The sequence below is a fragment of the Diceros bicornis genome, chromosome 22 (assembly GCF_020826845.1).
Source record: "Diceros bicornis minor isolate mBicDic1 chromosome 22, mDicBic1.mat.cur, whole genome shotgun sequence".
Lineage (NCBI taxonomy): Eukaryota > Metazoa > Chordata > Mammalia > Perissodactyla > Rhinocerotidae > Diceros > Diceros bicornis.
In genome coordinates this window covers 3995150-4096599 of record NC_080761.1, presented here as the reverse complement: position 1 = coordinate 4096599, position 101450 = coordinate 3995150, and the positions used below count along the sequence as shown (strand labels likewise).

The 101450-nt window shown below is 41.1% G+C and overlaps 2 protein-coding genes across 2 annotated transcripts; both read right to left on the bottom strand.

Annotated features, from left to right (window-relative positions):
• Positions 1–19327: 19327 nt before the first annotated feature.
• SLC35D2 (solute carrier family 35 member D2) lies at positions 19328–69038 on the bottom strand. Its single transcript, XM_058565362.1, is given in 13 exon segments — positions 19328–19996; positions 20611–20667; positions 20669–20691; positions 21718–21883; positions 26194–26356; positions 29811–29878; positions 34938–35026; positions 36838–36940; positions 49722–49789; positions 56511–56597; positions 58844–58876; positions 68003–68377; positions 69024–69038. Coding segments are annotated over 13 exon segments (1350 nt in total). The 3' UTR covers positions 19328–19893.
• A 1848-nt stretch (positions 69039–70886) lies between these two features.
• Positions 70887–93151, bottom strand: ZNF367 (zinc finger protein 367). Its single transcript, XM_058565444.1, has 5 exons — positions 92349–93151; positions 79768–79918; positions 77063–77182; positions 75899–76037; positions 70887–73412 (listed from the first exon to the last, which is right to left on the bottom strand). The coding sequence occupies exons 1-5, from the start codon at positions 92745–92747 to the stop codon at positions 73190–73192; spliced, it is 1032 nt and encodes a 343-aa protein (XP_058421427.1). The 5' UTR covers positions 92748–93151; the 3' UTR covers positions 70887–73189.
• Positions 93152–101450: the final 8299 nt, after the last annotated feature.

The window sequence follows — 101450 nt, the reverse complement described above, 5'->3', positions numbered from 1 at the left end:
CAGAGGCTGACAAAACTTGCCAGAAAGCTTCCAGTGGGGGCTGCTGCTGAACTCACTAGGGTGAGCCTTATTAGGGTTCAATTTGGGAAGAATTGACATTTATTTTTATAATATCAAGTCTTTCAACTTATAAAGCCTATCTCTCCTTTTGGTCTCTTTTTGTGTGTGTGTGAGGAAGATCAGCCCTGAGCTAACATCTGTTGCCAATCCTCCTCTATTTTGCTGAGGAAGATTGGCCCTGGGCTAACATCCGTGCCCATCCTCCTCTACTTTATACATGGGACACCACCACGGCATGGCTTGATAAGCAGTGCATACGTCCACACCTGGGATTCAAACCCACAAACCCCAGGCTGCCGAAGCAGAGCTCATGAACTTAACCACTATGCCACTGGGCCAGACCCTCCTTTTAGGTCTTCTTAACGTCTCTTGATAAATTTTTATAATTTCTCCAAAATTCTTGCACTTATAAAGATTTATATTTAAAAAAATATCAAGGGGCCAGCCCCATGGCGTAGTGGTTAAGTGCATGTGCTCCGCTACTGGCGGCCTTGGTTCAGATCCCGGGCCCGCACCGATGCACCGCTTGTCAGGCCATGCTGTGGTGGTGTCCCACATAAAAAGCGGAGGAAGATGGGCACAGATGTTAGCTCAGGGCCAGTCTTCCTCAGCAAAAAGAGGAGGATTGGCATGGATGTTAGCTCAGGGCTGATCTTCCTCACAAAAAAAAAGAAAAATATCAAAAACATACAAAAGTAAAAAGACTAATTTAATGAACACCCATTTACCCATATGTTATAGGTAACTATAATGATGAAATTAACTATCATTTCATGTCCATTGTTACTTTGTATATACCCGCTTTTTATACTGCCCCACCCCATAACAGCAAGGACGCTTTAAAAGAATAACATAAAAACAATGCTGTTATTGCAACTTAACAATCAATAGTTATTCTTTAATGCCATCAAATATTCAGTCAGTATTTAAATTTCCCTGAGTGTCACGTACATATTTTTAAGTTGACTTTTGAATCATGATTTTTCTTAAAGGACTACACATTGCATTAAGTTGATATGTCTTTTAATTTTTTTTTTTTTTTTTGTGAGGAGATCAGCCCTGTGCTAACATCTGCCAATCCTCCTCTTTTTTTGCTGAGGAAGACTGGCCCTGGGCTGACATCCATGCCCATCTTCCTCCACTTTATATGGGATGCTGCCACAGCAGGGCTTGCCAAGCAGCACGTCAGTGCGTGCCCAGGATCTGAACCGGCGAAACCCGGGCTGCCGCAGCGGAGTGCGTGCACTTAACTGCTTGTGCCACCAAGCCGGCCCCTTAAATTTTTTTTTACTAGCATTTATTTGTTGATGAAATTAAGTTGTTTATCTATCTTACAGAGTTTTCCACATTTTGAATTTTGCTGATTGTATCTCCATGGTGTCACTTAACATGTTCCTCTGTCCCCTATATTTCTTCTAAACTATTGGGTTTAGAGCAGGGTTCAGCAAACTTTTTCTTTAAGGGGCCAGGTAGTAAAGACTTTAGGTTTAGTGGGCCACTGGCCTCTGTTGCAAAAAAAAAGACCGTGGCCATTGTAGTTCAAAAGCAGTTATAAGAACTTAAACAGTAACGATGTAAATAAGACAGACCTTGAGGGCTTGTCAGTGAAATAAGTCAGACAGAGAAAGACAAATACTGACCGTATGATCTCTTATATGTGGAATCTATCTATCTATCTATATATATGTAAAAAAAAACAAGTTCATAGATACAGAGAGCAGATTGGTGGTTACTAGAGCAGGGTGGGGATAGGAAAAATGGGTGAACTGTTTTTGTGGGGTTTTTTAGTTTAAATAAATTAAACTTTTAAAAAAGGGGTTGAGGAGACAGATGTGCAGGAGTGTTGAGAATCGTGGGTAATTAAGATGTCCCCATCTTCTCCAGCCTTCAGAAGTTATTAATGCCCAAATAACAATAGTCTTAAGTCTCCATTCTACTGTCATCAAGGAGTTCAGTATTTTATTAGGTTTTCCTCCTCAAGTAACTTTTGGGAACCATTCAGGAAACTGTTCCCCGAATCCTCCCACTCCAGCTAGGCAATTCTCTAGTCTCCGGCTCAGGGACAACGCTCCACTTCTGCTGGTCACTCTGCGTCATCTTGCTACTTCTCCAGTCTGTCGTCTTTCTGCTTCTTCCCAAAGGCAAATAAAAACATTTAGTTATAAAACAGCTTAAATATAGATTTAGGGGAAAAAAAATCTAATGTTGCAGGTCAATAATTCTGCTAGTTATACTCAATTTATATGCCCAAACAGAATATTTAACATCTCAGTCTGAAGCATTTGCATGTGTGTGTACTTATGTATGCGTATATATATGGTATAGATCACAATTGGTCTTTATCTGGAGCAGTATATATATATATGTATATATGGGATATACACATATCCCATGCCCACTGACCAATATATATATACATATATATAATGGGGCGGGAGTGGTAAGTTCATTAGTGTTACTAAAATGCTCATCAAAATGTTGCTTCCAGAATTAAAAGGACAGTCTACACTCTAAAATACAGAAGTTCATTGCAACCCTCCAAATGACAGTTTTCCAACTTGAAAAAAATTGAAGATCTTGTCTCCACCAGCTATAGAGGAGGCAATGTAAACACTGTGGATCAAAGAAAATTTCTGTCACAAGTGATGTGATTCCTGGGTTTTGCTTACATATACAGAAACAGTAATGATCGGCTGGCCAAGCTGGAGCCAAATAGTTGCTGGAAGAGTAGTGTAAGAGATCCTTGGTAGAGAAACCGGGATAACCCGATGACTGAGTCCTCCCAACTTGAAGGAGCTATGAAGAAGAGAAGAGATTATGGATAATTTTATATATATATAAATATATATATTTTATATTCATATAAATAATTTTGGGAGACAGAATCTAAAAGGAAAGACCAGCACAGATAGCATGACTGACTTTGCCTGAGTTCCTATGAGGACCTTGTGAAGATAATTATTTGGGGAAGTGACTCCAAGGAGCAGGAGTTGGGTTGGGACCGGGAGATTGAAAAAGGAAAGACAGAAAGACATGATGTGTCATTGAACTGGTCACTGCAGTGGGTGACTGAGTCTCTATCCTGCTGGGGAGCCTCTGAGAAACTGCAGAATGCACCTCAGACTCTTCTGCCTTCAGTACAGAAGTAGAGTGTGTCTATCTATTGGCTCCCATGCCCACTGACCAAGGCTGCCCCATGGGGTATTTCCTCCTTCACTTCCAGGTTTGCCCATATGTCAGATGACTAGCGAGTTCCTGTGGGTGAAGAGGACCCCAGGGAGGAAGGTGAGAGATACCAGCTACTGTCAAGTTCAGCCTACGTTCCTCTCTAAACTGAGCCATTTATTTATCATGTCATTTTCAGCTAAGGTCTTTATCTGGAGCAACTTCTCAGGACAAGGGTTAATTGCTCATAAGGCTATGGGCTGCCTCAAGAAAGCACAAATAATGTGGACAGTAAACTAAAATTAGAGCAAATGAGATGGCCTTTCCCAGTGGCAGCTCCCCCTCCTTTCCATTTCTCTTGGCTGCCATTTATTTAGCACGCTTTGTGTACCAGACACTGCATGAAGCCCTTTGCAAGGACAACCTATGTTGTTTAATCCTCCTGAGGTGGACACTATGAATGTTCCTAGCTGAGGGTTGGGTAGCAGAAGTAGACACTGTAGATCAGCTATCTTAATGCATCCACGTCTGTTGCCAAATGACTGAGAGGCTTAGGTGTTTGATAAATATGAACACAAGTGACTGTTTCCACTAAGGCCTGGAAAAGGCCTAGCCAACCCCCATCACTCTGTTCCTTGACTCTGCTTTATTCTTCTTCTGAGCATCTTATTTATCGGTTTATCTATTTGTATATTGTTGGTCTCCTGCCACTAGAATGCAAGCGCCATTGGATTGGGCTTTATCTGTTTTGTTAGAACAGTGCCTGGTACACAACAGGTGGTAAATAGATGTTAATTATTGAATGGAAAAGGGAAAATAAGCTCTCATTGGTGTGGGTGCAATGACGTTTTTCCCATTTAAGAACTTTTTGATAGAGTGACAGACATCGGTACAGGTAAGGGGCAAGTTGCCCTGCCTCAGGGAGCAGGTTTAAATCGCAATTGGAAGCCCACAGAATATGGAGTCAGTGATGAGGAAATGCCAAGAGAAAGAATGAAAAAGGAAAAGACGGGAAGGGATTCACCCACAATGACCCCGTTCACAATCAATATTGAATCTGTCCCAGTGCATAACAGAGGACACAGCAGGTGCCTACAGCGGGGTAAGATGCAGAGGACAGCATAGGGGCATCAGAAACTGGGGGGGTTTAGAAGAAGAAAGAGGCCTGAAGAAAGCTCGGGCCTGTAAGATATTTGTCAGGGCCTGGCCTTCTCTCGGAAGCATCTGTGGGAGTGGTTTGTAGTGGTATTGGGGAGAAGGATTACAAGAAGTTTCACACTAGAGAGACCCGCAGAGAAGTTGACTTTGTTGCCGAGTTTTCAGGGTCAAAGAGGGCAAAGCTCGTGTTTCCTACTGATGCAGATCGTCAGATGCATCCAGAGAAGGAAAGCAGCTTTCAGAAAGAAAAAACAGAACCAACAATTATGTGAAAATTAGCTCCCTGAGGGTGAATTCTTGAAAGTGGCAAGGTTTAGAAAACATGAGAGGAACAAGAAACAAAACAAATTATCTCTGGCTTGGGGGCTGTGGATGGTGGAGTTGGGTGCTGTGTACTCAGCCAACAGTTGAACTGAACTCTTTGTCCGGTGAATCACTGTTTTCCCTGTGACAGATGAACTTGTCAGAGAGACCTTCAAAGCGTTCAGGATTGCAAGGGTCCCAAGAGACACGTGCCCACTCCTCCTCCTTTGTCTCGGAGCCCCTCTTGCACTGTTGCTGGCAGGGCTGCATTTCCTAATCTGCGGGACAGGGTACGGCTTGGGTCCAGAGGCTGGAATCGGAAGAGACATTCCTGACTCCCACACACCCACTGTTCCTTCCCCTTCTTTCCGTGTAGGAACTCTGGGGGACCAAATTCCGGGCTGGCATTTCTGGCCTTTTCTGAAATTCTCTGTGCTTTTCTAACAAATACTATCACTGTTATATAAGTGATCTAATTCAAGCCAGGAACATGCAGCCCAGAAGAACATGTTTTCAAAAGCTTGTTGTTCCCATCCCTGCTAGGGCAGAAATAAAGTCCACTTGATATGGAGGGGGGAGGGGACCATTCTGCTTGACCGCACTTTAGCCTGGTGCCTGTTCCAGATGCCCCGCTGGTTACAGAGAAGCCGCCAGGGGAAAGCACAGTGTGGGTAGGCCCGGGCTTGCACAAACGGGGTGCTCCAGCCCCCATACTGGCTCCCACAAGATTTTCAGCCAGGGCCAGATCTCCTGAGTGCAGAGCGAACAGACTGCAGATTTGGTAAGACCTCACTGGATCACACACTGTGTAGGTCTATCTGAGTTAGGGGCGTGTCTGAAGTGAGAGGATAGTTTTGCCTGGTAGAAGTTGCATGTATTATTGAACAGATTATGAAATCAGTATGATTTGTGGGATTATCCTTCTCCCAGCTACCCAAGCTGGAAACGTTAGAGTCATTCTTAAATTTCTCCCTTTCCTTCGTGCCCTATGTTGAAGCAGTCACCACATCCAACACTGAGAACTGTCCCTCTCAGTGCTTCCTTCTCTTCATGCCCTGTCATCCCCACGGCCGCTCCTAGTCCGGGAGGCATCGGAGGAAGGGGAGCACAGCCTCTGGAGAAGGACGTTCTGCATGTGCCTTTTGGCTCCATCATGTGACTTGGGCAAGCTAACCTTTCTGTAATTCAAGTTATTCTTATAAAATGGGATTGATAATACTTCTTGCTTTGCAGGGCTATTGTGAAGATTAAATGAAATAACATTTATAAAAATGCAAGTGACTAAACAATGTGTTCCAAATTGTTCTTTTAGATGTGGTGATCAGTAGAAAAAAGTTTATAAGGATACGCACCAAAATCTTAATGATGTTTTATATTGAGGAGATGGAATTTATGGGCTTTTTTTTTTAACTTGCATCTTTGTGCTATTCTATATTTTGAAAATTTCCACAATGAACATGTATTACTTTTATAACTAAAAATCATAAATATGAATTAAAATTCCACCAAATCTTTAAGAACCAGCTGAGATGATACTGCTTTTATAAAAACTTTACAGATCTTCCCATTGGCAGAGATCCCACTCTGAGCAGGTTACTGAATCACTCTGAGACCTAGCTTGCCCACCTGTAAAACTGGGACTAAAAGTTTTAAATGAAAAAATATATATACACTATTATATGTGTGTGTATGTATATATATATTATACATACACACACAGGTATGTATAGGTGTGTGTATATAATATATATAGAGAGACACATGTATGTATAGGAGTGTGTGTGTATATATATATACACAGACACATAATATTCTCTCTCTATATATATGTATGTATGTATAATATTCCAATATATTTCAATTCCTGGGTTATAGAAAATGCTTAATAAATGCACTTTTCTTTTTCTGAATACCAGAAACACACAAAACCAATATCTATATGAATGAGAGTGACTGTGCTCCAATAAACTTTATGTATGAAAACATTCAGGGGGCCAGATTTGGTCACAGGCTGTTTTTTGCCAACCCTGCCCTGAAGACTTGCCCGGGTTCCAGGTCAGTTTCCAGCCAGACTTCCTCAGGTGGTGCCGTGTACTTCCATAGGGAGGTACGGGATGTCTGGTTGTCTCTGTGTGTCTGAGGCTAGAGGCCACTGATGATCAGTGCCTAGATCCAGTCTTTAATTATGAGTTGCAAATTGGTGATATTCTAATTCTGTCATCTGTCCTCAATTATTCTTTAAAAAAAAAATCTGAACTACAGGACTGCATTGAATATTGCACTATAGTTAATGCAGAAAAGGTGAAGTAAATGCTTGATTCTTTCTCTTTATTTATGGGTTTCAAAAGTAAGAAGTTGGTTCTCTGGCATCTTCCAAGGTTTGTTTTTTTTGTTTTGTTTTATGTTTTGGTCAGAGTATCGTTATGAACACATGGATTTCAACATTTTTTATTTGTTTCAATCGTGTGTAGTTATTATTCTTATCAATGCTCAAAACTGCCCCAACTTTGGCCAGTGGGGCCTCTTCACGTCCACTCCTGGGTTCTTTTGACAAGACAGGCAGGACTCCAGCCGTCTCTGATGGTGTCCGTGTTTTTCTGGTATGACAAGACAATACATGTCATCTTGTCTAGATCCTGCTTCAGACACAGAATCGGCCCTCTCTCAGAGAAGCCCTGGTTCCTTTCAGCAGAAAAGGATCTGTAGAGACTATAGACCGGGCACCAGGAGTACTCATTGTTACTGAATTTGTCATTGTTCCCAACCCTTTCTAGGGCAAAACTGGGAAACACTTTTTTAAGTGAATATACTTCATGAGTCACTCAAAATTTAGGACTATTTGAGTTTTACTTCATATCTTTGATTTTATATTTGGATCGTTTTTCTCTGATACTGAAAATCTGGATTCCTAACAACATATTTGCTTTCTCCTCTGGGGTATGAATATATTTGTTTCTTTTGCTTTCTTTTTTTTCAGACAGTGCACCTTTTTTTTATTCTTCATGTTTTAACTTTGTTTTATAAATGTGTAAAGGATTTATGTGGTTTCAAAGTCAAATTTACAAGAGAAAGTGCATTTAGAAAAGTCTCGAGTCTATCCTTATCCTCTCTATTCTATTCACTTCCTCCTCCTATAGGTAAGCTTTTACTTTTATTTAGATTTCGTTATTCTCCCATTTTTTAACACACACATACATATGTCTTTATATAAGTATGAATCATTGTATATAACCCATATATGTGTGTACAGTAGTGCCCCCTTGCCCCTTGCCTGCAGGGCACATGTTCCAAGACCCCCAGTGCATGCCTGAAACCGTGGATGGTACTGAACCCTGTGTAGACCATGTTTTCTCCTATACACACACACCTATGATAGAGTTTAATTTATATATTAGACACAGTAAGAGATTAACAACAATAACTTCTCTTTGGCATACACGAATTGCCAGCATCACTACTCTTGCGCTTTGGGGCCATTATTAAGTAAAATAAGGATTACTTGAACTCATGCACTGCAATACTGAGACAGTCATCTGATAACCGAGACGCTATGTCGGTAGCACATACAGCGTGGATCCGCTGGACAAAGGAATGACTCACGTCCCGGTGCGATGCAGCAGGATGGCATGAGATTTCATAAGGCTATTCAGAATAGCACGCAATTTAAAACTTATGAATTGTTTATTTCTAGAATTTTCTATTTAATATTTTCGGACTGCAATCGACCTCAGGTAACTGAAACTGCAGAAAGTGAAACCGCAGATAAGGGGGGACTACTGTATATGCATATATAAATACACACATAAATACAGACAGACAGACACATTTTTACCACCTCTACCTGTTTTTTTTAGATGAACAGCAGCGTTACACACTTTTCTATAGCTTCTTGTTTTTTACGTAACAATATATTCTGTAATCACTCCTCATGGAATAGAAATATTCTTCTTTTTTTATTTTACACCTACGTAGTGCTCTGTTATATGAATGTACCACATTCATTTAAACCCTGTGCATAATCTTTTGGGTTATTTCCAGTCTTTTGCTATTATAAATAGTGCTGCAATAAACAGCCTTGTGCACGCAACCTAGAAGTAGAATTGCTAAGACAGAGGGTAAAGTCATATGTCATTGTGCTAGATATTGTCAAATTTTCCTTCATTTTGCATTCTTACTAACAATATATGAAGGTGTTTGTCTTCCCACTGCCCTACCAGTAGAGTGTTTGAGGTTTTGCTATCCAAGAGGTGAGAAATAGCACCCAATGATGTTTCTTTTTTTTTTTTAATTTATTTTTTTTGTGAGGAAGATCAGCCCTGAGCTAACATCCATGCCAATCCTCTACTTTTTGCTGAGGAAGACAGGCCCTGAGCTAACATCTGTTGCCAATCCTCCTCCTTTATTTTCCCTTTTTCTCCCCAAAGCCCCAGGAGATAGTTGTATGTCATAGTTGCACATCCTTCTAGTTGTTGTATGTGGGACACCGCCTCAGCATGGCCGGACAAGTGGTGTGTCGGTGCGCACCCTGGATCCAAACCCCGGGCCACCAGTAGCGGAGCTCGAGCACTTAACCGATAAGCCACGGGGCCGGCCCCCCAATGATGTTTCAATTTAAAATATCTTATTAGTAAGGTTGAAGATATTTTCATATGTCTCAAGGCTATTTGCATTTTTTCGGTAAATTTTCTGTTCCTATCTCTTGCCCATTTTTCTGTGTAGTTTTTGGTCTGTCTCTTGTCTGTATTTAGAAATTACAGAAATTCCAGTTCTCTTGGAAATCTGATTAGACAGACATTAGACCTTCTCACTTCATCCATGAAGTCTCTGTTCACTAGCTCTTCAGATTTGTCTGATCATTGTTAAATGAATTCATTGTGGTTTTATTTTAATGATCTTAATTTCACTTCTGGAAGTTCTTTTTCAAAACCGGGACTTTTTTCTTATACTTTTCTGTTCCATTTTTTAGTTAGATATTTTTAGTTTTGACTTTCCTTTTCCTTAAGAAATGGTATTATAATCTGAGTTTGAGAATCCCAGTACAGCCATGCATCACTTAACAATGAGGATACATGCTAAGAAATGTGTCACTAGGCAATTTCATCGTTGTGGGAACATCATAGAGTGTACTTACACAAGCCTAGATGTTGTAGCCTACTACACACCTAGGCCGTGTGGTACTCATCTTAAAGGCCCACCGTCACACATGCGTCTGTTGTCGACTGGAAGGCCCCTGTGCCGCTCACGGCTGTACCTGCAGGCTCAGCGTTGCTGCCCTTGCTGCTGCCTCTCACTTTCGCTGTGTTGTGTTTCTGCGAGTTCTCACTCAGGATGCCCTGTTTCCTTGTGTGTTTGATTATCTTTTCCTGCGTATGTCTCACTTTGCTTGGAAAATTCTCTGTGGGGTTTCCTGATGAAGCCGTGTTCCTCCACAGAGGATCTGCATTTACTTCTACCAGGTGCCTGGAGGGACTACCAATTTAGTACCAACTGAATTTATGGCTTGAATTATTTTTTTAACCAATCAATTAAAATGAACTTGGTCTGCCAAGACACGACATGCTAGCCTGTGTTGGTAGGTCACAGGATGGTTGCCTTGCCATCTCCACCCACCACTAACTCCTCTGCTCGGTGTCAAGGCTAATTTCTTGCAATCCAGGAGCATGTTTCTTCTAGATCACTCTTATCCTGAGTAGGTAAAAGCCTTTTAGGATTCCAGCTTCATGGAAAGAGGTTCTTATACTAGCCTCTTCCTGAGTCAATTTCTGTCCTCATGCCATCAAAACTGAAGCTCCAAGTCAGCCCATTCAGTAAATGTAGGGCTAATGTGGTTTCAGTGCTCAGTGCACCTCTCTGTATTGCAGCTTACTCCTAGACTAAAGTTTCTTGCTATCTTAATAATTTTTGATGCTTTTAATAAGATTTTTAAGAATATATCTTCCTCTACCCACAATAACAAGGATAAATGTCAGACATTTTGTTGCACAAAAGACGCCAGACACAGAAAAGTGCCGCATTAGCTCTGTTTTGTAGTAAAATTAAGCCAAAACTTAGGGCCTTAAAACAACATCATTTATTATCTTACAGTTTCTACGGATCAGGAATCGAAGCGTGGATTAGCTGGGTGTCCCTGGCTCCCAGTCTTTCACAGGCTGCAATCCAGGTCCAGCCAGGGCTGCAGTCCTCTCAAGGCTCAGCTGAGGAAAGATGCATTCCAACCTCACACACGTGTTTGTTGCCAGGGTGAAGTCCCAGTCCCACCCCCGCCTCCAGCTCTTCCTTGCCATGTGGGCCTCTTCATAAAGCAGCTCACAAAACAGCAGCTTGCTGCATCAGACCAAAGAGGTGACAAGAGTCAGAGAGACAGAGAAAGGCAGAAGCCACACTCTTTTGTAACCTAATCCTGGAAGGAACATCCCATCACTTTTGCTGTATTCTGTGCATGAGGACCAAGCACACATTCCAGGTCCCGCCCACACTCAAAGGGAGGAGACGACACAAGGATGTGAATAGAAGGAGGCGATCCATTTTAGAAGCTACCTACCACATGTACATAATATATGATGCCATTTATCTGAAATTCAAGAACAGGCGAACCTAATCTTCAGTAAAATAAACCAGACCCTGGTGTCTTGGTGGAGGTGCAGAGACTGACTGATTAGGGTCATGAGGAACTTTTCCAGGTTGATAAAGATGTTCTATATTTTAATAAGTAAGAGCATTCATGGGAGTATGCCTTTATCAAAATTCATTGTACTGTACACTTAAGGTCTGTGTAATTTAGTGCATGTAAATTACATCTTAATTATAAGCAAATTTTATCCTGTAGTTATTTTTGGCGGGGTGGAGAACTTAGCACTCCATGTTGTCAGAAATGGCAGTAGCAATTCACTTGTGTGCTTGGTCTTAGAGCAAATTTCTCTCCTTTACTTTTCAACATCAAAAAATGTATTCAACCCCATTTAAGAGATTAAGAAATCACATGACAATATCTGACTATGAATTCAGAAAAGCTTTTAAATAAATTTGTATTTTACTACTCACAACAGAACCTCAGTGCATTTGAAAACCAAATTCTTCAGTGTGGAGACATGATATTTTTCAAGTTTCCATTAGCTGTTGTTTTCGTCCCCACTCAAGAAATGCAACTGAGTGAGTGATGTTATTACAGCAATAAACATTAACTCCAATGTAAAACTTTTAAGTACATTATTTTTAAAGCTCAATAAATAGTAACAAAAGTTTCCTTGCCATACATCTAGCAACTCTGCATAGCATGGAGACAAATAGTTTGAGAACTGGGCCTCCGGAACTGGGATCAAAAACTCAAATGCCTGCAGACAAATCAGACAAGTAACATAAATGGATGATGTGGACCAGGCACCTCACACTATACTCTCCAACATAGGCAAATACTAGAGACAATTTTTACTTTCACAAATAAATACACTCTGTCCCATTTTCCTTGAAACTTTGGCCCTCTTGACTTAGCCTTTATTTTCCTGCTGTCCTCTTAACTCTGTTTTAAGGAAAGCAGCACTACAAGCACACTGATGACTAGAGGCTGACACTCGGTCACACCATGGGTGACACAACAGGGGATGGTGGAGAACACGACAAAATGGAAACTGTCCACTCGACCTCAGCTCCAGCTGACTGTTGCCCTGTGAAAATTCTGGCCCAGTTGGCAAGTTGTGATTTTTTTAAGTGGTGCTAGAAATCCAGTTTCTAATGTGAAATTTCTCAATTTTTATAAAAAATTTTATTAAAATGACAGAGATGGAATATAAAGCAACAAGCTCAAAAACCATTTTAATAGTGCATGGACTAAATAAAACACATCTGTGCAACACAGTTGGCCCATGGACTGAAAGTGTAAGGTCTCAGATTAGAGAGATGAATTCATTTAGTTAACTGGAATGGGCTGTGTTTGATGGTGCAGGAGCAAGGACTGGGGCTGTGCGAGGAAACGGTGAACAGCACTCAGCACGCAAGTTCACAAGGTCACCTCTCCCATCACCGCTGTGGGGGTGGGGAGAACGGGATGGCAGAAATGCATAACAGCCGGGGGCACTGTGAGAGACATCAAGTCAGGTAAGGCCTAGCCCAGAGATGGGCCCAAAGGGGATTTCAGATTCAGGACACTATGTTAAGGACAAAGTCAAGGACATCTTGAGGTAAAAGACATGGGCAGAAAATTAAATACAGAGGAAACACAACTAGTGTGCAAATGTGTGAAATAATATTTAACCTCATACACTATTAGAAATGCAAAATAAGTGAGTCAAATACTACACAAGCACAAATTAGTAAAGAGAACTTCAAGCTGCCGCGCAGTAGTCACGAGGACGTGGCGAGAGTGACATTCTTCACGTCTCAGTGGGAGAAGATTCCACTGCAAAACTTGCTTGAAATGCACTCTATACAAAGCACATTAGTGGTTGCCTAGGGCTAGGTGTGGGAATGGAGATTGACTACAAACGGGATGAGGGATCTTTTTTGGGTGATGGAAACATTCTAAAACTGGATTGTGGTGATGGTTACACAACTCTATAAATTTACCAAAAAATCATTAAATCATACACTTACAATTGGTGAATTTTATGGTATTTAAATAATACCTCAAAAAATCTGTTTTTTAAAATTGGCAGAGCTAGGATGTAAACCATCTGATTCTAGAAGCTGCCATCACACAACTGCTGCCTCCCCGTACCATCACAACAGGAGAATAATATCACAGTTGGAAAATGCCAGTCATCTAGACACCAGCAATGTCCTCAACTGGTTTCCTAGATAAAATAATGCAAGTACTGGACCATCCCATTCAAAACTACACCCATGGTAACACTATCCACCTACTGCTCTTCAAGCCAGTACCCCAAGTTTGAGATGAGAATGCATGAACAACTCAGTCTAGAGGAATTGTCCCAAACAAAAGTCCCCAAACCTGGGGAGTTTCTGAAAAAAGGAATGGCCACCCTCGTGTAATTTTCAGTACCCCCAAAAAGCCAAATTTTCAGAATAGTTTTCCATCACAAAGCCACAAGGGCTAAGAGAGAACATAGAGTGGAGTCTGGGGAAGTACCAGATGTGGAGCTTCCATTGTTTTCTCCCCGTGGGGTCAGGAAACCCGACTTTCCCAGCATCAATGTGTGATAATGTGCATGGAGTTCTGCCCACCGGGGAAGCTCACTCAGGCCTCGGTGTTCAGTTTTTGTTGGGGCTCCATTATACAGGCATGACTGATTGCCCTCGAGGCTGGTCTCAGTCTCCAGCCCCTCCAGGCATCACCCACAGCGCCCACCCAAAACCCTATTATTGGTCTTTCTGTCGTGGCCAGACGTGATCCTAAATACATTGTTAGACTCTCCAGTATGATCCTAAGTCCCCAGGCAAACGACATTCCTTTCAGGTTTAGCATTCCAAGGGTTTAGGATTCTCTCTCAGAAGCCAAGGGAGAAGGCCGGATATCTTTTCGGGTAAGGTTCAATTCTTGACTCACAGACTGCCTCTTCTGGGCAAACTCTCCGAGCCACTGCTCTGGCTGCTGGGCAGGGTGGCAGCCTCTGGTCTTGTCAGCTTGCCTCTCCCCAGCGTGGAACCTCTGCCCTACAATCAAGTGGGGGCAAGGGCGACTGGGAACACTGTGTTCTTGGCCTCCTGCACCTGGGGTAGAGCCTGGGTCCTGTGGGCTTGTGAGAGGGAGGCCCCGTCCCTCAGCTGCACTCACCAGGAACGGAGCCTCTTCAGTGTGCGGGAGATGAGAAACGCTGGGGGCCCACCCCTGCTAGGCAGATGCAGGACCACTTGATGGGGTGCTGAGAAGAGAGGGAGCCCCATCTTCTCCGCCACATGCATGGGGGCTGGAGCTTCCATCAGCCTGGGCTGAGGGAGGGGAGAGGAAGGGACTGGGTCAAGGCTCAAATGCCACAGACTTGCACTGCTCCTACCCAGTTTTATTAGGTTTTCTCAAATCAGTGTTTCTTCATTTGCTACATTCCCCTGGGACAATTTTCAGAGAACTTAAATGGTTGTTTCTTTACAGTTTTCTCTAGTTTTGCTTGTTTCACTGGGGAGTGGGTCCACAGAGCTCCTCGCGCTGCCGTCCCACCTGTTCACAGACTTCTCACATCCCACTCCAGGGAAGCAGTCACAGAGCTTGAATAGGGCTCTGTGCTGTGACACACCTGAGGATCCACATCTCTGTTCTGATCTTGGAATGAGGAGGCCATGGCAGTGAAACTCAGCTGCCTTCTCCCATGGCCTCTCTATCTCTGGCCCTCCAGCTACATACAGCTGACCACCACTGGCTGGAGAATGACCCCTTGCCACCAGATGGCAGATGCAAAATATGCCCCTGGACTCATTTACACCCATTCAGTCAGCAAACCTCCACTGACACTTAGGCCAAAAATGAAACAATTTCCTGAGAAAACATATTAATCTGGAATTTTCTCTTTCCCTCTAAAGCAAGAATCCTTACATTTCCGTGCCATGGGCCACAATTGCAATCTAGGGATGGCTACAGCCTCCTTGTCCAAACAATGTTTTAAATGCATAAAATAAAATACATAAAATTATAAAGGAAACCAATTACCAAAAGAAAGTTATCACAATATTTTCTGAATATAATGTACTAAAATAGGCTTCTTTATGCATATATTAAATAACAAGAACCAGTAGAGGCTCTAATAACTACCAGAATACTAAAAGTATGGTCGGGACCAAGCGCCTTCTCAAATCCCCCGGGGGGAAAAGGAAGATTTGGTTCAGCGCGCGCACCCTGATCCTCTGCCTTTCCGACCAGCCCCCACGTGATGCCGACGTTCTGCTCCGGGCACCACGCGCGGCAGAGAAAAGGCTCCGACGCTTCCCTGAGTGGAGATGGGAGTCAGAAGCCACACAGGTGGCATTTCCTGACCCTGGACGTCCCCAGGAATGGCTTGGGGGCTTCCGGCTTCATCCTACAGGGGCATACTTTCTTCTTCCATGTGTTTCAGTGTCTGGTGACAGAAAGCAACCTTGGAGATTCTGAGCTGCGGGACGCCCGCGGTTCCCAAAAGCTACGGAGTAGCAGCTACTGGTCAGCTGAGTCGGCAAGTGCCAGCGCTCAGAATGTAGTCACAGGGACGCATGCCCATGCACAGAGACCAGAAATGACTCACGAGTCACAGAAATGACTCGCCAAGACTTAAAGTTGAAGTGGGAGCCAGCGGGTGGTGTAGTGGTTAAGTGCGCGCGCGCGCCACTTCACGGCCCTGAGTTCGCAGGGTCGCATCCTGGGCGTGGACATCCACACCATTCATCAAGCCATGGTGTGGCTTTGTCCCATATAAAGTAGAGGAAGATGAGCACGGATGTTAGCCCAGGGCCAGTCTTCCTCACCAAAAAAAAAAGAAGTTGAAGTGATCATGCAAAAGGAAAAAAGTAACTAAAGACTCTGAAATTATTGACATGTGTCCGTTCACCATTTTCCTGACGGCAAAGAAAATATATATAAATAAAAATAATATGTAATAAAAGTATACATAATACATATATTGTATATAATATATATGTAAAATATATCTCTTCTCTAAACTAGGTTGTATTCTGTAAGCAAACTCAGCTGTTACAAAACTCCAGTGCTCCTGTACTTGAGATATATTTAATATATAGAAAAAATATTAACACAGCAGAAAAAAGTCCAAGTTAACAAATAGTGTCATTGTTATTAGCAGTACAATAGCCAGAAGTAAGCAAAACATCAAGGATATTAAACTAATTTTCTTTGTCCCATCCAGAGTGGTTTTCATGATTTTTTTTTTAATAAGAAAAAAGAAATCTGGAGACCTGAGGCATTGGGCACATTTCTTCTTCAGCTTCCTTGGAGCTCATGGATCCCTTTCCCACCACCTCTCTGCATCCAGCATCCTCAGCTAACCTTTATTCAAAAGCTAGGTTGTGGGGCCGCCCCCTGGCATAGTGGTTAAGTGCACGTGCTCCGCTGCTGGCGGCCTGGTCCAGATCCTGGGTGCCACCGACGCACCGCTCGTCAGGCCATGCTGTGGCAGCGTCTCACATAAAGTGGAGGAAGATGGGCATGGATATTAGCTCAGGGCCAGTCTTTTTCAGCAAAAAGAGGAGGATTGGCATGGATGTTAGCTCAGGGCTGATCTTTCTCACACACACACAAAAAAAACAAAGCTAGGTTGGAGCTCCCAGCAACCTCACACCTCGGGAATCTCGTTCTTCAGAAGGTGTAGCAGAAATTTCAAGTTTCAACCCAGCTACAAGGGCTGCTGGGCTGCTCCCAGGGTGCCCTCTGCTGGCCACACAGGGAAGCATAAGTCTTTCCACCCAGGTAAAAAGAAAAGGTCATTTAAGAAAAAACCAAGAAAGGTATTTGGATTAGCAAAAAAAAAAAAACTTAAATAAGAACCCCCATCCTCAGGCATCCTGGCTATGAAAACAAAAGACTGACCACATTAAGACTTTAGAGAAACACAAAAGCATCTTCCTTTAAAGATTTGAAGAATAAAAATTAGAAAAAAAATGGAAGAAAGCAAAAGCTTGTTTTTATATGTTTTGTTTTCTCACTGAAAAAAATGAATTGATGATTATATTCTTCAGATCTTAGCAGTTTTGGTCTCTTGGCTTCAGAAATGATGTTGATGATGCAAGAGAAGGTGGTTACACATCTTGGGAGCCCTAGGTCACTCTCTAGAAGGCTTTTAAAACTAAACTGAAACAATAAAAAACTGCAACTCAACAACAAAAAGACAAACAATCCAATTCAAAAATGGGCAAAGAATCCAAATAGACATTTCTCCAAAGAAGATATACAAACGGCCAATAAGCACATGAAAATATGCTCAACATCACTAATCAATAGTGAGATGCAAATCAAAACCACGAGTTATCAGCTGGCAGCCGTTAGGATGGCTACCGCAAAAAAAAGAAAAAACAGAACATAAGTGTTGGACACGATGTGGACAAATGGGAACCGTTGCGCACAGCTGGTGGGAATGTAAAGCGATGCAGCCACTGTGGAGAACAGTGAAGCCTAAACAATGGGGTTTGGAGAGCTTCCGGGTTGGTGAACACATTCACGTGTGGGGAGGGGGGGTGCACGTAGAGAGGGCGTGGAAGCTCCAAACCATTTCCCACGTGTCTGGTCCTAATCGTCTCTTCACTAAGTTGTACCCTTTATAATAGGCTGGTAATAGAAAGTAAAGCACTACCCTGAGTTCTGTGAGCCATTCTAGAAAATTATTTAACTTGAGGGTGAGGAAATCTGATTTACGGCCGGTTGGTCAAAAGCACCAGTGACCACCTGGGACTTGGGATTGGCATCTGAAGTGGGGGCCGTCTTGGGGGACTGTGCCCTCCATCTGTGGGTGCTAACTCCAGGCAGTCAGTATCAGAATTCACAATTGTAAGACACCCAGGTGGTGTCCAGCAAGTTGGAGAATTGCTTAATGAGAGGGAAAGACCTCACACATTTGGTGTCAGAGGTGTTCTGTGTGTACAGAAAATAAGCTTTCTTTTAATATCCAAAAGAATTGAAAGCAGGGTCCCCAAGACATGTTTGTACACCCACGTGTCCACAGCAGCACTACTCACAACAGCCGAGAAGTGAGGCAACCCCAGTGTCCATTGACAGGTGAATGGATACACAAAATGTGGTATATCCGTGTGATGGACTATTATTCAGCCTTAAAAAGAAAGGAAATTCTGACACACGCTACAAAATGGATCAACCTTGAGGACGTTATTCTAAGTGAAATAAGCCAGTCACAGAAAAACAAATACAGTGTGATTCTACTTACAGGAGGCACCTAGAGTGCTCCAATTCAGAGACAGAAAGTAGGATGATGGCTGCCAGGGGCTGGGGGAGGGGGGAATGGGTACACAGTTTCAGTTTCACAAGATGAAAAAGTTGTGGAGATTGGTTGCTCAACAGTGTGAATTTACTTAACACTACTGAACTGTACACTTAGAAATGGTTAAAATGGTAAATTTTATTAATTAAAAATAAAAAATTTTTTTAAGTAAATTGAAATAACACATCAACACAATCATTCCTTCATTTGCTGCCCTGCCCCACATCTAGCTCAGCTTCTAGAAACTTAGAAAGTCAGAGCTGGCCAGAACATGGAGATAATAGTTCAATTTTACGGATTAAAATAATGGAGGCCACAACAGCAAGGTGACCTGTGAAGGTCTCGGTGGGTTAGCAGTGGAGACAGGACCAGAAGGAAGAGCATCTGCCTCCCAGGCTAGGGCCCTACCTACTCTGCACCACAGCCCAGACGGACACAGGCCATTTCTTGATGGAGATAACAATAACAGTAATAACAACTCGCACCCATTCAGGGCTCCTTCCAGTGTTTATGGGAGGTCAGGCCTAGGAGGAAATGTGCCTTTGGTTAAACTCCACGACTCTGAATTTCAAAGCCCCCTGAAAAACCCTGGGGTAGGGTGGGGAGATGAGGAAAGAAATATGACCTACTTACATGTTTAGAGGGCTACCAAGCATCCTTTTTTCCACTGAGTTATTTTGTAATTCTTCCCAGCATGAGCCTTAAGAGGAATTGTACCCTTCAAGGCAGAGCGAATGATGGACTTAACTTCTGCCTGTCTACAATAATATCACAGCATGAAGCACGCAAATTATTTTTTATTTTACTTTGATGACTGGGAAAAGATACCAACATGTAAGATCGAATCAAAGCTAACAAAGAACTGTACTGGCAGTTAATCGGCTGATTTTATTAAAATAAAGACATGTCTGTTTAAACGGAACAAATGTTCTCACTGGCACGTTGCTTTGACTGGGAGCTTTGAAACTAAGACCGAGGTGCCGAGAAGAAAATAGTCGCCGTCACGGCATCGACCTGCCACCTCCTCCTAAGCACCGGCAGCACCAGCAGCACCGACTGGGGACAGCGGCCTCCTGGGCAGCGCTCCACCTGCGCACGACCCTCGGAAGGCTTATTCTGAGAAGATGCACTTGCGGGTGGCCAGGCTTCGCCGACACCTTTCTCAGGGGCATGATGGCTCACTTGCGGCGGCCGGTGAGGTAGACTCTCCCTACGTTTTGCAGACACCCTTGTTCATGCTTTAACCAGGGGGGGCCCAGGACCCAAACACCAGGCTTCACATGCCTGCATCTGGGATGCCCCCAGGCCCCAGTCTGCCAGTCAATCTGCAGTTCTGCCCCAGATTCTAGCCCTTCAAATCCTGAGGGATGTTTTCTTCGTCCACAGGTTGTTTCGGTTTTAACTGGCTGCTTAGAGTTAGAAAGGAATATCTCAAGCCCCCAGCCATGCTGAAAGGAAAAAAAGAGTGAAAATAAGTCAATCCTGTAGCTGGGACGGCCAGCAGCTGCTGACATCTTTATAAATACAGTCAGCTTAACCGGAAATTATGGAGCCTCTTGTTTTTCTCCTCAAGTTTGTATGTTACTTGATGAGAATTATCCCTCTTATTTACAAATCTTTTGGGGTAGAAAAAGAGTAGATCAAATCTAACATGGAAGCTTGAAGAGAAAGTCAGCACCTGGTTATTATTGAATAAACTATACACTATTGTACTGAAATAGCATCCCATGTCTGAGACCCCAACATGCCTTTCAGAAGGCTCTTAGTCACTCTTCCCACATCCTGAGTGGGTGCCACTCTGAGGGGCACAGGTTTAGTGAAGCCCACTTCATAAGAGGAGGACACAGGAATTCAATTCAGCTCTTGGCCCCTTGAATTTTCATGACACACATCCCATGACCCACAGGAGGGAGTGTGTCATGAAAATAGATGAACTGAGTGATTTAAGTAAAATTATTAAAAATTATAACATCAAAACACCTGTTCTGTCCCTTATAACATTAATCAGACTTTCTAAAATACATATTTTACTAAAATGAGTTCATTTAAAAATCCCACTTACCAAATATTTAAGCCTACAAAGTTTAACACAGAGAAAATGTAGTCTCCACCAACTAATCCCAATGTAGGCAATGGATACATTCTGCAAAAAGAGAGAGGACTCATCATCTTAAAAATAAAGGACTTAGGGGAAAATACATATATATGGTGAAATCCAAAACTAAATGTTTTAGTTACTTTGCACAGACTTGTACATAGTAGGTGTTCACGGAATGCTGAATGGATGAATAAAAAACCATTATTATGGCTTTATTAAAAAAAATTAAGTCAACTACGGCACGATGACCACAGAAAACCGCATCATTCATGCCCCCTTCCGGTTCATACACAGGAAGAAGGTGTAAGAGCTGGGTTGTAATCAGCTTTCCAGATCCCATCTCTTTACCATCATTGGGTAGTGAATTTTAATCATATAGATGCTAAACTTGAACAGATTAGAGACATCTCATAAATTCCATGCAGCTCCCTGTCCAGAGTGTTCTAGGGGCCTCTGGGAGCCAACAGAGGAGTCCACTGTGGATGCAGGGAGTGCTCCTCCCTCACTCTAGGAGTCATATGAGGAGAAAAACAGAGCAGCTGCAGGTCAGAATTCAGAACGTCCCCACCTCCTAGTCATGCATGTGTGTATCCAAATGCACGTACACACACACATTACATACCCACACAGCAGCCCATGAGTTTACTACCTTATAAGTGAGCACATATCTAGACTGAAAACAACTCTTCACAAAGATTCCCTTTCTTAGTTAGCAGGTTCTCCCAGAAAACCAAATTATAGATCAGAAGGCATCTTGGTGAGCGCAGAAACTTGGAAATTTTGTCAGCTCTTTTACTTCCTCTTCCCAGACCATCCGCTCTCCCACCCCCTATCTAAAAGTCAGAATTTGTCTCTCTTGTCTAAATTAGCGAGTCCTCCTTCTGTTTTACGGATTAGGAGATGAGAAGACATAAGAAGGGATCACCCAGGCACAGCTGAAAATGTCACAAGCCTCCGTTCTCACTCTACCACTGATAGCAACAATGAACTCACACTCAGCCTCGATCCTAAGGACGGGGCTCACGATCAATTCCGCAGTCCGGCTGTGCATTCCAAGGCTCCTCCACTCGCCTTGACGGCCCCACCGCCGCCGCCGTCGAGCGGAGTGGTAGTATCTACACAGGGCTGCGGGCGCATCAGCAGAAACCTACGCCAAGCAAGCAGACGCGCGAGCGCGCCTTTCTGTGCTGGGCCCTCACCACAGACTAGGGACCCGCGCACAAGCACCTCACACACACTCCAAAGAAGAACATACCAGAAAGATTTAACAACCTACATCTTAAAACGTCTCCTTTTTAACTCCGACTTTTTACAGGAAAATGGTCCAGTTGTGCATTAGGCAAACTTTCTACCTTACATGACCTTTGCATTTTGTCTGCATTTCCCGTTAGTGTTTCTACAAAAAGGTGATAAGGACAATGAGATTTTTTTTAATGACCTGAAATCTTTCATTTAACAGCTATGTTAGGACAGTGGATTTTAATGCTCTCTGTGCATTGGAATCACCTGGTGCACTTTTAACACACAACAATGCCCGCCAGAGGGTCTCCTTTAGTGTGAGGTGGGGCCCCGGCGGTGTGCATTATCAAAGCTCCACGGATGACTCCAATGTGAGCCAGCACTGAGAACCACTGCTGTCAGAAGGGAAAATCAGCCGTGCAATTGCTGGCTTTGGACACAGGAGATTAAAATTAATGGATTCCAGATGTCAATAATGCTCCTGTACCCTATTACCAAGTTAATTCAAGAGGCATTCAACATTGACCAGTAAGTATTGACACTTACTTGTCAATAAAATGGCTACAAAGTTGTAACCAAGCAGCAGACAAGAAAATACATATACACAGGAAAGAATGTAGAATCCAATCAGAGGTAAGGAAATGAGTTCATTTCAGGCTAGTGAAGAAAATTAGCTGCAACCTAAGTGGGGTGAAAATCCATCCACCTAGACCAAGTGAGTAAATGTTCAAAGAGTTTACAATCAAACTGAGAATGAAACTCGAAAGAGAGAGAGCATAAGGTGTGTGGGTTTGAAAGTTAAATCCCAGTCAGAAGGCACAAGCACAACCCCCGACTGACAGTGCAGAAAGAACTAGACTCCGAGAAGGGGCTCAGTCCTCACACCCAGTTGTGCGCAGACAAATCCTGCAGGAATTGAGCACCCAGTTCCAGGTCCAGGCCCCAATCCCTCATTGTTACTAACAGAATCCGGATCACAAACCTTCCACACAGTAACTGCTTTTGGCCTGAGTATGTTTATTACAGGATGGTAGAGGAAGAAAAATTAGAGATAAGGGACATCAGGCTTTTACGCTAATTGAGGAATAAACTCAATTACAAACTTGAATTTTGTAATCTTCAGAACAATGTGTGTCTTTGTTATCAAGATAGTTAAAAACTGTCTGGAAGTTAGAGAACCTAACATGTTGGCTTTTGTGGGGTTTTTTTGTGTGTGTGAGGAGGATTAGCCCTGAGCTAACATCTGTTGCCAATCCTCCTCTTTTTGCTGAGGAAGACCGGCCCTGAGCTAACATCCATGCCCATCTTCTTCTACTTTATATGGGACGCTGCCACAGCATGGCTCGCCAAGCAGTGCGTCAGTCTGCGCCCGGGATCCGAACCTACGAACCCCGGGCCACTGAAGCAGTGTGCGAGGACTTAACCACTACGCCACCGGGCCATGAATGTGAAATGTGCAATTGATATGAGACTTGCAATCTTCTTCATTTGAAAGACGTAAGAGAATCTGAATAAGCCTGTACACAGTATTTGAATGTTTAGAAGAAACTGATTTACCACATTTCCAAGTTTGGTTTATTAGATTTCAAAGAGCTGCTTAAGTGTGTAAAGCAACCTGGCGCATTAGCTCTGCTAGGGCCTCATTAGGGCTCGGAATTGCTGGAGAAAAATCCGATAAATCACATTTGTAAATGCAATGTAAAATGTTTAAAATTTTTCTAATTCAGTAAATTGTAAATGAGACCAATTTACAGTAAATTGTTTAGGAGATTTTAATCAGCTAAACTTGAGTTAATAAACTATTAATCAAATGATGAAAGTAAACGTTATTATGCTTATACAAAAATTACTGGCTTCATAAATAGAGTGACAGTATTTATAAATTGAACTGAAATCCTTGAGAAAATCTAAGTTTTTTTAATGGTTACAATTTTAATAAATTCAACATTAATTTAGAACCCTGGGAACTATAAATGATCCTATTCATCCATAAAATAAAAAGATTAAAAAACTCAACCTGATGTTACAAGTGCCTGCTCTCCTCGGCCTGGCAGTAAGAGTACACTACACAGCCCCCAGTGTCTGCCCTGGGGGAGACCCCCGTCTGATAGGATAAGAGGGATGACAGCACAGGAGAGGGGCCCTACCCAATGTGGGGAACACAGAACAGCTTCCTGCAGGCTTCCTAAACTGGAGTGCAGCCTTCAACCCAGGACAATCATGGATGTTCTTTACTTTTAATTTTCTGCTAAAATTCCTACTCCAGGGTTCCAATCATGCAACGTTTTCTCCATCCTACGTTTTAGTGAAACCAGCTTGACCTGCATTCATAATTAGCAGACAGCTTGGATCTAAGATCCCAGTATCCATCTACCATGAGTGTGGACGACCAGGATGCTCCCTCACCGGCTGGCCTGAGGAGGGGAGGAGCGGCCTCTACCATCCTGGGGAGTCTGAACCAGCAGCGGTCCTCCTTAGCAACAGACGGCGTCCAGTACAGGAACGGCCCCTTTCTGCGCAGATAGGCTGCACTTCTCAGTACAACCACTAGGTGTCCCCAGAGAGAGGGAAGGTAAAACCACTAGGATCCAGTAGGGTATTAAAATTTTTTTCTAAGAAACGTAATCTATTTCTACATGCAAATAAGTACCTTTACAGTCCTTTGGCAAAGACTAACGTTCTGAACTACAAGAGCCTCCATTAACTCAGTACAAAGGAAACCACACTACTTTTAACACCAAAAATGTCAACCTCCACGACAGAAGTTTTGATTTTAGCATCTGTGGGTTAATAAAATGTGAAGATATTTAAAAGCATTGCTGAATTCTCAGTAGCTTTTCGCCACTCTGTATTTTTTAAATCATATATCATCTGTGTACGTTTGAAAAATAACAGCACATATGTGCAGTACACATTTACTCAGACGACAGATGTCCTGCATGTTTTGGCTCCCAGGGCCCCAGGGATGGAGATGCCTGTGTGGAAACCCTGGACCAGAACCCTGCTCAGAGGTCTCTTCCTGTTTCTGAAAATGACACAAAAAATAACTGATTTGCCCAAGGTTGTGTGGCACACTTGTGGCAGTCACAAACAGAACTTAGAGGACCTTGTATACAAGTGTTGCTGGTTACCATTCCATGCACAAGCATATACAGAAAATAAACACAAATATTCAGATAATTAAAGGCCACTTTTATACTCCTTCCACCAACCACAATGGTACCCAAGCACATTACTCTCTTATAATTCCAGATTTCAAAGAATTTCAAGTAATCTCATCATGCCCATCTCTGGCAAGAACTCACTCCAACCCAAGGCCTCAGTGGTGTGACAGGATGCCAAAGTCATAGGATAAATATGGCCCATATTCCTAGAGCATCAATTTTGCACTAAGATTTCTTTAGTCTGTAAATGACAGGAATATTTGCAGACAGGCCTCTGGGCCCCAGCAATTTGCAGAATCCTGTTTTCTCTTTTATGCTACATCTCGGTAGTGTAATTCAAACAATAGAACATTTTTCATCCTGTGAGTAGGGAAAATTTGATAAAGTTTTCGGGAAAAAAACTTTCGTGTTTTTATTAAGGAATATATTACCGCTTCAGTGGGATCAAAGGGCCTGCTACTGGGGCTGAAACACATTATGGTAATTGCCCCAGGGCCAGGGGGCTGGTTCCAGCTGCTGGTGAGAATGAACTGGAACCTGTCATGTCTCAGCAAGATTAAAAACACCTGCAGAGCTTTTTAAACTCTAGTTGTCAATTTAAATTCCAGTCCATATTTTACCTTTGCCTGCATTAAGTCATCTTAGCTCCGACAATCCAGGTTAGCTTCCTGACTTACTGTCACTCCATCATATGCTTTGTTTACAAACTCCTGATTACAAATAGCATTTCTTAAAGCTGAGTCCTTCATTATAACTCAAAAGAAAATTAAAAGTCTTCCCTTTTCACCATTCCATTGGCTTAACATACCTTTTTTTAATGTTATAATTTTTAAATTATATTTTCAACTTGGGATAGAGGTTTGGTGGCTGGAAAAAGCAGGTTTGAAATGCAAACTTGAAAGAGTGAAAACAAGCTAGAAACTGAGCGTGAGCGTCCCCTGGAGTGAAGGGCTGGGACGTGAGAGCGTCAGCCCCAGACCCTCCTCAGGGACCAGAGAGAAGCGACAGCCCAAGCCCAGCGCCAGCTGTCCCGAAAACCAAGGATGTGCTCAGAAGCTGACAACAGCTTCTCTTAATGTTAAGAAGCCAATGACCCCATCCTTTGAGGGAGAAACGTGAGAAAGCAGGATTCTGAAAAATTTACCATGCCAAAATTGGAGCTTCCTTCCAGAGCAGTTTCAGAATTAAAACTTGAACTTTGAAGGTAACATATACGTAATAGAAGACAAACTGACAAAGCCATGGGCTATAGGTAGAACCAAATCTGTCTGGGGTGAGAAGACGACGGCCAAATGGAACAGGCTGACCTGGAGACAGAGAAACACTCATAGCAACACCAATAACAGTTCACACTCACTGAGCGTTTCTGTGTGCCCAGCAGTGCGCTGTGCTCTTCACTATTACCTCCCTCACCCACATAACCCCACCCCACCAATCAGGTATGTGAGCTCGTTGTTCCCATTTTAAAGATAAGGAAATGGGGCTCAGAGTGGTTAAACAACTTGTCCAAGGACCAGAGCTAATAAGTGGCAGAGCCAGGATTCAAACCCAGGCAGTCTGATTCCAGAGTTTAGGCACTTAACTGTCGGAATGACGCCACAATGTTAATGTCCTCAAAAGACCCACTTAGAAAACAGAGACCTACCTAGTCTTCATTCTTAAAGTTGAACAAAACCTAAAATGCTAATGATTTCATCATTTTTACTGATATATTTATAATTACTATTCCTTTATGTCATTTTTATTTGCGAAGTGACTACTGATAAAACAATATATTAAGAACTTTTATCAACAGAGTGTTTGTTTTCTAAGAAGCACATTATTAAACAGAAAAACAAATGTATGGGGTTGTACACAGACGGGGTCAAGCCTTGGACAGGCAAGCCCAAGAGAGTGATAGCTCACACCCAGGTGCCACTGCCACATCGCTCACTGAGGACAGTGGACGACAGAGGGTTTGCTGCTTGATTCCCCTCATGGAGTGGTTAAATGGCAAAGTGCAAGTGAAAAAAACAAAAGAAAACAAAACAAGTATCTCATCAAGTTTATAATTAAACGAGAAAAGACTCTGAAACTTGGCTCTGCTGTTCACAGGTGAATATGGGCTTAGGCAGGGAAAGGTGCTGGTCTGACTCTGTATTATACAGGTCGAAATTTTTATTAATTGGAGAGAAAAAAATAGATGGTTTGACAAAGGATGATTCACAAACACAGCTTGGTAGATTTTTTTTCAAAGTTAAATGTTCTCAGTCAACAACTGGGAAAACTACAAAGATCTGACTAAACTTATGTTTCCAACAATGGCCACCTGAGTACTTAGAGGACTTAGTACAGTAGTCTCCCCTTATCTGTGGTTTTGCTTTCCTCAGTTTCAGTTACCTGTGGTCAACCACAGTCAGAAAATATTAAATGGAAAATTCTGGAAATAAATACTTCATAAGTTTTAAACTGTTGCCATTCTGAGTAGCATGATGAAATCTCACACCATCCGCTCTGTCCTTCCCGGGACGTGAATCATCCCTTTGTCCAGCAGATCCACGCCATATACACTACCCGCCGGTCAGCCACTTAGCAGCCGACTGGGTTATCAGATCAACTGTCTTGGTATCGCAGTGTTTGTGTTCAAGTCACCCTTATTTTACTTAATAATGGCCCCAAAGCACAAGAGTAGTGATGCTGGCAACTGGGATATGCCAAAGAGGAACCAAAATTTGCTTCCTTTCAGTGAAAAGATGCAAGTTCTCCACTTGACAAGGAAAGAAAAAAATCATATGCTGAGGTTGCTAAGATCTACAGTAACTTTTATTACAGTATATTGTTCTAATTGTTCTACTTTATTATTAGTTATTCTTGTTAATCTCTTCCTGTGCCTACTTCATAGATTAAACTTCATCATAGGTCTCTATGTATAGGAAAAACATGGTATATATAAGAGTTCAGCACTATCCACAGTTTCAGGTCTTAGAATGTATCCCCCACAGCTAAGGGGGGACTGCTGTATTCTCCCGTTGCAGGACAACCAATACCTGGAAAGGACACACTATTTGAGAGGTTGTTGTCTTAAAAGAAGCACAAGAGGTCCCCCAAATCCACTCTTTGAAAAGGGAGGACCTGGTACAGAGTGCTAAGGAATTAGGGCCAGGCAGCCGTCAGAGCAGCCGACAGTCAGAGCAGAATCCGGCTGCCTCAGGGCAGAGGCTATAGCAGAACAGTGCTGTCTGGAAACTGAGCCTCGGGCCAAACTCCAGGTGTGGAGGGACACTGTAGCACACTGAGCCCAGACCCTCAAAGAAGCCTGAAGTTGTCCAGGTCAGGGGCTACACCTGGCTACCAGCAGGAGCAAAAACAATCTGTCCCTGCAGGAAGCTTTCTCAAATTCCCAGTTTCAGCCCAAAAGACTAATTAAGATGAAGCAATATGCTCACAATCACAGGTCACCAAACACACAAGAAAGCAAACTACAATGACAGTCACAAACTACATATTTAGTCAACAAACTAGACACTTAGATTCCCAAGACCTGCAGATATTGAAGTCATCAGATACAGAATATAGAATAGCCATGTGTGTAACATTTAAAGAAATAAAAGGTACAACAGTCACAAAGATCACCAATACGAGAATTTTAGGAATGAACAGATATAAGTTCCCCAAAAAACTGGAAATTTTACAAATAAAATATAAAATTGTTAAAATCAACAAGTCCATCAACAGTTAAACATTAAATCAGACACAGCTAAAGAGAATTAGTAAACTGGAAGATATACATAAATGTTTTTACTGTGACTACATCACTGCAATTAAAATCAAGTTTGAGAATTGAAGAGTGTTGATCAAAGAGACCATGAGTTGTCTTAGTTCATTTACAGATAATGAAAATTGTAGTATTAGTGGTGGGAAAAAAAAAAAAAAGTAAGGGGGAAATTCATCTTTCTTCACAGGAAAAATCTTTTGATAAGTAATTCCCTGAGACAGTCATTCAAAGACCTTTTCATCTGGGATAAGACAAGGGTGCCGTGTGCACAGGGAGCCCAGCTCAGGCGAGAGACTCCAGGCTCCCGACGGGGGTGGCCCTGGGGAGGAAGTCTGCAGTGGGCAGGGCAGGGGAGCACGGAGGGCAGCTGCGCTCCCTGTGCATTCTTTGGCAGCTTTCGGATTATTTACTAGCTGTATGTATTATCTATTCATGGAAAGGAATTTTCAAGTTTTAGGAAGGTAACAAAAGACACAAGCTACATGGCCCCTCAACAGGAAGATATACTTAAGGAAAATTTTAAGAACAAAAGCCTAAAATTGTTTTACAACACAATTTTAGTGCCCTGGACATCTCTCTTCAGAAATTTCCCTGAATACAGCAGGTACAGCACCACAGAAAAGGGCTGTCATTTCCACATATTTATGTGAGGTGGGGATCGTGGAAAACTTGGGACACTGTGACAAAGACAACAAACACAGTACTGAACTTGATATGTCAGCTGACTTCATTTCAGACTAACTTTCAGAAATCAATAGACAACCCCATATTCTAGAGGAAAATGTGGCATCAGCATGACTTTGCTTGGTGCTTGCTCCTGGTCTCTCGGGCTGCGTTCTCAGGTGTCCCGGGTCCCTGTCCACTCCTCTGCTGCAGGGGTACTTTCTAGAGAAAGTTGGAGAAGCACAGACAAGGAGATTTTGACAGAGCAGACAGAATGTATATTTTTCTTTGACTTGTTAAGAGATACCATAGGCCAAAGCTTGTATTTATCTATAGTTTCTTACCCCAAAAAACAGGAAAGAAGAAATTGTATGATAAACAGAACATTCTTCCATTGGTTGAATTTAGTAGCCTATTATCAAAAAGAAAGAAAACTAATGGTTAGATTAATAATATTGCAGTTTAAATCTCTTGGTTTTAACAAATTGTACGTTTTAATACAGGAACCACTTCCCCCAACAGAAAATACAATTTAAAAAATCCTAGGTAATACCAGTTGTGTGACGTTGGGCAAATTACTTTTCCTCCCTGAACCTCAGGTTCATTTTACAAAACAGAGATTATATTTAAAAACGTCCTGAAAAGGTCGAAGTGAGGATTCAATGAAGTTGTTTAGAACCTTGCAGGTGACAAGTACCAAATGATAGCTATTGTTGCTGTGGCTATCATTAAAAATTTTTACTAATTTGTAGTCACAAAATCAGGGTTGCGTTTACTTTTTAAAAGTAATCTTAGAAGAAAGTTTATTATAAAATTAATAGGGGCTGGCCCAGTGGCATAGTGATTAAGTTCGCACGTCCTGCTTCAGTGGCGGCCCGGGGTTCACCAGTTCGGATCCTGGGTGCAGACCTACTGACCGCTCATCAAGCCATGCTGAGGCGGCGTCCCATATAGAAGAGCTACAACTCTACAACCACGATACATAACCATTTACTGGGGCTTTGGAGAGAAAGAAGAAAAAGAGGAAGATTGGCAACAGATGTTAGCGTAGGGCCACTCTTCCTCAAAAAGTAAATAAATAAATAAATAGTAAAATAATGTTGGTAAGACTAAGAAAACTCTAAATTCATAAACTGTTTTCAAGAATTTGCAAATGCTCAGGAAGTAACATGAAGAAATAAACTATTTTTTGCTACTTACAAAGCAATCAGGTAATTGGGGTGGAGGAGCTGGGAGACAGAGAAGTTTAAGACTCAGTTTCTGCTCTCCAGGAACTTAGTCCCTAGCGAGAAAATAAAATGAACCCTCTTGAAATGACAGGTAACAATCAAAAGGAGTATTTTATTCATGATTTATGCCTTGCCTACATCCAAAGACGATTTTAAGGAGACTCAAGGCTATACATAAGTATATGCTGAATAACATGATTAAATATAAGTTCTATTCACTTTCTATTAAGCAATACTGTTAGCCACGTTTTAGTAACTATAGATTTAAAACTATTGAAATCTTTTTAAGTTTATAATTCAAAATTTTTAAACCAATTAAAAGGGAATGCACTTCTCTTGTCACACTCCACCGTCATTGTTTCATCAGTAATACTCTGTCTACCTCTCATCAAAAAGATACACACTAAACGGTGATATTGCTGAAACTCGCTGATGGGGACACAGGGTTTGTTATAGTCTTCTCTCTCCTGTATTAGGTTTGAAAGTTTCCATTATAAAGCTTTTTTTTTAATGCTTACTTATAAAAGAAAAATAAATAAATAAATATAAATCTGTCTTACCGGCAAGCCTCAAACCAAGCAACGACTACGGAAAACACTCTGTGTCTGAAATTAAAATAAAATTGGGAACAAGAGAAAACCATATGCCCCAAACTTCAAACCAAGGGTAGAAAAACATTTATTTACTCAAAGAGCTGGAAGTATTTACGTAAACAGTAAATAAAAGCTATATATATATATCCTGATAACCACATAAACCACTGAGGGCTATTTAGTAATTTTCATAGAAGTATTTGGATTCTTTGCCAACTAAATTTTGACAGATTTCAGTTTTATTTTGTTTCTTTAATAATGATGAGGCTGTGCTGGTGGCATTTTTAAAAATAATGTGGCATGACATTTAGTTTAAAACACAGAAAATAATTAAAGATGAATAACAATAAAGTACTTCTTCCTTGGGACTTCCTAGTGCTGTAAAAGTATGTTGGGGTGTGAATCTTTTTCATTTTGCATTTATGGATTTTTTTAATCAAAAAAAAGTCCCATTATCTGTCCCTATTCATCAACTGTGATACACTAAATATACGTTGAACCGACTGCAGTGATTCAAATGACAAAAGAAAGTTCACCCACTGAGTATTTCCCGGGAGCCTAATCTGTTAACAAGAGCTGCTGGCATCGCTGACTTTGTTAATCAGAATCCAGGTGCTGTTACCAGATCTACTGACTGTGTAAGTCCAAGGTTTAGGCGTGACCCCAGAGCCATGAGTCACACACAATCGTCTGACCCTCTCCAGTCAGCCAGGAAAAATGACTCATCAACGTACTCCTTCCATCAACAAGAGAATTAACATTTTACTGTAATTCATCAAACAGCTTTCGGTACAATCAAACCAAACCTGGCAAATAAAATGCAATTTTATATCGCAGACTAACACACCTAACTACATAAATTCGCTTCCTTATTGCATTTGGTTCACAATCTAAAATGGACTCAGCCATAGTTAACTAAGTGACCAAATGAAGAAGTTCGTCCTGATTCAAGGAACACAGAGCAGATCAATGTTAGCTGTGAAAAATATCACCATTTTTTCTACAGTTTCTTTTCATTACTGATTATAGTAAGTATCCCATATCTTTTGGCATTTCTTATCATACAATAGTTTTAAATTAAAATTTTTAACTTTATGACTTTTGTATTTTGTCATTTTATAGATAGCATTCCTTACAGTTATAAATATATTCTATTTTTTCTAATTATAGTTTTTCCTACAGATTTTTAAATAAATCTATATATTTAGCTCTGATCCATCTAGAATTTCAGTGACAGTAATCACAGCTGGGGCTCTAAGGTACATATAGGAACTTCTGTTTGAAATCATAGGAGTCTGGTCAAAGGGAATAAGTTAGGGTAAAAATTGAGATATTCCAGCACCACCAGCCCAATTAGGAGCATAATATTCTCCTAGAACACCAGAATTTAATAAATCAAAGTATATGCCAGGCCTTTTGTACTTTCTAAGATATACGTACTAGGTAGCCATAACCTAGTATATGGCTTTTCATATGTGAAGGAAAGAAACAAACACTTTGCATATACAAATAACATGATTGAAGATTATAGCGGAGGATGTGTTTCCAGAGTCCGACTGGCCTGCCATCCTGGGAGTCACTGAAACTCGGGGCCCCCCCGTTCCTGCAGTAACACAGGGATCACAACAGTGCCTCCTCCTCGGAGGGTGCTATGGGAATGGGATGAGACAGGTCGAGTACAATGCTTCGAATGATGTCTGATAGAACAGTCCTCAATACATATGAGCTATTCCTATTTTTACTATCACATGAGAAAGTATAATAATTCTGTGTTTTAACCATTACAGGCAGGCAGCAACTTCTGACAGCACCATGCTATAAGTTTATAAGTCAATGATTTGGATGTGGGAACACATATTCCTATGAAACAATGTTATAAATTATTAACATGATGCATCTAGTCTATTTTACTCATAAGTTACCTAAAATTCAGTTTCTGGTCATCATGCCATTCATAAAATTGTTCCTATGGAAAAATATGCTTTTAGTTCCAATCAGGTGTTCTAAGAGTTCTTAGGAGTTTCTAGATTTCTATTTCTAGAAATACATATATACCTGAAACAGCTATATAGCACCAGAATTTCAGAACTGATGAACTCCAGTGATTTCAAAAAAACCCCCACATTTCTATGACAATGAGACTAGCCACTGGGACCACCTCATTGAAGGTTCATAATTTCACTTTGTTCCTGGAATGTCACTGACACTGAAATGGTTTCAAATCAATTGATGGTAGCTGAAAAATAAATATTGTGTTTTCAGATATGCTGTTCATTAGTACTAGAGAGCTGTGGGGTGCCTGCACTACCTTCCAGTAGTGAATTAACAGTGGGGCCCAGGTTCACACACGAGAGCTCTTTATCAAAACCGGCATTTCCTGGAGGTTTTCCTTACAAACACGTGGATATGGCTGTTTACCTCCAGGGACGTTACCGCTAAGCCCTTCTGCTGCTCCACCTTTTGGAAAGGAATTGTACAAAAGAGAAAGTACAGTTTTGAAAAAGAACAATAAACCCTGACATCCACCCCAGGAGTCCACAGGATCCCACAGCCTTCTAAGGTCATCCAAACCCCGAAAGGCTACAAATGGGATGGACTCTCAACCAGCATGCACCACACCACCATGCTGACCGTGAAATGCAGAAATACTGGCATGCGGCGGGTGAGGCTCTGCACAGGCCCTCTCTCAGCCCCACCCCGGGGTCAGCTGGGGGATGGTTCTATGGCAGGAGGCCACGCTGGACCAGGATTTTGCCCAGCTCACCCAGTTTCTCACATGAACTTAAATATCTCCCTCTCCAGGCAAAAATCTTCCAAGTAGTGTGGCTGGCAACTCTTCTGAAGAAGCAGGCTTGCAGGGGCCGGCACACCTCCAGGTGGGCCACTGTGGCCGTGATCAGTGAACACCGACTCCTCCCAGGAGGATGGCCTCTGCTCCCCCGGACCTCCTATCTCTCTACTTATTTACCATTTTCTTTGTCTCTCATGAGTGTGCAGCAGGTAAGGTGAGCAGGGCAAATACCAAAATAATACTACCTTCTCAAAATTCAAATGTAGATCCTGGAATATTTAGAGGCAAAATGCCTTGATGTCTGGCGTTTGCTTTAAAATACTCCAGTGAGAAAAATAGTGAGAGTGGATGGGGAGAGAAGAACTAAGAATGGTGAAATGCCCAAAAGCGCTGAAGCTAGGTGATGGCTACACGAGCGTCATTAAATTATTCTCTCTACTTTGCGTATGTTTCAAAACATCCATAAAAAAGGTAATAAATTAAAAAAAAAAAAGGTAATAAATAAATCAATCCATTTTTAAAACTATCAAAATCCCCTTCTAAGTCAATTAGTTTTCCCAGGATCCCTACATCAGCAAAGGGGGATAGTAAGACTCAATTTTTAAATTTTTTTAATGTTTTCTGTTGTTGTTTCCAAGGAGCTCCAAGGGCAGAGCTCCTGCCTCCTTCCTGCGAGGACGACATGTCTGAGGACAAACGCACACGAGGACAGGGCCAAAGGTGCTGCCGGGATAGCAAGCATCTTGCTTCCACATACCCTCCTGTCTCTACGTTTATTTCCACGAGTACCAAAGGTTAAATATGAAAATCTTCAAAGACTGCTAGGCAGGAACGTACTGCCTGGATAAGCTCACCTACCGCAGGTCTCCCGTGGAGACGCTGAGGATAAGAGTTGGGACGATCATGAAGCAGGCATTGCAGAAAAGCACTCCGTACTTCCCCAGCTCCTGTGAAAACAAAGAAAACTCTACTCACGTTTAGACGTATGAAGCATCAGATTCCCTAGAGCCATTTATACCACTAAGTATTTATGCAGAGTTAGAATACGCATTCTGATCAACTCCGTGTTGAAATATTTTCAGCAAATGTCTGACATAAGATGCTTCATTTCAAGTATACTGTGATTTCAGAATAAATTATTTTACACAAAAACAACAGATAAAAAGGATGGAGACGGATGGCCTCCGAGGCCCATATCTAACATTCTCAATGTTGTTTTTTTTTAAAGCATGCTATTCAAAATGGGAAATCAGGAACAAAATAAAGAACATTAAAAATGTTAGTACAAACAGAACTCCTTAAAAACATCTGCTCTCTGTGAAAGAAAAGCAGGGTTAAAACACCAGCTATCTTGTTTCCCAATCTCTCATAAACGACTTTTCATTAAAGTGTGTTGATGTAAATGATCCATAATCAATCTATAAAACAAAATTGGGGTGAGTTTATTATGAGCCAACTTTTGAGGACCATGGCCCAGGGACTTCCTTCCCTAAGGAAGGAAGGGCACTGAAGAAGTGGGGTGTGCAGAGCAGTTATATACCATCAAAGAGTATGTATCACACAGCACTGCAATGTCCCTTTCACAATAGCCACAAGATCGCCCTGCCAGGTTGCCCTGCCAGAATAGCTATTGATGGACACAGCGGAGAGCAAGTCTGCTGTCTAGATGGGCTTGGCTGGTGTCAGGTCTGTTGTCTGGAGCTGGGTGGTCACAGGAGGAGTGCAGCAGTCAAATCCTAGCCTAGGGAAAAATGCTTATCCTTAAGGTAATGCCAATGTGGGGGAAGTTGCATCCTTATCTTCAGGGCATTTACTCTTCTCTTTGGGACATGGGAAAGCAGACACACAATGCAGGCGACAGGCCCTTTTGGAAAAACAAATTCAGGCCGAATTAGTTTCACCCCAAATGGCTTCCTCATGTGCTCCAATATATCCCATTGCTTGCCATTTATTTATCAAGTGGCTCCGCCACTTCCCATAAAAGGTGACATACATGATTCTCAAAAGGCAACAAACCTGTTTTTCTTAAACTGCCGCCATGCAGAGAAAAACAGTGCCGATGAAAAACAAGTCAGAGAAGTAAGCCTGCCCGTCAAGGCGAACTCCCTCACTCAACACAAAGAACTTGAGACAAAGAGACATATGTCTGGCTCATCCTCCGGAGCTTACGGAACAGCTGGGGGCTGGGGGGAGGAGGGGCTGGGCCTCTACACACGGAGGCAGCCACACAGAGGAGGGGTTCCTGTGCCCACGAGCCCCTCACAATCCCAACCTTCCAGATGATCCCTTCCAGTCACCTCATCCCACAGGTGAGAAAACTGAGGTCTGTAGAAGTTCAGGTTCAACGTCATAATGACAAGTAGCAAAACCTGTGTCTGTCACCCACGTCTCCAGATTCCCAAACCAGAGCTGTTCTTAGAATACCCCTGACTTCACCTTGGTCATTGATGATGATTGTAATAAACTTGTTTTAATTTTAATTTGCTTTTCAAAATAATCCCCTTCTTATATATTCTGATTTTGCATCTAAAATAGTGGCATCTTTTCCTTTCCTACCTAATTTTCACCCAAAATTTTCACGCAAGACGAGGAGTAACAAGAACCTATTCAGACAAGATAATCAAAAGAAATTAGTAACTTGTAAATTATATTGTATAAATTAAATTACATGCCAACTTTACAAATTCATCTTATTTTTCATCTAATTTCAGGGGCCAGAGGACAAAGCCTAAAAGCCCCGGGACTGAAGACCCGGCACCTGTGGCTCCATTTTCTGTTTGGTGTAAACTCCGCTCGCTGCTGTGAAGATGTCATTCAGGAAGACAAAAATATAGCCTTCCAAGTTAAAAGCAAGGTCAGACCTGGGAGGGAGAACACAAGAGGAAGAGGATTATTCAGAAACTCACAACTTGGCCTGTTTCTCTTTCCCTAATCAAATCCATTGTGACGCCAGTAACTACCTTTTCTCTGGCATATTTCCTGCTCTGTGGTGGAGAATGGGTAACTCCTCTGCTTTGCCTCCAGACAAAAACAAAACCAAGTAGCTTCAACTTAATCCTAAATGGCTTAAAACCAAAGGGACATTAACCATCTTCATTTACTGCAAAGCCTTTTCTTTTGCTAACTGATAAATCAGAATAATAATTGGGGAGCTGATTTCTAAGGGCAGGGATTTGTCTAACCCACACAGCGGCTTTGCTTATTGTAGTCTACAGGGCCTCCCCAGGGTACAGCCCTGTGGGGACAGCTGGGCAGTGAGGGCACTAGGGGAAAATGAAGAACTGACACCTCCACCTGGTCCCCAAGAGTCACATCATCCGCCAGCACCCCCACTACCCTGTCCATCAAAAAGGCGAGGCAGGGATCCATTCCTTCTCTGCCATTCCTCTTAGGCTCCCTTCTTTCCATTCTTTTGAAAATTCTTCCTTTCACTTTGTATTTTACATACATAACACTAGTATAAAAATGTTTAGGGGGATAAGGCATAGGGAGAAGAGAGAACAACAGCTGGGCCGTGACGGGATTCTTCCACCTGCACCTGACCTTGCAGACAGTATTAGACCCACGTCGTAACTCACAAATATATACTGTCAGGAATGTTTCCTCCACCCTCTTAGGTTCAGTCAATGGGGGCCTGCAAATTTAACTGACAATAGACAGATTACCGAGAAAAAAGAAATACAAATCATATTACATATTTTACATGCACAGGACTTCATAGAAAAGAAGTGAAACTCAAAGAAGCGGTTAGACTCTGGGGCTTATATACCATTTTAACAAAGAAGAGATTTGGGTTTTGAGGAACAAATAAATTATGGGAAAGGACTAGGAAATATATGAGAGAAACTAATGAAAGATAAGGGTTACTTTAGTAAGTTTGTTTATGCAGAATCAGCTCGGTGCTGACTCTGTCTCCAGTGACAAAAACTGCTTTCCTATTCCAGTGCAGGAGAGGGGGACACCTTCACAAAGGAAAATTTATGGTCTGCCTCTAGGTAGGAAAGCAGGGGGGCAGAAAACTCTTCCCATATCTGTTAAGTCACAATTGCCTTCAGCTCAAAATAATGCTTATGCCAACGTGGCATATTTTGACCCCTTCAATATCAAAATAAGATTATTTCTAACCAAAGAGAATGAAATAGGCAAAAACTGCATCAAAATCTGAATGCAAATTAAACCAGATTTTGCTTGAGGCTTCCACTGGCATTATCTACAAACAGATTTGTGAGAATGTAAATTAATTTTAGATCATCGTAAATCAGAAGTCCCTGGCTCAATCACAAAAATAGAATCTCTCAAAAAAAAGGTTTTCCAAATCTCTTGCCTACCCACATTTGGCTCAGTGTGAAGAAGTCTGCCATTCCCCAAAATGCCAAAGAGCCGAATGAGCAGAAAAAGCCAGGCTCCTAGGGGAATGGAGAGCAGCTACTGCTCACTTCCGCAGAGAGCCTGCAGGGCTCCCAGAGTTCTCAGGTCTCCTGCTCAGGGCCAGGAGCTCCCAAGATCATTTGTGTAGGCCAGTAGTGAAAGCACAGATGTTTGGGAGGAATTTACTTGTTTTATAAGTGAGAGCAGATTCGTGGTTAAGCCTTGTGGTTGTCATTCAGGGCTGTTCACAGACGTTCTACTTCAACTTTCTCTGGATGTGTAACTTGCTTTGGCAAATAAAACGTAAGAGGAAGTAACACATGTCACTTCTGGGCAAAAGCCTGAGGAGCCAGTGCACGACTCCCCACACGCCCTCTTCCCACGCGGATGCGATGCAAGTCCCCTCTGAGGCGGGGGTTCCATCAGCCTGGGGCCGAGTAGCTACAATGAGCAGAGCACTCCCCCAGCACTAACCAGTGTTGGTTTGTATGTGCAGTGTGAGCAGGATATAAGTGGTAGGTGAAACCTCCGAGACGTGGGGGCTATTTGTTACAGCAGCATAAACTGGCTCATCCAACTGAGTCCGTTCTACAGATACTTGCATTTGGATGAGTTAATCTGAGTGAGAGGAGAGGAGGGTGGGATCACAGCTGGGCTGCAGCTAAGAACTGTACTTATTACCCACCAGGATGGTTCCAATCTGTGGGTCCCGAGGAAGAGAAAGTCGAGAATTACCATTCCAAGCTGGCTCTTGGGTAAAAGTTAGATGCTTTGAGAAACACTATTTACCCTTTCAGCTCATTTGACTATTATGTATGTTAAATATGAGCTGAATTTCTATGGACTGGTTCTGGAAAAGTGCCTCCATAAACCCAGCATCTGAAGGGCCATTCCTCACCAAAGACTTACAGACATTTTCATATACCATTTTTTGTAAAACTCTTCAACTGGCTCTAAGTCAGTGGTTTCTAAATTGAGCGCTAAGAAACCTGGAAGAGAGAGGCTGCCCAGGGGAAATGCAGAGCGTGCGGGAGGAAGGCACCTTCAACAGAGCACTTCCCTTTTTTAGCTACTTTACTCATATAATTTCACTTGAACAAAGTCTTCATTACTAAAACAGGCTCTAAGTGCTGCCTCTTAACATGTGCAGTAGCCCCACACCAGAGGATGGAGCCGAGGGGACACCGCGGGGGCCAGCCTGCAGGGGCTGCACTCAGCCACAGCAGACTGGGGAAGAGGAGGCCACAGATGAAAACGTACACAACAAACCTCGGTCCAGGCCCGGGACTAGACACATGTATAATAATAAGAAACAGCACTATTTTTGCTAATATCTGTCACCATCTGGCATGCTATATTTTTCAATTTATTTCTTTTGCTTACTCTCTCCACCAACTAGAACGCAAGCTCTATGAAGACAAGGATTCTTGTCTGTTTTGTTCACTGCTGGATTCCCCAGCACCTGAGCCATGCCCGGCACACAGTGAACACTCAATGTGCTTCTGCTGAACTTGGCCTCGAACCAGCCTAGTTTACCATTATCTCATTTAATTCTCACAATGACCCGACTAAGTGGATGCTGTTCTGGAATCATGTCCACTTTACAGCTGAAATAACTGGGGCACAGGGAGGTTGACAGCTTGTCCCTGGTTATGAGCTAGTGAGAGAGGAGACTAGACGAAGATCCAGACAGCGGCTCTGCGGCCCACACCCTTATTTAATTTAATTAATGATCCAGAACTCTTGTTTCTAAATGAGTTAAGGAAACCAGCTTAACCGAAATTCCTCCAACCTTTTCTTCCTTCCCATCTTTCAAGTAGGTTTTTCTTTTCTATTACCATCTTTACGTTATTGATGAGGAAACGGAGGCACAGAGAGGCTGAGACACAGCTGACAAGGGCGAGGGCTAAGCTGTGGACCCGGGGGATGTAACTGCATGCATGCCCTAACCGCCTTGCATAAAAGACAGGAGTCTGAGTGCCTGCTTTCAAAAGCAAACTTGGAGTCTTCATTCCTGGTCTCGCATATGGATGGATAAGACAGCAGTCATGCGCCGGTATCGGCTCAGGTACCAAACATACAAACACATTTAAGGAGAGCGTTCCACCCTTGGAAATAATGACTGCTAGGGCATCACAGGATGATAAAACAGCATACAAGGGCTTTATAAATCTGCTATTCTTCTTGATCAAATGCCTAAGAACTTTTCAAGTAAATTTGTTATATTGAAGCAAACATTTAGTAATGAAAGTAAACAGTTCACTCCTTCTTATGAAGAAAAGCTGTATTAATATCTTGCAATGCTCTAAACATATTCTCAGAAATGTTCTGGCCAACTTGGAACCCAGTTTGACTTTCACAGGAATACATGAGGATTCAACTAACATCAACAGATTTGTCTCTTGGCCGCTCAATTCAACTGCAGCCAGATGGAAAATGAAACCCGAGGACAGGGCTGGGCCTACTGTCAAAGACACAAAGGAGTCACTGAGCAGACACAGTCCAAAGTCTTACCCAGCTGCTATGAAAGCACCGAGAATGATGGCAAAGACACTGACAATGACGTTCACGGAATATTGTTTCCTGTAATAAACAAACGGATGGATGGACAAATAAGGAAAGGAGGAAAAGAGAAAAAAATACACGGATTATATTTTTAAAACAAACTAAATATAGACGTTGTTAACAGTTTTATAGCTAAAATCTAATGGACAATGCTTTACGTACAGAAAGCACTAAAAGTCTCTGTAAGTGGATTAGTAAGTCAAACGAAATTTACTTTATTTTTTAAGCAATTGACTTCATCTAATTATAAACTTATTTCTCTGTTCTCACTACAGAGACACTGGGACGAAATGCAAAAGAGTTCCTGCTGGTAGATCTGGGTGGTATGTACCTTTATCAAGCATGTAAGGATTAAGATAAAATTCAATAGTAGGACTTAAAACATTGGGCCATCATCCAAATTTCACTGCTAAATAATCTTCACAACAAAATCAAGAATCGTCTTTTTGTATGTCAGTCTAAGTATCCTTATGAGAAATTTTTAAACCAACATTATAAAAATTAATTTATTCAGATGTTACATTATAATCATCACATTACAATGGATTTCCCTGGTTTTCTGCATTCCTATCTTATACGTCTGTGTGGACAATTCTTCCTCTGTATTCCAAATAGTGCATATTACATCTGGCTCAGGAAACAGGTTTACATCTGTTTTGGGGTTGTTGTTTTCTTATAAATTTCTATCACAGATATATATTATTTGTCTAATGTAGAATTATAATTAAAAAACCACTTATTAAGTTTTTAGGGAATCATGGAAACAGGAGACTGCTTTTAAGTGAATAAACATTAGTCCTTTAACTTATTGCTACTAGCAATTCGAATCAACTATTTGGAAAGACAACTAGACGCTGAGAACTTGCCGGGTAAAAATAACGCAGGGGAAAGGGGAGAGGACACCAGAGGAACAGAGGAAAAACAAAAATCACCCGAGTATGATGGTTTCCAGGAGTAAAGTAAGTGGAATGGTAAACTTCCTGAGCACGGTGAACATCGGCAAGCTGTCAGGAGAAGAGATTCAAGTATAATAACATCAGACACCAAGTATTTTTTTAACGTTTTATATTTTTAAATAAGCCCACTGATTTTCCAAATTAAATATAAGGAATTAACCTTAACTCTCACATACACCACTAACAAATCACATTAAATAATAAAAAGAAATGGAGATTAAATAATTTCTTGCCGCTTTCACCTATTAGCAATTTAAAACATCATACTATCCAACTACTACAAAGATTGTGCTAAAACTAGTTTGCAGTGTGAACCAATACACCCTTTGGCAAACCAAGTTGGAACTATGTATCAATAGTCATTAAATGGCCCTAACCTTGGACCCGATTATTTCTTGTTGGGAAACTTATCCAAAGGTGATCATCCAAAGGAAAGACAAAACCACATGTGCAAAAGTGTTCATTGCAGTAGTGTCTTTGGGAAAAACATCAGAAACAACCAAACATCAGACAACAGGCAATGATTAAATAAATCAAGATAAATCCACTTGAGGAAACACATTATACATATAATTCTATAATATAAAACTTTATCATTATTGGAAAATGAATATTAAATAAAACAAGGAGGATACAAAACTATGTAGAGTCTACAACTATAATAAGATATAGTCTGTATATGGAAAAAGACTGAAAATGAATATTTAAAACAGTGTGTTGGAGATAGAATTACGGATGACTTTTCCCTAAAACTTTATGTAATGAGGTTACATTCAATGCCTTAAAAAATACTTAAGAACCTTTCATCCACTCTCAAAATCCAGAGATTCCAAGACAGAGCTCAGTGCACAGCCAACAGACTGTCAGGGCTAGAACAGCCCACCTCCATCTGCTGCCAGATGTGGCCGAGAAGACAGTGACCTGGCGAACGAAAGTCAGACCCTCAGCCAGGAAGGAGTGGCCAGCTCCTCCTGACCAGACCTGAGCAGGGGTTTGACATTATCAATGACACTAACCAGAGAGCAGGTGCGGAAAGAATTTCAGGAACTTTATATCCACATTTAAAGATGTCTTGTGAGACTGGTTTGAACTGCCTTTTTCAAAGCAAGCAAAAAAAATTTTTTTTTAAAGTCATTATTTTCAATTAACTTCAAAAAGCATTTTTAGATGATGACTTTTAAAAGCAGGTAAGGTGTAATTAATATACTTAATGGAAAAGCTGAACGCTGTTCCCCTAAGATCAGGAATAAGACCAGGATGTTTGCTCTCACTATTATATCCACGCAATATGGCACCTGATGTTCCAGACAGGACAATTAGGCGAAAAAAAAATCCAGTCTGGAAAGGAAGAAATCTAATTGCAGATAATATATATAGAAAATCCTAAGGAATCCACTAAAAAATTACTAGAACTAACGAGTTAAGCAAGTGCATAGAAAACAAAATGAATATAAAAGTCAATTTTACACTAGCAATGAGTAATCCAAAAAGAAAATTAAAACAATTTCATTTACAATAGCACAAAAAAGAACAAAATTCTTAGGAATAAATTTCACAAAAGAAGTGTAAGACTTGTACACTAAAACTACAAAATACTGTTCAAAGAAATTAAAGAAGACCTAAATAAATAGAAAGGCACTCCACGTTCCTGGATCAGAAGGCTTAATACTCCTCAAATAGATCTGTAGATTCAACACAATCCCTATCAAAACCTCAGCTGGCTTTTTTCCCCCAGAAATGGATTCTAAAATTAATATGGAAATGCAAAGAAACCAGAAAGCCAAAACAATCTTAAAAGAGAAGAATAAAGTTGGTAGACGCAATTTCAAAACTTACTACAAAGCTACAGTAATCAGTACTATCTAGTACTGTTTCAAGAATAGACATATAATCAGTGGAATAGGATTAAGAATCAAGAAATAAATCCTTAGAATTATGGTCAATTCATTTTCAACAAGGGTGCCGAGATAATGCAATGGAGAAGACACAGTCTTCTCAACAAATGATGCTGGGACAACTGAAAATCCACATGCAAAAGAATGAATTTGGACCCCTACATCCTACCATGAATAAAAAATTATCTGAAGATGTATCAAAGACCTAAAGGTAGGAGCTAAAACTATAAAACTCTAAGAAGAAAGCATAGGAGTAAATCTTCACGACTTGGGTTAGGCAAAGTCTTCTGAGATACAATATGAAAAGCACAAACAACAAAAGAAAAAACAGATAAACTAGACTTCATCAAAATGTAAAACTTTTATAAACAAAACATCACATATACATACAATAGAATATTATTCAGCCTTAAAAAGGAATGAAATTCTGATACACGCTACAACATGGATGAATTTTGAAAATATTATGCTAATACAATAAGCTAGACATAAAAGGTCAAATATTGTATGATTTCACTTGTATGAAATATCTAGAATAGGCAAATTCGTACAGACGGAAATAAAATAGAGGTTACCAGGGGCTGAGGGCAAGGAGGAATGGGGAGTTTTTGTTTAATGGGTACAGAGTTTCTGTTGGGACGAGGAAAAGGTTCTGGAAATAGATAGCAGTGATGGTTGCTCAATATTGTGAATATACTTAATGTCACTGAGCTATACATTTAAAAAGAGTTAAAATGTTAAGTTTTATGTTATGTACATTTTACCTTAATTAATTAAATTTTTAAAAACTTAAAAGGTTTGTGCTTCAAAGTACGCCATTAAGAGAATAAAAAGACAAACCACAGAATAGGAGACAGTTTTGCAATCTTATATACAATAAGGGACCTGTTTCTAGAATATATAAAGAAGACACAGGGGTCAGCCTGGTGGCGCAGCAGTTAAGTTCACACGTTCTGTTTCAGCAGCCCAGGGTTACTGGTTCGGATCCTGGGCACGGACCTACTCACCGCTCATCAAGCCATGCTGAGGTGATGTCCCATATAGAAGAGCTACAACTCTACAACTATGATACACAACTATGTACTGGGGCTTTAGGGAGAAAGAAAAAAAGAGGAAGATTGGCAACAGATGTTAGCTCAGGGCCAACCTTCCTCAAAAAGAAAAAGACATAACAATAATAAAAAGATAACCCTATTAAACAGTAGGCAAAAGAAGCTATATAAGTGGCCAATAAGCAGATGCTCAATATCATTAGTCATCAGGGAAATGCAAATCAAAACCACAATGAATTGACACCGCCTCACAACCACTAGAATAGCTATAATCAAAAAGACATAAAATTTGGCAAGAATGTAGAGAAATTATAACCCTTATACATTGCTGGTGGGAATATAAAATGTTGCAGCCACTTTGGAAAACAGTTTGGTGGTTCCTCAAATGTAAACACAGAATTGCCATAGGACCCAGCAATCCTACTCCTAGGTATAGACCCAATTAATGGCAACCCCATTCTTCCACTTCATCAGGCCAAAAACCACCAAGTCATCTTTGTCTCCATTCTTTCTCTCACACCCCACATGCTATTCATCAGGATATCGTATCAGCCCTTCCTTCAAAATAGATCCAGCACCCAGACTGTGGCCTCAATAAACACTGGAAATAACCAGGGGATCCTTGCAGAAACAGCAGGAAAGGTCCAAGATAAGTCTGGGACATCATGCTGCAGAAAGCAAGGAAGTAATCAAAGACTACTGGGGTCCCAGAATATAGGAGCCCACTCAAAGGGGCTCCCACTGGCCTGAGATGGTACAATTTGAGCATCAAAAGAATTATTTCCACAATGAATTGAAACAAAGTAAATGAAACAAAGAGATCAATGGAACAGACTAGAGAGCCCAGAAATAAACCCACACAAATATAGTCAACTGATCTTTGACAAAGGAGCAAACGCAATTCAATGAAGAAAGGATAGTCTTTTCAACAAATAGTGCTCAAACAACTGGACATCCACATGCAAACAGCTGAATCCAGACACAGGCCTTACACCTTTCACGAAAATTAACTCAAAATGGATCATGTAAAACATCAAATATAAAACTTCTGGAAAATAACATAGGAGGAAATGTAGGTGACCTTGGACTTGGCAGTGAGTTTTTAGATACAACACCAAAAGCATGATCCATGAAAGAAAAAATTGATAGTGGAACTTCATTAAAATGTAAAACTTCTGCTCTGAAAGAAAGTGTGAAGTGAATAAAAAGACAAGCAACAGACTGAGAGAAAATACTTGCAAAACACATACCTGATAAAGGATCTGTATCAATCAATGAAAATTCATGAGTTCGTAATGATAGTAAAAAACAAACAAAAAACAACTCTCATTGGTCACCACTGAAGGTGACAGGCCACTAATTTATTACTATGAACACTTATAAATAAAGGTTTTATACTGCCTTTCCAGTGTGAAATGGTGCAAGTTTGTATTTATTGAGGTTTAGACAATACACACAGACGGGTGATATAGTTAGAAAATCACCATTTTGCAATTTGTAATGAAATAATGGATCTAGACAATGATCATCAATGGATGCTAAAACCATTAGGTGAAAGACTGATGGGAAACTTTTTAATGAAGGGACCAAACTGACTCCTTAAAATTACAAAGTGGAATTGATCAATTTAATATCATTAAAAATGTGATAAAACATTATGTACCATAGTTAAAATGTCCATACTTCCTAAAGCAATCTATAGATTCAATGCAATCCCTACCAAAGTTCCAGCAACATTTTTCACAGAAATAGAACAAAGAATCCTAAAATTTATATGGAACAACAAAAGACCCCGAATAGCCAAAGAAATCCTAAGAAAAAAGAACAAAGCTAGAGGTATCACACATCCTGATTTCAAAATATGCTATAAAGCTATAGTAACCAAAACAGCATGGTAGTAGAACAAAAACAGACACACAGATCAATGGAACAGAATCAAGAGCCCAGAAATAAACCCACACATGTACGGACAGCTAATTTTTGACAAGGGAGCCAAGAACATACAATGGAGAAAGGCAAGTCTCTTCAATAAATGGTGTTGGGAAAACTGGACAGCCACATGCAAAAGAATGAAAGTTCTGTGGCCATACACAAAAATTAACTCAAAATGATTAAAGACTTGAATGTAAGACCTGAAACCATGAAACTTCTAGAAGAAAACACTGGTAGTACACTCTTCGACATCGGTCTTAGCAGCATATTTTCAAGTACCATGTCTGACCAGGCAAGGGAAACAATAGAAAAAATAAACAAATGGGACTACATCAAACTAAAAAGCACAGCAAAGGAAACCATTAACAAAACAAAAGACAACCTAACAACTGGGAGAAGATATTTGCAAACCATTTGTCTGATAAGGGATTAATATCCAAAATATATCAAGAACTCATACATCTCAACAACAAAATAACTAACAACCCAATTAAAAAATGGGCAAAAGATATGAATAGACATTTCTCCAAAGAAGATATACAGATGGCCAAGAGGCACATGAAAAGATGTTCCACATCACTAAATATCAGGGAAATGCAAATCAAAACTACAAGGAGATATCACCTCACTCCCGTCAGAATGGCTATAATTAACAAGACAGGAAATAACAAGTGTTGGAGAGGATGTTGAGAAAACGGAGCTCTCTCATACACTGCTGGTGGGAGTGCAAACTGGTGCAGCCACTACGGAAAACAGTATGAAGATTCCTCAAAAAATTAAGAATGGAACTACCACACAATCCAGCTATCCCATTGCTGGGTATTTATCCAAAGAACATGAAAACACGAATGTGTAAAGATACATGTTCACTGTAGCATTATTCACAATAGCCAAGACTTGGAAGCAAACTAGGTGCCCATCAAGGGACAAATGGATAAAGAAGATGTGGTATACACTGCTTCCCTGGCCATGCTGGGGCCTCGTCCCACATACAGCAACTAGAAGGATGTGCAGCTATGACATACAACTATCCACTGGGGCTTTAGGGGGAAAATAAATAAATAAATAAAATCTTTAAAAAAAAAAAAAAGAAGATGTGGTATATACACACAATGGAATACTACTCAGCCGTAAAAAACCATGAAATTTGGCCATTTGTGACACCATGATGGACCTTGAGGGTATTATGCAAAGTGAAATAAGTCAGAGGGAGAAGGTCTACCACCATAGGATCTCACTCATAAGTAGAAGATAAAAACAACAACAAACAAACACATAGAGACCGAGACTGGACTGGTGGTTACCAGAGGGGAGGAGAGGAGGGAGGAGAGTGAAAGGGATGATTAGGCACATGTGTGTGGTGACGGATTGTAATTAGTCTTTGGGTGGTGAATATGATGTAACCTATACAAAAATAGAAGTATAATGATGTACACCTGAAATTTATACAATGTTATAAACTAATGTTATCACAATAAAATGAAAAAAAAAAAAACCATTATGGGAGGTGATGCAGTAGAAAGAACCCAACATGACCAATAAACTGATAATTGCCTGAAAAACTGACCCTGAATCTGATCAAGCCTCTAGAACCAACCATCAGTTTATCGAAACTACAGGAATAGAGGAACACATTACATGACATCACGTATAAGCAATCTTTCTTCCTTCTTCCTCCTAGTTGTCATTTGCTGGTTCCCCCTCTTCTCCCAGGAAGCCCCCATGGCACCTGAGAAGCCCTCATCTCACCCATTCTGCTCTGCATGCAGAGAAGTGTTTTAGAACATGTGTAATAAAGATGTTTCTGAGATCACTAAAACAAACAAAAAAACAAAAGAAGCCCCCATCTGCAAGACACAGACCCCAGTGCACGAGGGGAGCAGCTGTCAGTGTTAACTGAAGCCACCGCCCCCAGAGCTGCAGGTGAACTCAGCCAGGCCAACAGCACACGTGGTGACAGCACTAGCATTTACCACAGGGAGCTTTAACACAAATCTGAGGAACACTGATTGTCCTAATCCCAGAAGGAAACAACAAGCCAACTAAAACTTATAACTAAAAACAGTATTTCACGTTTTGTTTTTCACAACCACAACCTGTCCTTCCAAACAAGAGTGAAAGACAACAGGCCTAATTTCACATTTCTCCGTTTTACACGCTCTCTCCTTCTGGTCTACCTCCCACCTGCCTCTTTCCCACCCTCACTATACAAACAGGTTTTCCTCTATTTCTGTCATCCTGTGCACAAACTTCGTTTTCTCATTATTTATGTCTTTGGCACATGGTTGGTGATCCTAATGTGTGTTCATTAGGCTACATATTTCACACCACGTTTTCCAATTTATAGGATGGCTTGGTCTTTTTACACGTCTATGTTCGTTTTTTACAGTGACTTTTAACAAAAGTAGTCAATCAAAGGACCCTAAAATAAATGCAGATGCAAATTTCAGAAGTATATGGCACACACTTGAAAATAAAGCCTGTCATTTATTTTTCCCCGTACCAAACCTGAGCTACACCAAACCTGACAGAACGTTCCACTTTTATAAAACGGTGATGATACCAAAAGTTACTCAGAAACATATTCATCTAAGTGCATCTTCCTGGATAAATCATACCTTCCCTATCCTAACTTCCACAGATCTCACATTCTATGTTCAGACTTGAACACAAGGAAAAAAATATTGGCTTTTAACATTCCTAAAAGCATTATCAAATTCAAGTCAAAACTCTATCTTATTTTCTTAAATTACTAAATATTATTGTCTTCTATATGTAGCCCAAGCAATATCTTGAAAAATCAAACCTGGTCTTTTGTACCATTAGAAGCAAACAAGTGCAGAACCTCCCATCAACCATTATCCCACTCTCTACCTTAATTTACTTGTGCTTGATAATCCGCTTATGTGGTTTCCAATGTAGAGAAGAGGCAGAGGAAACAGCTTCAATAAAAAAAGAAAGAATATTTGGTTAGAACTCCAATAACCTCTTTTCTTTCACATACAAAAATGGTGACATTCACTCCCCATCAGTAAGCAAATCATTCTGATTTCCTTTCCCTGCAATGACTGTGAATTTTCCAGAATCCAAACCACATTCATGAGTTTCTCCATATGATCAAAATAATTAGGTGGGCAGTGATATCCATAATCATGCGGGGTGGGGGGATGGGAAGCTGGATAGAGATGAAAATTTTGACCTTGGCCACATTAGTAGACTATTTCCCCAAAGGAAGGCTCTGAGCAAGCACCTCTCTTGTCGGTGGGTTGGTGAGTTGAAGATGGGTATTTATAGTTTATTCAAGAGATTCCGAAGGCCTGTGCAAAGGTGTGTAAATTTCTGTTATCTACGCATATATGCATTTTTGTGGACAAAGGAAAAGGGTCATAGCTCTCATTGGAATGTCACACGGTTGGCGACCCTTTCAAAAAGTTGCGAATAGGGCCGGCCCCGTGGCTTAGCGGTTAAGTGCTCGCGCTCCACTACTCCACTCCCGGGTTCGGATCCCAGGCGCACACCGACGCACTGCTTCTCCTGCCATGCTGAGGCTGCGTTCCACGTACAGCAACTAGAAGGATGTGCAACTATGACATACAACTATCTACTGGGGCTTTGGGGAAAAAAAGGAGGAGGATTGGCAATAGATGTTAGCTCAGAGCCAGTCTTCCTCAGCAAAAAAGAGGAGGATTAGCATGGATGTTAGCTCAGGGATGATCTTCCTCAAAAAAAAAAAAAAGTTGCGAATACCAGCCACATAACTTTGGAGTTACTTCATTTGCTTTAAAGGCCTAGAATGATTAAATAGCTACCAAAGTCAAACATGTACCCTGAGCTTGAATTAAGTTTACTGAACTCTGAGCTCCTGAATTATTTTCTGATTGTCAAGAGAAATACTGTTCGGAACACACAAACATAAGAACTAGTAAGACCTAGTCTTCTGGAAGTGGAAAAAATATATATCTTTCATTAGTTTGTACAATAACTTTTAAGAACTTTTTAACTGATATAATAGTCCACAGCATCAAGAGGAGTTCAACATTTCTTATTCCACTAAACAGACATTAAGCATGCAACTCAGACAAGACATCCTTTGAAAGGTTTTGAAATACTTTGTGCCATCTACAAAAAGAAAAGTTATAGAATTCTATTATCCAGGATATTTGCTCAAGAAAGAAGATATGAAGAGTGGCTAAAAGATCTAGGACCTTCCCCTTTATTTGTCAACATTCTGGCTAACAGCCTACAACTGACTCAACAATAACACAGCTGGTGATATTACAACTTCACAGATTCTCAGGCATTGAAAAGAATCAGTTGCCCCTATTTCCATATATAATTCAAAATAAAAACAATATTGACTTCTAGTTTTTGGTAACAGTAGGCTAGATTATTTGTGCTAATCCCCCTGCTGAAAACAATGAAAAATACTAGATAAAACAACTTAAAACCTTCACAAAAGCATGAAAGAACTGGGAAGATAGTGAGGAATCCCTAGGCCAAAACTAACAGGAAAAGAGAAACCCAGAGAGAAACAAGGGCGCCAGAGCACAGCAGAGTTGCATCTTCAAAGTTCTGATAAATTAGAACTCCACGCCTACCAAGAATATTTTTCAAAAACAAAGGAAAAATTTAGACTTTTTCAGACAAACAAAAACTAAGTGAATTTAAGCAGACCATCAGTAAATTCTAAAGGAGTTACTTCCATCAGGAGAAAAGTGCAAAGTGTGAAATGCAAAAAGGAAAGAAAGACAAAGGAAGCAGTAAATCTGTGGATAAATATAAACAAGCACTGAGGGTTGTTTTTAAAAAAGAAAATAAAAACGTATTGTGAGATTTAAATAGAGTATTAAAGTACTTGCCAACAAGAGCATATAAGCTGGGAGGAGAGGTACATGGAGGGAAAGCCCTTGCATTGTTGAGAGACAGTACATTCATTAGTCAACTTGAGAATCTGGTAAGTTAGCTGTGCCTGTTGTAATTCCCAGGGTAACACTAAAAGAAGAGAAATAGAAGAGGTCCTCCTCACATAATTAAACACTTTAATTCACCTGGAAGATTCAACTAGTTCTTTAGGCACCTAATGATACAGTCTCAAAATATATAAAATAAAAACAAGACAAAACAAAAACCTTACAGAAATATCAAGAGAAACACAAATCCACAATCAGAGATGATGGCTGTAACAATGTCTCCCATCCCACACACTCGCAAAATGTGAGTGACATTCTCTTCCATCCAGAGGCAGGGTCTATGTCCCTTCCTCTTAAAACTGGATGGGGCTGTTTTGAGGAATAGAGTACAGTGGAAATGATGCTACGTGACCGCTGAGGCTAGGTCATAAAGAGCAATGCAGTTTTGGCTTTGCTGGCTGGGACACTCACCCTTGAAGACTTCAGCCACTATGTAACCATTCTGACTCCCTTGAGCCTGCCATTTTGTAAGGAAGCCCAAACTACCCTACATGGGTGACCACATGGAGAGGCCTGAGATTACAGTTAGAGAGATCAGTGACCAGCCTCCAGCTGCACTAAGCACTCCACCATTGTTTCAGCTCTGCCATTGTCCGTCTGCAACTGCATGGAAGCCCTAAGCCAGAACTGCCCGCTTGAGACCTTCCTGAATTCCTTCACCACAGTCACTGTGAGAAATAATACAATGATTATTGTTTTGAAACACTAAGTTATACAGCAAAAGATAACTGGAACACAGATAAAACCTAGCTACAAAAAACTTACAGCAAACAACATACTTAATGGTGAAAGGTTAAAAGCTTTCCTTTAAGATCAAAGATGCCCAGTAATACCATTTCTGTCAACATTGCACTAGAGGTCCTATGCTATACAGTAAGGCAAGTGAAAAAAATAAAAGTTAGAATGTTGGAAAGAATAAAACAAAACTTTCATTTTTTTACAGATGATCTGATTGCAAATGTAGAAAAAATCCAAAAGAAACTACAAATAAATTACAAATATTCCATTATTTTGCAGATACAAAAATAATATACAAAAGAAATACAAAAATATGCACCTCTAATTTTCCAAATAATATATTTTTAAAAGATACATACAGTAGCAAAAAAAAAAAAAAAAAAAAAAAGGACCTCAGAATACATCTAACAAAAATAAACTCTATAGAGAAAATTATAAAACTTTACTGGGGGCAATTAAAGAAGGGGTATGTATACCATGTTATACATAGGGATCGAAAGATTCAATACTTGAAAGATGTCAGTTCATCCCAAATTGCTTTATAACTTCAATGCAATCCCAATCAAAATCCCAAAAGGTTATTTTTTTCTGAACCTTGACAAGCTGCTTCTAATATTCACAAAGAAATGTGAAGAACCAAGAACGAGGAGGAAAGACTTGCTCCACCAGATAATGAAACTGTTCATAAAGTATAAGACTGTGGTAATGGTGCAGAACACACAGACAGACAGTGAGAAAGCACGGAGAGCCCAGAGGCAGATGCACGCACCTGTGGACGGCAACACCACGGTGTGAAGGGCACAGCACTCAGGACAGCCACTTCAGCTGACTCCGCAACAAGTGAGTGCCCATTGGGGAAAACCATGAAATCGGACCACACACAGAAATCAACTCCAAGCAGATTAAAAACCTAACTCTGAAAACCTATATACCTTTTATCTAGAAAAATATCTTCATGACCCTAGAGTAAGGAAGAATTTCCTAAATAAGAAAAATAGTGCGCTGGCCCCGTGGCTTGGCAGTTGAGTGCACACGCTCCGCTACTGGCGGCCCAGGTTCGGATCCCGGGCGCGCACCGACGCACCGCTTCTCCGGCCACACTGAGGCTGCGTCCCAAATACAGCAACTAGAAGGATGTGCAACTATGACATACAACTATCTACTGGGACTTTGGGGGAAAAGAAGGAAGAGGATTGGCAATAGATGTTAGCTCAGAACCGGTCTTCCTCAGCAAAAAAAAAAAGAGGAAGATTAGCATGGATGTTAGCTTAGGGCTGATCTTCCTCACAAAAAAAAAAAAGAAAAATAGTGACTAATCATAAAGGAAAAGACTGATAAAATTTAACTAAAATTAAGATTCTTTTTCATGACAAGGAATACATGATAAAGAAAATAAAAAGATATGCCACAGAGAGAGAAAATGTATTTGTAATACTGTACATAAATAACAAGAGGACTATTACTAACATATTTTTTTAAATTCCCACACAAATTAGTAAGAAAAAGACATCAACCCAATAGAAAAATGGGCATAAGTGCTAAACAGGTACTTCACAAAAGAGGATATCCAAATGGGCACTAAAAAATGAAAAGGTGCTCAACCTCATTAGTGACCAGGGAAATGCAACTTCAAGCCAAGAAAATGTCACTACACCTCCCAGGTTACCGCAATATGAAATGACTGGCACACCAAGGATCGGCCAGAATGTGGAGCAACGTGGACTTGCACGCACTTCTATCAGGAGTGTGAACTGGTACAGCCACCGTGGAGAACACTTGGACACCATCTATGAAAGCTGAAGATATGCACACCCAGGAGCCCACAGTCCCACTTCTTGATATACTTCCCAGAGAAACTCATGCACACCTGTTTTGGACTGAATTGTGTCCCCTCAAAATTCATATTCATTCTTTTCCAACCCTCCAGTGCAATGTATTTGGAGACAGGACCTTTACATAGGTAATTAAGGTTAAATGAGGTCATAAGGACAGGGCCCTGACCCAATAGGACTGCTGTCCTTATAGAAGAGGAAGAGACACCACCTTGCTCCCTTCTCCAGAGGAAAGGCCATGTGAGGACACAGAGAGAAGGTGGCCGTCTACAAGCCAAGGAGAGAAGTCTCACCAGAAACCAACCCTGCTGGCACCTTCATCTTGGACTTCCTGCTCCCAGAGCTGTGAGAAAATAAATCTCCGTTGTTTAAGCCCCCAGTCAGTGGTCTTTTGTTATGGCAGCCCTACCTGACTAACACATGTGCACTGAGATCCAACTAGAAGTATGTTCAGAGCAGTACTTTTTATTTTTCTAGCGCCCAAACTAAAAACTACCCAAATTACCATAAACAGTAAAACAGGTAAGTAAATTGTAGTATATTCATACAATGAAAATAAAAGAATATAGCAACACACAATATGGATGAATCTTACCATTATAATAATGAGTGAAAGCAGAAAGATACAAAAGAATTTATAGAATTTGATTCTCTTTATATAAAGTCCAAAAATAGGCAAAACTAAACTATATAATTCATAGATGCATACAACTTTAGAAAAATTACAAAGCAAGAAAATTATTATTACAAAAGTCAGAATAGTCAGTAAGGAGGATTTTGTGATCCAATCTCATGACCTGGGTAGTGGTTACAAGGGTAATTATTCATTCAATAATATATATATGTATAATGCCTTTTTCCCCTATGTATAGATCATAGTCCACAAATTTAAGATATTTAAAATATTTTAAAGTTTTTAAAAATTATACTATGTCTAAATTAAGCATAAGCAAGCCCAATAATATTTGCATTTTCCCATGATGACTGGGTTAATATCTTTCATATACTTCAACATTTTGTTTTTCTCATTTTGCAGATGGCCCTGATTGTTGATGCCATAAGCATGTGCTTAGTCAACCTGATGAATAATCCAGCGCCAGATGCCAGCATTTTTCCAGGCCTTAGAGACATCTCAGTGAACAAGCCATGTGAGGTGCTCACCCTCAAGGAACTGACAGTCTGATTTAACGTTCCTAAATCCCAACGTCATTATAACACATTTCACACTGCTGTCGAGTTGTACGGGACTGCTCTAAGAATTACATGCCTGGCCTAGAGCCTGGCACCCAGCAACTGTTCAATAAAAGTTAGTTCCATCCACATTCCCAGGAAGGAACGGGAGGTCTCACGTTTCTAGTTTCACCATGGGAAAAACATGTATTTCCACGTACAGTCACGCGTCGCTTAATGATGGGGACACATTCTGAAAAATGTGTTGTTAGGCAATTTCATCTTTGTGTAAACATCATCGAGTGTGCTTATACAAACCTAGATGGTATAGTCTACTACACACTCAGGATATATGGTACTAATCTTATGGCACCACCATAATATCTGCGGTCCATTGACCAAAACCTAGTTATGCAGCACATGACTGTATATCAAATTGTATTCTTCATTCCACTTATGGCTTTTATCAATCCAAGCTATAAATGAAAACTTAAAACAGAGATCAGCAAACTAGGGCCATGTCCAAATCCAGCCCACCTCTTGTTTATGTAAATAAAGTTTTATGAGAACACAATTACACTGATTCATTTATATAACATCTATGGCTGCTTTCATGGTACAGTGGCAGAGCTGAATAGTTGTAACAGAGATGGTCTGGCCCACAAAGCCTAAATACTTACTATCTTTTCCTTTACCAAAAAAGCTTGCCAATCCCTGACACAGGGCTTTGTCATTTCAGAAGACACACAGCATTTATTTAATGTCAATTTCTAAGCACACACTTTTACTATGTTACATTAACGGATAACTGAATGCTATAAAATCTTTATTAAGAAGTTTCCACCCAGTGCAACCAGGAAGCACCGCATGTATAGAAATGGACCTGTACTCTAAGATAAATTTGTATATTTTCACATCTTCCATCATATCTACATGTACTTTTCATCACATACCTTGACAGGAATTTTCTTGTCAAAATCAGGGAAGTGAATTATTTTATTTAGCTTGGACACATACAGTATCATTATGGTAGCTGCCATCTAAAGAAAAGGGGAGACAGAAACTTCAGCAAAATATCTGGAAAACAGATTCATCAAAAAGAAATACATTCCAAAAAATCCATTTTCTAGGTTCCAAAAAAAACACAACTATTTCTTGGGATATTAAAATTACTTTTCTTGCCACCATATGGATTCCATCAGAACCACAGGCAAAAAGTGTAACATCAAATATACTCACACACATCTCAAGGGGCTCAAGAAACACTGACAGGAGGAGAAAAGGAATGGTGTCCCCACAAGTGACCAGAGTGACCACAGTCAGCGAGGCCACTCGATCCTGGACCATGCTGCACATGGACTAAGCACATGGTCACCTTCCCCCTTAAAGTGAGTGTGAGGGTGGGGAGAGGGGGCAAACTCCACACATAAACACACTTTTTGTAAAGTCCAATATTTCTGTAACATAGAAGACAAATTAAGAGAAAAACAAATTTTAAAAGGGATTTATTTTTCTCTTCATCTAGCTGGTACTGCAAAAATGTCTCATTCAAATCCTGTTAATCTGGAGCACACCAGGTATATTAGAAATACTCCAGATTATTAAGATGAAATCAAAGATTTTAATATCCTCTTCCTATGCAAATTTTAGAACTTATTCAATTTTCTCCATATTAGGATACAAAACTTTAAGGACTCCTTCAACATGATTATAATTTTAAACCTTGATCCTAATGAGTTTACAAACTTAATACTTACAACAGATTTATATAACTCAACTCCATCCTCAATTATAACTGTCCTTTGTATTTATTGCTTACTTTATAATTCTTACAGAAATATACTAACACTTACGTAAAATATTCTGTAATTCAGACTTTTAAAATTAGGTCTACTGGCTTCTTCCCCCAACAAACTGCAAATGGGAAAGGCTTTACCTTTACTGAGTACAAACCAGTGGACTGAGCTGTCTTGGGTTACAGAGGGCACGTTATCACACAGTCCCTCATCTTTCAATGTGCTTTTCCCTACATATTTTCACACTGAAACATACAGATAATATAATTTTTGACCTTAAGGAAACATATTGTTTCCTTGTTATTATTACTTTCTCCCTAAAATGATTTGCAAAACCCAATGTTGCTAATAATGATATTAGCAAAACATTTAACCAGAATAATGTTTAATCATATAAATGGCAGCCTTTTCCAGATACACAATTAAAAATTTAGTTAACAGATACAATTTTCATAATTTTAAGCTGTTCTCCCTATAAATTAAAGCAAAACAAAAAATCTTTGGTGCCTGTTACAGCTTGCCTACTGGAAATCACCAGCATACGACCAAAACAGTAAACAAACCACAAATTAATATTAATGGAAAACTTCAGGAACAGCCAAATGGGGTTAGTCTGAAAGCTTATCCAAGCTCATACTTAAGAACAAAAATCACAAATTGCAGGAAGCAAACTGCAAATATGTTTTGCTTGGCCCATAGAGAGTTTTATAAAAATCTGAATTTGTTGCCAGCATTTACAAATGAGAGATACGAGGTAAAAATTCACTCCCTCCTTCTCTTGAAAAAACTCCCGATTTCTGACAATAAGAGCAGAACGGGCCTTCTGTCATCTCCCTCACCCTTTTCCTCAGGGACAGCAGCGTAAAACTGAATATCAAGTGCAAGTTGGGGCAACTGTGCTCACCCCCCACCCTGGCCCCCAGGCCATTCATCTGTTACCTACGAGGCCTTGGAGCTTTCACTCTTCTGGCTCCTCGCTTTAGGGTAATTAAATTCAATTAAGGAAGTTAAAATAAGTAGTTGCTTTTCCTACAAATACAACTGTTCCTAAATTGTAGAATGAAATAAAATGTGTGTCAATATTTCATGGTGTTTCACCAAGGGTACCATGATCTCTGGTCCTCTGCCAGCGGAATAAATTTGTAGGCCACAGACTTAAACACAAGCACTCCATCATGTAGGGGCCGGCCCAGTTGGCGTAGAGGTTAGGTTCGCGAGTCCTGCTTGGGCAGCCCGGGATTCGCCAGTTCAGATCCTGGGCGTGGACATGCCCACCGCTCATCAAGCCATGCTGAGGCGGCGTCCCACACAACTAGAAGGATGTACCCCCTATGACATACAACTGTCTACTGGGGCTTTGGGGAGAAAACAGGAAAAAAGGAAGAAGATTGGCGACAGATGTTAGCTCAGGGCCAATCTTCCTAAAAAATAAAAATTTCACCATGTATACTTATGACTAATTATGAGGTTAATTTATTTTTTTTACTTACCTGTCCAATTCCAAGAACAACTGGTGATGGGAACTGCAAAGAACATAGAATAACAAATAATTGAGCAACTCATAAAAATTTGAAGTCTATAATACATAATGACAGGAGTTACTAAAAAGTCTTAGACTTCACTTTTCAGTTTTAGACAATGAAAACTTAACATCAAATTTGTTCACTTTTCATTTTATTTCTTTTTCATTTTTTAAACTGATTGTTGCTAAACTTGGCAATCTTCTATTGCCCCTTGAGGCATATTGTCATTATATTAAGAGACAACATGGTTGTGTATGCAGAAAGGCAAAATAATCTGCAGAGAAGTTATTAGAATTAATAAATAACTTTAGCAAGGCTACTGGATACAAGATGAATATATGAAAAAAATCATTTATATATCTATATACCAGAAGAAACAAAGAAAATGAACATTTTAAAGACATCATTTGCAATAGCACCAAAAAAAACATCAAATAACACTAACTGGAGATTATATGGTATTAAGGAATTACTTTTACTTTGTTAAATATAAAATGATACTGGGGTGGTGTTTTTTTAAAACCAACGAGTCCTTCTTATCCTTTAGAAATACATATTGACATGCATATGATGATATATTTTTATTTGTTTCAAAATAATCTGGGGGAAATGGTGGGATTGAGTGGAGGAGGGATATAAACAGAACAAGATTATTAAGACTGGTGACAGCTACATGGTGATTCATTATACTATGTTTTTTAAATAATATACCCAGGAAAAAATCTAATAAAAGATTTCTAAGAAAGACCTCTACATAGAAAACTATAAATCAACATTTAAAAAATTAAAGAAACTCTGGGGCCAGCCTGGTCGCATAGCAGTTAAGTGTGTGCCCTCCACTTTGGCGGCCCAGGGTTCGCAGGTTCGGATCCCAGGCGCAGACCGACGCACCACTTGTCAAGCCATGCTGTGGCAGCATCCCATATAAAGTAGAGGAAGATGGGCACAGATGTTAGCCCAGGGCCAATCTTCCTCGGCAAAAAGAGGAGGATTGGCATCAGATGTTAGCTCAGGGCTGATCTTCCTCACCAAAAAAAAAAAGAAAAAAAAAATTAAAGAAACCCTAAATAAAGATCATAGATTGGAAACTCCATATTTTAATGAGGCGCATTATCCTCCAGCTGATGTGTAAAATCAATGCAATCTCTGAAAAAAATAGCAGCAGGTATTTTGTGGAAACTGACAAACTGATCCCAAAACTGAATGGAAAGGCAGAGAGCAAAAATTACTAAGATAATCTTGAAGAAGAACAAGGTTAGAGGAATGATTCTACTGGATGCCAGGATTCATTTTAAAGTTACAATAAATGATACAGTGTGATATGTGCACAACAGTCCAACAGGACAAGGGAAGAGAACAGAGATGGGGAAAGATACACACACATACAAACTGCTGATTCATGATAAAGATGACGGTACAGAACAGCTGGGAAAAGAAGGTCTTTCAACAAATGGCACTGAGTAATTTGGATACAGAATCCTGACCTCTACCTCACACCATACTTAACATTCTCTCAGGCTACTAAAAAAGGGGGAATATCACCAAAAAAAAAATTCCTCAGTTCTCAACCTGTCTGTCAGAGGAAAATATACCTATTTCAGCTAGGGTGAAAGGAGAATAAAGAACCAACCTACCTTATCAGAGAAAACAGAATGAATGTCTGAACAGCATTACCATGAGAATAAAATTAACTCTGGTTAATTTTATTAACCAGATGGTGGATGCCGGGCTGTGCCACCCAGACACCCCCTTCTGGACTGAAGCACTCATTCCCCAGTTGCCCAAGAGTGTCCTCAGCTGAAGCTCATCCTCTCCCTAAGAGTAGCCTGCATTTCAATTGCTGGTCTAATGCAGGGGAATCAAGGCCAGGGTCCCTCCCCCTAATTCTGGACAACTCCGTAGAGCCGTCTCAGCTCCAGAGCCCCTGGGTCAGGCTTTGTTGTGACTGCAGTACAGCCCACCCTCTCCCTCTGCCTAACCCTGTATCCCTCACTCCCCCATAGGAGTGGATCCCAAGAGCATTCCTCAATATACTTCCTTCCTGGAGAAAACTACCTACTGCGTCATACACAACAATAAGACAACAACATAAACAAACAGTAAAACAACAACAAAAGGCTTACAACGGTAGACAAAGAGCCCAGCCTAGAAGAAAATATAATATGTGAAGAGAAGGAACTCTTCATAATTGCTTCCAGCTACAGAACACCTTAATAAGAACAAGACATCAATAAAACAAGAGCTCAAAATTGAGACAATAAAACAGTCAAACAAGATGAAAAGGGAGCATACAGATCTAAGGAAACCAACTGAGGACCAAAATAACACAACTGCCACACGAACAATTTGGAAACAACATGGTACTAAACGGCCACTGCTGAAAACTGAATTACCAACACTGGAGGTAATCACAGTGAATGCAGAGGAAAAAAAAAACTCTCAAAGATAAATAGATATGGAAGCCAAACACCACCATATAGGGCTAAGTGCTGTGTCTGTGTGAAGAACTCAATAAAGAGAGAAGAAAATGATTCAAAAATAAAAGACAAATTCGTTTCCTCGACATGAGGAAAAAAAATAAACTGAATTTTCAGATCTAAAAGCACACCGTCTTAGAGAAAAATCTGTTAAAGAATGTTCAACATGATTAAAGCAGCAGCCATGAACTCTCCATAAAAAAACTACCTGACAATGGAATCAGACAATTAGAAGCCAAATCAAAATAATGAACTTGGGAATGGAGACACTGTGGCAAAACGGCTGTTGCTGACTGCTGCATCATTTAAATATAGCAGAGATTCAAACAACTGTGGGACTACAATTACCCAGCAGGACGCTACATTATCAAAGGAGATTCGGAGAGAGGGAGACGGGAAGGAGTGTGCAAGTGTTCTCATCTTGCACAGCAGAGAGGTCATCCATAACGTCAAAAATGGAAACGTGTGTTTACAAAATAAACATAATGACTTCAACTTCTTAATGTTTTTCATGACTTCTCAATCTTGGAGGGATCTTTTAAGAAATATTAACTCTTGTAGTAAAGAAACACATATTTGAAAGTCAACAATCCTTTTAGTTGAACTTTAATCTCTTTTCTCCGTTCAATTCAGTTAAAACCAAATTTCATACGTACATGCAACTTGCAATCCCCACCTTAAATAAGCCTTCAAACGCAGCCAGCATGACTAATGGTGGGACAACCCTGATATGATGCAATATGAAGTTCACAGGGTCAGCTATGAAGCAGTCTTGCCAAAAATGTTTAATCTGAATGTAATCAAGCCTTTAGATCTAACTTTCGGTTAAGAAATAAAGTAAAATAAGTTAAATGAGACTTCAAAAAATAAATCAGACAATCCACAATATGCGACATCTTACAAGACACCCAGCCCAGGCTTTTCAAAAAGTCAGTATCACAGGGAAAGGGGGGGGATGGGGGCCTTTTCTAGATTAAAATAAACTAAAAAGACATAACTCCATACATTGCATGAAGCTTGACTGGATCTTGATTCAAATGTTTAAAACAACCATAAAAACATCTTGGGGACAATTGAGATGATTATAGATTTTGTATTATATTATTTTAGGAAATTATTGTTAAGTTTGTTAAGAGCAAAAATGACACTCTGTAGGAGAATACCCATACTTCACGAGAGGCATATTGAAGTATTTCAGAGTGAAGTATCATGATGTTTGCAACTTACTGTCAACAGTTTAAGGAGAAAAATGCAAATAAAGCAAAATGTTAACTATTGCATCTCAGTGGTATGTACATGGGTGTTCACTGTACTCTGCTTTCCATTTTTCTGTATGCTTGAAATTTTCATAATAAAAAGTGGTGGGGAACCTAGGTGAGCCTCAAAAAAATTAATTAAATGAAAGCCCCCTTTCTCCAACTTCTTTTTGGATTAAAGAAAATGATTTACGGGACCGGCCCAGTGGCATAGTGGTTAAATTCAGCACGCTCAACTTTGGCAGCCCTGGTTTGCCAGTCGGATCCCAGGTGTGGACCTACACCACTCATCAAGCCATGCTGTGGCGGCAACCCACATACAAAATAGGGGAAGACTGGCACAGAAATTAGCTCAGGGCCAATCTTCCTCAAGCAAAAAAAAAAAAAAAAAAGGAGGAAGACTGGCAACAGATGTTAGCTCGGGGCCAATCCTCCTCACCAAAAAAAAGAAGAAAAGTTATAAATAAATGAGTAAATAAGTAGCATCTATAATATGGGCCCATTTATACAAAAATAATTCAATCTGTGCATCTATGTTCCCAATTGATCTGTCTAAAATTATTGCCTAATGTGAATTACAGTAATTTTTAAAATTTTACTTTTGTTTGAATTCTTTATAATGATCACAATAGAATGACTTTTCTTTTAAAAAAATTAAATATTTCAAGATATTGATTCTAGGTAATGGGAATATGGATAATTATTATTGTCTTCTTTGTACATCTCTGTATTTAAATAGTCCCAATTTCTTAACTGAATTCTTGTAAGAGTGAATGCAAGGAAGTGACGACAGTATGTGTACACAACTCTTTGAAGAGCCTGACTCTGAAAGGAACCGAGAAATCCATGTAGGATCAAGGGAAGCTTTACATTTGCTTGAGAAGCTAGTACGTTTTTTGTTTTGTTTTGTTTTGTTTTTGCTGAGGAAGATTTGCCCTGAGCTAACATCTGCTGCCAGTCTTCCTCTTTTCGTATGTGAGCTGCCGTCACAGCACGGCTACTGACAGACGAGAGGTGTAGGTCTACACCCAGTAACCTGGGCCACAGAAGCAGAGCACACTGAACTTAACCACTAGGCCATGGGGGGCTGGCCCAAGAACATGTTTTCAAGCTGACAGAAGTTGCTGATGCCAATGGAAGGAGGCGGGTGGAGCGGACCCCAGAAGTGCGCAGCTGGGCCTTTCACAGGAACAAAGTGCTCCTCCATCGTAGCAGGAAGGACATGGAGGGGCTTCATTGGACAGTTTCTATTTTCTCACTGAAGCATCAGAGAAGGAGTGTGGAGGATGGGGCTATAGAAGGTTTCAGGATGAAGGAGAAAGCCTGAAAGAGCTATTTCTGAGACAAAGAGAGCTGGTTGAGGTTTGTGATCAACAATTCAAAGTCAACTGAGCCAGCCCAGAAGTAGCTTCTGATTAGCTGGACCACCGGCCAAGGTGGGAGCGGGAAAGGAGCACATGGTTCCAGAGTGGCTCTCCTCTCCGCTGCACTAGGATCCGCTGGACCAGGAGGGAAGGGACGCCTGGAGGGTGGTGTGGCAGAAAGAGCTAGGCGGAGACTTGGAGCGGAGCAGTCACACTGAGCACAGTCACACTGAGCACGCGGCCCTGGGAGTGACCATGGGAAGTTTAAGGAGACCGGCTGCGATGGTTCCACACGTGGATCCTGATGTCCGATGGCTGACACGAATCCGGGGAAGAGGAAGACCAGGACTCTTCACTGAAGGAGTCACAGGAGCTCAGGAGTCATTACAGAGGACGGAAAGGGAGTGGTCAAGTCAGAGTCTCCAGGGAGCTATGTCTCCAGGGAGCTATGAGGACCCAGCCCACCTCCTGGCCATGCCTGGAGAGAGACCAAGATCCAGCTCTGACCGAGGGGCCACAAGGAGCAGCGTCTTCAGGGCAGAGCAGGTTTTCACCAAAGTAAGAGAAAATTAGGAGTTGTTTTTGTTTTTTAAGAAGGACTTCCAGTTCCCACCAGTGGAGACTCTGATTCAATAGCTTTTATAAAAACCTCTCCAAGTAGTTCACATTACCAGGCAAGTTTGGAAACCACTGTGTTAAATGAGCCCAAAGCCCTGGGATGCATCAAGAAGTAGACGCATGGCAAATACGGGGCACATACTTGTTGAACTGAGTACAACCAAGCTCTACATTTTTATTAAGTACCATTAGTAAATTTTTGCGTGTCATAGAGAATAGCATTAAAATGGCAACCAAAAAAACAACTCCAGGCCACCTGCACAACCCTCATGAATCTAATTTCGAAGAACCACTAGTATAACCAACTGGCCACAGATTCTTAGATGACCTTGCTTTTCTCCCCCAAGAGGGTCACATCATTCAAAGACCTCTGTTGAACCATGTAACTCTAAGATTACAATAAACTAAAACTAACAAATAACTAAGACCACCCATCAATCTTATACCCCAGCCAGAAACAATCTGCTTAAAATGGAAGAGAAAAAACATCCTCTGAGCTACAGTCCCCTGACCCTGTGAATTAGGTAATTACCAAAAGGCCTGCCTTCCATCCTACAACACAACAGCCTATCCTCAAACAGCTAATGTTTGGATCACATTTCTAAGGTTTACTGTTGTAACCAAATCACCCCAACCCTTCTCCCCTCAAAAAGGTGCTCCTAAAGCATTTTGAGATGAGAGAATAAACAATGGTATTTGAACACGGTTCTGCAACTGTGTAATATATTATATTACGGAAATGTGAAACGGCTACTTATAGGGGTTATAAGGGTTTTGCCTTGCTGAGACAAAAACTCGATTTCCTCCTTCAATCAGAGAACTCAAAATTTTAAAGATGGAAAGGCTAGAGCATGAGATATCTCATAGAACAATTCTTCCTGGTTGGACACTGCCCTTCATCGTCCAAGCCCTTCACCAGTGTTTACTGGTCCTGCTTCCAGCAAGAAGACGCATGTTCCTGGAGGCCCTGACTGTGCCCAGAGAGCACACTGCTCACTCAAGTGCAGAAAGTAGAGACTCTTCTTCAGACTTCATCTGACAAAACTGCCGACCACTCCCAAAAAAGCCTATTGATAGCATTCTCTTGTTTTTTATCGTAGGTGTTTAAGTTTTCTTTCATTAGCTTGCCTTGTATGTGTTAAACGGTCCAGGTTTAAGTATGTGTTCATTCTAATTTCTTTGACGCAGGGTTTGCTTTCCACGGACACAGTAAGCACACGGCAACACTGGTAGAGACCTTATAAAGAACACCAATAGCCACAGGATCCCCCCAAAATCTCCAATCCATCCCTTCTCTCCATATCCGCTGCGACCCCCACCCCAGTCCAAGCCATCTCTTAGAATTCTAATTATTCATTAGAATGCTGCAATCCTTCCTAGCTCCTCTCTCTGCTTCCAATACCATAGTTCTCCAACCAGCCCAAGAAATCTTTTTAATTACACAAATTGTCATGTCACTTCCCATGCTAAAACCTTCCAAGGGACTTCCAATTGCATTTAGACTGAAATTAAAACTATTTATCATGGTCACCCTGCTTCCACCCTGGTCCCCTAACACCTGCTCTCAACCCAGCAGCCAGAGTGATTTAGATCATGTTATTCCTCTGCTCAGCACCTTCCAGTGACTCTCAATCTCCCTCAGAGCTTCAACCGTGGCCGCAAAGGCCCTACACAATCTAGGAATCCATCACCCTGGGACCCCATCTACTACCTTTCCCACCCAAACTCCTTACTCTTCCATGCCTGGAATGTTCTTCCTCCACCTCCTTCACCTCACTCATGTCTTGGCTCAAATGTCACCTCAGCAAAGCTTCACTGATCATGGTGAGATGCAAATTCTTTCCCACGCCCACACTCCCCAATTCCCTTTCCTGCTTTATTTTTTTTCTCCTGACCACACAGCCACATCTGACATGACATAAATCCTACTAGTTGATTTATTGATCCACTAGAAAGCTCCCTGTAAGCTCCAGGAGGATGTACGTACACTCCATGACATTTGGGATTTTAATCCGCTTTATTCAAGTCTGTATCCCAACTGCCTAGAACAGTGCCTGGCACATCACAGGTGCTTCATAAAAATCACCAAATGAATGAGAATCAGACCCTGCCTTCCCTGTCCACCTTCCCATCATGTCTCCCACCTTCTCCCACTTGCTCATTCAGTTCCAGCCCAGTGGCCTCCTCTCTGTTCCTCCAGCAGGACAAGCGCATGCCCACTTCGGCACATTCCCTTCTGGGAGGAATGCTGGAACGCCGACACTCCACCCCAGGCACTCTCGTATCATACCTGAAATCACCTTGCTTATTCAAGACGCCACTCGTTTATTTTCTGTCTCTACCACTAACGTGGAGTCTCCAGGGCAGGGGCTCTGTATTGTTCACAGCTGCCTCCCTGGTGCTTGCCACGGGCTTGGCTCATAGCAGTTGCTGAGTAAAGGCCCTCTGCAGGTGCAAAGGCCCTCTGCAGGTGCACCGTGCCGGGCTCACGAGGCTCAGCTTTCTCAAGTGCAAAATAAGAAGGCCGAAGATACTCTGAGGTTTTTTTCAGGCTCTTTATAAAATTCTGATTTTACAGTCTTGTAGCACAGCATAGTTTACAAAAAGCCCTCGCTCTTTGCATGACAGCTCACGCAAAGCTCTGGGAGGTAATTAACATGGTTGTAATTTTCCAGCTTCTACATCTGAGAAAACTGCTGACTTTGAGACTGGCCCAAGAGGCCGAGCTATTAAATGGCGGAGCTGGGTCTAAATCCACAGTGCTTTCAACGCTGCTACAACCAAAGCAGAATTCAACAGGATTCTCTAATCCTTAAAATAGGTTCAAGGAATCACAAGTTTGCTGGTTTACTGTACACTAATCCAAAACAGTACTTCTAATAGTTTTCAAGTGAACTTGTGTTTTCCATGAACGTGCTGGTACTTGAGAATGACCAAACAACACGAATAAGCCTCTCCGCTTCAGGCCTCATCCGACTGTTGAACAGCTAGGTGTGCACGAAGCCCCGCCCACCTTTCCGGTCACACTCGATCGCTGCGCCAGCGAGTCCGCGGCGCCGCTCTCCCGGCGGGGCGCGGCGCCCTGCAGGAGCGGGCGGTGGGGGCGCCGCCTCTCCGAGGGCAGAGCGACTCTGTAGGTCGCGAAGACGGTCCGGGCCTGTGGCAACGCGCTCACTGTGCGGAGCACACAGCCCCCCGCGTTGGCTCGGAGTCCGCAGACTCCCGGCTCTGTCCCCGCCCGCCCGCTGACCCGGCGCAGCCGAAGTGCACGGAGGGCAGGGCAGCCCCGCGCTCCGCGCCACCTCCCCGCCAGGGACCTCGGGGTCCGGCCAGCCTGGCCCGGCGCGGCACCGGAAAGTCCCGGACAGTCGCTTCCGCGCAGCCGGGCGCCCCCGTGGGCCCTGCCCGGACCCTGCGCCCGCCTCACCGGTAGGTGGTCAGCAGCGCCTCGTTGACCAGCAGGATGAGGAAGGAGCAGGTCCCGTAGAAGAGCGCCGACAGCAGCTGCACCACCCGCAGGGGCAGCTCTGCGGACGCGCCGTCCCCGCCCGCGCCCTCGGCCTGGCAGCCGGCGCTCACGTTCCGCGGCCGCCCCCCGGGCCCCGCTCCGGGCCGCCCCGCCCCGGTTCCGTCCCCGCCCCGGTTCCGTCCCCGCCCCGGTTCCGTCCCCGCCCCGCCGGCCGAGAGCGCGCGGCCGAGACTGGAAGGGCCGCGGCGCGCACCCCGCCTGCCTGCGCCCGGGAGCGCCCAGGGCCGCGCGGAGGAGCGGGGTGGCCGGAGCGGGTCCTAAATGCCCGCGTCTAAGCACCTCCTCCTGACTCGTCACAGGGGACAAGAGAAACCGGCCTGAGAGTGAGAGAGCCCTGCCCCTTCCAGACTGCTCTCTGGGGAGAAACGCTTCAGTTTAAGTCTTAGCGTTTGTTTTGCTTTTTTTCCCTACTTTTTTTTAACATATAATTTAGATACAATGAAATGCAGATTTTACGAGTCCACAATTCGATGTTTTGACAAATGCATACACACATGTAACCACCCAAATCAAAACAGAACATTTCCATCATCCCCAAAATTGCCCTTTGTGCCCCACTGAAGTTAATACCCCCATTCTGATTTCTATTACCGTAGGTTAGATTTGCTTTTTCTAGAATTTCATGTTTCATATAAATTGGGTATGTACTCTTTTAAGCCTTTTGTCGCTAGTTTATTATTTTTGTGTCTCACCCATGTTGTTTCTTTCTTTTCATGGTTGAATAACTACTACCATTTGTTTATCCGTTCACCAGCTGATGGGCACGTTGGTAGTTTCCAGTTTAGGGCTACTGTAAAAATAGCTTCCATGGGGCTGGCCTGGTGGCGCAGTGGTTAAGTGTGCGCGCTCTGCTTCAGCCGCCCCGGGTTGGCAGGTTCGGATCCCAGGGGAACATCGACGCACCAATTGTTGAGCCATGCTGTGGCAGCGTCCCATATAGAGGAAGATGGGCACCGATGTTAGCCCAGGGCCAATCTTCCTCAGCAAAAAGAGGAGGATTGGCATCGGATGTTAGCTCAGGGCTGGTCTTCCTCACCAAAAAAAAAAAGCTTCCATGAACATTCGTGTACAGTCCTTGTATGAACGTATGTTTTCATTTCTCTTCAGCAAACACCCAGGAGTAGAATGGCTAGGAGTGAGGTGGGTGCAAGTCAAGGCTCTTCTCGCCTCTGGGTGCTGCAGGGCAGCTTCTCTCCCAGAGAGCCCATTTCTTTTCTACAGGGATAGCAACCAAGCATCAGTGTCACTGACTAGGGTGCCTGGAAGAAACTCAAAGGTGGGTTTGGAAGCAATTAACTGTTTTTCCAAGCTGTTTCTTTTCCTTTTGTATGTTAGGGAGAGTAACCACCAACCATCCTGAAACTGACCAAGCCTCACCACAAGAGCTATGCCTGTGACCTTTGCCTTATTTTTAATGCAAAGATCTCTCCAGGAGGAGCTTAGGCCTCGTTATGCAGAAGGATTTCTCCAACTGAGCCTGTGCAAGCGAATACATGTCTCTCCCTTTTGAATATTCATTCCCCAACCGAAATAAAAGTTCCTGCTTCCCTTTGGGGACGCCATGACTTTGGAAATGATTCCTCATGGACTCCTCTTTGCCACAAGTACACTTTACTTTGTGAGACAACTTCCACTGGCGTAGAGTCTTATTTAACTCACCAGGAGGCGAGCCCACTTGGTTCGGTAAAACCAAGTGTTTGTTGTCCACATTCATTGAAGGAGAGCCGCCCAGAACTGCCTCTCACCAGTCTACCTACTTTAGTACTTTTTCAAGTTGTGTCCCATATTTCCATTCTAAATCATTAACTTTAAAAATCTGAAATTTTAGCTTTTTAGAAAAGCTAAAGATTTCAAGTTAAATAGAATTTTGAGCCTAACTGTATTGATGCCCATAAAATTGTTTTTCTATTTTAGGCACTGAACAACAAAGAAAACAAACACATCAGACCGTTTTTAAAGTAGAAAATAAATTCATACTCAAGTTGAATCAAAAGATCTGAACTTTAAGTCATTTTGATTAATTTCCTCAGATCAGTTAAGCTTCCAGTGAGTTTCCAAATAAGTTTTGACTGCAAAACAGTAAAGTCACTTTTAACGACAATCATATTTGCACTTAATTGGCTTCTATGACATACTTCAGGGGCCTTAAGTATGTCAAAATCTCATCCTTACTGTTTAAATCACAACTCAACAGAAGAGCTGCTTGTGAAATTCTTTTGTACAAAGCCTGTATGGGCTGAACCTTGCCATTGCAAGTACACGACTCAGGATCTGCCAAAAATAACTAATGAAAAAATTAAATTGATTTGCTTGACTCAGAAAAGTAAACATGCCCTGAGTGGCTTCTTTGGGAGCATACCTTGAATTCAACACATCCTGAATATAAGTGAAATGAAATCCCAGTTCCTGACAACCCTAACGTAAAGCCTTTGATAAGGCCGGCAACAGTTTAATACTTATCTACACCACAGTATTTTTAATATTGTAATAATGAACCAGATGAGGCAGTTAAATGAATATCTATAATCTAAAAGGCCATAATTTCAAAGAAAGAAAAAGCAATTCACACTATGGTTCCAACTAAAGCTAAAAAGATGCCTGGGATGAGACTGGAATGAAATATAAAATGCACCAAAATAATAATGATAGAAGAATATAGTGCTTTAGGGGACATTTCTATCTTTTTAATTTTTTATATCATGGTTATTATATTTTTGATAGGAAAACAAATTATAAAGGGCTCAAGAATAAACATGTACTTTAAACTGTAAATTAAAATAAATTTTTATTCAAAGCATCTTTTAAAATTACAGCATGTTTATTCTTATGCTGTTAACTCTGCCAAACTACAACTTAGCCATATGAAGCATAAAATACTTCAAAAATTTGAATGTAAACCATTTTTAAAACAAAAAGCAGTCTGAAACACCTCAAATTTTAGATGTATTTTGTCCAAGTATTTGTATTTTGCCAATGTATTTTGTCCAAGTATATAGCTTACATCAAAAAAGAACATTTTAAATATTTCTATAGTAAATAGTTGTAATAATTTCTTAAACTTCCAATTATACAAAAAAAAGTTAGTGAATATAACTATTATAGTTGACAAAAGCTGACCAGAGAAACAAACCAACAAAAACCCTTATTTTTGAAGCCTTAAACTTTATTATTTGTGAAATGGCAAGTATGTGTATTTTTTAAATTCTTACTGCCCTTCCTTCTTTAGTTAAGTTCATCAAATTTTAAATTTCCCAAGGCTGATGAGTGTTGCTTTTTATAGTTCATTTAAGTCATATTCGAGAGGAAAAATTCTAGATAAAATGTTGAAACCTAAACCAAGAAAATTCAGATGCTATAGTCTCTCTGTGTATATAAGTGCTCCAAATTAAAATTCTATATACCATATTACAAACAAAACTCTTAGACCATTACAAATATAAATTCTCTTATTACAAAAAAAAATCCCTCAAGATTGGTAATTTACTGTACAGAGGAATTAGACTTTTAAAGTATGTCCTCATCATACACATTATTTGTTACTGTCATTTTTCACACTTTCACTCCTTGTCAAGACATTTACATACCTCCTCTTCCCCATGGCTATGTATTTTAAACTATCTGGGTACTGCAACACACTGGGATTTTTGGATAAAGAAGCCTAATTTTAGATAATGTTTAAACTACATCTGTAGGCTACTACTTCAATTCAAAAAAGAAAAAAAAAATAAGGCACTGAAGAGCCCATATTTCCCCTCTATTATTCTGAGATTTACTCCAATTAAGCAATCTATAAAATTACCATGCTATGCATGTTATTTAATTTCTGCTTAAAACAAAAGCTAAAATGATGGAGGTTTATGCCTACATAAAGGAGGTGAACTGCTCAGCTTTTGATTTTTCTGTTCATGCTTCAGTACATAAGGTGGTGTTTAAAAACTCCATCTATTTAGAAAAATAGTCTAAAACCACCACATGAGTTAACACACTTGCAGTTAAAACTATTCCAGAAGCCTACTTATTTGAGTAGCTAATATTTTCTGCAGTGTTTGACAGCTAAATTTAGTGAACACAAAATAGCTTGGCATGTTATTCTGAAGTAAAGCAAGAAGGTGGCTTTATGCACTGGAAATATAAATAGGAGGCTTCCACTTGCTAATAATTCTAAACAAGCAGTACAATTAAAATTTAGTGTTTGCTAACAAAAGATCTAAAACAGCTCACTACAAAACAACCCTGTAGATGTCCCTTTTATTAATAAAAATCCAATTGCCAAATCTCATTACAGGGCCCATAATATAAAAAAAAAAATACCAATTACCAAGTTACCTAGACTTTGCAAGATTAATCACTCAGTTTCAGCAAATGGGAAATATGAAATGTGCAAAAGTTCCCAAGTTAACAAGCTAGGGATGACAAGTGCTTTTCAAACCTAAACATCATAGTGAGTTGTAAAGCCTCAGAAAGATAGAATACAATTGCTTTTACTCCAATTTTTAAAATTCTGAAGTCCGTAACTTAGAACATCTTCCGAAATAGTCAGTTTTCCATTTCTCTAGTCTTATTAGGCACACTATTATGCAATTTAAAAACGTATATCTTACACGCATTTCTTATACTTTCTTGCTTGCTTCAGTGTTTACAGTATTGTTAAACATACTAACGTACATTGTTAAAAATGATCTCATAAATAATCTATTTCGAGCTTCTTTGGCTACATTTACCATTCTGCTTTTTCATGCAAGTGTCTTATTCAGAAAGTGCTTCCTGTGAGAACTGCTTCCAATGAATGCATTAAACTTGCAAAATCTAGCTTCCCACAATAGGTAGTTTTCTACCCTGTATTATATGTCCCATATTTACAAAATATTTTAAACTTTACAACAAAACCAATACCATATAAAAAAAGTGCAATTCTCTCTCACCCCATATTCTGGGGCAATAACATTCTTCATAAATTTCTACAGAATAGCAGCCTATGATAAGCAAATAAGGTGCTTAGCTTATGCCCAAGGATCTACTTTTTAAGTACGCTGGGCAGTACTTTTGTACAGTGGAAGTCAGTGTTCAGGCTACTGGCGGAGTGGCGCCCCCGTCAGGTTGGCGAGCTCTATGAGAGCGAGGGCTCCGTGCAGGCGCTCCCGCTGCTCCTGCAGACGGCGCTGGGCACCGCTCTTCTCATCGTCCTCCTCATCAGACTGCAGGTATTCCAGAGGGTCCTGCTGCTCCTGATCCGCCTTCTGAACGAGCTTTCCTTTCAAGGTGGGGGTACGCTGCTCTCTTGTTTCCCAATACCTATATGAAATGCATATGCGTTAGTTATATGCTATACATGGCATGCTCAAATGTTTACTTTTTTTTTAAAAAAGGTTCATTACCACACTATTATTTTATGTTTCAGTTTATAAAGTTATAAAGTGATTTCACATACATTACATATATTTCCCATCACAAAGGAAAAAATTCAAATTCAAGATGTTGAGGAACGTGCTCAGATTTCCAAAATCAAAACTGGCAGTTCTGGGTCTCACACTCAACTCTCTAATCACATGTTTTTGCCATTAAACTACAGCTGACTTAAAGATCATATGCTAAATGGATTAAAGTAAAATATAGACAGAGTAGAACAAATAATCATTAGAAACCTATTTATCCTATCCACAGAGGGATGGTGACTTGACAGAGTTAACTATGAAAAACTTTAAACCCATAAAATATGACAAACAATATCTGTAACACATAGAGCTTACTGAAAAATTTAAGAGCACCACCATTATTCTATTACATAGCCAACTGATAATTCACAAAAGAAAATGCAAATGTTCTAACTTTTGGTAACTAAAGAAATGCATATTTAAATGGCAGTACCATTACATATGAAAATGTCCATAAAAGACTTGTATATTAATATTCATAGTGGCTTTATCTGTAATTGCCAAAAACAACCCAAATGCCCATCAACAGAAAAATAAACAAACAAGTTGGGGTATATCCATACAATGGATTACTATTCAGCAATAAAAAGGAATTAATTGTTAATATACTCAACAATGTGGATGAATCTCAAAATAATTACGTTGCGTGAAAGAAGCCAGATAAACAGGAGTACATACTGTATGATTTCATTTGTATAAAACTCTAGAAAATGCAAACTAGTTTATACTAACAGAAAGCAGATCAGTGTTGTTTGGGGAGGAGGAGGGCAGGGAGGGGTGGGAGTGCTGGATGACCAAGGGGCACGAGGAAGCTCTTGGAAGTGATGGACATTTCACATCTTGACTGTGGCAGTGGTTTCACAGTAGTATGCATATGTCAAAACGTATCAAATTGTATATTTTAAATATGTATAATTTATTGTATGTCAATTATACCTCAATAAAGCTGTTCTTAAAACTACATACAAAAAATAATACAACTACTAGATTTCAGGAAATCCAGACTACACAAACTGGAGAAGTTTTGGCAATACTCAGGAGATATAAAGAAGAAATGCACATAGTTCAGTATGGCTTGAAGGACAACTAGAAGAGGCAAATGGCAAAAGAACTTTAGCAAGGTCAGCAGGGACGAGGTACTGAAGGGCTATGAATGCCAAAATAAAGGATTTAGACTTTATACTGATGATCATGTTAGCATTGTAGAAAGATCCCTCTGGCAGCAGCATGAAGAATGGAGAGGGCTGAAGTGGCTGAATTTGAGAGTTGTTAAGGAAGTAGAATCCATATGTTGGTCACTGAGTAAATGGGAGAAAGAGAGGATCAAGACAAAGATGACCAACAAGTTTCTGGCTTGGGCAAAATTAGAGATAATGGGGCAGTGGGGGCCTGCCAGGAGGAAGAGGGAGGGAGGAAGTGATGCAGTAACAAGATAAACATAATCCCTGCCCTTGTGGATTTGCTGTTCAGCAGGGAAGACAGATACTGAAGGAATAAAGAAGTGTGTGATGGAGGTTTTGAAAGGGAAAATACATTTTGTTATAAATGTATCTCTTAAGTGGGTCTAACCTTGTTTGTTTCTAGGGTTGGTAAGTAGGTTAGGGAAGAACTTCCTGAAGTGATAGTTAACCTGACTAAGAAATGAAGAATGAGCAGAGTGGTCAAAAGAAGGCGGGAGCAAGCTCTCCCGGCAGAGGGAGCAGTGAGCACAAAAGCCCGGACACAACAGCGATGGTGGTGCTGGGAATCGAGCAGCCCAGGAGGCTGGAGACAGCTGTGTTGCCAGAGGGAGGCAGAGCCACAGCAGCACAGTGAGGGGTTCCAGACTGGATCCCAAGTGCAGAGGAAGCAGACGAAGCTGAGGACGGACACAATCAGCTGACGCAGGTTTGTATACAAGAGATGACTCCTGATATCAAAACATCCTTTGAGAAAGTTTTTTACTGCCCCCCTTGTTGCTATTAAAAAAATCAAACTGGGTGCTTTTTGGAGCTTTACTCTAGAAGAATCTCTCGACTCTATCCCTGTGATAATCAACACCTATCTAGCTCTAATATACTCAACAACTCAATCTAATATAAAGAAGAAGAAGAGGGGCTGCACGAACGACAAATGAAATAGCATACACATAAAACAATCTTCTCACATGGGGAAAACTTGCTTTAGTTTTCTATCACACACAGATCTTAATAACACTCCTGTGGTTTAAAGAAATAAAGCACCATTTCAAGTTATTTTATAAAATGTGTATAAAAGCAACTTATTTAAAATGAGAGAAGTGTTGAAGCCCCCAGCATCCACCCACACTGGGCAGAATTCTGCAGTGGACACCAGGGAGAGCCTTACTTTGCCAACCACTCAGCAGCAGCCTGGTTGTCCACAGCCTGGTGCTTACTGAGAGCGTCTGTGGGCTCCTCCCGCTTCAGCCTGGCATAAGGGTGCTTCGGACAGTGGCGGTTTGCATGGGTGAATCTGCTTAGGCAGCCTTCAAAACACAGAAGGAAACACTTATCAGAATCTGGACATCCAGTAGACATGGAAAACGTTCAGTTTCACTGGTATCCGAGAAAAGTAAATTAAGACAATGAGATGTAGCACTCTATAACTTGGAGGAAAAAAAAAAAAATCTTAAGCATAGTATTATCACTGCTAGCAAGGGATGGGAAGACGCTTCTTTCACCTTTTGGTCATTGCAATGTAAATGCATTCACCCCCAATGGAAAGTGATTTATTTGCACGAGTCATAAAAATGTTCAAAACCTCTGACCCAGGAATTCCATTCTTAGAATCAATCATAAGGAAATGCCCCAGAAGCTGAACAAAGATTTAAGTAGGAAAACATGCCCCTCAGCTTTGTGGGTAACAAATTTTAAAAACAAATTAAATGTTCAATATTCCAACATTGAGGCAATCATTGTGTATATGCTTAAGCAGATTCATTGGATGCAAAAGTGTGTAGACATTTGTAACAACTGACAATAATCAAGAAAACCACAGAGCTGCAGAACAAAACTACTGAATTTCAAATTTAACTGTGTAAAACTTTGCATGAGAAAAACATCTTAAGACATTGTGATAAGAGATTAAGAAAATCACTTAAGAAGAGTGATAAGAAATTACAAACAGCAGCAATGTTAAGATGGTAAACCTCCCCTTTTACTGAAAATTCAGACGATGCTGTGCTTCCTTCACTTTGATAGTAAAAAGTTTAAAACCAAAATAAAAGCCTACTCTAAAGGCTGTATTAACTTTTATAGATTTTTCTAATGCCTAAAATTGGCTATACTATTTTTAATTGCCCTTTAAGATTTTTATCTAAAAGAATACTTTATTTAAAAATCAATCATTTCCCAGAAATTGAGCATGGATCACAATTAGCAAGGAAGAAAGCTTATGGTGTTTTGTGAAATTTTTATCAAAAATCTCTCCTCCCCAAAAATTCAAGCAAAAGACATTTTAACTTTTAACTCACAACTAGTTGTTCCATAACCTTAACTCCTAACATCATACCATTTTCTGAACAAACGAAAGGTTTCTCCCCGGTGTGAAGACGCTGATGCGTTTTGAGCTGTCCACTTTGAACAAAGGCTTTTCCACAGTCAGGATAGTCACACAGGTAGGGTCTCTCACCTAAGTAGACAGATGCTATATATTATTTCTGAGACAATAAGGTGAAAAAAGGAAGGGACAGGATAGAGAATCAACTTTTATAGTTCATGACTCCAAAGCACAATAAAACATGTCACAGCCTCTGCAGAGCTGCAGTGGAACTCTCATGACAGCACTTCGATGCTATCAAGCAGCTATCCACTTGGAAGCACAGTGAGATTTTCTTTAGGCCTTGAGCTTTTAGGTACCCAGGTTCAAACCCTTGAAGTTATCATCTTTGGCTTATCCCATATTTTTTATCCCCACAATCCAAATCACTAGCTCTTGCTGATACTTTAAGATGTCTCCCATTCCTGCTTTTCCACTGGCAGCGCCTCTCACCTAGAACGAATGCTGGCTGGCTTCTAGTCTCTCCCCCTGCACAGAACACTTGCTTTTGTCATACCAACTACCCCCTAAATCACCCCAAACCCTACTACACTTCTTGAACAAATGAAAATTATCTGCTGACTTTTAAATGGTCCCCTAATATCTGCACTATAGCTACCGGGCTAGGGAGCAAGGTTTATATTTACTTCCCTCCTGGAGACTCATTCCAGCCACGAGACAGTTCCTCATCTTGTTCTACTCCTTGAAAATCCTATCTTCTCTGCCCATTCAAATCTTCCCAATCCTGTAGGCTCTCAATGAAACCCTTCTACCTCCCCCTACCTGCCAATAATTGAACTATGTATCTATCCCCCTTCACTAACTTAGTATCCTTCGTTGTTTATGTATCATGGGACTCTCCTTACACAAAGATGCCCAATACCTTATACTCCACTTTAATTCCTACACACAACATAGTGCTAGGCTCGAGAAAGTGCTCAAAAATGTTGTTCAATCATAATTAAACTTATTATTTCTTGAGAAAAACATTCTTTGATCAACAATTATACACTGGTTCTTCCAATATGACTCAAAGAACAGTAACGAGTCCTGCCTAAATTTCTCATTATTTAGAAATGTACTAAATGGTTATGATAGTTGGACACAAGTAAATAAAACACAGGATATGGGGGGAGAGGGGAACATTTAAAATAGTAAGAAAAAAGCTTTTTACAAAGCACGTGTTATCAGAGCCTAACTATACCTTGCAGACCTCGGGCTCAGTTCCCTGGCAGCCAGCGCAGGAGGCCAAGGTCTGGAAGCATTGGGTGACACACAGTGGGTTAGTGGTAGGTCAGGACTGGGGCTCAGGGATCTCTTCATTATGCCACATAGTCTTGAATCTTATCCACACTAGCCACACATACACTACAGCCTGCGAACCAGCTATTTGGGGGAATTTCAGACTAATTAGATTGAAAAAAATACAAAAATTCTCAAAATCAGATACTTCACTAAGTACTAGTTTTACCGAATGGTACCTAAAGTCAAAGCCTCTTGGCCATCTTAGTTTATAATAATTCAAAATTAAAACTTGACCCTTTTTCATGGAGTTATCTAAGAAAACTATATTCTAGCATATCATTAAAATGGACCTTTTCCAAAACTAAAATGAAAAAAATAAGCAACGGGTAATAACCATAACCATAGTGAAAAAAATAGGGGACTAAGGGTTTAAGGTCCAAGTTCTAGACCAGTCCTGCCCAACAGAAATATAACGTGAACCACTTCCAGGAGCCACATTAAAAACGTAAAAAGAAACAGGTGAAATTGATAATATATTTTATTTAACCCAATATACATAAAATATTATCACTTCGATATGTACTCAATATCAAAAATTATTAAGGATATTGTTTATTATTTTTTTTCATACTAAGTGTATCTTATACACACTTCTCATCTCAATGTAGATAAGCCACATTTCCAGTGCTCAAGAGCTACACGTGCTTCTTACCACACCTGCCAGCCTAGCTCCAGAACTAAGGGTATGAGGGGCTGTAAGGCAGAGGTAATTAGTTTTTGGCACCTCAGTTTCCTCAACTGTAAATTATTAGATACCATTATTAAAACCACAAGGCTCCATCTTCTGGAGCCAACTTTCTCTACGCCAAGAACAAGGGCCTCTCCATGTTGTTTTTTTGCTCTCTCTATGGTATTTAAAATGCAAGTATAATTTCTACACAAATAAAGATGTATGATGGTCTTGGAATAGCTACCTACAATACATTTAATTCTGAAAAATTTTACTTCACCTTAGATTTAATGGCTAGGTCAAATACTCTGATGGTACACTGAGGACTCTAGAAATTCTATTAAAAACTTGATAAGTACTGTTTTAGTATTTGGACTACAAATCAGTTTTAACAATTATACAGACAACTTAAGGGAATATCAAGTAAAATTCCAGTAGGTAGAAGGACAGAACTATATTTAGCAATATCATTCCTGTGACAACTAGAACAATTACCATGATAACTTTAGAAGTCACATAGAACCAATGTTCCGAAAACCATCCGTCCCTACCAAAAGAGAAGATGACTACACAGTGCCTGTTTTAAAAAACCTTACCATTAGGAAATATAAGGCAACTAAATAATTAATTTATTGGCCCAAACATCAAATCAGCTTTCAGTTAAGTATTATTTTTGGCATTCCCTAAAATTTGCTCAGCTTACCCGTGTGAGTCCTTTTGTGAGCCTGGAGCGATTTCTCCCGTGGAAACACCCTATTACAGATGTGACAACGGATTCTGCTGGACGAATGCTCGCCTTCATTTATTAAATCCCGGACAGTATCCGCTCTGGGTCTACCACGTCGGATTCCATCCTGTTAACAATTTGTATGAACATTAATATAATTTCTTGGACTCCTCATTAAAGCAAAATATTGTAATAAATAATTTTAAAAAATCTTTCTTGAGTGACATTGAAAATGGCAGAGTAGGTAGTTCCAAGGGCCCATCCCTCTGCAGATCACTGAAAAATCAAGCAAAAACTATCAGAATCAGCTTTGCCACAATTCCAGAAAACAGTCAGAGACTTACAACTCAGCAAACACTGAATCAAGCAAAAGGCAACTTAAAACAGTAGGAAATCTCAGCAGAGTTTTTACCTGCCATTGCCCCTCCTCCTCCCCCACAGTGGTCTTAAAGACAGCAGCCTTCATTCTCAGCGTGGGAACCTAGTCCCTGGTTCCGGAGAGAGCAGAGCAGACCTTATTCTGAAAGCATTGTGTTTGTCTGTTTTGGCCTGTCTGGGGGCTACCTGAAGGTGCTTGTCTTCGTTTTGCCTGACTTAGAACTCTCTCAGGGTGGAAAAGCACTGCTCAAAAACCTTGTAAGGCAAATAAGAACTTGCTGCTACCTGGGGCAAAAGATTTCAACTGAGGCAAACAAACGGGCCAAAAGCCTGGGAGGAAAAGCTGGGGAGACAGTTTCTTTGGGAATTTAGGGCATTAGAAAGTGCCCATATATCCTAAAGATAGGAATTTAGAAAGCTACACACTTGCCCAGGGTAGGAAGCATACTCAGAAAAGATATGAAAAAACCCTAAGCTTTCACCTGCAGCTGATCTTTAGGCTCAGCATAACAAGGAAATGAAGGCTAAGGCAGAGCTGTAAACAGTCTGGCTAAGCACTCAAGGAGAGCTACAGCAGAGCCATTCTGCAAAGATTAGAAAGTTTTTTCCCTTTCTTTTTTTTGGCTCCAGGCATTCAAGGAAATCTCTCTCAAAATATGAGCTGACCGCAAGCAAGTTAGAGAACAAACACAACAAAAAATAAGAGATTACAAAAATAGTTTAGAAAAGTCACCAAACAACTACACCCCACAGCACACAACAAAAACAAATTCTGAGAAAAACCTGATTTCCAGAGATACCACATTATAATATTCAAAACATACAGTTTTCAACAAAATATTACAAAGCATGCAAAGAAACAAAAGTATGGTCCACACACAGGAGAAATTAATAGAAACAAACCATGAGAAAGCAGACATTGGACTTACTAGACAGAGACTTCAAATAAACTGTCTTCAATATGCTAAATGAAGTAATGGAAACCATGGACAAAGAACAAAGAACACCAGGGGAACACTGTTTCAACAAACAGAGAATATCAATAAAGAAACAGAAATTATAAAAAAAAAAAAAATAGAAATTCTGGAGCTAAAAAGTACAATAACTGAAATGAAAAAAGTCACTAGAGAGTTTTAATGGCAGATATGAACTGGCAGGAAGAAAGAATGAGCAAATTTGAAGATAGGCCAACTGAAATTATCCAGTCTAAGAAACAGAAAGAGAAAAGAATGAACAGAACCTCAGACACTTGTAGGACATCAAGTGTCTTAGTCTGTTTGGGCTGCCATAACAAAATACCATGGACTGGGTTACTGATAAACAAGAGAAATTTATTTCTCATGGTTCTGGAGGCTGGAAAGTCTAAGATCAAGATGCCAACATGGTCAGGTGAGGGCCCTCTTCCTGGTTCATAGCCGGTACCTTCTCGCTGTGTCCTCGTGTGGTAGAAGGGGCAAGGGATCTCTCCAGAGCCTGTTCATAAAGGCACTCATCCCATTCTGAGGGCTCCATCCCCATGACCTAAGCACCTCCTAAAGGCTTTACCTCCTAACACCATCATCTTTGGGGGTCAGGATCTCAACACACAAATTTTGGAGAGATACAAACATTCAGACCATAGCATCAAGCATACCAACATATACATAATTGGAGACCCAGAGGAAAGAGAGAAAAGAGCAGAAGGAATATTTGAAGAAATAAAGGCTGTAAACTTTCCAAATTTGATAAGACACAAGTCTAAACATCCAAAAACCTCAATGAACTTCAAGAAGAATAAATTTCTCAAGAAGAGAGATACATACTGAGACACATTAAATCAAACTATCAAAAGACAAAGACAGAGAGAATCTTGAAAGCAGCAAGAAGAGAAGCAATTCATCACGTACAAGGAGCCCTCAAGATTAACAGTTGATTTCTCAGAAGAAACTATAGAAAGTAGTGGGATGGCATCTTTAAAGTGCCAAAAGGAAAAAAAAAAAAAGGTCAACCAATAATCTTATATTCAACAAAACTATCCTTCAAAAATGAAGAAATTAAGCATTCCCAGATAAACAAAAGCTAAGAGAGCTCGTTGCTAGATTTGCCCTACAATAAATCAAAATGGAGTTTTCAGGCAGAAATGAAAGGACACTAGATAATAACTCAAAGCCATACAAGAAATAAAGAACACCAGTAAAGGCTAACTACATAAACCAGAATTATTTTATTTTTGGCTTGTAACTCTTTGCTTTCCTACATAATTTAAAAGATAAATGCCAAATGTATTAAAAAAAACTATAAATCTATCTTAACAGGAACACAGTATAAGAAGATGTGATTTGTGACAACGATAACAAGAAGGGGGAGGGACGAGCTGTATAGGAGCAGAGATTCTGTATACAAAAACTAGGTGAAGCTAGGTGTTGTTAAGTCAAAATAGATTGTTTTATGTTTAAGAGGTTAATCGAAATTCCCAGGGAAACCACTAAAAAAATAACTAAAAAATAAAAAAGGAAACAAGAAAGGAATGAAAATGGCACATTACAAAAAAAACCAATTGAACACAAAAGAAGGCAGTAATGGACAAATTGAGAAACAAAACAGGTATGACATACAGAAAATAAATAACAAAATTGCAGAAGTAAGCTCTTCCTCATAAGTAATCACTTTAAATGTAAATAGGTTAAATTCTCCTGTTAAAAGTCAGAGATTGGCAGAATGGATTAAAAAAAAATAATCCAACTATATGCTGTCTACAAGCCTCACTTTTGATCCACAAACACAAATAGGTTAAAAGTGAAAGGATGAAAAGAGATAACAATTATAAACATAGACACACCTAAAACAGAGTCCCCAAAATGTATGAAGCAAAAATTGGCAGAATTGAAGGGAGAAAGAGACAGTTCCAAAATAGCTGGAGACTTTCACTTTCAATTAATGGATAGGACATCTAGACAGAAGGTCAACAAAGATATGGAAGACTTGAACAACACTATAAACCAATTAGACCTAACAGATATATACAGAACATTCCACACAAAAACAGTAAAATACACATTTTTCTAAAGTGCACACATAACATTCCCCGGGACAGACCATAAGGTAGGCCACAATGCCAAGTATCAACAAATTTTAAAAGACTGAAATCTTCCAAAGTCTCTTCCCTGACACACATGGAATGAAACTATAAATCAGTTAACAGGAAGGAAAACTAGAAAATTCAAAATATGTGGAAATTAAACAACACACTCTTAAACAGCCAATAGTCAAACAAGAAATCACAAAGGAAACTAAAAAATACTTTGACACAAACGAAAATGAAAATATAACATTTAAAAACTTATGGGATACAGATCTTAGATTGGAAAGCTTAATATAAGATAGCAATGCTACCCAAAGTGATCTGCAGATTCAAAACAATCCCTATGAATATTCCAAAGACCTTTTTTTCAGAAATGGAAAAAGCAGTCCTCCACTCAGATGGAACTGCAAAAGGCTCCAAAGAGCCAAAACATTTAAAAAGGAGAACCAGGAGGACTCATACTTCCCGATTACAAAACTCACTACAAAGCAATGCAGTCAAGACAGTGTGGCACTGGCATACGGAAAGACGTATAGACAAATGAAATAGAATTGAGAGTCAAGAAATAAACCCATATCTATGGCCAATTTATTTTAAGGGTGCCAAGAACACTCAATCGGGAAAGAAGAGTCTCTTCAAAAAATGGTTCTGAGATAACTGGATTTCTACATGCAAAAGAATGAAGTCGGACCCCTACCTTACATAATATACAAAAATTAACCCAAAATGCATCATACACCAAACGTCAGAGCTAAAACTATAAAACTCTTAAAAGAAAACAGGAATAACTCTTCATGACCTTGGATTTGGCAATGGATTCTTAGATATGGCACCAAAAGCATAAGCAACTAAAGAATAAATAAACTGGACTTAATCAAAATTAAAAATATTTGTATATCAAAGGACATTATCAAGAAAGTGAAAAGCCAATCTACAGAATGAGAGATATTTGCAAATCATATATCTGATAAGGGTCTAGTATCCTGAATAAGGAACTTTTACAACTAAACAACAAAAAGGTAACCCAGTTAGAAAAATGGGCAAAGGACTTGAATACACATTTCTCCAAAGTAGTTATACAAACGGCCAGCAAGCCCATGAAAAGATCCTCAACATCTTTAGTCATAAGGGAAATGCAAATCAAAACCACAATGAGGTCAATTATAGCTCAATAAAGCTCAAAGAAAAAAAAATAATTTAATTAAAAAAAAAACACAGGGGGCCACCCAGTGGCACAGCGGTTAAGTGCAAGCCTCCACTTCAGCAGCCCAGGGTTTGCAGGTTCAGGTCCTGGGCGTGCACTGATGCACGGCTTACAGCATCCCATATAAAGTAGAGGAAGATGGGCACAGACGTTAGCCCAGAGCCGGTGTTCCTCAGCAAAAAGAGGAGGATTGGCATGGATGTTAGCTCAGGGCTGATCTTCCTCACAAAAAAAAAAAAAAAAAAAAGTTTCCTGGAAAAATTTAAGGGGCCGGCCCTGTGGCGTAGCAGTTAAGTGCGTGCGCTCCACCGCTGGCGGCCCCGGTTCGGATCCCAGGAGTGCACTGATGCACCGCTTGTGAGGCCATGCTGTGGCAGCGTCCCATATAAAGTGGAGGAAGATGGGCATGGATGTTAGCCCAGGGCCAGTCTTCCTCAGCAAAAAATAAAAAATAAAAAGAGGAGGATTGGCATGGATGTTAGCTCAGCGCTGATCTTCCTCACAAAAAAATAAAAACCCACAATGAAATACCACATCACACCAACTAACTAATACTAAAAAAAAAAAGGGAGGGGAGAAATAGAAGTGTTTTTTGGCAAGGATGTGGAGAAATTGGAACCTTCATACACTCTGGTAGGAATGTAAAGTGGTTTAGCCATTGTGGAAAAGTTTCACAATGTGGTACAATGGTATATACATAGGTACATATACATACACAATGGAATACATATACAATGGAATGTTATTTAGCCACAGAAATGATACATGCTGCAAGGTGAATGAACCTCAGAAACAGAATGCTAAGTGAAAGAAGCCAGATACAAAAGGCCACATATTGCATGATTCTATGTAATGAAATATCTAAAATAGGTTAAGTCCACAGAGACAGAAAACAGATTGGTGTTTTCCAGAGAATGCCTATAGGGGAGAATAGGGAGTCACTGCTTAAAGGACACAGGGCTTTCTTTTGGGGTGATAAAATGTTTTGGAACTTGATATAGGTGGTGGTTGCACAACATTGTGAATTACTAATGTCACTGAATTATACTTTAAAATGGTTAATTTTATGTTATGTGAATTTCAGCTCAGTGGAAAAAAAAACCTAAAGAAATCTGAATATATTATGGACTTTAGTTAATAATAATGTATCAATTTGGTTCATTAACTGTAACAAATGTACCATACAAATGTAAGATATTAGCAACAGGGGGAAACTGGCTGTGTGGTTTATGGGAACTCCCTGCACTGTCTTAACAACATTTCTCTACATCTAAAACTAATCTAAAATATACATTTACTTCTTATTTCCCAGGTAAATTAAATTTTTATACATATAAGTTACACGAAAAAATCATAAAAGGATCATGTACTACACCCAAAATGAAGATGCTTTTACCGATTTCAATATAAAAACCTAAAGCGTTCCAAAAGTTTAAAAACATCAGCCTGAAACCTCAATAACAAGCTACAGCAAAATTCCCTTCAATCAATTTTCACTTTGAAAAAAAAAAAGCTCAATCTCAACATGGATGGGTTATCTTATAGGATAAATCATGTTTAAAAAATTCTTAGGGGGCCAGCCCCGTGGCTTAGTGGTTAAGTGCATGCGCTCCGCTACTGGCGGCCTGGGTTCAGATCCCAGGTGCACATCGATGCACTGCTTGTCTGGCCATGCTGAGGCCGCGTCCCACATACAGCAACTAGAAGGATGTGCAACTATGACATATAACTATCTACTGGGGCTTTGGGGAGAAAAAGGGGAAAAAAAAAAAAAGGAGGAGGATTGGCAATAGATGTTAGCTTAGGGCCGGTCTTTCTCAGCAAAAAGAGGAGGACTGGCATGGATGTTAGCTCAGGGCTGATCTTCCTCACCAAAAAATAAATAAAATAAAATAAAAAATTCTTAGATATTAAAATCTATTTCCACAACAGCCAAGAGGTGGGAGCAATCTAAATGTCAACCGATACATGAATGGGTAAAGGAAATATAATACAATGAAAAATTATTCAGCCTTAAAAGGGGGAAATCCCGCCATATGCTACAACATGGATGACTTTAAGGACATTATGCTAAGTGAACTAAGCCATTCACAAAAGGACAAATACTACATGATTCCACTTATATGAGATATCTAAAGTGGTCAAACTCGTAGAAACAGAAGTAGAATGGTGGTTGCCAGGGTCGTTAAGAAGGAAGAAAAGGGGAGTTCGATGGGTACAGAGCTTCAGTTTTGCAAGCTGAAAAAGTTCTAGAGATCCATTGCACAACAATGTGCCTATGGTTAACACTTAAAAATGGTTAAGATGACAAATGTTATGTGTTTTTTGCCAGATTAAAAAAAAAAAGAATGTGGGAAAGCACTGTGGCAAGTTATATTATTGTAAAAATATTTACTGCCCCTCTCTCACTGTGGGTCCCAGTGAGGCCAACTTGGCCATATGACTTGCTTTGGCCAATAAAATGTGAGTAGAAATTACATGTGTGCCTTCTGAGCAAAAGCTTTAAAAGCCATCACGTGGTTCTACAATCTCTTCTCTCTGCCTTGAGACCTACCTGTCCCAGGTAGGGGATGTTCCTTCTGGGTCCCAGGAAGAACAGGACGAGGAGCACACCTGCAGTCAACCCTCACAGGACATATAACATGAGCCATGTTTAGGGTGAGATTGAGATTTTGAGGCTGAATTCTGCAGCATGCTTTAGCCTAAGCTAACTGACTCAAGCACATTGTTAATGAATATTTGTTGATGGGATAAAGATCTCATTGATTCTTTGTTGGTACTGAGACTGCCAAAAGAGGTACATAATTGATGTCTTTTCCCAAACTTATATAACTCTTTAAGAAGCTTCCATTTATAATGAAGTTAGGAAGTGGCAAGGTCCTAACTGGACCTTGACTTATGTTTACGTTCAAATTAGCAAATCAACATGTGGCAATTATTGGTGGTTAGCAAATACTTTCACCTTTACTTTCTTTACTCCTTGGCTGTGATCCTCACTAGCTACATTTAGCTCTAGTCTTTGTTTCTAAAATTGTTAACCCAGAGTCGGCAAAGAGCGATCTAACCAGGAATAAAATTAGAGAATCCATTGCCATCATTTATTGAGCCACAACAATTGTGTGGATTGTTGCTGGTTATGGCCAATCATGAATAGTTTTAAATTTTGTTTTTAAAATGCAAAATAAATAAACACAGCATCTAGGATCCATAAAAATAGCAGGTGATTCTGTAAAGAAAGAAATGGAACATGAAATGAGGTTAATTAAAAACCTTAGTGATACAACTCCTCTGCCATGAAAGGATCCTTTTCCTAACATTTTTTTTTTTTTTTGCTTGAGGAAGATTCGCCCTGATCTAACATCTGTGCCAATCTTCCTCTATTTTGTATGTAGGTTGCCACCACAGCAATGGCTGACGAGTGGTGTAGGTCCTCGCCCAGGATCGGAACCCGTGAAACCCGGGCCACACAAGCGGAGCACACTGAACTTAACCAGTAGGCCACAGGGCCGGCCCCCTAATATTTCTTAAATACATAAAAACATACTCTTGACTCTATTACAATTTGAAATAACTGATTAGCTCATTAGTATCAAAATTTTAAAATTATCCATTACTATTTTCTCTGTTTCTGGTAAAAAATTTTTAAAAAATTAACAAGCATGTTTAATAGGGAGGGAGATATTAAAAATAAATGTTAACCATTTGGCTCCTTTCCAGTAACTCTAAGATTTTGTTTCAACTACAAACTACACACTTACATTTTCTAAATGAGATATGGAGAGCTGCAAAATACAATATAATACAACATCCTCCACATACAAATAAGGCTTCACTAAGTACATTCTTTCAACTAAGAAAATTAGGCAAGGCAAGTAATCATCTAATGCCCTATATAAATGAATAAAGAGCAAATTTTAACCATACATATAAAAATAAGCAGTGTTACTTAAAGACAACTCTTTTATTTTTGGCCTTAGCAACAAGAAAACCATGTTTCTAGGTACATTTTGACAATAATAGAGTGTTAACTTATCAGCAACTAGATATACCCGTAGCCTAAGAGACAAATATTGTCAAGACTGCTTGATGATTCACAAGAAAAAGTAAGCCTAACAAGAAATTCTAAGACATCTAATTGCTATTAGGTGGCAACTGCTGCAAAATAAGTTTCTTTCTAGTAAGAAAGAAGCAAAATGATTAAATTGCCAAAAATGTTTGCATACTTTAGTAAATTTAATTTTTAAAATAGAATCTCAGTACCTCCAGAAGTTAGATTAGTGATTTTGAAAATGTTTTCTAAAATATTTCATGATAAACGTTTTGAGTTTTCAATGTCAATAACTAATTTTAAAAAGTTACTTAATAAAATTTGGGTTATTTCTCAAGCCATTTAGAATAATGTACACATTTACCTAGGCTTTAGAAAAAGTTATATTCGAACTTGGTATTCATGTGATTACTAAAAAAAAAAAAAAGTCCTTAACACATTTCATACAAAGTAAAATTCAAATAAAGTGCACAAACACAACAAAGAAAGGAAATATAGGTCTCAGAGGGAGACATGTGTACCTTGACAAGAAAATGAGAAAATGTGATCGATCATATTTCCCTTTTTGAATTCAGATTTAGATCCAAATTTCCTATGGCTCACATATCTGCTTCCTAACTCTATCCCCCACCTTGACCTGTCTGCACAACTTTCCAAGTCTTAATTTGCATCTATCTATTGTATTGTGTGTACCCTCATAAAGCATCTCAATTGAGATAAAAGTAGGTATAAATAGCGTGTATTTTATAAGTCTACTTGCATCAGCTTACTATTAAAAAAATAGTAAACCCCTAAAGTCAATTCACACATGATATACACAGGAGCAATATCATGTAGAGATTAAGAGCAAGGGCTCTGGAAGGTCCCAGTCAGTTCTGCCACATACCATATGATGTTAACTAAACTTAACCTTGGAAACTCTTTTCTCTAATTCCTCCTTTTTCATGAGGTAAACAAATTAATTAAAGAATTCAAAACACTCAACACAGGGCCGGCCCCGTGGCTTAGCGGTTAGGTGCCCGAGCTCCACTGCTGGTGGCCCGGGGTTCGGATTCCGGGCGCGCACCGATGCACCGTTTCTCCGGCCATGCTGAGGCCGTGTCCCACATACAGGAACTAGAAGGATGTGCAGCTATGACATACAACTATCTACTGGGGCTTTGGGGGGAAAAATAAATAAATAAATAAAATTATAAAATTACAAAACACTCAACACAAAGCCTGGTGGTTTGCTCTGCCAGGCAATAAATGGTGGCTACTATGTTAAGATGATATGTTTAACACGGTGGTAATAAAAAATTACTATATACTAATCAGCTATTTGTAAGGCTATATGCAGTCTAGATGTTTGAAGTGCTCAGGTGACTGAAAGGGGAAGCAAGATAGGCAGCTGGCAGGTCCTGAAGGATGAATGGTATCTGAGGCTCTGCAGAGAAGTCAAACCACACAAGTCCCACCATGGAGAAGGAACCTCATGAATGCAGTCTGAGTAGAGGGCGCAAGGGTACAAGGTGGGGAGGCTTGGCATATCCTATGGCAGAGGGAAATTAGACCTGCTCCCTTCCCTCCCTGAATTCTACAACCTAGGAGAAGACAGTGCTAAGCAATCTTGTGATAAGGGGCCAAAATAAATTGGTAGATAATAGAAGTTCTCCCCACAGGCAGGAGAGGCAGTGTTGGGCAGGAACAAACAAGAGAGCAAGCAAAAGCTGGCACCGGGGGTGCAGGACACAGATGTTAACAACTCCCTTGGGGGCAGTGGCAACAGACAGTAAGCGAACACAAATAGCTGGCACCAGCTATAGTACAAACTTGTCTCCCATCTTCCCAAAAAGTGAGCAGACTCAGTCAGCATGATGCACATGGAGATAAAGAACTACAAGTACTTTAGAGAAGCACAACAAAGTAAAGGGCGCTGGGACTCATCTCTAGTCCAGAGTATGCTGATCACGATCAAACTAGGGAACGGCCTTAAATAAAGGTGTAGTCCAGACTTTTCCTCCTCAGGATGGGGAAGCTAAATGAATAGATTTTTGGAGCTGTATTTTGATTGCTTCATTGATAAAAGGACAAATTAAAATCAAATCATCTAATAATTTATGAAACACAATATGAAAGACTGTGAGAATAGGGGAAAAAAGTGAGATATAAAAGAGCCTTTTCGCTTTTATATGTTCTTCTTAACTTCTGATATATTTTACCTCTGAAAAGGGGTAGACAAACTGAAAATAAAATTCAAACCCATGCATTGTGTGAGCAGTTTTTAGAAAGGGTTTGCCTGAAGATAAGTCTGTTTTAGGGGAAAAAGAACATATCTATAGATTTTATTTATGTATGATAACATTAATTTTCTTGGATAATCCAAAGTTAGATTGCTAGAATTAAGAATAAAATAAATGCAAAATCTTCCACAAGTATTTGTGCATGTATGCCTTTATGTTGCTCAACTATAATATAACCTAATATATTTTTTAAAAAAAACTACTAAACATGTACATGTTAGCACAGAAAAATATCTAGGCTACGCAGCCACCTTACTAAGGTCTACCTACAGACAGCCAAGTGATTGCTCCCTTCACAGACTCACTCAGCACTTTTATGAATATTTCTACTTCTTGTTCTTTCAAACTTTTACTTAAGTACAGCTTCAAGAGCTGAAGTGTGTCAAAGCACATAGTTTTTATACCTTTATAGTTCTTTAATAACAATGTCAGTAACATAGTGTATCAATTTCCTCAGGGCTCAAACAACACGGAGATTTAACATCTTTGCTACTGCACGTAAAATGATGACCAAACTTGTTTGAATTTATACACAGTATTTGCCAATATAGATGCACTTATCCACTAAGTGATTTACTTGTTTTATTTTTAGCTAACTGCTTATCTTATATGCCACTTAACAAATAGAACCTGAGTATCAACCTTATGTTAGTACCATTCATTCAGTACACAAATAGTCACAGAACACCTTTACTCAGCATTTACAAAGTGTAAGGTATTCAAGTCCAAGAGTCTACCAAGAGAAATGGCCCCGGCCTTCCTGGAGCTTATAGTCTATAGTGGGAAGTAAATAAATGTCAGCAGAGAGGCACCCCGAACACAGGCTCCAGGACCAGGACCCACAAAAACTCCACCAAGGTGCCAGCTCTCCCACTACCTAGTTGTGTGACCTTGGGGAGGTCCCTTCACCAATCTCTCTGGGTCTCAGTTGCCTGATCCGTGAAATGTAGGTTTGAACCAGGTAGTCACACCCTTCCCAGCTCTGAACAGTCTGAAACTGCAGGTAATTCGAGGTCAGCCACCCCAGCGTCCCATTCCACTATGCGCGCTCAGCACCTAGCGAAGTAGTCCTCTGGGTGAAAGAAAGGCAGCGAGGGCCCACTTCCGCGGGGGAAGATGCCCCGCAGTCCCCTCTCGCTCCTGGGCTGTCGCTGCAGGAGATCTCGGCAGGGCCGGGAGTCCGCAGTGAGCGGGCAGAGCTGCGCAGCCCCGCTCTTCCGCACCCGGAGGGACGGCTCCCGGCCCGCGGCCCTGCCCTCGCTCTCCCGCCAGAGAGCACCCGGGCGGCCGCGCTCCCGCCCGCTGCACCTGCTGGCCCCAGGCCTCCGGGCTGCCCCGCCTCCCCCGGCTGGCGTCCCGTCACGTGGCCGTCGCCCCGCCCGCGCCCCCCCGCGAGGGCCCGTTTTTGGCGCGCGACAGTGACGTCGGCATCCTGTCACCCGCCACCGCCCTCGCCCCGGCCGGAGCGACCTCGCGTTTTAAACTCGGCCCCGCCCCGCCCGCCGCGTCCGCGGGCGCTGCCGGCTCCCGTGCCGCGCCGTTAACGGGCCCGCCGCCCCGCGCCCCGCCCGCCCGCCCGCTCACCTTGAGGGGGCCGCTGTCAGGGCTGCTCGCCTCCTCCTCGTCCTCCCCTCCCGAGGCGGCGGCCGAGGCGGAGGGCGGGGGCGCGCCCCGGCCCCGCAGTCCCGGGTGCTCGGCGGCGGCGGGCAGGGCGGCCGAGGCGGCGCCCCCCGCGGCCCCGGGGCTGAGCGTCACGTTGTGCGCGTTCTCCCCCCAGCGCCACGGGTACACCATGAAGTCGCTGAAGCCAGGGCTGGTGGGGACGAGCGGCGGCGGCGGCTCCGGCTCCCCGCCGCACGTGGGCTTGATCGGGGTGGTCCTGATGACCGACACCAGCACCCGCTTCGGGGAGTCGTGGCAGAAGATGACGGGCGGCGGCTGCGGCGGGGTGTCCGCCATCGGCGCCTCCACGCCCCGGATCATCGCCCGGCCTCGATCCGCAGCTCTGGCGGCGCGGCCGCACCCCTGCGCCCGGCTCTAGCCCTGCGCTCCGCTCGCCCGCGCTGCTCCGAGTGGCCGGCGCTCAGTCCCGCCGGCTCATGGCAGGCGGACGCGTCCCGGAACCCTCAGCGCGGCGGCCGGCCCCGGCGGCCCGGCCGGCCCCCAGCCCCGTCAAGCCCGCCTCGCTCCCTGCTCTCCACGCAGGCTGCAGCGACCAGCGGCCGCCCCGCGGTGACAGAAGAGCAGGACGCGCGGCACCGAGCACCGAAAATAACAACCTGCCGCCGCGGTCCCTGCCCCGACTTTTCCCGCGTTACATTTCGCGCCTGGGCGGAACCAATCACCGCGAGGCCCCTGCCGGCTGGCCGCGGCGGCGAGTGACAGGCCGTGCCAGCCAATGGCCGGACCTGGACGGCTTTCCAGCGGAGCGGGGCGGGGCCGGGTTGCGCGCGGGTCCTTTCTGCCGCGCCATTGGCCGCCGCTCTCCTATTTTTTTCTGCCTCAAGGGCCAACTGCGTTCGAAGCTCCGGAGCGGCGCGCAGCATCGGAGTCCCCTCGCCGCCCCCGGAGCGGGCTTCAGGGCTGGGGCGCGGGGGCGGGCAGGCCGGGCGGCAGGAGGGCTGCTGACTGGAGAGGGGCGGGCCGGGGCGGTCGTTGGCCCGGGAGGCGCGCGCCATCCCGCCCCGCCCGCCCGGGACTGTTGGGCTGCGGTTCCCGCGCGCCGGGAGTTTAAAGGGCTGGGCCGGGCCGCCCGCCCCGCCCCACCCCGGCTCCCGCCACCCGCCTTGCGGGACCGCGGCCTTCCTCCCGCACGAGTTTCCGGTAGACGCCCGGCGTTGCGGCTGCCCGGCTGTTGGACTCGCCGTGCATTGGCCCCTCCGCGGCCCCGGCGCCCCCGGCTGAGGTGGGCTTCAGTCCCGGCCCTCGCTTCGCCGGGCCTCGGTTTCCCGTCTGTGTAAAGTGGGGTAGTTAAGGAGGTGATCTCCGAGGTCCCTGTGCTGCTCGCGGTGCCGAGGGGTCAGGAACGCGGGCGTGTGCGCGCCCTCACACCAGGACGTGTGCCCCAAAGACGCCCCGGGGCTCCCCCCGTCCCGGGGCCTTCCCGTCATCCCCGCGTCCGCACCCGGGCCCCGGAGGTTCCGTCATTCCGGACTGTGTGCCGCCCTCGCTCGGGGACCTCAGCCCGCACCAGAGAGATGGGTGCTGGACCACCCGGGAGTCCCAGCCGGACAGTCACCCGCCGAGCGCCGCGGGGCTCGGAAGCAGCGCACAGCGAAGGACAGAGCAAAATGGGATGTCCGGCCTCAGTCCCTGGAATGTGACAGAAGTGACTGTGTCTGTTTTGTGCTTTGCTGTATTGCCAGGGCCTAGCCTGACTCATGGTAGACCTTCAATAAATAGTTGTTAAATGAATGAATGAATATCCAGCAGTTAAGGGTTAGAATTGGTAACTGAATTAGAGCACACCTGCACAATAGATACAGTTATCTGAGGCACTGAATAGTGCCTCCCTCTCTCTCTCTCTCCCTCTCACGCACACACACACACACAAATACACTGCTATGCCTAAATCAATTTAGGCACAATTGCTTAAAAACAAATTTAACTTATATGAACAACTTCTAAGATACATTTTTAAGTGATAAAAAAGGAAACATGGAATAGTATGATTTCATTCATGTAGAAAAGGTGGGAAAGAATGTAAATATACATTTTTGCTTTTAGGTATACAAAATATCTCCAGCAAGATACAAAAGAAACTGATACAGCAGTTAACTCTAAGGAGGGGAATTATGTGGCTAGGGAACAGAAACGAAAAAGATACAGCATGTAACTCATATCTTTTGAACTTTGAACCAAGTGAAAGTATCCTTTCAATAAATAAATAAACAAAGTGGTATATAGCTACCATTCCCGGAGGCCTACCATAATAATAGCATACATCTACTGATATCCTTATACAATAATATGGATGGATGCTTCACTTACATTCTACTACTCTCAACAATTCAGTGAGGCAGATATTACTATTCCAATTTCACAGATGAAGAAATTTGGGGTTTATCCAAATTTGAAGCTTGTCACATAACTCAATAAATCCTTTGGAAGGATGGCTCTGAAAACTGCCTATGGAGTACACCTCTGAGAGTCTGCTGAACAGAAGGAGGAAGCAGCTGAAAAATGGGGTCCCCCATTCCTGAGACCCATTTCTCATTTTCCAAAACTTTCAGATTTGCGAAGTTAAATCCAATTTGATATTTTAATAAATAGTTCATGTGGAAAGCTGAAAGTTCATCTCTCATTTCGCTTAACTTAATAAACATTCATTTTGTGTTTACAATTTAATGCCAAATGCACCACATATTTCTGAATCAGTTGGAAGGGAAATATAATCTGTCTATTTTACACTTGAAAGATAGTGAAAAGAAAAAAGTGATATATCCATCATGGACACTCAAATATGGGTTGAGCAAGATCCAACAGATTAAGGACTAACCAATAGTTACTGTTTAACATGCCTCTGAGTGCAAGATGAATCATTCAGAACCAGGACACTGACTTTCTGCTTCCAAAAATTACTCTTCATCAACAGTAACCTGGCAACTCCACTTGTTCTCCGCCACAAGAGAATGCCAGGAATGTGTGAAGTGGGCAGAGGGTGATTCCAGGAGCAGCGCTGAGGTCATGCAAGATCTGCTTGTGTGGCTCCTTTTTTGTGTGTGTGTGAGGAAGATCAGCCCTGAGCTAACATCCATGCCAATCCTCCTCTTTTCGCTGAGGAAGACCTGAACTAACATCTATTGCCAATCCTCCCCCTTTTTTTTCCCCACCTTTTTCTCCCCAAAGCCCCAGTAGATAGTTGTATGTCATAGTTGCACATCCTTCTAGTTGCTGTATGTGGGACGCCGCCTCAGCATGGCCGACACACAGTGCATCGGTGTGTGCCCGGGATCCGAACCCAGGCCGCCAGCAGTGGAGCACACGCACTTACTGCTAAGCCACGGGGCCGGCTCCTGTTTGGCTCCTTTTTAATGCAACCAGGAAGCTGTCTGAAGTAAGTGGATCATATTCCTGATGTCTTTGTTCTGCCCCAGACATAGTCAACATCCCATAGTGTATACTAACTCTGAAGAATACTAAAACCCCTCTCAGGATGCTTACTATAGTATTATAGCAGTCTGTCCAATTGTTAAAAGTGTAGGCCACTTCTGATAAAGATATGTACTTCAAACCCTCTTTTTAAAACATATTTTAAAGTTTCAAGATAAAATCTGAATGAAACAAAGCAAGGTTTATTTTCACTTTGAAAACCTAACATCAATAAGAGCATTTGAAGCTGCTTGACTGCTACAAAACCTTCTATCCTAATTAGTGTGGGAGACGGAGCGTAACATAAATCCTTTTAGATGATTGGTCTTCACAGCTAAAAGTGCAGATATAACAGCTTTGCAAATAGATGTAGACAAAATAGGATAAAAAAGCCTGATCACTTGTTTAGAGATTAACAGGAAGATATTTTATGATAAAAATTCTCCAAAATAATTTTCTCAATGTTCCATTTGGCAACAAACTCAAACTTGAGTTCTAGTAAAATCCTCTTAACAAAGACAAATCTTTGGGAAAATGGTTTCCTATAATATTTCAATGTGATTTTTAAGCTCTAACCACAGGAAAATATCTGCACAGACCAGGTACATTTTTCATCCAAAAGAGCCTTCCCCAAAATATTTTCCAAGAACCTTGCCCATGAGATAAGGAAACAATTTTTAGCATCAATTTGCCATATCTACTGTCACAAATGCCCAAATATCTCATAATGAGCAATGGTGGTATTGCTAATTTTCTTTCAGTTTCAAACGGGAGATCTAACTTGGGTTGTAAGTAAGAGTAAGCCTGTTAGACCAGCTTAGAGAACAAAGACAGAATTAGTCAAAGGAAACAAGGGTGTCTAATGGACTCCAAAGTCACGATTAGAACCTGGAACTGGTCATCAGAATGCTTTGGGGACACATGGTCTCTGGCCTCAGTTCCTCTCTCTTTAGATATGCTTCATTCTTTTCTCTCCGTAGACATACTTCTTTGCTTCTCCATGTATTGGCTAAAAGTACACAACCGTAGACCAGCCCCTGAGTTATTTATGCTGTATGTATTCAAGTCACCAGCAGAAAGAGAGTGGTATTTGCAAATCTCAATTTCAAATTACTAAGAGGCAGAATTTGATTGCCCAGCTTGGATAAGGTGATCTAGTCAGCAGACACAATCCAGTAGTAAAAAGGGGGACTGGAGTCTTTATGACCTGAAGGACAGTTCTCAGAGAAGGGGGAGATGGCTTGTAGATGGCACTGAAAATGTAAAAAGTACATCTTTTTCAGTAAGATGTGTGTTTTCCACTTAATAAATCATGGACATGTATTATGTGTCATAAGTATTCCTTCTTAGTGATCTAAGTGACATTGTATTCAGTTGCTTGGGAGCACCATAACTTCTTGAACGATCCCTTATTATTGAAATTGCAGTTTTTTAGTTTGCTGTTTTTATAATCAATGCTTTAATGACCATGCATATAGTTAAATCTTTGCATGCATCCATGCTAATTTCCTCGGGTTATGCTTTTCTGAGTAGAATTGATAGGTCAAAAAGCTAGCGAAACTTCTAAGCCTTTTGATATGTATTAGAATATTATTTGATCTTATGTATCCAATTTGATAGTCCCTGAATTCAATATACTTATGTCCTGTCTCTTTTTAATCTTCTCCAGCAGCTTTCAAATTGCAGAGCATAGTGTAGGGGTTAAATTAACATTTGTTAATTGACTGACTAACTTCATAAGTGAATATGTGTGGTGTGGTTGGGAAAACACCAGACTGAAGTATATGAAATTTGTTTAACACACAAATAAGGGACAACAATTGGTGATTATTTAGAATGATTATAAATTGGAATTTGACTCTTAGAGAAAGGACAGACCGTAAAAATATTTGTAATTTTTGCATTTACCCAATTCATTTCGTTAATCAGAGGGAATAAAGTACCCAATGTACCATACTGAACCATTATTTCCCTGAAATGTAGCAGAAAGCTACATGTTCCTGCTCTCTATGTTCAGAGTGACCCTATGGTACTAGCTGACTACCCAAACATCTATTCTCCCCCCTTCTTCCTAATAAAACCCTATATTCTTGGTGCATCACTGCATCTAGCTAAAATTCTACATCTACCATCCTCCCTTGAAACCACATGTGGTCATTGTCGGAGATATCAGGCAATGTTGTTAGGTGAAATTTCAGGAAACTTCTTTAAAGATAGACTCTTTAGTCTTTTCACCTTCCTTTCCTCTTCCAGCCTGCAATACGAATGTGACGCCTAGAGATCTAGCAGCCAATTTGATAAACAGAAGCTAAGTGTTAAGGATGGTAAAGCAGAAAGACAGAAGGAATCTGAGTCCTTAATGACCTGATGCAACAGACATACCTGCTGAGACTGCCCAGTTCTGGGTATCTTTTATGTGAGAGAGAAATAAAAGATATTGTCTTTGGTCTTGTTTAAGTTACTCTTATTTCTGGAATATATTACTAATAGGCCAAAGCCATTCCTAACTGATAGAAGACCTATATCCAAGTTGGCTTTCAACTGGATGGCTCTAATGATAGGGTGTTCCGGTGTGGCACACAACTAGGTGTCCACCAAAGATTGGTGCTGCCTTTCCACAGCATAGAGTTTTGCCGTAAAGGGACTACTCAGGTAGAGACTGCTGCTTTGTCACTCCTACAACTGAGTGTGGCCACATAACTTGTTCTCAGTAATGAAATGTGAGCAGAAGTGATGTCTGTTATTTCCAGACCAGCAATGTTAAGAGTAGGATGTGCCTAACCCACCATCTCTTCTCCTGTCTGTCAGCTGGATGCAGAGAATCAAACCAAGGACATTGAGGCCTTAGGAGATAGCAGACCCACAATCTGGAAGGAGGTAATATCCCTCTATCACCATAAGGAGGGAAGCCGCCAGCCATTAAGAACATCATGGAACTTTATATGAATGAGGAATAAGCTTCTATCATGTCTGAGCTATCATACATTTTTTTTGGTTCATTTGTTACAGCAGCCAACCTTGACTAATATAGAAATTAGTATCAGAAGTAGGATGTTGATGTGACAAAATCTAAAATATGTGAAGCTGGGTTAGTGATCAAGTAGAAGCAGTAAAGAAACTGATATCCAGGTCTGGATAAATAGAGATCTATGACATGCAGCCGCAAAACATTTGGCAGAACTGTCTAACTGCTAAGTTGGAAGGAAGACAGAGGTCTACTGAGTCAGTAGCTTTAGGGGAAGTAGTTGGTAAAGGTTGGTGTGATAGTATATGCTGACTTTCTGCTTTTAGCAAGTTATTACAAGAAAGAGCTGGACTTCAGGAAAGAATTGGCCAGTTTGCAAGCAGAAATGAAAGGTAATAGAGAAAATCCAAACATTTGGGGCCTCTAAGGATTGCAAAAGCCAACTGTTTGCAGGCCCTAAACAGTAAGAGACAATTCTGAAAGACATTTAGGCACCAAAACTTCTACGTAAGGCAAAAGTCAGATCAAGAATGCAGCCTTCTCACCTACTATTTCAAAGGGCTTCAATGTAGTTAAGAGAGCAATAGGGGCAAAGAAGCAGAGAAAGCCATCAGGCTTCAGAATTCTGCCTAGGGTGTGGTTATAGGCACCCCAAACTGCCTGAATGCAAAGAGATCAGAAGCCTACTAAGTGTCCCTAAGAATTCATGAGCAAGGAGTCAAAGAGAACATGGCCAGAGGGAGTTCCTTGCAGACAGTACAATCAGGATCCACTCAATGAACAGCCCCCACCCTATTTCAACGCCTGCCCTGCAGGATGTTGTCGTTTCTATGGATCAGTAACTGCTGTGTGTCCCCACTTTTTCTTATCTGATTGGGTGTTTTATCCCGTCCCTGCTCCACCAGTATATTTGTGGAGCAGACAACTTTTTGGTTTACAGGTGGTAAGCCATGAGGAGCCACTTCTGGGTCTTGTAAAGAGGAGTGTGTACTACCAGGATTTAGTAAATTGGATGGATCTTTGGAGGAATCAAGTATGTTCTATGTGTGAGAAGAAGGATGTTCTTGGAGATTTGGTGGCTTGGGGGAGGTGGATAGCTGTCCACTAAAGTTTTATTTTCTGCAAACGTTATTTTTCAGTCCAAGGAATACATTTCCTAGCCCTCTGTGTATCTAGGTGGGATCACGTGACAAGTTATTGCCAATTAATGTGATTAGAAGTCATGTGCTTCACTTCCAGGCTGAAGAGATTACAGAGCAGCTGATCTGGTCTCCTTCTCTCACTTCGCCATCTCCCACTCCCATGTTAAGGATGCAGCAGGCCTCAGGGACCAACATCATCAGCATCACGTGGGAACTTGACAGAAATACACCCCTCCACACCCCAACCTACAGAATCAGAACTCTGGGAATGCAAGCCAGCAACCTGTGGTTCAGAAGCCCTCCAAGTGATTCTGAGGACCACTGCCTTTCACAGATAGTGGAGCTCAGTCTCTAAGGAGCCTGGGTCCTTCTTTCCCCAAGAGGGAAAATTGTCCTTTAATCAGGAACTCTTCTTTTGGACTTTACCTGAGTGAAAAATAAAGTTCTTTCGTGTTTCAGCCATCATACATTTGGGAATTTATCTGTTTCAACAGCTAGAGTTATTTTAACTCACTTGGAAAAATTGGGAAAGGGCTAAGAACCATCTACACCTCACTGACCCTGGACACTGAGAACTGAAACTACTTCATTCCACTTACCTTATTCTCTACATTAACATTTTGTTTATTCCTCTGTCTTCATTACTTTTCTGGGAGTTTCTTTCCCAGGCAAAGGCTTGAAAGTTCACCACAGGAACTTCCTAAAAGAAACTCTTCAAGGAAGACATCAACAGGAAGTCTGTGTCCTAAGATGATTTGAATCCGTATCCTCAAAACCCATTCCTTGTTGTTTCCACTAATCCTGAATTGTTTTATCTGATCTTTACCCAATTCTAACCAAGTCCCTGCATTGAAAGACCTATCTTAAGCCCAACTTCAAATTCTCAATAAATCTTCTCTTGACATTCCCTCCTTTGAGAAACTGCCAAAGCTCCGAGGAGGTGTGGTTCTCCCTTACCAGGGTATGCAATAAGCTCAGCTTTGTCTCATCAACAGATTGTGTTGTGATATCTGGGGACCATCAAGCTACAGGGCTAACAAAATGCCACTATATCTGTGAGTTGCTTAGTAAATAGGGCAAGTAGAAATCATGCAGATTGAGAGTATATAATAATTTATGTGCTTATAACTAGAAGAATGAAATCATGACCTCCCATCCTCCCTAGACAGAGTATGACCTTGGCCAATGATTTAATAAGAATTTACAAGCACTGATTTTACAGCCTCAGCCAGGTCTAATATAGCTAAGGGAGCAGCAGTAAAGGTACAGTTTATGGGCTAACAATAGGATTGCTTTGTTTTCCTAGTAGACCTGAGAGGTTATAACTTTAAAGCAGAGAGTAAGAAGGGAGAATGAGGGAAAAGAACCAATACTGCTCATGTTATAATGTACAGTAAATAATGTCCAGGACGTGGGCTGGCCCAGTGGCATAGTGGTTAAGTTTGTGTGCTCCACTTCAGCAGCCCGTGGTACGCGGGTTTGGATCCC

Excerpts from the sequence above, each read along its gene's own strand:
- ZNF367 (XM_058565444.1), bottom strand. The coding sequence starts at position 92,747 with ATGATCCGGGGCGTGGAGGCGCCGATGGCGGACACCCCGCCGCAGCCG. Across the intron at positions 77,183-79,767 it reads TCACAAAAGGACTCACACGG|GTGAGAGACCCTACCTGTGT; the intron begins GTAAGCTGAGCA and ends CTGTCTACTTAG. Across the intron at positions 76,038-77,062 it reads TTTCGTTTGTTCAGAAAATG|GCTGCCTAAGCAGATTCACC; the intron begins GTATGATGTTAG and ends TGTGTTTTGAAG.